Here is a 140,413-nt window from a genome sequence, read left to right on the forward strand (position 1 = left end):
TGCTCTCCTCTGGGAGGGCTCCAACCCTCACCCCAATGTCTACCCGGCGACCATTTCTTCCCCTTGCTGCTCAGAATCACTGCGAATCACTGCCCCACGTCTCCCCCTCCGCCCGTGGCTCTGTAGAGTGCCGGCCCGGCACGGAGCTCACATCCCCGCTTCACAGGGGCCTCCCACGGGGTCCTGGACGCCCGGCAGAGTCCAGCCGCTCCGGGAACAGGACGTGAGTGTGGCCTGCGGAGCTTGGGCATGTGCCCCTTGGGCTGGCGATGGGATCCCGCCCCTCAGCAGGAAATGGACCTCTTCCTATGGCAGCCCTGGGGGGAGTCTAGCAAGTTCCATGTCTGTGACGTTCAAGGATGACACTGTAGATGTTCTGAGGCCTGTCTGTGTACTGTGCACTTATTAAGCACTTCAGCTGTCCGTGTACTGTGCATTAAGCACTTCAGCTGTTCATGTACTGTGCACTTATTAAGTACTTCAGCTGTTTATGTATTGTGTATTTGTTAAGCACTTCAGTCATTTGTGTACTGTGCATTTATTAAGTACTTCTCATGTGAAATACACTCACAGCACGATCCGACTTGGAATAGCACAACAGAACACGAGACCCCTGGGGTAGACAGGGTGGGCCTGGGTGCTTCAGGAAATGGCCCCTCCCTTGCTGGCAGTGGGAGGACTCGGTGACAGAGCCCAGCCTGGGCAGGCGTCCGCCAAGCCAGCCCTCAGCGTGTCCCATGGGGTGTTGTTGATTTCTCAGTGTTGCTTTACAAGCTGCAATGCACACCCAAGCCCATGGGCTGTGAAGGCCCAGTGCCCACAGCTCATGCCAGCGCCTGGAGCAGCCAGTTCTCGGGGGGCGGTTCGGGAGCCAACTCACATCCAAATTCTTGAGCTGGAGCAGTTTTCCTGGAACTCCCTGTGCTGTGGCCTCACCTGCTGCTCCAACTCGCATCTGCCACCGTCTCTTCCATCGGATGCTGGCTCTCTCTCGAATGGCCGGAAGATTCATCCTTGGCTCCTGCCCTGGTGCCTTTGCACCTTCTGTCCTCTCCGTCTAGGGTGCTCGCCTCTCGTGGCGAGGAGGGGCATGCTTCCTTGCTTGGCTCAGCGGGGCTGTGCCTCCACACGAAGCCCTTCTCCAGGCTTGTCTGTGGATATGGTCTCTTTCCTGTGTGTGCAGTTGAGGAGTTCACCTTGCTGGCCAGAGTGGAGCGATGTGAAGGAACACGGGGTCGCCGGATGCCTTCCAACGCCACGTTTTGTAGGCAGACAGCTCGGTCTCTGGGCCTGAGCTGGCGGGCTGTGCGGCGAGCTCCGGCCCCACTGGGGAGGTCGGAGAGGATCTGAGTGCGTTTATTGACTGCTGACCTACATCTTAAAAGGATAAACGATCCCCTCTGAGGTACAGAGAAAATACAGAATGGTTCAGAAGGCCGGGGCACGCGCTAAGGCTGCTGGGTTTACATCTGCTCAGTGCTCTGGAGGAGGCCAGCTGGTTCCGTTTTATTGTGTCATAAACCAAGAGTCGGGAGAAGAGACCTGAAAGGCACGTACCTGGGGACAAGGTGGCTTTGTGGACAGAGGCAGAAGCTTGGACTCGGTGCCCAGCACAGCCGCTGCCATTGCTTCAATCAACAGACCAGTGGAGCCGTAAACATGTTTGTAAGTGCAGGAGAGCAGTCTGAGCCCCAAAGACGGAAACAGATGCAAATGCGTTCAGTTCATAAGTACCAGGAGTTAGGGCTTCGAACATGTCACATCAAAAGCGGGGAGAGGTGGAGCAGGGTGAGGGCTCAGGAAAGGTCTGAACTCACAGGCCAGAGACATCGACCAGCACCACGTGCGTGTTGGGGAAGCAGAAAGTCAGCCTCTGGCGTACAGCCTTGGAGAGGAGCTTGGAGAGCCAGGCAGGGCCAGAGGTCCCACAGGCGCTGGGAAGCCCTCCGGGATTTATTCTGAGTGCCTCGGGTAGCTGCAGAGCACTGAGCAGAGTGTGTGGTGGTTTGTTCTGGATTTGTGTGTGCGGTGTTTTTTTCCCTTCTTCTCTTTGGAGATAGCTAGGCAGCTGTTGATCATCAGGCTGCTGTAATCATGAGGAATGTTTGAAATCATCAGTGAAGGATTTTTTAGAAGGAAGTAAACCAAAGAAATCCTGCAGGAGTCTGCCCTCACATTTCCTGGGCGTCAAGTGAGCAGGTGCGTCGGGGAGATTATTTTCTCCTCTTCTGATTTATGGAGGTCTCAGAGTTCAGATCTTGAAACTGCTGAGAGAGGCAATCTGGGTTGTCCTAGGAATCCGAGCGCAAGTAAAGTTCCTTTGATTATTCGCTTAAGTTTCGGTGAGTTTTAAAATACAAACTTTAAATATCTAGGCAATCATGTGATATTTATTACTACCAAGGAGAAAAGATAGGTCAAAGACTCTGAAGAAGTGCAGAGCCTGGAAAATTAAAAATTCACATTCTTGAAGCCTTAGGAAAAGCCCTGGGCTCTCGGGCCAGGGTGTCATGCCATTTACAAGAGAAAGCAAAATGGGAAATAATCCAGAGCCTCTTGGAATTTGGAAACCTAGCATCTCCTTTGGGCTCCATTATAAATTAAACTTATGAAGCATAGAACTTGAGAAAAAGAGGTCTGGGAGAGCTTACTGGACCCTGAAAGAAGGGGACTTTTCTATCATTCTCCACCATGATGCTTTCTGGAGAATCGGGTTCCTGGGATACAGGCGATTGTCTACTTTGCTCATGGTGTACCTGCCGACCACAGGAGAGACCAGTTTATCGGCCGGCGGTCTTCCAGTAGCAAGTGACCACCCAGGAGAGGAAGGTGAGATCCACTTAGCCACTGCCATTGTCTTTCAAAAAGGGACTGAATGGAACAGAACAGAACAGAACTGCAGCAACCAGAGCACGCTGGGTTAGTGGAATGATACTTTGGGTGGGATCTGTGCACATGTCTGTCTGTGTACGCTTGTCTGTGTCATGATGCGAACATTCCAAGCTGTGAGACCTGTTCTCTGGTGTTGGAAGTCCATGGCCAAGGAGGCCAGTTCCTCCCTCCAGGGGCTGAAGGCTGACACAGGGAAGTTCACACACACGGGCTACTGCGTTGTGAGGAAGCTCACACCTGCGTGCCATGCGTGTTGCTGAACAGGCCCCGAAGGACTTGGAGGTGGACGTGCACCCCTGCATCTCAGGCTCAGCTCGCTCTGTGTGTACCATGTGGGGCAGGCAGCCAGGCTGCGAAGGTGAGACCTGAAACGCTGCCTGTGCCATGCCGCATCCTTGGCCAGTCTCTAGTGCTGACTGGGGTCCCCGTGGTGGACAGGAGCCGGGAGCCAGGAGTCTGAGTTTCAGGACGCATTTTAGGTCTGTCACTGCTCACCTCCCAAGATCATATGGAGGTGTGAAAAGCAAACAGACGTAAAAAAACAACAAAAAGCACCAAGCACCAGCATTCATTTACACCTCCGATACCCCACGAGGAGAGAAGTCTGACTTTGACAGAAGAACATGGTCTTGCAGACGGCCTCATCAAAAGCACGGATTGTCTCTGGGAAGTAGTCTTTCTGTGAGGGAGCTTTGCTGGTGGAGGGGGCTGTGGTGGGAGGGCCTCTCTCTGCTAGCTTGGCAGGTGACTTGGGACCAGTTGCCTATCTGCTGGGCATCCATTCCACTGGCCCACAGGACCAGAGAGATGCTGGGATGACTGGGATGTCCCCTGGGGTGAGGGACACTGAGATGACCAGGATGTCGGCTGGGGTGAGGGACGCGGAGATGCCCGCTGGCGCGAGGGACACTGAGATGACCCAGACATCTGCTGGGGTGACGTCTTGTTGGTCTGGGTTGTGTTGGTCACACACCATGGAGTTTGTTTCTAAAGGGGAAAGAGCAAAGATGAGCTTCCACCTGAGGTTTACACAAATCAGACGAGCATCTGCATCCAGGCTGCTGCTCCTGAATCTCACTGTGGGAAATCAGCCCATACAAATCACAGAGCCATGACCCATCTTCATCTGCTGAGATTTCTAGAATCTTCATTCTATTCCTGCAACTGACTGCTAAGGCACACGCTGCAAACCGTGTGGCTTCAAATAACAGCCCCTCCTTCTCCTCTGGTTCTAGAGCATAGGGAGCTATAGATCCCAAGGTCTGTAGAAGAGGATTCTCTGTCCTCTTCCAGCTCCACGTATTGGCTTCAGGCTGTCCGTAGTTGAGGGCTGAGCTGATCCGGGCTCTACGGCCATGATCACGTGACCTTCCCTCTACCCCGTGTCTTCTCTCATTCTGTGTTCTGATAGTACCAGTGGCTACCCTAAATCTAGAACCCTTGCTTTTATCCTACGTGCAAGGTCCTTATTTCCATCCGCAAAGACCCAGGCTCCTCCTGAAGGCTACCCGCCCCCACTGGCTCCCCGGAGGCCGCGGCAGAGGAAGCAGCCCTTCTGTATCAGGATGGTCACCCAAAGACCAGCTTTGAGGGATGTGATGGGTATCTGTCAGCTTGAAATAGCATCAGCAGCAAGACACCAACTTCAGTGGCTCATAGAGAGCCACTTCTTAGATGCTCCCTTCTTTGTGTCAGCAGGGAGAAGTGGAAGGGGGATTTCCCACCTCCTCCTCTTTGTCCAGGCAAAGACTCCTAGGAACACTCAGCGGTGGTGTGAGGTTATTTTCCTTACTCCTTTGTAAGTGTGTTTAGACATCCATTAATACTGTGGTGGTCAAGTGAATTCCCCGTTGCTAGGCAACCCACGACTACCCCACAGTACTTCAGCCTGGCCTCCCCAAGGAAAGCCGGGTGCGGAGCTGGTCCTGAGCCCTCTTCACACACGGGCGCGTGCCCGCCGAGAAAGCAGCGTAGTGTTTTCAGAGTTGACAAAGTTACTGAGGCCGTCACGGTGCCCGCCACAGCACCGTGCCTGCTGCAGCACTGCTTGCCTGGCGTGTGAACTCGGGTTGCTTCCAATGCAACCGTGTCCCCAAGTGTACCCCGGTGGGTGATGGCTGCGAATCCCCACAGGAGAGGCCTGTCCTCTGAGTGCCGGGGGTCGTTTGGGCTCATCATGGTTAATGAACTTCAGTCCACGTGTGGCTGGCAGCTACAGACTCAGGACGATGGCCAGTCACATCGCCACTCTCCTTTCTGGTCTTGAGTTCGATTCTGGTGACAGGATATCTTCCAACATCCAACCAGAGATAAACTTGGGCCTCCGAAGTGATCCATGCCGTGCCACTCCTGAGTCTAAACTCTTCCTTCTAATTGGCCTGTGGTCATATTTATCTAGGTTCAGTTGTATTTCTGCCTTTATCCTATGGAGGGATGGATGGATGGATGGATGGATGGACATTTAGATTACTCCTAACCTTCTACTAAAACAGAAGAGCAAAGCTCCTCATGTTCATTTTCCAGTGTGTGTTGTGTGTCTGTGTGTGGGTCTCCCTGTGTATGTGTGTGTACCTCTGATGAACATGCATGTGTATGTGTGCTGTCTATGAGGGGCCATATCTGCACGTGTGCATGTGCGTGTATATTCTGTGCAGGTCTGAGTGCGCATCTCTGTGTCTGTGTGCATGCATGTACAAGTGTGTGCAGGTGGGCAGGGAATGTGTCTACCTGTGTCTGTGGTTGTGTGCATGTGTGTGCATCTGAGTGTCTGTGTGCATGTACAGGAACACACATGTAGGCGCCTGTGGTGTCACTCTCTCTGTGTGCATACATGGGCACAAGTGTGTTTCTCCAGGAGGAAACTGGGAAGTGAGTCTCAGGCAGGTGGCATTTTCTAGTCTTTCCAGCTGCCAGCTGACTATTGGCCAATTCATCTCCACAGGCAATGAGATCCACCTAAGGCTGAAATAAGATCCGGCACTGAGGCGCTCACAGACACGCTCGAGGCGGCTGCCCTCGGTAGATGCGGGAACTATTTCCCATGGTCCTCAGGCCCTGGCACCTGACTGGGAACCCTGGGTGTTCCTGGATTTGGGGCCAGATAAAGGCGGGTCAGATTAATGCCACAAAGCCCGCCCATTCCCATTATTATCTTATCATCCCTTAGCTCAATCAGGATTTCTCTCTCCACCCCCAGGGGATTTCTGTCCCCCACCCCCACCCCCACCCCCGGCTCAGCTGGTCTCTGCAGGGCAGAGGCCCCTCCAGTGGGCCCACAGCTTGCTTGAAAGAGTTTTTCCAGGCGAATACTCTCCCATAAAGACTCAATTAATGCAAGGAGGAGTCAGAACCCAAGCAGGGGAGAGGGCTAAGCCATTTTGCTTTTCTAACAGTTCGCAAAATTCTGCCCTGCTTGAAGAAATCCTGGTATTGTAATACTCTTCCACCGAGAAATCCCTTTATCTAGGGATAGTTGTGCATTACCTAAGCAACTATGCTTCTTAAACTATGATGATGAGAGCTGGCCTCCAACTGGCCAGCCAGCGTGTTGTGTCCCAGTGTCTGGTCCCCAGAGTGATCTCAACCAAGCCACTCAATTTTAAAACAGCAGCAGCAGCAGCAAAGGCCCCACACCATGACCAGGACACTACAGAGCACTGGGAAGCAGAGGGCGGGGCAAGCCAGCCGTCAATCACGGTCTCTACCACGGAGGATTGGGCCCACCTCTTTCTTCTGGCATAGAAGTAGGAAGTGTGAGGATGATCAAGGCACTGTTTTTGACAGGTGCGGGCATGTGCCTGGATCACAAGATGGCAGGGGGTGGAGGGCACCTGTCCCTTCTGCAGGTATCCTACTGGGCATTGCTGGGGCCCAGCCCCAAGAGCCCTGGGCACACACCATGATGGGAGGCAGGTGGCACTGTTTGCCGTCCACCCAAGGGAGTGCAGGGCTCTGAAGAGCCCCCGGAGGATGTGGGCTGTTCCTCCTCTCTTCTGTCAGAGGCCAGGCCCCGCAGCTGCCAGACACCAGGCCGCGTTCCCGCAGGGACTGGAGTGTGGTGGCCGCCAACTCTCTCCCTCGCTCTCAGCAGTTCTTCCTGGGAGTCCCCAGAGTTCACTCAGCGAGAGCCTGCTTATAACTCTTCCTCTTCGGAGCCCATCCCTGGTGTCAATGCCTATTTCCAGGAAATAGTTTCTGACACCACGCGGCTGGGTCTCGTGAGGGGTGGACACTCTATAGTCCACCCTGGAGGAGGCCTGGTCTCAGGGCAGCGAGGGGCTTTGCCTTCCCATCACTCCTCCAAAACAGGGACACACATTCCAATTCTTCTGTGCGCTGTGTGGGCTGCGGGACACTCTGTCCCTACTGCCCCCCACCCCCCCGCAGTGGTAAGGGTCGCCGGCGTCCACTCTCCCTCGGTGGTCAGGATCACCAGCATCTACTCTCCCTCGGTGGTCAGGATTACTGGTGTCCATGCTCCCTCAGTGGTCATCCATCCATCCATCCAGTACCTACTTCCTGGGACCCCTGCGTTGCACATGCTGGCATGATGCACCTATCGCTCGCATCATGGTCCACGGTGGTTGCTTGTCCCCACGAGGAGACCCGGGGTGTGCACTGGCCCCGCCCTGCTTAGCCTTGCCAGCTCCGAAATCGCCATTTAATTACCTGTGAAGTTCCCTTGGAAGCAAGGCAGCAGAGGGCTCGTGAACCCTCTCAGTTCATATTCAATGAAGACCATTGCTCTACTATCCCAAGCCGATGATTTCCTCCCCAAGATGAGCAAGATTGATGTCTTACCCCTGCATTATTAAATAAGAACAGTTGTAAGCTCAGCGGGCTCACGTACCAAAAACAGCATTAATTACCTGTTTCTTCCAAATGCTGAGACGGCTCCTCCGACTGGTAGAAGCCATGAGGGAGCAAAACCTGGGGACCCCGCAGCTTCAGGCTTGGCCAGATTCAGGAGGGCGACCCAAGCGTTAGGTGGTAACTGCTCTCCCTTCTCCTCCTCTTGCTCTTCCTCCTCCTCCTCCTCCTGCCCGTTTTGAACTCAGAGCCTTGCTGGACTACTAGTTAAGCTTCGTCCCCTTTTTGCTTTATTTTTCAGGTCTATGTCTGGGCCTAACTGGCCTTGAATCCTTCTATTCACGCTTCCCTGTGGCTAGGATGGCCGGTGTGCACTGCCCTGGCTGGCTTTTGTTGGTTGAGATTGTCTCACACTCTCCCCCTGGGCTTGCTGGCCAGGGTCCTCCTGATTCCTGTCTCCCTGGGGGCTGGGATTACAGGCGCCTGCGGCCCAGCAGGATTGGCCTTCATAACCATCAGGCTCACTGTCCTGCTTGCCAACGTGACGAGGAGATGAGAGGGGGCTGAGAATACACGCCTGATCAGCACACACGCACGCGCACAGGTTCCGAGTTCGGGCCCTGACTGGCGTGCCGGTGGGCATTCTTGGGTAGATCTACCCAAGAATTTCTCTGGGTGCTGACTGCAGAGGGATAAATGCAGGTGACACATGGCTCACGCCAAAGGGATGTTCCCAGTGCAGGTCTCCGTACTCGTGAGGCAGGGTGGTAGGACCCACGGTGGGTGGGTGTGAGCACTGCAGTCCCCACCTCCCTCCCCACCACCCAGCTCTCACAGGGCTCAGCGTCGGCCCCAGCTGCAGGAAGAGAAAAGTCCTCCCTCGGACTTTTCAACTCGGGAAGTTGTTTAGGATTCCAGGAGAGAACGCCCTTTCATCTTCTAGTGTATTTTCTCCTCCCCTTTCTTGTTTACTCCTTCCTCATCAGGAAAGCATTTGCTACTTGGGACCCAAAGACTTCCCGTTAATACAATCATCCTAAATACTCGCATAACCAAACAAAACTGCAGATGCTAACGAGCAAGCAAATACAACTCACATGTTGGGTAGAAAGCCATGTAGATGGCTCAATGGCATACAGACTTAAAAAAATGATCTGTAATTACTGGGGGAAAATGTGGCCACTATATTAAAATAAGCTCTTTATTTGTGAGGAAAAAGACCGTCATATTAAGAAAAACAAACCAGGAATGCTGTTCTTTATATTTACATGAATTGAGATAATTTGGACTCTTGGGATTAATGTGAGGTTCCATTATGGATCGTACTCCATCTGTATCTTTCTGAATAGACACAGCTAAACCTTCTCCAGCCATATGCTGCCTGAATGCAGGCCGTTATCTAAATTCTCCTGGAAAAATGCTCCAATTTGTACATCTCCATCCCTCCTGATACATTTTTTTTCTTTTACCTCCATTTCCAAACTCCTTTGCGGCATTGCAGGCAGAAACCACATCCTCAACCCCGCACAGGGCTCCGACTGCAAAAGCCAGGGGAGTGGCCCTCAGCCATTCTCCGCAGGGCGCACAGCCCCCGGGGGCGTCCCCCTGGCAGGGCGCCAGGCGCGGCCACCTGGGGTCCCAACCCAGACCGCCACCTGCTTTTGTTCATCTGCACACCAAGAATGTGTTACTTAGAAAGCAATTCGTAATGGAGCCATGCTTATGACCTGTGAGACTCAGGCACGGTTTGACCATTGGTCTGTGTGAAGAGCCTTGGGGGCCAGACACGGACTGCATTCACCTCGCTCCTCCTCTCCCCATACTGCAGCATGTTGGAGAGCCACAGAGAGCCACTCTCCAGCCTGTGGAACTCGAAGACATATGCAGGTCCTGTACATGGACTGGAGGGGTTTCAGGCCCCTTCTTTAGAGCTCTCTCGAAGCCAGAGGATCTCAGTTCTGCTAGAGCCCCTATGTGTCACCCGAGAGGCCTTTGCCTGTGCTGAGTCCTACAGACCGTGGCACCACAACTGGAGAGCCGGGGCAAGATCCAAGCTGCCTTCACCCTGTGGGCACTCGTGGCCGTAGGATTCAGGCTGTCTCCCTCCCACAGCCTTCCTGTCACTGTCGATGCTGCAGGAAGAGGCCTGTGGACGCTCAGGTATCCACCCGGGGCTACCTGCAGGGCCACGCACAGGTCAGTACCAGGAAATACCACAAAGCCACCTGCATTCCATGGATTACTTTGCCCTGTGGGGCCCGGGACACGCTCCCTGGCTGAGATGGGAGACACTGGGCATTTTAGAGCAAAAGCTCTCTGCTTCTCCTCCGTGCCAGCACAGCAGGACCCGGGTGCCATGGTGCTCCCCCACAAGAGAGTGATACCCCCTCCGGGGCCCCCGCGGGGGGCTAAACACCTGCCCTTCTGAAGGGGCTGTACTGTTACGAGATTGCACACCGCGCTATGTAATTTCAGCAGAGGATATTTGGAGTTTGCTCAGAAGAGGCATTGAAATCAAATAATCCATTTATCAAGCTGCCTTTTGTTTCAGGAGAAAGGAAACAATGGCCATATTTAGCAGAAAGAGACGTCTGTGTCTGAGGAATGTTAATAAATCACGAGCAGGGAAGGGAAGGACTCGGGCTGGCTTGTGTTTCAAACGAGCTGCCGTGACGTGGAAGGTAAACCCAGCCCGGCGACCCTTGAGGCACAGAAAGGCCAGGGCGCGGCGCCTCTCAGGTGTCTGATGTCACCTGGTGAACGAGATGTCGGAGGACAAATGCACTGCGGCCATCGAGGCCGGCAGCCTCCTGACTGCAGATTCCCTTCTTGCCTGGATACCACGCCACTGTTGGTCTTCACGTGTGAACATCAACCATTTCTCAAGCCCCAAAAGCCTTTTCTCCCAACTTACCAAGCTGCTGCTGCTGCTGGCAAAAATGGTGATGATGATGATGGTGGTGGTGGTGATGATGATGATGGTAATGATGATAAAAGGAAAAACAGTTCCCCCATCCATTGTCAGGCTGGCCAAGAGCACTGCTTGTTGATCTAAAGGAGTTTTCAGCAATTCAGTCTAAACATATAGATTCTGAGGCTCAGATATTTAAAGTGTTTGAGGAAAGAAATCCCCATCGAGTAAGGTGTGTTTTGGGGATGCATTGACTTGTTGTGGATTCTGTCTGGCTCGAGATGTTTGTTGTGATTTCTTCTTATGCTGGAGAAGACTGGACTAACAGCTTTCCTGCATTCTCCCAGTTCATGTTGGATAGCACTTAGCACTCTCCAAGATCGGGTTGGATGAGCATCCGGCCCACACTGCCATGGTGTCTTCCTCCCTTTCTGCTGATCCAAAGTGTGTCCATGCTGGAATCACTGGCTTCGCTACTCTTGGTGAAAGCCCTTCTTTGGCCTGCTTTTGTTCCTAGGAGCCACTGCTGGAGGTTTGGTTTGATCTTACCTCCTTGGAGAGGGAAGCGGGACCTGGCGGTCCCTTATCTCTTCCTGACTTGGCATATCCTGAAAATCTCGTCCCTGTGCAATTCTTTCACTGGGTGACATTATGGGATGGGCTCACAAGAGCCTAGACAGTGTGTGTCCATCACTGGATGCAGGCCCTTGATGTACTCAGCATGCTTGGCCAACAGAAGACAGCTGAGGTGTCCCGCCGCTGGTGTGGGACCGCACGCTGCGCCACGGTCTCCATTCTCCTCTCCACCAGGGGAGAATGCACAGGAGCAAACACATAACTGACACGGTCGCTTGATATCATTGCCGCATATTCTGCACATGCGTGACTGGACAGGCTTTGTCCTCCTAGGGCGGGCACCGCAGCAGAGCAAGCTTGCTCATGCCAGCGTCTCCTCGGAGTGAGGGCCGGGTGTGGCACACTGACACCGCCGTGGCTGAGAGGCTCACAAGGCTCAGCAGCTCACAGCATCAGCAGCGTCTAGGTGGACAGTTGTTCACAGAGACATCACATGTGTGCGTGCGTGCGTGTGTGTGTGTGCATGACTGCCTTTCTTTTAGAGTCCATGATGGGTATCCAGCCTGGGGCAAAATCCAACCCTGCCCACCTTCCTCGAATGGCTTCCCCTCCTCCGTCCCCAGGTCCTGAGGGTTCTCCCCACCCTCCACCCTCATTGGAGTCCCACCCTGGGTCCTTCCCCATCCCTCCAGTTCCAGCCCAGAGTTAGCCGGAAGGCGTCACCTGGTCAGCGTGTCTGAAAGTGAGCCTCAGAGTGCAGCCCTGAGTGCCTCTGGTCAGCTGACAAGGTCGCACCCCTGTCATTCTGTCGGGGCAGCAGGTGACACTGCCATCTTCTAAGGCCTACTATCTCCCCATCTCAAAAACTCAATTTCCGGCCGTGGCTTTGCAGTGGAGTCCTCTGATGAGCAAGTGATGGAGGACGCAATATCCCCGCTTCTGACAGCAGACTCCGATAAGGAGAATGGATAAGCAGGGAGGTGACAGCACGTGGACGGGCTGTCTGCGTGGGGCAGGTGCAGACAGGCAGCTGTCATCTGCTCCCAGCGCCTCCCCGCGTGGCCTTCAGATGCCAGCACTGGTTTTCCCGGGGTATTGATTGGGGCCTGAGAAATCACTCGCCGGCCCTGTCTCTCTGGAGGACACTGGTGTGACTGGCGCAGGCAGACTGAGAGAAGGGTGTCTGGCAGACTTGCAGAGACACGGCAGCCGTGAGCTGGCTTCCTTGGACCCGGGAAATCATATTTTAGGAACAGGTATCCTACGAAAGCTGGCGGCCACCTCCAGTTCCTTAGCCTGCTCTGCCAAGCTTCCTCAGACCTGAGATGTGCCCAGGCGATGGAGCAGTGCTTCGGACTGTCAGGGTGCAGGCGGGGTCTCGCACACCTCCCGCCGCTGGGTATTGGATAGGCCCAGACCGGGCTTGAAATCAGAAATAAATATGTAGCAACAGCCAACCCCACTGGAGTCCTTAGGCAATTGGTAAACAGGGGCAAGGGTCATCTCGCCAACCCTGCCCATGCCCGGGTGGGAGGGTGGCTGGTAGAGAGAGGTGGGCCCGGCCGTTTTGTGGCAGCAGATGGCTGGGTGTGCATTTCAGCTTCCTTCCCCCTCAGGACTTCCTGGGGAGGCGGTCAGTTTCCCTGGCCCTCATTTTCCTCCTCTATATGAAGTGATCCTTACAATTCTTAACTGCACAGGTCATTAAGAACAGGCTGAGATTCTGCCTTGAAGTGATCTAAATCCCTACCCAGCTCTTAGGAGGGAGCTGGCGGTGGTGCTGGCTACTCTACCAGGGGCTGCCTCATCACAAAAGGCACAGAGGCCCGTTACTCCCCTGGAGGGGGGGGCGGAGGGAGGTGGGGGAGTAGGCTGCAGGCAGGCTCTAGGGGGCCCTCTCTCTTCCACAGGGAAGAGAGCTCATCCTCTAGTAAGGTGAGCTCAGTTTGTTCTTTATGGAGATGTCAGGAGCCAAAAGAGTACAAACAGCCTCCGTTCCCTGGGCTCCGCTGTGACACGCTGCCCCTCGGCCAGTGCCGTCACTCCGAGTGACTGGGAAGCCAGTGCTGATCTGATGGTTGAGACGGCAGTCGGCACCTCTCGAGGGGAGCAGTCACACAGAGGATGTGCGCACGAGTCCAGGGACCAGCTTCCACAGCCGCTGACACCTACAGTCCAGAGGTGTCTGCCTACATGTCTATCTGTCTGCACGTGGGAAACGAAGCTCACAGGAAGGAAGAATGCACCACTGTTATGTGGCTGATGAGTAGATCAAGCCTAGGTCTCTCTCCACGGCCACCTGTCCTGCCTTTGGCCTCTGCCCAAGGTCCCAGCCCTCCCCTCACAGTGTCCTTGGCTCAAGTTCAATCTCACACCCTAGAAGAATTCAGAAGTAGGCTCAGCAGAAAGGCTGGAGCTTGGAGCTAGCTGTCTACTCCCTGCTCAGGACAGAGTGAGCTGCTCAGAAAATGAAGTACCGCCGAGAGGAGGCAGGCAGGCAAACCCACCACACATGGCCTCGTCTTGTGAAGCCTCAGCTCAGTACCTGCTCGAGAGCAAATGTTCACCGTGAGATGTTCTTCAGATGCTGCGCTTGCAGATGGACATTGAGGAAACGGCTTGTGATCCTCGTGCAGGCAGGCCTGGGCCTCTATTTGATTTCCAAAGCCTTTGAGAGAGAGAGAGAGATGAATCTCTAAATCTGTGCACTTCAAGTTCTAAGAGCTGGGGGGGGGGGGTGGTAAGGATGAATATTTCAAAAGGAAAGCATTAGATGTCACCATTGCTTGGGGTTTTGTTTTTGTTTTTAGTAAAAATATGAGAAGTTTTGCTTAACTAGCTGATGGCTCCTTTGGGGACAGAGATCCAGAACTCTTTTTGGAATATTGTACCGAGGCAGGACCTCGTGAGTGTGTCTCAAGCTGGTGCTGGATGGGAGGGGTTAAGGGAAATGCTGAGCCATTCCCAGAGGGAAGAGGATGAAGGGCCCCGTTATGGTGTCCTTGGGAGGGGCCCTCAGGGCAAGGGGCAGGCAGGAGTCTCATTTCCTTGAACAAGTCATCTGGCCGCAGTGGCAAAGGTGGCTCTGATCTGGGGGCAGAGTCCCTGCCAGGGAAGGATTAAGGATGCCTGGCATTTAATCCTGGGGGCTGCTTGGCTTTGTTGGGGAAGAGGACTGGACTCTGGCCTGCAGGCTGGCATCCCACAGCAGGCTCGGCTGCTTTCCTGCAGGAAGGAGGAGGTCTCTGCTCAGAGGATTGAGAGCTCCCTGGAAGAAAGGGTCCCAAGGAAGAATACCTCTGAATGTCCCCACACACACACCCCCCTTTTACACTGTTTCACTGTTTGAGACAGAATTGCACATATAATGTTCCTTTCCCACGATATACCCAGAGGATTTTCTTAATAAGGAGATTCCTCTTACATAATTACAGTACACTTGTGAAAATGAGGAAATGAACACTGATACAATATTCACTCTTTTAGAGAGTGACTGCAAATGTTGTCACCTTTTTTCTCAGTAGTTGGTTCAGCTTAGCGTTTTTACTCATTGTTTTCATTACTGTATGTAAAATGTTAACATATTCCAAAATTTCTGACTAGAGAAGAAAAAAATCCATCCATTCTACCCTTCCACCTCCCCTTGCCGGCCTTTGCTCTCTGCTCTCCTGTCTGGGGCCCGGCTGGTAACAGGCAAGGGTGCTGGCTCATCCTTGATGTGTTGTGTGTGTCCACGAATGAGCAGACACCGAGTGCTGTGATCTCCCTTCTCTCGCACACAAAAGGCACCATATGATAGGCAGGCTTTGTACTCTGCTTTTGTACTTAGCAGTACGCCCTTGAAATCTCTCCGTATTGGCTGGTACAGACTTTCCACCCTCTTTTTCTGGACTGCATAGTCCGTTGCTATGTGATGTCCTCCATTTCCTGCATCTCTGTGTTGGTTTATGTATCAGAGTGAACCACGTAGTTGTAGGCACATCTTATGATTGACAACAATGTTTTGATGAGTGATCTTGTACATATTGAGCATATTGATCGCTGAATCACCTCAGCTGTGTCTCTATCATCAGATGGATTCAAGTAAAAGGAAAATGCATATGGCGTTTCATTAGATGGTGCCTGATTTCTTCCAGAGGATTGGACCAATGTACTAGACTCTCTCCCATCTATAATCTTGCTAACAATATGTTTACTGTGATGCTTTGTAATTTCTACTGGCATGATAGATAAGAAAGGCTACATGCTCATAGTTTTAACTTATGTTTCTCTAATTGTGGGTACAATGGAATAGCATTCATGCGTGTAATGGCAATTTTAACATATTTATTGAGAATGGTTTCTTCGTATCTTTGCCCATTTCACTCTCCAATTTTTTATTCTTTTTTCCCCTCATGACAAAGTCTCTCACCATCAGTGATATTGGTCTTCTCTCAGCAGGACATACAAGACAAATGTGTTCACACAGCTTGTCATTTTTCTTTTACCTTCATGGTGTTTTCTGTCATGCAAATTTAGAAATTATATAAGTAAACTTACCATGTTATAATGCATTTGGATTTCGAGCCATGATTAGAAAACTTTTCCTACCCTTATGCTATGATGGAGAAACCCTTCACATCATCTTTACTACCTGAAAGATTTAATTTTCTTATATGTAAATCACTGGTCCACTTGAAGTGTATTCTTAAGTAGGCTGTGAAGTAAGGATCTAATTTTATCTTCTTTCCAAATGGCTACCCTGTGTCCCAGCACTATTTACTAAAAATGTATGTTTCCCTAGGGATTTGAGATGCCACCTCGGTCTTAGGCTAAACTTTTTTGTGTTCTTGTTGGGTTTATTTATGGTTTTTCTATTTCACCGGTCTATTTTCCTATTCCATTAAATGCAATTTAAACTCATGCAAATTACTTCTCAGAGGTAAAGCGCCAGCTTTCTGTTTGCTGCACTTTGTAAACCTGTCACCATTCACCAAGTCTTACTTCACAGAACCCTGTTTTACATACTTCAGCCCAACCTAAGTATGTAATTTGTAATCCCGTAGAGTCGTTTAACTGGCTGAATCCAGAAGGAATACGAAGGTGTCTAAGCCAGGCTCTGGTGGTTTCTGTCTGTGACCCTAACTGCTCAGAATGCTGAGATCTGAGGATGTCTGCTTGCAGCCCATGCACACAGGGAGTTACCCAGCAAAATAATATCAACAATAATAATCATAAATAATAGACTAGAAGTGGAGCTGTGGCTCAGTGGCGGAGCACCGGCCTTGCATGGAAAAACCAGGCAAGGGCCGACTTCCAGCCCCAGTACCAGGAGGCGCGCGCATGCACACACGCACACGTGCACACTCGCGCACACCACAGACTTGCCACGTAGCCATCAGAACTCCTGCCCCCAGGCCCTCGGCCCGCCGCGCTGACCACTGTCCTCTCTCTCTCTGCCCGCAGTGATCGAGGCCCGCGGCCTGGCCGACGACGGCGTCCCCGGCCTGTCCTCCTCGCCACCCTACCTGCCGGTGAGCTTCCAGCTGCTCGGGGCCGAGGCCGCCTTCTTCCTGGCCGAGAGCGGCCCCGCCGCGCCCCGCAACGCCAGCCTGCGGTCCCGGGCGCAGGCCTTCTTCCTGCACCGCGCGCGGCAGCCGCCCGAGCTGCAGGCCAGCCTCGGGCCCTTCTCGGCCGCCAAGGCCGTGCCGCTGGACCGGGCCGGCGAGCTCCCCTGGGGCCGGCAGCTGCGGGCACGCGTGCTGCGGGACTCGGCGGCGCCGGGCCGGCCCCGCGTGCAGGTGCTCTTCCACGTGGCGGGCGGCGCCTGGGCGGACGGCCGCGCCGCGCGGGCGCCGCTGCCCTGCCTGCGCCTCTCCGCCTTCCGCGACGCGCGCGAGGTGCGCGGCGGCTGCCGGCCCGGCGGGCCGCTGGCGCTGTGCGTGGCCGAGCTGGAGCTGCCGCCCGGCTGGTTCGCCGCGGGCCCCCCGGGCGCGGGCGGGCGCGGTCGGCCGGCGGAGCCGCGGGACGGGGCCCGCGTGGAGCTCTACTACGCCGCGCAGCCCGGGGACGCGCGCGGGGCCTGCGCGGGGCCCGACGCCAGCCAGGCCAACGCCATCCGCCCTGGCAAGGACGCGCCCGGGCCCGGGGACGCCGCCGGCCGCCTGCGCAGGATCGGCGCCGTGCGCCTGCTCCGCGCGCCCGACGGCGCCGCGCCGCGCGAGCTCCGCCTGGACCGCGACGTGGCCGTGCGGCTGCCCGCCGGCCCGGCCCGGCCCGGGGACGTGGTCACCGCCTCGGTCGCCGTCGCCGCCAACTCCACCGTGGACCTCTTCGTCCTCAGGTAGGCGCCGGGCCCGGCCTGGGGCGGGGGGGGGGGGGGGGGAGGAGCGGGGCCCACGCGGGCCGCCCGGGACCTGCTGCCCGGGACCCACTGCCCGAGACCCGCTGCCCGGGACCCGCTGCCCGAGACCCGCTGCCCGGGACCCGCTGCCCGAGACCCGCTGCCCGGGACCCACGTGGGCCGCCCGGGACACGCTGCCCGAGACCCGCTGCCCGGGACCCACGCGGGCCGCCCGCCCTGCAGAACGGAGGGCGGAAACCACCCGACCCAGACAGGCGGCCTCACCCCGGCCCCCGACCTGCGGTGGGGTCCGAATCCGTCTCTGGCTTGGACACGCGGGTCTTCCAGTGGCTGTGGGGTGGGAACCGACGGGAATGGCGTGTGTGTGAGCGCGCGTGCAGAGCGCCCAGGCCTGCAGCGCGTGGCGGTGGTGTCGTTGTCGCTGTGGTCGTTGTTTCTTGCCTTTGGCGGGTTAAATGTTGTTCAATGCTGCCGGGGAGCGGTTGGGATGATGGGTTTGCGCTCCGACCAGACGCTGGGCCGCAGAGCGCATGCCCGACCAAACAAGGCCGCCGTGAGCTGGGCCGCAGAGCACACGCCGGACCAACTGCTGGGCCTTAGTGCGCATGCTCAACCATACTAGGCCACAGCATGCATGTGTAGGCCGCAGCGTGCACGCCCGACCAAACGCCGAGCCTTAGTGCGCATGCCCAACCAAACCAGCGTGCATGGCTAGGCCACAGAGCACGCACGTGCCTAGGCTTCAGAGCGCATGCTCAACCAGATGCTGGGCCACAGAGCGCATGCCCAATCAAACGCTGACCAGCAGAGCGCATGCCCAATCAAACGCTAGCCAGGAGAGCGCATGCCCAATCAAACTCTAGGCTGCAGAGCGCATGCCCAATCAAACGCTAGCCAGGAGAGCGCATGCCCAATCAAACTCTAGGCAGCAGAGTGCATGCCCAAAGCAGAGCACGTGCCCAATCAAACTAGGCCACAGCGCGCGCCCAGCCAGACGCAGCGAGCGCGGCGGCCCAGCCTGTGCGCACCCCCCGGCGGTCCCGCACCGCTGGCCCCGCACCGCTGGCCCCGCGGACCAGGCGCAGGCTGGCCAGAGTTGCTCCGTGCTCAGGGCTTGCTCCAGAACCCGGTTCCCGAGCGTGATCTGGGGAAGGCCAGGGAAGGCCGCGAGTCTTCACACGCAGACGGGAATCTCACACTGAGATGAATGTATTCGTTTGAGACTTTTTTCAAGGATCATTCTAGAAACAGAGATGCCCAAATGAGCTCCTGCTAGGTTGCTTTAGGACTTAGGCCCGACCACTCCTCCTACGGTTGTCTGGGATTTCTTAACGCAGGTTGTACGTGGACGGCTTGGGGACACTGATAAAGCACCGCGCATGCTCCGTGCCAGCTTAGCCTCTGGGCCCAGGCTTGCCACGTGGGTGCTGTAAAGTTCAGCACCAAAGTTCCCCAACACACCAGCCGAGCCGAGGGCACTTGTGTCTCAGGCGAGCCGGACTCCGTGACCCGCCGCACACACGTCGTCTGAAGACTGTCTCCAAGTATCCGCTCTCATGCCAAAGGTGGAGTCTCACTGTTTAAAAAGGTCAGGTCATAGACAGTAGACACATCTTCGGGTCTTGGCGTAATCCGTATTAAACAGGTGATCCACTCTGACAGTTTGTCAAACAGAATTTCAATCCCTCCTCTCCCACCCCTGTCCGCTCTTTTCTCCTTCTCTCTTCCCCTTCCCCATCCAGTCATCTCTTCCTTCCCCTTCTAGCCCCTCCCCTCTTAAGCAAATACTCCCCAAATGTCAGAGCGGGAACTTCTCTATCTCCTCTCTGCCGACAATTCTCAAGGATAACAGAATGGCAAGTTTCTGTGCTCTGTGCCCTCTGCTGGGTAGGTTCTGTGCCAGGACTGATAAATGTAGCCCTGGGGATATCAATCCTAACAGCAAAGATTTTCTTTCAAACATCAGATGTAGTGAAGCAAGGAAGTGCGAGAGAAGCAGTTCCACTCAGAGCCTGCTGTTTCCAGGAGCGCCACTTTGCAGGCAGGGCAGGGAGCAGATTTCAGTGCGGACCCTGAGCCGGCATTGGAGGGCTGTGTTCTGTTCCTCTCCAGCTCTTGGTTGTAGGTCCTGCTGGTTTATGGGTCCTTCCCTGGCATGGCTGGTGGGTGAAACAGTGTTATTAGCAACTAAAGTCCCCACCACCACCATGGAATCAGCACCACTGCTTCGCCTGTGCTTAAAAGCACGAAATGCTCCCAGCATGTGCCAATGGATAAATAAAAAGGATGGATGTAGGGGAGGAAGAAGCTTTTAGAAGTACTAAGTGGCTTTTCATGCAGGAATGTTGGGTAGGTAAGGTCCTTCCCAGAGGCTTCGCTGTATGACAGGGGAATTCAGGTGGCACTCACAGGGTGGAGCCCACCTCCTTTAAAGGGGATGTTTTTGGTAAGATGAATCTACTACAGACAAACTTCATCCCCAACCAGCTCAGAGCAGAGCCAGAGGCTCCCAGTGTGATTCAACCAAATTACAGGAAGTTATACAAGCATGTAGAGCAACACTGTTTACCATGCCCACAGCATGGGAGCTACTATACCCAGGTGTCCTACACTCCATGGGTGAGCGGCAAGCCTGATACGCCCAGTTAGTGGAAGATAAAAATCCTATAAAAGGATTTTTACAATGCAAATTAACCTTGATTAATTGATGCTGAATGAGAGAATCCAGACATAAAAGACCACATGGGTTTATGACTGTATTTATATGAAACTTCTAGAACAAGTGAACCCATAGAGACAGGAAATAGCAAAGTGGTTTCCAGGACCCAAGGAGATGACGAGGATGGGGGGGAGGAGGGGGGAGATTGTAATGACCATGAGATTTCTTCCTGAACTAGGTAGTTGTGAGGGTTGAGAGCCAGGTGTGTAGGTTGAATGGTTTAAAATAAGACTGTCCATGAGATTTTTGTTTTGTTTTGTTTTATCGTCGGTCATGGGGCTTGACCTCTGGGCTTGGGTGCTGCCCCTGTGCTCTTCAGCTCAAGGCAAGCACTCTACTGCTTGAGCCACAGCTCCAGAGCTGGGGTTGGAACCCAGGGCCTTGTACATGCTAGGCCAGCACTGTACTGCTGAGGTACAATCCCAGCTAGTTGCACAGCTCTAAACCCAGCTGGGCCTCCTCCCAGTGCCACGTTGTACTACCACAATGGAGCTCCACGGGCAGGGGCCACGGGGAACTGGAGCTTGCACGCTGCTTCTGTAGGGATAGTGATTTTCTGAGTCCATCAGCGGGCTGCATGCAGGGATTGAAGCACACTTCACTCAGGTCTAGTGATTTTAAAGAGAAGCCTCAAGTGTGAGATCTGTAAGTGCAGTCTCTGGCTTTGTGAGAGGGGTGGACATCAGGGCCTCTTCCAGCCATTGCTGTCTGTGGGCTGCCATATTGTATTAGGTTCCCACAACCTTGACAGTTGAAGCACAGATACTTCCTTCCGCTGCAGCTGTGGGGACGAGAGGCCTGAGATTGAGGTTGCAACAGCGCCGCACACCCCGACAGTCTTGTGACGCAATTAGTGGCCATATTGCAAGTCTGCAGTGACTTTCTCTCTGGCCCCCGTGTGTGCCTCAGAGTCACCTTTCCTGCTTCCAACAGTCATTGGGTTCTCATGGCAATCGAGAGGGATTCCAGTGGGAGACTCTTGACCGTTTCCCAGTTGTGCTCCACACAGGCATGAGTTAGGGTTGGGAAAGCGGTTCACCCCACTGCCAGGCAGCCCAGATGCATTGAGACTTTCCATTCAGCCTTTCCTTGGCCCTTCTGAGCTGCGGAAGCCTCTGGCACCCTCAAGGTGCTCCCTGTGCTTAGGGAGCAAAGTTACAAACGGAAATCTCTGCCCTCGCCATGTAGAAGAATAAATCCTTCCTTGCCAGAGACTAGGCCAACCCTCTCAAATCCATTCCTCTCACTGCTGATCATAGCCTGTGTGTCTGGTCTTGCAATTTAATTTCAAAGAGTTGTCTTTTTTTTCTGATCTCTTTTGTTTCTGAGGATTTGAAAAACCCTCGAAACCTGACTGGCTCTGGGCAGTTGCTGGACCCTCATTTCCTACCGTGCAGAAGTCTGGCTTCCAGGAAGGACTTGGTCACTCTCAGACTCATCGTTTGGAGGAGAAGACTGATCTGGGTTGGAATCAAAAAATTCTGGAAACCCATTTTCCCACACTCTGTCTAAAGTTCATTTCCCCTGTCGGATGCCTCCAAAGGCAGGGCTTGTTTTCATTTTCCTCAGCTTGTCATCTTAAATGTATTCTCCTGGAACAGAGAAAAGGAACAATTTTCTTTCCGCTTGGGAAGAAGTGAAGAAATAATGTTTCCTGCCCTGCCCCATCCCCTCCCCGCTCCCCACACACATCTGGGTTGCCAGGCAGCCTGGCGGCGGCGCCGCTTTTGAGGCTGCGATTTTGCTGTGTGGGAAACACTGGAACATAAAATTGACTCCAGCTTTGTGAACAGAGAAAGGAACCAGAGCCCTTCCGACCCTCGTCCCACCTCGCATCTCCACATTCTGTAACCCACTTAAAAGCCATCTTCATCCTCAAGTTTCCCAAACCACAGCTTTGCCTGTGGCACACAGGGTGATGGATGCGGGCATAAGCAGAACCTGTGGTCTACCTCATCTTTCTAGGAGGACAGATGGGCGCGGGGAGGAGGGAGGCTCTGGACGGGCTGGCTACGGCTCTAGTGTTTCCTCTGCCCTTGTTCCAGAGCTCTGGGCATTGTTACGTGTCAGCACCCCGCCGATTGGTTACCCTAGTATCACCTCTCCAGTGGCTCTCAATATCAGGTCTCTGAACCACGTGTGTCTTGAAACCTCAGGAGCTATTCACTGAGTTGAAGTGTTGGTTTGGAAGGAAAGACTGTCCATGTTTCCAGAACATTCTGCTTACCAGGCACCTTGTGGAAGGTCTTCCCTGAAACCTGTTGTCCCTCCTCCCATGTTCCTAGGGATGGTGAGCATGTTTCTTGGGTTTAGGAGGCCTTGGATCTCCTTGAGGTGCCGGCGAGCTCCTTCCAGAAGCATGGTGAACGTTTTCTAGAATGGCAGAGGCTCCTGGGAATGCACACAGGAGGAGAATGTGGGACAGGGGTGAGACCGTGAGGAAAGCCATCTGCCCGTCTCAGCCACAAGGGCCAGTCTGCCCATCTGGCCACTCACTTGCTCCATAGCTGGATCCCCCTCTTCCCTTCGTCTCCAGGGGGATGCCACGTTCTTAAGGCTGACTCTGCCGGCTTGGTTTACCTTATGTCACCTAAGTCCCTGTTCTTCTGCCACCCAGAGAGCGGTGGGCTAGAAAGTGTCAGGACTGTCCCACCAGGAGTTCCTGATACTCAGATAGAAATGCTGCTGAAGACAGAGACCGTGTCTCACCTCTCCCTGCAGGGCTGACATCTTTGTCGCAGCATCTGTCCTGAAAGATGTGTCTCTTCCGTGTTCCAGAGGAGATCTTTAAGAGCAAAGGTTCCCACACCGAGACACAGGAGCCCCCAGCCTTTTCTGCTGCTCGGATGTGGCTGCTGTCAGGCTGGGGCTGGTGGTGGAGGCTCCTCCCGGGCAGCTGTCTCCACGACCCCGTGGAGTGTCCAGACCCCTGGATTCTCATGTCGAGTGCGTCATTCATTCTAATGCACTCTCCGGTGCTCTCAGTGAGGAGAGAATGACCTCCGGTAGTGGGTGGCACTTGGTTTGGTTGCAACCCAAACCAACATAAACAGAAAAACACAGTGTCCTCATCACTAGAAGTGCCCAGGGGTTCAGGTGAAAAGCCTCTGGGTTTAAATGACACGCTGGGCTCTGCTCTGTCCCTCCAGTGCCTGGCTCTCTCTTGGGCATCATTACCTCACTGGCTGTCTGCATGGTGACCGCCAGTGATTTCCAGCTGGGACCACGCTTGGACGTCTCTTCCCTAATAAGTCCAATAAGTGTCCTGTAATTGAGTTGCCTTGACTCTGTTTGGGCCGCATCCCATCCCTAATCCATTTACTGAGACCAGCAAATGTTATGTTTGTTTAGCGTGCTTATTCCAGGTTCCCCTGTGAGCTAGAAGAAGCAAATTCATCTCACCAGAATATAAACTCCAAGTGTATACATGGCCTTTGTGCAAAGAGAAAAACTGAGAGGCAGGTATGAGAAGAAGTAGGGTATGTGAACTGGGGTTTGGAACTAACGCCAGCACTAGCATAGCCGAGGAGGAACAACTCTAGAGAGACGAGCAAATACAAAGCCACAACCTAGGTTCCCAGCTGTGCCGCCCTGATGGGTCCCTGAGTCCCTCTGTGCCTCCGTCCCTGTGCTCAGGTCATAATTGTAATGCCTGCTCCAGGCCGGCTCCTGGTGGGAGACTGTGAGGGTGGCCGGGGGCACCCTGGGGGGTGAGCCCACCGCTGCAGCACCACACACTCCTGGGGGGAAGGGGGACTCCGGAGCTTCTCTAACGCCAACCAGTGTTTCCAACCACGAGCCACCTTTACCACCACCTCTCCAGGGCAGACTTGACAATGTCTGAAAACCCTTCGGGTTGTAGACTCGGAAGAGGGAGTTGCAAGGGGAAGAGGCCAAGACGCATTCTCAGAGCTGTCGCTCCATGGGGAACAGGTCCCCCTCCCCCTACCGTAGATGAGCACTGGCCGGTAATGCGGAGACAGAGGACTTCCACACACCGGTCATCAGGTGGAGTGGATCACCAAACCTGCAGGCTAAAACCAATGGCGCTTCAGTCTTAAGAACCAGTGTGAAGCCAGGCCTCGGAGTGCATGCCTGCAACTCCAGATCACAGGCTGAAGCACCCCCCCACCCCCCCCCCGTCAGAGTGAGCAAGCCCCTAGCTCAAAGTCAGACACAAAACCAGTGGTGCAGGGTGTGTCTCAAGCACTGGAATGCTTGCCCATGTGTGAGGCCCTGGGGTCAACCTCTGGCACCACACAGAGGCATGCGTGCACGCACACAGACACACACACACACACACACACACACACACACACACACACACACACATGAGGTGAGCTCCAGCGACTCCCCGGTGCTCCCAGGCATGTGAAAGCTGTCTGCCACAGGCACAACAGCTCTGCTCAGCCGCGCTCTTCAAATGTTCTTCCCTGATGCTGGCTGAAGACAGCGTGCCGTGGACCATTGACATCCATTGTCCTGTTTATCAAGGGCAAGGAGCTCACATAATAAATTAGTACATCTTCACATGCCTGCTTTTAGAGTAACACAAAAACGACTGGGAAACCGGGGCATCCGGAGCACTGCCCACGCCCGAGGGCCACCTCGCAGCCACCACCTTCTCGCTGGGTGTCAATGAGCACTTCCCCGAGCAGCTCTGCGATTGGCAGCCGATGGCCCGTGTGATGTTTCTCAGATAGAAGAGCTTTAGATCCAGTCTGACCCCCCATACACCCATGCTCCGCGGTGGGGGAGGAGGCTGGCACTCAGCAGTGCGTCCATCCGTCCATCCGCGAGGGTGTGGAAAGATGCCAGTGGCTGGGCGGGGCTGTCAGCTGCAGGGTCCTGGGAGCAGCCTCTTGAGCTGCTAAGATTCTGGAGGTTTCAAAAGGCTCCTCTCCCCGCTCCGCTCTCTACAGAGCCTACCGCGGGCACTTAGCTGTCGGTCACCTTAGGTCAGGGGATAGTGATGTGATGTAATATAATGGTGTCTTTGTGGTCTTGTATTCTTCTCACACCACTGTTCCCAAGATTTAAGGCAGAAAGTGTGCTGTGCTGGGGCGCACAGGGCAGACCGGACCGCAGAGCCCTTGCTGACGTAACTGAACATGGAGAGGGGCCTGAAGGCCCTCCGCGCATCAGAGCCAGTGAGGACCTGCAAACAGAGCAGAGCTGGACCGAGACACTTCTCACAGAGGCCCCGATTAAAGATAAAAATTAGCCCAGCCACCCGAAGCCACCCACAGACGTACCATGGTGTGAGGAGAGACCTTCCAACCACACAGACCAAACCTGGAAACTAAACGTAGCCAGTTACTTCCCGGTCTTCCTGGTGGAAGCCGGCCCTGTGAGCTCGCCCAGCAGGGTCTCCCAGGACTCCCAGTGTGGACATGGAATTTTCCTAAACGTATGCGTCAGATCAACTTGGAGGAAATTAAGCATCAGCACAACCCTGCAAGGGTGCTTGAGCCTTAGGAGATGAGACAGGAGGGAAATGGGTGATCTGGCCTGTCTCCAGACAAAACACCAAGAGCAAGGGGGTCTCAGAGAACAGTGGCGGGGATGGGTGGTGATAGCGGGGCTCAGCACCCCACGGTGACCAGCACAGGAAGCGGACACAGAGAAGGGTGGCTGTCGGGGGAGGGAGGGTGCAGGCCTCTCTCGTAAGCTGACACATGCCCTGTGGTGTGGTGAGGCGGTTGCAGTCTGCTGGCAGTTTCTAGAAGCCCCTCCAGACTGAGGCCGATGGCGCTGCATTATGTAAGTGCGTGAGGATACCTTGCTCTCTTGCATGGCTGCCAGCACATGCTGTGTGTTTTCTTGGCGATGGCCTTCTGAGGTGGGATAGGATTTCAGTGTAGCTCAGAGTTGTATTTTCTTCCTGGCAAAGGGCATTGAACATTGCCAAACGTATCTGTTAGTCATGTGTTAGTCTTCTTCTGTGAACTGTCTTTTCAATTCATTTTCCCAGCTACTGATTGGGCCGTGAGCTCTTCTCATGGTCTGGTTATGAATCCTTTATAGGTAGGGATGATTCTGCATGCTGGCTCTGGATTCTAGTTTTTAAGTTTGGTACAGTCCTGTCCATTCTTGCTCTTACATGTTAAGCAATTGGAATAACCTGCCTGCAAGTTGGTTGTTGCTCATCTTCTGAGGTTCGGTGCACACCTCCCAGAAGACCCTGGACAGCTGTGGGTCAGAAGGAGCCACAGGGTGGGGGTGGGGGGGGCGCACCGGTGGGTGGGGGACAAAGGGGGCTTGCCAGACTCTCAGATGAAGTTATACCATCTTTTGAAATAATGGCTCCAAAGAGAAATGAACTCAATGAAAGGGGCCAGGAGGCTTTGTGTGTGTGGAATGAGATCTATAACAATGAGATTTGCTATCCAAAAAGCAGCAGAACTGGCTGAGCCTCCTAGTGTGTTTGACAGAGGACCTGTCTCTGCCCATCATTTCATTCATTCTTTCCATCCTAGAAACCTCCAGAAAATGAGTGCAGAAAGACCTTCTGTTCTCAGCGGGAGTAATCAAGGGTTCGTTACCAACACTTCTCCCTCAAAGTCAGAGCTGGGTGAGGGGACTCAGAGACCTTCCCTCCTGAGCAGTCTTCCTGAAGCCCACAAGACTAGAGGAAAACTGGGTACAGTCAGTTTGCAGCAAATATGGGAGACATTCCTTCATGTACTTCCCTTAAGATTAAGGGAACAAAAGTCATTTTAGGAGAAATGAAGCAGGGCAGCTTCTGGAGACTAAGGCCCAGTGAAGGTAACTCGGAAGTGTAGTATTGAGAAACTTAGAAATGCTGTCGTTGCTTCAAAGAGAAACAGGATGCATTCCTTCCTGAGGGATGCGTTTATGTACACCTTCCTGAGGGGGAAGAAAAAAAAAACTTCCCAAACTTAAGCCACTGGCCCTGGGCTGTGGTGAGGCACCTCCCTAGCTCAAAGATAAGGATCTAAGGGGGGGTGGATTCTTGCCTGGAAACTCAGAAAACAATGCCAAGTATGGTTAGAGCAAAGACAAAGAACCCAGCTTTGCATAAGCCCCAGGAGCAGCTGTCTCTATCTCCCACCCTCTGTTAGGGTGCCGGCCTCCTGTGTGTGTTTACCTACGTTTTGTCTGCTTGTTTACTTAATAAAGCACTGCCCTTGTGACTTGTGAGATCAAAGTCAAGGCCCCTAAGTGAAGAGTGTCTGCATTTTAAAGGGAAGCAGCCCTATCCTCACCTCTGCCTGGTGTCATGAGCATCTCTGCTCTGAGTCACCGAAGGGAGGCAAGTCCAAGATTGAATCCGACAGCATAGCCTGAGGTGAGGGGTGGGTGGGCCTCCTGCTGGGGAAGAGGGGCGGGGCCGTGTGCAGGGGTCGTGTGCAGGGGTGGGGCGGGCCGTGTGCAGGGGTCGAGGCGGGCAGCGTGCAGGGGGCGAGGGGCGGGTGCTGCAGAATGAGGGGTGCTCTGGGCCTCTGGCCAGGCTGGAGCACTCCTGAGCCGGCAGCAGGACTGTTCACCCCTGGAGGGCTGCTGGCCACTGCATGGTGGGCGTCATACCTCATATGGCTGAACGCTGGAGCTCTTGGGTTTGCTTTCCTCCTGTTGGGAGGGACTTGGCTTTTGCTTTTGTTTCTGAAGGGAGGATTGTCTCCTGACACCACTTCTGTGATCTTAAGATTTCTCAGAAATCATTGTCACCACCCCGAGCACCTCCCATCTCCTGCCCTTCCTCTAACTCAGACTTGGGAGCCATAGCTACCTGCCTTCCGGCTACTCAGATCCCTAGCTGGGTTTTTATTTGCTCCCTCATTGTCATGGGCTGGCAGCATCTCCCATCTCCTGCCCTTCCTCTAACTCAGAGTCATAGCTAGCTGCCTTCCAGCAGCTCAGTTCCCTAACTGGGTTTTTATTTGCTCTCTGAGTGCTTATCACCTCAAACCAAATGCTGGCTCCTGCCAGTCTGGTGATGTTTCGTTTGCCCTCGAGGTATGTGGTGCGGGGCCAGGTGCAGACTACACCTGATCCTGGGGCTGAAGTTAGCCGCCTGCTGGTCTGGAGGCATCTACCGATAAAGCCCAGTGTCTCCAGGGAAGGGACCTTGCGTCTGCTGTCTGCCCCCAGGGAAAGGAAAGGCCATCTTGCTGTCCCGTTGGAATTGTCACGGTTCTTCCTCACATTTGCAAAGCAGTCCTGCCACAGGCTCTGTGTGGGACACTGTTAGGAAGTGGCCAAAGCAGTCTTCAGGGCATTCCATCAGGGTGTCTGAGAATATACAGCGCCTTCAGGACCAGGAAGTTACCTGGAAGAGGCCACCTGGAGGAGGCCACCTGGAGGAGGCCACCTGGAGGAAGTCACCTGGAGGAAGTTACCTGGAGGAGGCCACCTGGAGGAAGTCACCTGGAGGAAGTTACCTGGAGGAAGTTACCTGGAGGAAGTTACCTGGAGGAAGTCACCTGGAGGAGGCCACCTGGAGGAGGCCACCTGGAGGAGGCCACCTGGAGAAGGTCACCTGGAGGAAGTCACCTGGAGGAAGTTACCTGGAGGAGGCCACCTGGAGGAAGTCACCTGGAGGAAGTTACCTGGAGGAAGTTACCTGGAGGAAGTCACCTGGAGGAAGTCACCTGGAGGAGGCCACCTGGAGGAGGCCACCTGGAGGAGGCCACCTGGAGGAGGCCACCTGGAGGAGGTCACCTGGAGGAGGCCACCTGGAGGAAGCCCGCACCATTCTGAGGTTCAGTCACGGAGCATGGCTGCACAGACCTTCATTTGTGAGCCGTCTCTGGAAACGCAAGCAACAGGCCTGTTGCTATGGAAATTGCTGACTTTTTTTTTTGCATAAGCGAAGTTAGAGACAATATTACATAAAAAAAATGCCGAAACTTTCTTCCTCCCTCCCTCCAGATTGCTATCATTTTGTCACCTAATTTAAGCAGCCTGATGGAGTGCACCTTTGAACAGAATTGAACAAACAGATTAAAAGAGAAGGGTGCAATTTATAAGATTCAAGTGACCTCTTTTCCCTCTCGTTTCTTCTCCTAAGGTCGAGTGCTCCAAGCTCTTTGCTGGTTCTCTCTCCCATTTTGGAAAATGCCAGGCGGTCCTCCTCCCAATGCTGGGTGCCGAGGGGTTTGCTATTTGAGGCACAGTCCTAGTACCAGGGTGCCCCCGAGTTCACACCAAGACCCAGGAGACCGGCTCTCTGCTCATGGCCACCAGTCCCCCTCCCGCATCTCACACCGTCCTCGGGTGTCCCGTGGGTGTGGCGGGTGGAGCCCTCACCCCGGTGCCCGTGTTTGCAAACCCTCCAGAAACGGCTGCTCACAGTGTCCCGCGCGCCAAAGTGTCTGCGGAATAGGAGTGAACACTTGAACACCGAGTGGTGGTGACCGGAGCGACCTCCCACCCCGGCCTCTCTGCCGTGGCATTTGCACGGATTCCTAGGAGGCTCTCCCGGCAGGCGTGCAGCAGAGCTCTGTTTATGGCACAGGAATGGCAGGCCTCCAAACGCCTAGAACCGCCGCAGGGGAAACGTGAGCGTGAGGCGATCTGTCTCTGCGTCTTCCCAGGTGCTGACGGCTTCGTGATGATAGCGTCTACCGCCACCGCCTGCCCCTTCCACTGCACAGACAACCAGAGGGTGATGTGAGACTTGGCTGGTGTATATAATGAGATTGATTGGTTGATTTGATCAAAAAATGTTGGCCATAGTCCAGGGAATCAAGGTTCAAGGCCATTCTGGGCAAAAAGTTTGCAGGGCCCCACCTCATCCAGTAAAAACAAGCTGCCAGCCCACCTGTGTGGGAAGCATAAATAGGAGGCTCTCGGTTCAGGCCAGCTCAGGCATGAGAGCATAAGATCCCATCTGAAAAAGAGCTAAGGGAAAAGGACAGGAGGATGTGTCTCAAGCGGCAGAGCATCTGCTTAGCAAGTAGAAGGCCAAAAGTGTTGCATTCACTTTCTCCGATATGTTAAAATTCCGCTTCCTCCGTGGACAGGGAGGAATCATTAGCAAACCTGAAGCAGTCAGACTCAAGTCTCAGCTCAGAAGCCATGGACATGACGGGCGTAGGGAGAGCTGCTGGCCTTCGGGCGGGGGGGGGGGGGGGCACATGGCAGACAGGTAATGGGTCCCCACTGGGATATGGGAAGAGCTGAGCCAAGCATTTCATCATCAAGGACAAAGGGCTTTACCTGACCCCCGGGGCCACGCGGCCGGGGGGTCTTGAGGCGTCCGGCCCGCCATCCGGCAGACATCGGTGGTAAACACAGAAGAACGCTGTGTGCGTCGTCAGCTCTGCCAGCAGATCAGCCCTGCAGACTCTGGTTCAGACGTCGAGACGGTGCTCGCGCTGTGGGGAGCCGGGCTGGCTCCCACACTGGCAGCCGCATCCAGACCTCTGTCTAGGAGTGATGTCATCCACAGTCCCGAGGCTGACAGTGCCTTTGTGCTCTCCCCTTGGATCTGACCGCAGGACACTTTTCTGACGGGCAGTTCTATGGCTGCACAAACAAGTGCCCCTCCACAGCCCTGTGAGGGCCGTGTCCCGGGACTCTCAGGGACTTGGGAGAGCCGCCTCCGGACCCGCTGCGTGCAGACCTTGTTGCTTGTTGACCCCAGGCAGCTGCAACAATGTGCTGACCTTCACGTCCCAGTACAGGGCCCAGAGGCTCCTGGCCTAATGGCATTTTGTTGGGCTGTATGGTACCCTAACAATTAAAGCATTTTATTTAAGGAACTGCTTTCTTTTAAAACCCTGAAGATCTGAAAGTTGAACCCATTTTTCTGGTCAAAGAGTGTGTAGCCAGGGTGTGGCTGCATGGCGCTGTCTGTTCCTGCTCCATCCCAGTTCCCCCGTCCCCAACACACACACACACACACGCACACGCGCGCACACACAGGCGCACACACGCACGCACACACACACACACACACACACCACACACACACGCACGCACACACATACACACCACACGCACGCACACACACACATGCACGCACGCACACGCACACACACGCACACACACCACACACGCACACACACACCACACACGTGCACACACGCACGCACACATACACACCACACACACACCACACACGCATGCACACACATACACACACGCACGCGCACACACATGCACGCACGCACGCACACACACATGCACACACACACGCACTCACACACACACCACACACGCACGCACGCACACACACATGCATGCATGCACACACACGCGCGCACGCGCACATACACACACACACACACACACACACAGCCTGCCTGCCTGCGCCCAAACACCTCGCCCAGGCCCTGCAGGCAGTGTGTTCGCGGCCCCTGCTCGAGCGCTCTGGAACTTGAGGTCTTAGGCTTCATGAAGTTAATTGTGTAAACCGGCTCCACCTTCTGGGATCCAGCAGACGGGACGTGTCTCCTGATTTGTCCGTTCTTACTGTGAGCCATAGGACTTCTTCATTTGGAGCAAAGCCAACGGGAAACCATGCTCTTGTTCGATGCGATCATGAATCCACTGTGGAGGAAGCAATAATGGTTTTCCAGCCTGGCTGTCTATACATGGCGGCAGAGTTGCCTGCCAGGGTACAAGATGCCACTGTCTCGGGAGAACAGGGCCCCTGTGACAGGTCAGGTGGCTTCTTTGCAATGCAAACATTGAAGCAAATGGAGCCACATCTTGGTGAACTACTAGAACTTTCCCCCGTGGAAAAGCCTTGCTGGGAAGGGTGAGGATGAAGGACCATGTGTATTTGATGGTTAGAAGCTGAAGCAGAAAGGAGGGAACTTTCCGGGAAATGGATTCCAGTGTAATACTCCTTGGATGCCAGGATTTCCCAGTGAAATATCCACAGTGACTTCCAAGATGGAGGGTCTGCGAAGGCCGGCCAACCGTGGCCAGGCTCCGCTGAGCGGAGAATGGAGGCCCAGGCGGTGCCCTGAACATGCCCTGCACATCCTGTGCACCTCCGCCGTCCCTCGCTGCAAAGAAACACGAGACCATTTGTGTCCAAAGAGGGAAGGGTGATGTGGCTGGCAGTTCCAGAGGCCCCGGCGCGTGGCGATGTGGACCAGCTGCTCTAGCGGCCGGGAGACCCCACGGTGGAGCACCAGGAGCAAAGGCGCTCACTGGAGGCCTGGGAAGAGAGCCAGGGAGGAGCTGGGCTCCCAGGAGCCCTCTGGACCGCACATCCCAGCCATCCGGGACCACACTTTCCTCCCCAGGGCTCATCTTCTAAAGACTCCCCACCTCCCCAGGGGGCCACAGCTGGAAGCTTCCAAGGACACACTGGATCCGGAGAATGCAACAAAGGAATATCCAATTAAGGGAGGTTTTTAAGCCATGTGGGGAAAATGGAGCTGGGGCTCGTGCTAGAGCACATGCTTAGCAACTGTAAGACCCTGACTTCAACGTTAGTACTGCCAAGCCAGAGGAAGAGAGAGAGGAGGAGGAGGAGGAGGGGGAGGAGGGGGAGGAGGAGGAGGAGGGGGAAGAGGAGAAGAATAACAAATATAGTAATAAAGGAAGGCAGTTATTGGGTGGGAGGGGAGTTTGTCAGTACTGGGGCTTGAACTCAGAGCCTCATGCATTTGCTTGTCTTTTTTTGCTCAAGATGGGAGCTCTACCACTTGGGTCACATCTCCAATTTTGGCCTTTTGCTAATTAATTAAAGATAAGAGTCTCATGAACCTTCCTGCCCAGGATGGCTTTGAACCTTGATCCTCAGATCTCAGCCTCCTGAGTAGCTAGGATGACAGGCGTGAGCCACCAGCGCCCAGCTTAAGAATTCTTGCCAACAATGATAACTATGTTATTGGCCACACAAACTCTAGAGCTTCTCAGCCATATTCTTTCATTTACCAATTAGGATTTGTGTTTTTAAAAATGTAGAAAAAATTGTAAGTAGCTTAGCAGAGAATTGCCGGCATACATAAGAACTTAAGTGAGTTAGATTTATAGAAAAAGTAGTGTATAACTATTAGGATATTGGTTCCCTGGTATGGCAAGAGAATTAGAAAGTGATTGACGTTAGGGGCCACTGCTGTGGGCATGGACACTTTTTGTGTCTTGGCTATTAGGAGAAGTTTTCCTTCTTCCTTTATTTGTGAACAAACGCACACACTTTGGACATAAAACCCTGCCCTTCGAGCCTTTGTGCAGATGAGTAAACTAGTTTTTCTCTCTTACTCGTTCCTTTCGGCTTCTCTTGTGTTTATGTGGAAGTAAGCCGAACGTGTGAATGCTTATGACACTATTAAACAAATTTCTAACAGAAAGCAAACCAAAACATGGATTCGGTGATTTACCTTGGCTTATCCCCAAGCAGAGTAAATGCTCCATTCAAAGATCACTATCGGAGATTTGTCTCGTCATTTATTTTTGCTACAATCGTAGTTGTTTGACCACCGAGATGTTAGGAGAAATGTGGAAGTGAATTATGCTTGTATCTCACTGCTTTCTTTTCCTGCTCATCAGAAAGAGACAAGATAAAATGGCCAAGAAGGAAAAAGAGAAATACTGTTTCCATTTTCCCCCGATGTGCCATGAATAACAGAAAAGAAATAGATAATGAAAGCTAAAAACATACCTGAGATTACTTGGGTTCCCCTGGGCTCCTAGGACATTGATCCTCCTCATCTTTTTTAATCTGTGTTAGTCTCCTCCTGCCACCCTGCCTAGGAAAGAGGCCTGCTTGTTTGGTGAGGTTGATTAATCAGTGCATTATTCTTCCTCACACATTCTGGCTGCTCAAGACTGCCCATTTTTCATGAGGCCCATTGTTGCTTGGCAGAAAATAAATACACTATCAAAAATGTATTGCAACATGGACTAAAATAGGGAGGGAGTAAGCATTTCACTTTGAGTCCGTACAAACTATATTGATTTAGGAAAGAGAAATTCTCTGGAGAGTCTTTATAATCAAATAAGTTCACTTTTCACTTGTTGGGTGAGGGAGAGAGTTTCAACAAGTCTTTAACGTATTCATTGATTACTAAAAGTTACTAAGCATCTACTAAGCACAATATGTATCAAGAATTTAAGAGCAGATGGAGCAGCTGGTGCAGGGGCTCATACCTGTCATCCCAGCTCCTCGGGAAGCAGAGATCAGGGGGTGTGGTTGGAGGGTCTGCACAGGCAGAGAAAGGTTCACAAGCCTCCATGTGTGTGGTGGCATATCTCTGCTGTCTGGGCTCCGGGGGAAGCACAGCGGGTTGGTGCAGTGGCGCACGCCTCTTGTCCCGGCAATGTGGGTAGGGACACCTTCAGGCAGTTATCAAAGAATGAAACATGGCCACTGAAACATGGGGGCGGGGGGCAAGGAACACAAACTAAATTTTGACTGTTATTCAGAAATGAGTGTGAAAGAAAGGGAAATCAAAGAACAGAGATCAAGCAGTTTCCACCCGTGCACTTCGGGTAGCATTGCCAGAGCAGGATGCCAGGGCTAGACGGCTTCCTGTGCTCACAGCATGCATCTACCGCTGGCCTTGCCGCCCGTTCTCATCAAGCAACAGGCGCTCTCCAGCCATGGTGGCACCAGAAAGCTCTGTCTTCCAGTAACGGTATATATAGGTAAACACCGGCCAAGCCATCCGCTACACTAAGGAAGGAGTGCGGCGGGGCTCTCAGGCTGGGCTGGAAAGACAAGTTGTAGAGTGGCGGCTAGTGCTTCTGGTCATGACATTTCAGGGCCCCAGAAGAGTCAATGTAGAATCAGCAGAGACAAAGCCAGACGTGGAGCAGCCTCCGCTTAAGGAAAGGGGGCGTTTCACTTAACGTAAGGGACGAAGCTACATTTGGTAACCATTTACAGCCCTCCACCCTTTGGTGCAGGAGCACTCCAGAGCCAGCTGAGGTAGAAAGTGAATGGGGAAATGGGGGTGGTGGGGGTCGGGGGTGGGGCTGGGCTAGCTTTAGATGCTGAATATGGAAAAAAGAATGAGCACCTTTTGGCCATGTATAAAAAGCCACATGAGAGTCAAGGCCCTAGACTTCACTTTGATTTTTAAAAAATCCCAATGTACGGAAGTCTGCTGTGGCTGAGGTGGGGGTGTGGGAAGGTCTGGAGGAGGAGGAGGAGGAGAGGGAGAAGCGTGGCAGTGAAACAGACCGCGCCGTGGGAGCTCTTTTCCACAGGGGAAGATGCATCCGTCTTTGCCTCTGCCTATTCCTTCCCCTCTACATCAACAAGGAAGGAGTCAAGATAACCAGATTTCGCTGCGAACTCCTTGGCAAGGTACTGACAAAACGGGAGTACCCTCACACGAGGAATAGTAATAGAACTAACTGTCATTCATCAAGTCTTCACTATACACCAGGCATTATGGTAATGCTGTGCGCACATTAATTCACAGGCGGTTCAAGTGCTGAGTTCTTAAACACAGAGGAAACACTGTGGGCTGCCTGCCGAGCGCGTTTCCACAGATCCTGGGGTCTGGGCCCATGTGACCTGTCCGTGTGATTCCAGGGGTATCAGTCCCTGGTCTGCCTCAGGAGTTTATCAAATTGACACCCAGATTACATTGGCTGGGTACAAATTACCCCGAAACCTAGCAGGTTAGCGTGCCTATTTACTTTGCCTTTTTGTTGCTTATGATTTTGTACACGAGGCATGGCTGGGAACGCTCTCCCCGGAGGGTCTCTGGTGAGAGTGCAGAGCTGTTAAGTCTCGAGAGAGCCTTTGTGGGCAGGGTGCTGAAGATGGCGTGAACACGGGCATTTGAGACAAGCACGGATCCCCCTGGTTACTGGCTGTAGGTGTCGTCTGTGGCAGCCGTGCGTTCACTGGTACGCAGAAGACTTCCCCTGGGGTGTGGCCAGAGGAAGGGCCCAGGCCTTGACCACTGATTAAACCTTTGGAGCATCCGGCTCTGAGGCCACTGAGCTCCCCATCTTAAAAAGAAAAATGCTTATTTTTATTTAGGGCTTCACCTCCAGAAGTCGGCTCCTGAGTACAATGCGTCCTGACCAACGTCAGCCTTCCACCCTCCCCGCCAGCTTTCTCCAGCCCATCCCTGCTCTCGGGTTACGCGGTTCAGTTTTTAGGCTGTCTTATGTCAAATGTAGTGGCTGCATTTACTCATCCTTCCTCCTCTCTTCCTGTGCCCATCCCGGGCCACAGTTTTTCCCCTACAAGAATGTGTTTTCATTTTCTTGCTACCCATCTTTTGATATAATAAACTCCCTTATACCTGAAACAGTGGAGTTGAACATAGTCCACGTACCTGGGTGGATATACTTTGCATTTAATGCCGGTGACATTGGTGAAGGGGATAAACAGCCAACCAAGTCAGCCCGGGTGTGAGTCCTTCCTGGGGCCTGGGGGCTCCGTTCCCAGCCTTTGCACCGCTGGACTTGGCACTCAGTCCATCGGCTCGTGGGAGGCAGGGATGTGCTTTGAAAGTCCTGGGCCTGGGCTCCACTTTCTTCTCCTCAATAACAGGCATCTTTGAATTCTTTCTTCCTCCTGCTCTTCCTTACATAACTCTGTTTCTGTTCATCTTTCCCTGTCTCTTCTTTTTATGCTTTGCTTTGATGTTCTAAAGCGCCCGCCGGTCCTGTGCGTGCTTACAGCCCTCTTTGCAGGAAGCTTGGAACTCGGGATATAAACCATTATAGATTTGTGCGATGATAATTTTCCAAGCATTTCTTTCCAGAGTTGAATGATATTTCTGGGAAATCATACGTTTTCTTGCTGGGTAGCAAATTAGGTCAAGGTGATTAAAAGAACCGTTTCCTGTTTTAAATGTGAAATCAAAAGAATACAAAGCACGCTACCACAGAGCCCTCTTGACCTCCTGATATTTGTCACTGCCACTTTAAAAAGTAAGATGGCTTTTCCTGATCTAAAATTAAATCTGAATTTAAATAAATATATAACAAATAAATGCAAGTTTTTAAACCCTGCACATTAATCAGCCGGGCAGCAAGTGTAACTCTGCCCGACAGACCTGATCTGATACAATTACTCCTCACAGAGCCTCGGTATTTAATGACTTGCCCAATGTAGAAGACAGGTGCTTCATAATAGTGTCCTATATCGGCGGATGCTTCCTACAGTTCGCAGGATGCCGAGGCCGGGCCTGACCCGGTGCAGGCAAGCACCACCCCAGCGCGGGCAGAGAGGGGGACTAATCGTCATCAGCACTTGGGGGTCTGTGGAGGGGAAGGGGGCAAGGCCCGGGAGGAAGGAAAAGGTGGTGCCACACTGTGCAGGCTGCTCCGGGGCCAGTGCCCAGGGGCACGTTCGTAACTCCATAGAGACTCAGTGGACATTGTTTCCTGTGCCACTGGCCCGGGAAGGCTGAAATCATTACCGTCAGGCCCTGTGCAACCCTCCCCCCATCTCCGCCCTGACTCACGAGAGCACGCGTGTTCAGAGCTCACGTGGCTCTGGGAAGGGCCACCGTCTGAGCAGCAAGTGGATGAGCACCCCACAGGGCCTTCCCCACCCTAGAGCCGACGTGTCAACACGCCGAGACTGCGAGGCCCTCCCTGGGCCTGTCTTTCTCCCCGGGCAGGGTTGCCCGCTTCAGCACTTGGACAGCAGCTGCAGGCTCGAGGTCTCCCCTCTGTCCGTCTGAACAGCATGTGCAGTTTGAGAGCTCTGTGCTGCCTTTGATAGATGACAGCCCAAGTGATCTTTTTTATAGTGTATCTCACAATGTTCCCATCCTCCATGCACCCCTCCACCCTGAGCAGGAAAATAAAACCAGTGGCCAGAAGACAGATCCAGAAAGAATATCTCACTCCAACAACCGGGAGGCGTCCTGGTGCATGGTGTGGTCTGACATCTCCCGTGGCGTGACCCTCAGACAGGGTGAGGTGAGAAGTCGGGACCTCCGGCTTCTCTGAGGAAGGCACCTGACCCTGCTTGTGCTAGTCAGCTGACAACAACATCTGCGGCTTTACTGCAAAGCAACAAGTACCGAGCAATTGGCTCATTAGGGCAGCAGCCTTCTTTTTTGGGGGGAGGAGGGGTTCCGGTCATGGGGCCTGAACTCTGGGCCTGGGCGCTGTCCCTCAGCTCTTCAGCTCAAGGCTAGCGCTCTACCACTTGAGCCACAGCGCCACTTTTGGCTTTTTCTGCTTATGTGGTACTGAGGAATCGAACCCAGGGCCTCACGCATGCGAGGCAAGCACTCTACCACTGAGCCACCTTCCCAGCCCCAGCAGCAGCCTTCTTTAAGCTCACCATCTGAGTGGCTTCAAAGTGTGGTGCGACAGCGTCACAGAGAGGCCTGTGGGATGGAGCCAGTGGAGGAATCCCCCTCAGTGCACAACCCCAGTGACATCACTCCCCCCAGCCCCTCCCCCACGACCTCACTTCCTCATGCCATGGCTTCCTCCCAGGAGGCCCCACCCCCTGCCAGCGCCAACTGAGTCCCTGACCATGGGGGCCCCGAGGGTCTCCACGTCCTAACTGCAGCACTGCCGCTCTTTAAATTAGCTCTGAGGCAGACAGTGGGTGGGACTGACGTGCCTCCATCCAGAATACTGTGACTTCTTCTTACCTCACACCCCAAAACCATCCACACCAACTGTGGACGATAAAAATTTGAGATCAGATAATTGACCAAAGGGAGGAAAAACTGTAAGTCCTTTGTGGTTTCTTCCTTTCCCTCCCTCTTTTACTGAGACCATGGAGTGTCGGGAATGTTTGGGGCTCCAAGCAAGCTTGAGATAAGATGAGTCTTAGATGTGATTACGGCTTGAAGCAGAAGAGCTCCTGGTAAATAAATCATGGCTGTCAAATCCAATTAAGTGTGTCTGCTGTGGCAGTGCCGCCACCTGAATTCAGTTCCACGCCAGACGCAGGCTCCCAGGACTGGCGGAGGTGGCTAATTGAGGAGGCTGGCGGGGTGGGCGGGGACGGGGCGGGGGCGTGCCTGCCGGGCATCGCCCCGGCCTGGGGTCGGGATGGGGTGCCACACCGATCCAGGGGAGGGGGGGCACTGTGGTCCTGTGAGCAAACAGGGGGACCCAGAGGTAGGAAGGCCAGTGGCCGGCTCGCTCTTCCTGACAGGATGAACTTCTGTCTCTCTGAGGTGTGTTAGACCACTATGAACACATTCTGGAGGCAGTGTCTTAATTGCATTGCGGGTGACACTGGCTTTCTACATCAAGTCATTTTAATCAGCCAGGAAGCAACAGAAGCTCCCGAACGGCGGGTAATGAGGGAGCTCAGCCTCCGCGTAGTGTGCGTGAGGAGGGCGGCCTGTGCACACCTGACCTGGCGCCAGAGCCGCAGGGGCGAGGCCAGAACAGGTGGGGCGAGGGGCCACAGAAGGTGGACGTGGTGTTGGAGAAGGTGAGGGGCACAGGCTCGCCTCCCGACCCAGGCCCCGGCCCCGCGTCCCTCCTGACCCAGGCCCCGGCCCCCCGCGTCCCTCCCGACCCAGGCCCCGGCCCCCCGCGTCCCTCCCGACCCAGGCTCCGGCCCCCCGCGTCCCTCCCGACCCAGGCCCCGGCCCCCCGCGTCCCTCCCGACCCAGGCCCCGGCCCCCCGCGTCCCTCCCGACCCAGGCCCCGGCCCCCCGCATCCCTCCCGACCCAGGCTCCGGCCCCGCGTCCCTCCCGACCCAGGCTCCGGCCCCCGCGTCCCTCCCGACCCAGGCTCCGGCCCCCCGCGTCCCTCCCGACCCAGGCTCCGGCCCCCCGCGTCCCTCCCGACCCAGGCTCCGGCCCCCCGCGTCCCTCCCGACCCAGGCCCCGGCCCCCCGAGTCCCTCCGGACCCAGGCCCCGGCCCCCCGTGTCCCTCCCGACCCAGGCCCCGGCCCCCCGTGTCCCTCCCGACCCAGGCCCCGGCCCCGCGTCCCTCCCGACCCAGGCTCCGGCCCCCGCGTCCCTCCCGACCCAGGCCCCGGCCCCCCGCGTCCCTCCCGACCCAGGCCCGGCCCCCCGCGTCCCTCCCGACCCAGGCTCTGCCCTGTGTCCCTGGGGTGGCATCTGTGGCCATTCAATATGGCAGATGCCTGTGTTGGATCTTGTGCTGGACATTGGTGGAACAAAGCATCACCTGGCCCTCGGCAGCTCGCACTTCTACCCTGGGGCAAACAGCCAGGGTGATCACTGCGACCTGCGTGGAAGCCTCAGCAGAGGGCAAACCAGAAGTCGGTGGTCCATGTCTGGCATGGTGCAGAAGGAGAATGGTGGCCCGTACACCGTGTGTCCCCTACATAGGCCTGCGCTCCTCGAGTTTGAGAATCCCAGCAGCCAACGGCCAAAGAGCAGACACGGTGCCATTTCCAGATGTGTTCGTTGGATTTGCATGGACTTGTTTTCCTTCCTTCTTCCCCAACTATGTTTACCCAATCAACTGATATGGTCATACAGTCTCTACATTCCATGATTTTTCTCGTTAAAACACACAGGTCTGATGACTTTCAGTGTTCCCAGCCATGCCCCTCCTGGCCCTGTGTCTCCAGCCGTGCCCCTCCTGGCCCTGCTGAGACACCGGCGGTTCCTTCAGCCATGTCCCTCCCTCCTGGCGCTGCTGAGCTGCCAGCGGCTCTTCCCCACGCCTTCTCCTGAAGCCCTTCTGCTCCCTGCAGAGCCGCCGCTGCTCTGAGTTCTGTCACCAGAGGCAGGTCCTGTCCTTTCCCTATCTCCATGGAATGGGCTCATGTGTGACCTTCTATTTAGCTCGTCCACAGGACAGGTCCCAGATCCTCAGGGTCTTTTATAACGTGAACACACCACAGTTCACTAACCCATCCATTTGGTGGTTTGTGGTTTACCTTATTGTACAGATGCTGCTGTGAACATCTACATACAAGTTTCTATGTGGAGCTGAGTGTTCATTGATTTGGGGTTAAGGTTCCTGGACATAGGCTAAGTCTGCCTGCCTGCCTGCCTGCTTTCCTTCCTTCCCTCCCTCCTTCCTTCCTTCCCTCCCTCTCTCCTTCTCTTCCTCCCTCTCTTCCTTCCTTTCTTCCTTCCTTCCCTCTCTCCTTCCTTCCTTCTTCTATCTCTCCTTCCCTCCCTGCCTCCTTCCCTTCCTTCCTTCCTTCCTTCCTTCCTTCCATCCTTCCTTCTTTCCTTCCTTCCTAAGAACTGCCAATAGAACCTTCCAAAGTGAATTCACCATTTTATACAACTTCTGACAATAGTTGAAGTCTTCACTGCTCCACATACATGTAAAATTCAGCCTTTTGGTCCTTTTAAAGTCTTTGTCATGATGGATCATTTGAGTAGTTAAGAACTTTGAGGGGCACCGAGTGAGATTCCGTGGTGAGAGACGCTTGGGGTAAACAGGTAGGGCCATTTCCATAAGTGACCGGAACTCAAATCAAGCTGTCTTGAGGAATACTAAAAGGGAAATACCCAAAGAGCAGCGAAGTCCACACCACACGGGCTCTAAGTGTGGCTGGGTCAGGGCTCCGCGTGTGGCTGGGTCGGGGCTCCGCGTGTGGCTGGGTCAGGTCCACGGCTCGTGGCCGTCTGTCACCCGATTGCTTTTTTGCTGCTTTCCTCACACAGGACCCAGCCAGCCACCAGCAAACCCAGATCAGAGCCATCTAGTGTAGTAATGGAGGCCGAGTCCTGGCTCAGCTCTGAGCGGCTCAGGCGGTCCTGTGTTCTCAGCCGTTTGCCATGGCACATCTTACCTGGTAGGACATTCTGCCTCCTCCAGGGCACAAGAGATGGTCAGTCTCAGCTGAACCGCATGGGGCTTTCTCTCCCCAGCTACCCACAGGGATGGCCTTGGAGACGAGGCTGGGACGCAGGCCAGCAGCAGGCCAGGGCAGCCCCGACTGCCATTCGGGGTCCTGCGGTGCTGGCTTCATTTGAAAATGAGTAGCCTGGAAGAGGAAGTATAGTCATCAAAAGTCTGAGATCTCTTTGTACTGTTTTGTTCAAAGAAAGTTAATGAAGGCATGTTTTTGGGGGTAAAAATAACAATATCGTAGTTCCATCGCTGACCTTGTCGGTGACCCAAATTAAAACGCCATTTATCTTCTCTGTATGTGTTTCACCTCAGAAAGTTTGCTCCTGGCAGCTGTTAATTAGAAGGATAAAAAAGAGGCAATTGGCATTCTAAAATATCTTTTCTACATGTTCTCATTTCCTTCAGTGGGGGCCCCAAGAGGGTGGACGGAGAACATGGGATTGTGCACTGGAAGGGGGAAGGGAATTAATAAAGACCGAGGTAGGATCTGTGAGCAATTGCTAAGAGAAGGCATGTCCCACATGAAGACATTCTAAAATACCTCGAGTTATTTGAAATCTCTATGTAGGTCATTTTACACACAAAGAAGGAAAGCAGGAGGGAGGGAAGGAAGGAGGGACAGAGAGGGAGGGAAAGAAGGATAAAGAAGAAGAAAAAAGAGAAGGAAATGGTCCAGGAAAAGCATCCAGCCTGCAGCCAGTCAGCGTGAGGTGCAGAGCGGTGGGGTCCCGCCCCCCACGGCCGCGCGTGCAGCTCCGCTCAACTCTGACCATTTCAAGGGCCGAAATGGAGCCGGGACCCCTTTCTGCTCCAAGTAAGCTTGCTTGCACTTTACTCATAAGTGCTTTACAGGCTAGCGGCCTGTCTCCCCATCAGGGGTCCGTGTCTGCTCTCCAGCCTTTCTGAGCTCCGCCTTGAGGTTGGTGCCGTGTCTGGCACTGATGGTTCTGGGGCCTGGCTGAGCCCCGTGAGGAGACCCCCATCATACACCCTCCGGGCCTCGGCTCTGTCCCGTGGCTAGTGCATTGGCCTGAGGTGGTCCAGCTTGTGTTTAGGTCTGCTTTCCCAGGAATCATTTGCAATGCAAAGCATGGAAGCTAAACATGTATACCAACACGAACTGTTAACACAAGAGGGTTTTGCCATGTCCGGGAGCAATTGCTGCTGCGGGGAGCCACACCGGGGCCTCTTTCATCTCTCTCCATTTCACCGTCTCTTTGATTTCACCGAGGAATGAACGCAAGTCTCTGAGTCGGTGGTGGTGAGCGCGTTGCCCGCAGCTTGTGCTGGAGCGGGGAGGGCATCCTCTGCTGCCCGTGCGGGGCTTGGGCCAGGGAGAAGGTGACAGGTGCAGTGGCCTCGGCTGGCTCTGACAGTCAGAGCGCTCCACATGCCAGCGACCCCACACCAGGCAAGAGCAGCCCGTGCCAACGTTGCCGGGCAGACGCCAGACCCACGTAGCTCTTGCCGCCCGCAGACGCCTTTGGTTTAGCTTATGTCGTTTGCATTTTATCTGCTTAAGTGCTAACATTTAAAAGATTGATGTATTCATTTAGCCAGTCTTGGGGCTTGAACTCAGGGCCTGGGCACTGAGCTTCTCTTGCTCAAGGCGAGCACTCTACCACTTGAGCCACAGCACCACTTCTGGCCTTTTCTGTGTCTGTGGTGCTGAGGAATGGACCCCAGGGCTTCAGCACGCTGGGCAAGCACTCTTGAAAACTGCGCTTTGTGGGTTTCTGAATATTAGTAATTCAAGGCCGCAGAGGAAAGGGAGCCTCGCCCCCCTCCCCCCCCCCCAGCCCCTGATTGGCTCACACCCAGCACGCTGGGCTCTAGGAGCCCTGACCTACAGCTTTACGGGGCTGAGGTAAAGCGGGAAATGTCCGGGGTGGTGATGGAGAACTCGATCCTCCCAGGAAACCAGAAGAAGATCTGGTGGGTCTTTTGAGCAAGGACTGGAAGAGAAGTCGATTTCCAGGGTGAAGCTGAGGTGAAAGGTGAGTGGGGCAGGCACCAGAGGCCCCTGAACCCCCAGGAAGGGAGCCGCTGTGCACCCAGCCCGCCGGCGGGCCGGGCCTGCAGGCACGCCGCCGGCCGCAGACACCCCTTCACTGGGCAAGGAAGGCCACCCTGCACCCGTTATCTGCATGGCCATCTTGCACGGCTGGTGGGTCTCAGTGGCTTCTCTTCACGCCCAGCATGTCGGCTTCCCTTCTTCTTACTGTGTTTGGAGACAGGAAAGCCACGACTGCCATATCGTGACAATAGGAAGACAGCGTCTGCCACAGATCTCCTGCTCTGCACCAGTGAGAAGCTCATTTCTTTAATAAGAAAACAAAACAAAACACCAAATTGTCACATCTTGTAGGAACGAGCTTACGAGGCTTTAATGATAAGGGCTGTGCCGGCTCAGGCTGTGGCTTAAAGGATTGAGTTCAATTAGTTTATCTTTTAATGAGGTGGCAGATGATTGTGGGCTAATGGAGCCAAGTTTTGTTTTGTTTTGATTTGTTTCTGTGTGATGCTGTTCTGTGAACTGCCGCGAATCCGAGGATCCGCTCCAGCTTGGCCGGAGTCTCTCTGTTCTGAGCACCAGCTTCTGCCTATGGGGCTGATGACACTCTCATTAAGGAAGCAGGGCCGGCATTGGCGCCGGGCTGTGGATGTGGATGTGTTCCGGGTTGTTTAGCCAAACAGCCTGTGGTGTCTGCAGAGCCTGGGAGGTGCAGCACAAGGAAGGCAAAATGATGTTTGACCCCTCACCTGAAGAGCTACAGGAGAGAAAGCCTTCACCACCCCCTGCCCCCCTCTCCATCTATAGAACACGTACATCTTTTTCCCATCACCTGTCCAAACACCCCTCCCTCCGTCCATCCATTTCTTTATTCATTCAACAAGCGCCTGGTGAGCGCCCATTCTCTGTTAGCCCCTCGTCCTGGGGTGATGCCACCCTCCGAGGCCGACAGCCCGCCCGCGGGGGAGGCCCACGTGGGTCTCGTGGTCACGCAGCACGTGGATAAAACCCTCCATGAAGGGCGGGTGGGGCTCCCACCGGGGCCACCCGGGCCGGGAGGAGGCTGGCTTTGCCAGGGAAGGGGAGCGGAGCCCTGGTGCTGCAGGAGGAGCAGACGCCACACGGCGCGGGGGTTCACGCGGTACCCGGGGGAGGCAGGGACCACCGCCGGAGCCCCGGGGGAAGATCTGGGGGGGACAGCGAGTGATAGGCCGGAGACAGCGCTTTAGCATTATGCGTGACCGACCGGGTGTGAGGCCCCGAGTTCTGGGTTGCACCGAGCCACAGGAAGACCGTGAGTTCCGATGTGTCTGTGTGAACTGTGTGTGTGCACCCATGCATAGACGCGCGTGCGTGGTGCATCTGGCATGATGACGATGCACTTGTCAGCTTCCAGCAGCTGCGCGAGGGGCCTGCTGGGGCGCGTGCGATGAGCTGGCGTGGGACGCCCATCTCCCACCCCGCCCACAGTTCACGGAGGGCAGCGTGGGCCGCCTGACGCCCACCGAGCGGGGCTCCAAACACCAGCGGCCTGGCAGCTCCGTTGGGAAAGCATGGATTTGGAAAGTTTTCCATGCCAAGTGGATCAGCTTCTAAGAAGCCGGGGTGGAGTACGAGCGGGCGAGGCGCCAGGCTGGCTCCCGGCCATTTGTCTCGTTTCGTTTTTGTCAGGCGGTGAGAACAGGAAGGCTGGGCTGCCCGGCAGAGCCAGGAGCTTGCTGACTCGACACCGCGCCATGCTGGACAGCTTCTCACCCGGGACCCCTGACCGAGACTCAGCGCGGCCCCTTCCTGCTGCCTTCCTGCCGGTCCTGGGCCAGAGTCCGCCCAGCCTGATTGACTTCCCTTTGTTGCTCTAGCTCAGGCTTGAGCGTCTGATGGCTAATCACCTGCCTCTCTTTTATTCCTGGTCTTGGCAAGAGGCGGGTTTCCAACAATTGCTAATTTGGAAGGAAAAAAGCAGAATACAGAGGAACAACTTATAGGGAAAATTATCCCAAATGCAGTCACTTAAAGCAAAAACATAAACAAAGGTATTCTCTTGAAGCTGTAGCGGCCAGAAGCCCAAAGTCAAGGGGTTGATGGCATTGTGCCCTCGGGAGGCCCTAGCAGGAGACCCCTTCCTCTCCAGCCTCCGCTGCTCCGTGCATTCCTTGGCTTGTGGTAACATCCTTCCGGTCCCTGACAGCACCTTCATTAGTCCTGCCCAGCCTCCCACGGCGCCTCTCATGGACTCGTGACCCACTGGGTGATCCAGCATCTGCAAAGACTTTCCCCAAATGGAGCCACACCACCTTTCCCGAATGTAGATGGGCCGCTGGGGGTCAGCGCTCAGCCGGCAGCAGACCCTGCTGTAGGAGCTGGGACGATGCTGTCGACACTCATCGGTGTGATTGACGCTCCGGCTCCTGGTCCCTGCATTCCTGGGCTGGACGGCCACTCCTCCTCTGTGGACCTCAGTGTCCACACGTTTCCAAACTACAAAGACCATCCAGGTCTCCCTCCCAAAGGCCTTCAGCCACTGTGACCCATTCACCAGTACCTGGGCTGCACTAGGGGTCTGATTTATCAGGTGGGATCTAGGAACTTGCATTTGAAGGGAACCCCCGGTGGTGTGTGTGCTACCAGTCCAGCATCTGGCTTGCTGGCTCCCATGCCAAAGGGCGCCCACAGGGGCCTTGGACCCCCCCTGGAGGATGGACCATGTGCCTGGACAGACACCAGCTCCCTAAATGGCTGCCCGTGGCCCTTGTCCTTGATCATGCCCTGGGGGCATGGTTGGGGCCCGGGGCCCGTCCTCCACTCCCGCTGGAGCGGCTTCAGTGAAGACAATTTCCTCTCCCGGCCAGGCAGCCGCGTGGCACGTCCTCACTTCAAGCATGCTTTCTTAAGCAAGATTACAGCAACGACCCGGTGGTATTTTGACACGGGTCCTAGTCATGAGAGTTGCCTGACAGTCCTTATTCAGGTGGAGAACACGCTGACGTCCTGGGAGGAGAAATTACCATCTGGACCATTTGTGCCGCCCCGTGAGTCCCCAGAGTTGTGTTGTGAGCTCCACAAACGAGCAGCGGTCTGTTGAAATCATCTCAGTGGGCATAAAGCAGCAAGTCTCTCAAGTCCCCGGCGCCTTGCTCAGAAGCAGCAGCTTGGCAGAGAGGAAGCCATCTGTGGCTTAGTTGTGGGTGTGCGCGCATGTGTGCGTGTGCGTGCAGTTGTCAGATAGACTAAATAAACCCCCTTTTAGAATACTGCTCTGTACAGAACAGAGACCCTCAAGGCGCAGGGCTCTCTGTCCCTCTCTCTCTCTCTCTCTCTGTCGCTGCCTGTCTGTCTGTCTCTCTCTTTTCTTTACAGTGAGCATTTATGAACACACACAGCAATGGAGAGAATGCAGCCTGCACACAGCACATGCTGCGCGGCCCCCGCGGAGGGGTGCTGGGGTGCTATGACAGGGTTGCAGCCCTGGGGCGGGTCCCCTCGCGCTCTCTGGGCTCGTGGGGTGTTCCCCATCCACATGGTGCAGGCGGCTCCGGTGTCCTCGTCTTTCTGTAATTTGAGGGGTGCTGGGGTGCTATGACAGGGTTGCAGCCCTGGGGCGGGTCCCCTCGCGCTCTCTGGGCTCGTGGGGTGTTCCCCATCCACCTGGTGCAGGCGGCTCCGGTGTCCTCGTCTTTCTGTAATTTAAGGACCAGTGGCGCACTGGCCCAGCTGGACAGCTGGGTTACTTCCTTGGCCAACAGCAGAAACAGAGGCCAGAAGTGAAGCCTGCACTCCAGCCAAGGGGCGTGTGGAGAGCTGGGGCCAGGACTTCAGCCCGCACACCTTCCCAGGCTGCCGGGCCAGCCTTCCCAGTGGAATCCACCAAGAAGGAGCAGTCCTGCCTCTCCTCCTTCCTCAGCCCCCTGGCCTCCCTCCACATCATACCCCCCCCCCCCACTCCTGAAGTCAAGAGGAGGAAGTGAGTCCATGCCAGTTTGCCACAATGATTTATTTCCCTTAAGAACCATAAGTGCTTAGAGATTGGGGGGGGCGGGTAAAAAGAAAGTGTTTTTCAATGAACCGCTGATGGTTAATCGTGATGGAAATGCAGCGGTAATCACAGGGAACGAGCCTCCGTGCAGCCTCCGTGTATGTGTGTGTGCGTGCGTGCGCCAGTGTGCCCGGTGGCTGCGGGAAGCCGGCGGTGACCCACTTTCTCCTGGCAGACATGCTGGCCCTGTGTGGTAGAGCCCAGGCTGCGGGGACTTGGGCAAATGCCTGCTCGTAGACTCGGGACTTTCCGGTAGGAAGGAGGAGGACCAGGAAGGCCCGGTTGGAAAGGTGTGTCTGTCCTCCTGTTCTTGTCTGGTGACGGGCTGAGCGTCCCCTCAGCCTCCACCACGGAAGGGCCCGGGCGGCCCTGTCCCCCGGGGCCTCTCGGCCCACACCTTCTTCATTTCCCCTGTTCATATCCCCTCCTGCGGCCCAGCGTGGCTGTGCCCTGCCCGGCTCTCAGGCCCCACCCTAGGCTGAATGTTAATGAAGAAGAGCAAGGTGAAGGTGGCCGTGCGCCACTTCTAATTTAGAACGTGTTGGCGCGTCCTTCCACCGGGTGCTCTTCACTGGCCCAGGGCAAGGCCTGCGCATTTCCAGTTCAGGTTAAATCAACCTAAATCAACCAGGAGAGGAGCAGCCAGATTCCAGAATGCCCCACACGGCCCTGCCCGGCCGACCTTCTTCCCCATCAAGTGCTGCTGGGTTGGGGGATGGTTCGCGCCAGCAGACCCTACCCAGAGGCTAACTTTGCTTGAGATAAATAATGGCGATGCAGTGTGACGCTCACACCAGTCTGGGTGGGCAAGCAGGACCGTCCTGCAGAGGGAAGGGGAGTGCGCGTTCCTTCCTTAGGGAATAGTCCTTGTGACCGGGTGCCGCCGCGTTCAGGGTTCCTTCCGTGGAGAGCTTCTCTCATGGGCAAAGGCCCTTCTGAGCCACTCTGCCAGGTGCTTACGAAGGTTCGGACCCCATGATGGCTTGGTGATCGATACAGCCCTCTGGACTGTCATTTTTTTGTCACTCAGACATTCCAGACCTGCGGCAGGACCAGCGAAGATAGTCCGGGTTAAGGGGCCACCTCGTGTGAAGGGCATCTGGTGGTCCAAGGGCTGCCTGGCCTCGCGTGAACGGCAGCTGGTGGTCTAAGGGCTGCCTGGCCTCGCGTGAACGGCAGCTGGTGGTCCAAGGGCTGCCTAGCCTCGGGAACCGCAGCGGAGTTTACACGCTATGCCAGGGTGCGCATCCACGCCCCGCAGAGGGCCGGATAGCGAGCAGATCCCGAGCTGCGGGCCATCTGGCCCCTCACGACACTCGACCCAGAGACTGCGCTGCCGAGACAGACAGAGCTAACACAGCCGATGAGCAGGCGGCGTGCCAGCGCCCACCGAAACTAGAGTTTTGTATCATTTGCACTTGTCACAAAATATTTTCCCTTTTCTGTTTTTGTTTTTTTATTTTTCTTCGTCTTTTTCTACCCGTTAAAACTGTTCTTATCTTGCAGGCTGTACCAAAGCAGGTGGCCGGCCAGGTTTGGCTCAGGGGCTGCCGTTTCTCAGCTCCTGCTCTTGGCTACCGCGCTAGGCCCCTATATTTAGACACGGAGGATGGGGTTTGTTTGTACGGTGTTGTTGTAGAGCAGATTTGACTCCGTCTCTCTCTCTCTCTTCTTAGCTTTACAGTGAACATTTTTAAACCCACACAGAAGTCGTGCGAATGGGCCCTGTGTGCCCACGGGAAGGCCCCACGGGGAGGCCTCACGGGAAGGCCCCCACGGGGAGGCTTCACGGGAAGGCCCCGCACGGAGGGCATGCCGGCTTCATGGGGGTTTGGGGTGCTGGCTGCCACCGGGCCCTCGGGTGGAGGAGGACACCTTTGGTGTCTGGAGTTCATTCAGCGCCTTGTAGATCCTTCAGAGTGGAAGGACCGTGGGGGGAACGGGCGGTCTCGCCGTTTTCCCTTGAACTCCTCGGCACAGGGACTTGGAGGGAGCTGCAGGGGCCTCCCCTGGGCTCTGGAGAGACCTGCAGTGGGCGTGGGGGTGGGGACAGGGTCGGTGGGCATTGGAGGTGAGGACAGAGGCGTGCCAGGCTTCCAGACCTGTCACAACCCTGCCATCTGGCCACACCTCCTTTCCAGGTGTCTTCCTGGATCTTTGCACTCACTGCAGTATCTCTACCTGCGGGAGAGGTAACGGCCATTCTGCACCTTGAAAGGGTTATTAAGCAGGAAGGAAAACTGCCACGGGAGAAGTTTCTAGGAGGAGTTTGATTCCATGAAAGACTTTCTGTAGCAGCTAGAGGCGAGCAGAGTCGCGGAGAAAGAGCTTCCTCCTCAAACGAGGAATTTCTGCCAAGTTCAGGCAGAGCCCCCGGGCCACGCACAAGGACACTGCAGAGGCCTCGGGTTTGGGAGAGAGCTTGGACAACCACCACTACTTCTGTCGGAGGGGCTCTGGGCGCTGAGCACAAATCTCCAGGAATTCAGCAATCTCCGCAGACACTTGTGGTTGGCCCTGCTGTGAAGAGGGCTTCAAGAGTCTAGACGGATGTGGTTGAATGCTGGGGAAAGCAGAGGACACACACACACACGTGCATACGCGTGTGCGGACACACACACACACACACACCACCAGAGCCAGCCTCCATCCATCCCAAAGAATCCGTGGGGAAACTCCGCCCAGGATAGGACAAACCCTCTCCTCTCGGCCTTAAGAAGAAGATAGCGAAGAGCTCTGCCTTCCAGACCTTGCTGCTCTCCCTGCCGGCCGGCCGGAGCCTCCGGGACCGGCAAGGCCGCACCCACCCCCTCCATGCAGTGCATTCCGCCGCTCCCCCTTTACACCAGCTGTATATCATGTTTATAGCCAGCGGCGCATCAAGGTTACACCCGCACTGTCAGGTCCAGATAAACAGCCTTACCCCAATGCTTTGAGATTGTTGGTTCACATTTAGGACAGGTGTGGACTCAGGGTGCGCCGGGTTCATTTTTTAAAAATGGGCAATGCATAACTCACGGAGACAGCGTGAAGGGTGGTGGCGAACGCCGCTCCACCCCCAGCTCTGGAGAGCTGCCGGGCCGGCCGGGCAGGAAGGCGTTTGGTGCTCACCCTGATGTTCTGTGGTTTTATCAAAGCCTGGCCAGAAAATCCACGTCCCCTGGCAGCCTCGTGTGACCTGAGAAGAGTGTGGCAGCAGAACACATACACTCCTGTTCCTGAATTCCAAAGACTCAGCGGGGAGTGAGGCGAGATCTGGGCAAAGCTGACATTTCTCAGGTAGAGGGAAGCAATGAAGAGCACACCCGGAACTGGACACTAACGGCGAGAATAAATGGGAAGGAACTGGCCCCACAGGTGCCTACAGGCGAACAAGGACAGGGCCAGCTCTCCACAAATCCCTCCCTTCCCGTCCCTCACTGTCCAGCCCGGCGGCGCCCAGGTTGGCAGGACTGGCTACTTCTGGGAAAAAAAAAAAAAAACTTGTCTCCTTGGCAACGTGCCTTCCCTCTCCATTTCCCACTTGCCTTTGTATCTCCTCGCCGTCTTCTGAAGAAATGATGACAACTAAATTACCCTGTTGAGAGCCACGGCCCCTGGGCTCCCGGGCAGCGCAGGGGAGGCCCTGGCCTCCGTCCTCTCTCCCTGACAAGGAGAGGTGAGCCCAGCCTCTGCCGGGAACTCACCACACCCGCCACAAGTACTGCAGACCCCACGAGTGGACCTTCCATCTCATGGCCGGTGTACAGCCACACGCCAGGAAGGTCAGCTTTTCCCTGAGTGAAATCTAAGACCCCGTGTCAAGGAACTCTGCTTGGCTCTCTGAGATTGTAATTTTCTCTTCTAGTGTAGACACCAGCTAGTTAACCCGGGGGACACCGGAGGAAGGGGTAGATGTAGAATGCCGTTACCGGGCCAGGTCACCAGCAGGGCTGGGAGACGGTGGCATTGTCTGGTCCCTGCCAGGGCTGGTGTCCAGCTGTGGGCAGTATCTGCGCTCACGGTGCCCAGCAAGGCTCGTTGCCTTCTCTTCTCACCCTCTGCCCTTTCCGTCCATTCCCGCAGGTGACATCTGTCCATTTCTTCAACAGCACTGCTCATTCTCAAACACAGACTGCAACCAGAATCTGACGATTCTGAGTGATTTTACACAAGCCATCCAAGAACGCTCATCTGGCTGCGATTTTCATAACTTTATGAGAAAGATAGATCCTTTGTGGGAAAGGATAGGTCTGACTTCCATTCCATTGCCAAAGGGCCTGTGTTTGGCTGGTCTAGAATGTCCTACTCCTAGATCATACAGCCCCCTTTGTTTTGGATGTCTTTCCCTCGACACTGTGTTGAGGTTTGCCTGTAATGTCGCGAACACTAGGGATAATGCCTTTTACCTCCTGAGTGATATTCCTACCATTCACTTCCTTGTTCTGATCTCTCCATATCAGACGACTCCTCTCTGATTGCCTTACGAGTCTATTGGCCTCGTTCTCTAGATCTGCACAACAACCAGGTGTGCCGCCATCTACTACTATTGGATGTATTCGTTGTATTAAAATCAAGCTTTAAGCACAGTTCCTCACCCAGGCCAGCCACACTCCAAGTGCCCGGTGTGGTAGCTGATAGGTGTGCAGCAGCCGGCTTTCCCGGGAAAGGCAGAGACCTGGGAGGGCAGGCACCCTGACCTGGCGGCGATCCTGATTTCAAAGATGCCCGTGCCTCCTGACCAGCTCCCACAGTGCTCCTCACGCTAGCCCATGCCGCAGCCCGCCGCTGCCCGACACAGGCCAGCGGTGACCATACCGGGCGGGGCAGATGCTGGAACATTTCTGTCCTGAGAGCCTATTCTGTATGTGTACTCGGCCTGAATAATTGGCCTTTACCATTTAGCATAACCTTTCAAAGAAATGCCGTGCATAACAATACTATTCACATAAACGTTGGTCTAATTCCAATGCAGCACGGAAATAAACATGTAACTAAAGCAGGATCACGCGTGGAGGAAACTTTGCAGCCTCCAGTACACAGAGGTCTCGTAATGAATATGCATCGGATGAAAAACATCCTGATGTTTCTTAACAACACAGATCTGTAGCCAAACAGCTTCTGCAAATAGGGTTCTCTCCGCTTGGTTCTTCTCCTGTTTCTCTTCATCAACCAGCTCAGGGAAGCTGTGCTCCTTCACACTAGACCCAGTGTTTCCTCTGCAAACAGACAGAGTGAGGCCCTTCAGATTCTCCTTCGTGGTTGCCTCAGGGAGCCCCAACACTCACAAGTCCTTGAAAGAGATGAGGAGCCAGCAGAGCAGGGCCCTCCGAGGGCAGCGGGAAGGGGACGCCGGCTTCCCTCCTCACCTGCCCTCTTCCTCCTTCCCTTTGACTTGTGCCCAGTCCCTCCCTCCCAGGCCCCCGTGCGCACTTGCACACTCACACACATGCACAAGCTCTGGTACACACTGCTGCTGGAGGCCGAGGAGAGGATGTGTGCACGCCGATGTCCACCGCTCAGGAGACGCCTCTGCTCTCCACGCCTCCCCACACCCTCACAGTAACCTAGAGGAGCAGAGAAGGGGAAGAGAGTAGACACTGGCAGGGACACAGTTCTTTCTGTGGACGCGTGGACGTCGCTTGGTTCAGGAGATCCTGGCTCTTCACTGTCATTGCTGGGACACTCTGGCAGGATGGGCTTGCTGATGGGCAGCCAAGATGTCTGAAGGAGGCAGAGGACTGAGGTGAGATTTAAAGTTGCTCCTCTGCAAAGTTGTGTCTAAGAGCAAGCGAAGTCTGTTCCAGGAGCATCTCTGTGCCACTCATGAGCTAGGATGAGCTTTTCTGGCAAGCAAGCAAACGCTGGAAGAGAATGGAAGTGTCCAGTTACCCACGTATGTCACCAGATCTGTGCTGTTTCTGAGTGTGTCAGGAACCCCCAAGAGACTGAGCCAGGAGCTGGCAGGCTAGCCTGCCTGTTTGTATTCCTAGCTATTTCTTCGAAATGCAATTCCAAATGAATTCCAATTAAGAGGACCAGGTTTGCAGCAGCAAGGATCAATGGAGGTTAATGGGGGAGGTAATTTGGAAACGAGACCCTTTCTTACCCTATATCTGAGAAGTCTCACTTCCCTGAACCGAATGTCTGTGAAACAGGCTGGATTTTGAGCCAAGGGTTTAGTGTTGACTCAGAGATAAGCTTCAGTCACGGATGTGACTCCGTATTGTGGGCTGTGTCACTTAATTTAGGAGCCGGCTCAGCTCTCCAGACATCAGAAATATCAGCAGGTATTTTAGAGTCTGCTGTCTGTCCCGCTGTGTCCAGACAACTCCCCGACTCCCGGCCTCCCTTCCATAGTCCTGTCCCGCTCCCCCCCCCCCCCCCCCGGCACCGGTGGCACGGAGGCTGCGTGGGGGGGGGCCTGACACCTGTGGACCTGGCAGTGCAGGCCAGGGATGTGCGTTAGCGACGGGAGTCGGTGGAGCCGTGGGCTGTCACCGGGGAAGACAGGCGGTCCCCACAGACCCCACGTCACGCGCCTTTGTCGCTCTGCAGTTGCTTGCATACCTGTGTGTCCATTCTAATTACGAAGCCTGTCACAGCATCAAAAGCCCGGGTAACGAGGGAGACTATTGCTGATAAACCAGAAGAATGGGATTTAAAAACTGGCTTTGGGCCCTATGCGGCAGTGTTATTCTACAGATGTCCCTCGATTCTGATTTCTGAATCTGATAGTAGTATTTGTCTTTTGTAGCTCGTGAGATCATTTATTCACAGTCATGGTTATCTTTTGGGGGGTGGCTTTTCTATTACTAGGTATTTTATAACATGTAACTCAGGCACTGGAGTTCCAATGGGGGGCGGAGGGGGGGGGGGGTAGTTCAAGAAAAGCTTAATTCCAAGTGACTTGTCCAAAGGAGCAGGTGAAGCCCCTGCCCAGCCTTGTCTGATGCCAGTGCTCAGCGCATCTGCCTTGTGCTGCCTTGTGTGGTGCTGGGGTGGGGGATGTGGGAGCAGAGCAGGCTGGGTCATGGAGCTGCGCACCCTCATCCCCTTCAGCCCAAGCCAGTGGGGGTCACATGACTGAGAACTACAAAGTAGTATTGCACGATATAGGGCAGTGCGGGGGGTGGGGGGGAGCATCCTGAATATGGAAAGTCATCCGGTTCGGGATCACCAGACTTAATTTGGCTAAGATGGGGCCCGCTATCTTAGCGGATTTACAGACTCCGAGTAATTCCTTTCCAAATCCCACTTCTTCCTTGGTAGAAATTATGAATTTGATTCAGAAATTCATGTGAAGGGGCTGAGTGTGTGGCTTGTAGTGGAGTGTTTACCTGACACACAGAAGGCCCTAGTTCAATCTCCAGCACCACATCACATACAGAAAGCCAAAGCAATGTTGACTTGAAAGAAGGAACAAATACGAAGGATGTATACTTGTTGACTCCAAAGATTTCTCCAAAGCTGTAGTAACTTCTCTGAAGAGGAAAGAAAGATGGCCAATAGGCACATGAAGAAATGCTCAACCTCTCTAGCCATAAAAGAAATGCAATCAAAACAACATTGAGATACCACCTCACTCCAGTTAGAATGGCTATAATCAAGAACTCTAATAACAACAGAAGCTGGAGGGGATGTGGCCAGAAGGGAACCTTACTGCATTGCTGGTGGGAGTGTAAACTTGTTCAGCCACTTTGGAAAGCAGTATGGAGGTTCCTCCAAAGACTCCACATAGAACTCCCCTATGACCCAGCAGTCCCACTTTTGGGCATTTACCCAAATGTTTACAAACAAGACCACACTAAAGCTACCAGCACAACTATGTTTATTGCAGCATTATTTACCATAGCTAAGATATGGAACCAACCCAGATGCCCCTCAGTAGATGAATGGATCAAGAAAATGTGGTATATATACACAATGGAATTCTATGCCTCCATCAGAAAGAATGACTTTGCCCCATTTGTTAGGAAATGGAAAGACTTGGAAAAAATTATATTAAGTGAAGTAAGCCAGGCCCAAAGAAACATAGGTCCCATGGTTTCCCTTATTTGCAATAACTAGTATATGTCTGAGACAAGCAGAAAAGGTCAGATAGGTTGATGTTAGGTGAAATGAACCCCAAGATAAGGATTCAAATTTTTTTTTCTTTCATACGATGTTTCTAACATATTTATAAGATGATTTCTTTGTTGCTTTGTATGTCCCTCCCCCACGGTATAACCCCTGTTTTCACTGTATTTGATGTTGGTATAATTTGTGGTAGGGAAGGGAAAAAAACAAATCGTTTAAATAGGGATTACAGATGGACCCATTGCAACAATGAGATGTACAAGTTGTTATGTCGAAAAACGAACTTTACAACTTTGGGGGGACGGGGAGAGGGGAGATGGGAAGGGATGGGAAAGGGAAACAAAGGAGGAGGCAACAATGCTTGTTAGAAATGTAATCATTATCTTGCCCATGTATTTGTAACCCCTCTATACGGTATTTTCACAATAAAAAAATAAGTATTTGTTAAATGTTAAAAAATAAATAAATAAAAGTAAATACAGATACAGATATAGTTACATATATAGAGAAAACTATATATATATATATGTCTAGATATAGATAGATAGATAGATAGATAGATATCTAGAGATCAATGGAATGGAATTGGAATTTCAGAAGTAAACTGCTCAATTCATGGTCAATTGATTTTCAGTGAAGGTAGGTGCAAAAAAAAAAATTCAAAGCAGGCACAATAGTCTTTTCAACCAATAATTTGGGGCTGGTTCCTCTCAGACAAAATAACAACGTGGATCCTGATACTTCATGCTGTTGATAGACATTAACATGCTGTGAAGGTGGAGGAGATAAATCAAAAGCGCTTGGAAGCAAACGTGCTTTGACCCTGGATCGGGCAATAGCCTCTCAGTTAAAGCCTTCGGATTGCAAGCAACACAAGGAAAGCAGATCCATCAGTCTTGGTCTAATTAAAAGCATTGGTGTTTCCAAGAGCCCCATAAACAAAGTAAGATTCAATCTACAGGCTGGGGGAAATATCTACAAGGCATTATCTAGTGAGCATCTCAGGTCAAGAATATCTTAGTGATTACTTTAACGAAATGATAAAAGATGAAGAGCTCCATTTTAAAAGCAAACAAGATATTAGCAGACTTTTCTCCTAAGAAGATACACAAGTGGCTGGTAAGCGTGTGGAAATGTTTTCAACATAACTAGTCCCTGAGGAAAGGGGAATCAAAGGCACAGTGAGAGACCACTTCATAGTCATTAAGATGATTACAATCCAAAGACCAAAAAAAAAAAAAAGATGTCAGCCAGGATGCCCGCGGATGGAACACTTCCCCCTTGACAAAGAGAAGGAAGGTGCACGGCACTCCGGGAAACGATTGGGGCATGGCCTCAAGAAGTAAAGCGTACAGTCATCCTCTTGCCCAGTTATTATTATTACGATGTCGTTATTATTGTCTGTTACTCTATTTCACATTTGAGAGAACTGAAAAATCTATATCCACCAACCAAAACTGCACATGAATGTCTTGACGGTCACATTATCCATAATACCTGAAAAATGGAAACAACCCACATGTCTGTGGACAGACAAATGGACAAACAGCATGAGGTACAGCCACACAGTGGGGCACTGGCCATGAAATGAATGGAGGACCAGCCTGTAACTCTGATCAGCACCAGTAGCGTGCTCCGAGAAGGAAGTCAGTCTGTGTGACACGGATCTTCCTCCCCCTTTCCTTCTCGTTCTCCACTGCCTAAATTCTCCCCTATAGTTTTGTGATTCCGTAATGAAAACCTGTTCCCTCCAGCACAGATAGCTCTGCTGCCATTTGGGACGTTGCACAGACACTAATGTGACACCATCTTTGACATCTCCTAGCACTGAAGTGCTCAGTCGGGGACCCCCATGAACAGTCTGGTTAACAATTCAGGTGCTTAAAAGTAGACTTGTCTTTGGAATGCATTTATCACACCTCCATTACCTTTCTTTCTTTTCCTCCCTCTACCTGGTCTCCTTGTGACTCAAAATGGCAGCCAATAATTCCAATCCATCATCTCCCCTAGTTAAGTGTCACGTGTACTGTTACCCCTAAATTCTGTGCATGGAAGAAGCCATGTATCCTGGATCAAGGCACTCAGATGCCTGCTCTCCTCTTTGTTTTTCTTTTTTTTTAATCTGCTTTCCTCTTGGACACCAAGAGGAGAGCGTTCTTGTAGCAGAGATCTCTGAAAGGCAGAGATCCACTTAAGCCTTTGCTTCAGTGTGGAGCTTATTGCTAAATCTTGGGGAGAAAAATCAGATGACCCAAACACCCATCTGCGTAGACTTTTACAAGGCCCCAAGCTGCTACGTATGGGCGCAACAGGCTGTGTTAAACTTTATAGCAGGTGATAAAAGCAAAAGGAGATGTTCCCAAGGGACCTGGAGTGCAGCCGATGAGGTCTGGGGTTGGTGAGGTCTGGGGTTGGTGAGGTCTGGAGTTGGTGAGGTCTGGGGTTGGTGAGGTCAGCCGATGAGGTCTGGGGTTGGTGAGGTCTGGGGTTGGTGAGGTCAGCCGATGAGGTCTGGGGTTGGTGAGGTCTGGGGTTGGTGAGGTCTGGGGTTGGTGAGGTCTGGGGTTGGTGAGGTCAGCCGATGAGTTCTGGGGTTGGTGAGGTCTGGGGTTGGTGAGGTCTGGAGTTGGTGAGGTCTGGGGTTGGTGAGGTCAGCCGATGAGGTCTGGGGTTGGTGAGGTCTGGGGTTGGTGAGGTCAGCCGATGAGGTCTGGGGTTGGTGAGGTCTGGGGTTGGTGAGGTCTGGGGTTGGTGAGGTCTGGGGTTGGTGAGGTCTGGGGTTGGTGAGGTCTGGGGTTGGTGAGGTCAGCCGATGAGGTCTGGAGTTGGTGAGGTCTGGGGTTGGTGAGGTCTGGGGTTGGTGAGGTCTGGGGTTGGTGAGGTCAGCCGATGAGGTCTGGAGTTGGTGAGGTCTGGGGTTGGTGAGGTCTGGAGTTGGTGAGGTCTGGGGTTGGTGAGGTCTGGGGTTGGTGAGGTCAGCCGATGAGGTCTGGAGTTGGTGAGGTCTGGGGTTGGTGAGGTCTGGGGTTGGTGAGGTCTGGGGTTGGTGAGGTCTGGGGTTGGTGAGGTCTGGGGTTGGTGAGGTCAGCCGATGAGGTCTGGAGTTGGTGAGGTCTGGGGTTGGTGAGGTCTGGAGTTGGTGAGGTCTGGGGTTGGTGAGGTCTGGGGTTGGTGAGGTCAGCCGATGAGGTCTGGGGTTGGTGAGGTCAGCCGATGAGGTCTGGGGTTGGTGAGGTCTGGGGTTGGTGAGGTCTGGAGTTGGTGAGGTCTGGGGTTGGTGAGGTCTGGGGTTGGTGAGGTCAGCCGATGAGGTCTGGGGTTGGTGAGGTCTGGGGTTGGTGAGGTCTGGGGTTGGTGAGGTCTGGGGTTGGTGAGGTCTGGGGTTGGTGAGGTCTGGGCTTGGTGAGGTCTGGGCTTGGTGAGGTCTGGGCTTGGTGAGGTCTGGAGTTGGTGAGGTCTGGGGTTGGTGAGGTCTGGGCTTGGTGAGGTCAGCCGATGAGGTCTGGGGTTGGTGAGGTCTGGGCTTGGTGAGGTCAGCCAATGAGGTCTGGGGTTGGTGAGGTCTGGGGTTGGTGAGGTCTGGAGTTGGTGAGGTCTGGGGTTGGTGAGGTCTGGGCTTGGTGAGGTCAGCCGATGAGGTCTGGGCTTGGTGAGGTCTGGGGTTAGTGAGGTCAGCTGATGAGGTCTGGGGTTGGTGAGGTCTGGGGTTGGTGAGGTCTGGAGTTGGTGAGGTCTGGGGTTGGTGAGGTCTGGGGTTGGTGAGGTCTGGATGGGGATGTGAAGGCAGCAGCCATGTGCCCTGCACTGCGGTAAGGATGCAGGAAGGCAGGCGGCAAAGGCTCCCAAGGGCCCGATATCCACAGGGAGATGCGTGTGTTGGTCTGCTCGGTAGATGTTCTCCGGGTGGTGTGATCAGGTGCACGGGCTAAGCAAGGATGAGCAGAGACAACTCTGCGTGGAAAGAGGAAGCAGCTGTGGAGGGAAGAGTGTGAATCCGGGCCTTCAGTAGGGTCCCTGGGTGGTAGTAGTTCTTTCTTAACTTGGCCAAACGGTGCTTTCCAGGCAGGCAGGAAACTGGCCAGTCAGCCTGGCGATGGTGCACACTGCGGCGTCCTGAGAGCCACGCCATGCCTCAGGGCGGGAACGATTCCCAAAGGAAGAATGTCAGTGGCTGGTGGGCTTGTGGTTTGGACTTGACCTAGCCAAGGTGACAAGAATAACTGTGAATGACTCTTCCCTCTTCAGAATGTATCTTCTTCAGAGCCTGCAGTGGCCCTAATGGGCGACACCCATCCCCACACCCCACAACGATGGGGGGGAGGAGAAGCGTGGCTGCCCCGGGTCTGGCCGGGACGCGCTCACCCTGAATAGAAAACACACATCCGTAGAACTTTCCACCTGCCCTGCTCTCCCAGCTGCTTTGTGTTCTGTCCCACTTAACCAGTCACCGGGCCTTTTAGAAGGCTGTGTCAATCAGAGGCTGGGATAATAGCTCTTCCATTACCCTGAGCATTGTTGAGATAGGAAGGGCAAAGTGTGTCTCATTATTCAGGTTTTCAGAAGTGATGGCGCCTAGCCAAAATGGTAGCATTAGCTCCGGAGCCCTCACCCGGAGGCTCTCCACCTTCAACTAATCACGACTGAAAGGCGGTGAGGACGAGCTGAAGGCCATCGGGGCCTTGACGCGGCCGCTCGCCCACACCAAGAGACGCATCACCTACGCAGGAGGCCATCTTTGGAGGGCTTGACGTACGCTCCTTTAGAGTCAGAAAATCCTCCCACCTTTGGTTCAGAAGAATGAGGAGTTCCGGGGAGAGCAAGGAGCAGAGGCAGAAGGTCCTGATGAGGACCCAGTGCGCTTTGCCGTCGGGGCCGGGGGCTTGCTTGCAGTGGTCCTCCGTGGGTCTGTAGGGTGGGGCTGGCCAGCCTTTCCTCTCAGCTCGGTGCACAGTCGACAGAACTCGCAGCCACGGCCGGCGGCGTGTGTCCTTCCCTGGAATTGCCTCCTCCGAGTCATGAGCCAGGCCGCCACCCCCTCCGTCTCAGAGGCCCGGTGGCTTCCACCGCTCCCCCGAACCCCCGCAGCTGTGCGAGCCAGCCCTGGTTTCCCACCTGCCTCACTGCAACCCCGACTGTGACCCATTGTTACCCCCCATGCGCCTCGGGCGTGGCTGGCTGGCTTGCGCTCACCCCTCCCATGTGATCCCAACCCTCGGGAGCAGCGGGGACAGATTGAGAAGACCCCTCCATGGCTGCTGGCTGGCCCCCTGCCTTGCCGGCGCTCTCCCTGCCCGTGTCTCCTGGCTCGCCTCATCTTTTCCCGGCACCTCAGGTCTTCTGGGGGGGGGAGGCTCCCTGTGGCGTAGAGGACCCCGGTGCAGCCAGCCCGTCTGAGTGGCAGATCAAGACACAGAGAGAAGAGGAGCAGAGACCGAGAGACTCAGGACCCCCTTCAATCCTGTCACGTCCCTGGGGCCTGAAGTTCAAATACAGCCACAGTGGGGTTTAGGGTTAGATATAAAAAATATTGGAGAAAACAATTTAGTCCATAAAGAGAAGGGGGAAGAAAGAGAGTGAGACAGAGAGAGAGAGGGAGGGAGGGGAAGGGAGGGAAAGGAAGAAAGGAAGTAAGAAAAAAGAAGAAGGAAGGAAGGCAGGAAAAGGGGAGGAGACCAGGTGAGAATGCGAGGCAGGCCTCCAGGCGCGTAGGCGGCGTCCCCACTGGCATCTGCAGGCGGCCCACCGCGGTGCCCGGAGCCTGGCGTCTCAGACGTGGGCTCTCAGTGCTCTTCGGCCGCAGCACAGGAAGCAGCGCTGAGCGGCTAGCACTGACCCGGGCTCGCTTGGACAGCTGACTTACCAGGAGCTATCTGGGGAAGATGTGTGTTTTAGGCTGTGGGGTAGGGCCTGGCCATGCCCCATGACCCCACCCTGAGCATGTGACCCAGATGTGACCACCCCACGCTGGCCGTGGTCAGTGCCGATTGCCACGTGCCCACGTGAGGGTAGTACCGAGATAGTCTGAGACCTTGCCGGCAAAGGCTGGCCCTCCGCCTTTCCCCCAGCATTAGGAACTGGGAAACACAGCCTGGCAGAGAAGCGGAGCAGGTGCAGAAGCAGGGCCTTCGTGAAGGCCGCCCGCCCTGGTGACCCCCACTCCTGATTTGCTTCCAATTCCATTACACAGAGTTCACCTGGAGACCTAATTGGACTCGAGACATGTTGGTCCGCAGATGAGAGGAATGTGATAATGAGATTTCAGGATGGAAAGGGACAAGAAACCGAGACCACGAAACGCTTGCCTGGGAATGTGTTCACGGGCGGCTTCTTTTTATAAGACCAAAACCTCCCTGCGGCTTCGTCTTTCAGATGAGATTCCAGAGGACGGGATTTCTCCGGAGGCACTCGCTTTCCGTGGCTTGTCTCGTAGAAAAAGCTCCAGCAGTGTCAGCGAGAAATCTCGGAGGGGAAAGGAAAGAAAAATCGTGTTGTACGACGCCGTAGCTGGGCGAGTCTCTGGGTTTCTGTCTGGGGCTGCCAACTCGAGCAGCAGCCCCAAGTCCGCAGCTCTTGTCAGTGTGTTACGTGTCGGGGAAAGGTGCAGGGGCTGTCTCCCACTCACGTGGTCTTGGAACATGAGCAGCGCTCCCACGGCCATGATCGGAAGGAGAAAGGGCCTCACAACCAAATTTCCAGGTGCTGGTGGTTCACACCTGTAATCCTAGAGCTGTTCAGGAGGCTGAGATTTAGAGGAACTCAGTTCTGCAAGACTCCAAAAGTAGGACTCTAGGTGTGGTTCAAGTGGTAGAACACTAGCTGAGCAAGGAAGCTCAGGGAGCTCAAGGCTCTGAGTTCAAACCTCGGTGCTGGTGAATAAAGGAGGAAGAGGAGAAAGGGGAGGAGGAGGAGGAGGAGGAAGGGGAAAGCTGGATGTCTTGCTTAGTCTTGAGCAGCCCATTGAATGCTAACCTGGAGTGGCTTCTCTGGTTTTCCCGCTGCTGGCGTATGATCACTAGGACTGGGTCTTCACTCACTGGAGAGCGTGGAAAGGCGGGTGTAGGAGTGGCCACGCTTATGCTACAGAAAGATAAGCAATAGTCATCCTTCCTGGTGCTAAGCAACAGCCCACAGCCTGCCGCCTCCTGGAACCCAGGACCTAGAAAGGAGTCCTCCGAGCTCGGGGGGGTGAGGGGGGAAGAGCGCTGGGCGCCGGGGTCGCGAGTGTCCTCCGGGGGTCCCTCTGGTAAAGGACAGCTATCTCCTCATGGCAGTGTTTACTCTCCCCTTGGGACTGGAGAGTCCTTGCTGATGGGTGCTGAAGGCAGCACTCGCTAGAACCTTCCGGGTGAGCAGGCGCGTGGCAGGAAGGGAGCTTCGCACCCTGGTCCTCTTCGCAGATCTGGCCCCGGGCAGGCTGCTCACTGGCTTTGCCAAGACCGTGAGAATTTTCCGTTGGATCTCGGTGACGGGCGTTGCTCGTCTTTTGACCCTGCGTCTTTTTCCTGGGTTAATACCTTCCAAACCCACTCCTAGCGGGCCTCCGGCCTCCATCACACTCCCTTCACACTCCCTGGGTTTCGAGAACTCCAGTAGCCTGTCATCTAGAAGGTTCCGTGTGCGTGTTCTGCAGCCACCGGGACGGCTGGCTTCTGGCGCCTCTGTCCACATCAGAATGGCACAAGGGAGATTGGCCATCTGCAGCGCACTGGCCCCACAGGGTCACCCTGGGCGGGGCCAGGATGCTGAGAAGGAGAGCGGATCCCGGGAGGCGAACGGTGCCGGGCGCGGCCCGACGCCACGGCGCCCAGCATCCTGCGCCTAGCCCTTGGCACGGGCGCGTGTCAGCCCCGTGAGCTCGCTGCGAATCCCCTGCCCCGCCAGGGAGGGCCCCGGACCCGCGGCTCTGCCCTGATGACCCATGTGCATCCCCTCTGCTGCCCCGCAGCCTCACGCTGTGCTCAGCTGGCGAGGGCAGTGCCTTTCGGGCCCTGCTGGGGAGCACGGCCCTCACAGGCGGGCGGCCGGGCCGGGGCCACGTGCGTGCGTGCGTGCGTGCGTTCGTGCGTGCGTGCGCCGGGCTCGCAGGCCGGGATGGGCCTCTGGCACGGGCAACGCAGCCTGCTCCCAGGGCCAGCCCGAGTGGCACCGCCCTGCACTCCGCCAACCCAGGGGTCCCCGCACCACCTCGGGGCAGCTCAGATGCAGCTTGGGATTTTCCTGCCTTCGTTCTTTAAATGCGCTTTTCTTTGCTCTTGGTCTGAGTCCATGGAGCAAGACGAACTTGGATATAGCAGGACGTAGGGCCAGGGCACAGCCAGGTCCCCATCGTGGGGTCTGGCCTTCTAGTGGGACACACGTGCCGTGGGGCTGACGTGCGGTATGGTGGTAAGAGGCCACGAGCAGACACAGACACAGCTCCTGCCTCTCCTTCCCGGAGAGGGAGGGGGAGAGAGGGGAGGGAGAGAGAGGAGAGAGGGAATGAGAGAGGAAGGGAGGGAGAGAGAAGAGAGGGAGGGGGAGAAGGAGAAGGAGAGAGGGAGGGAGAAAGAGGGGGAGGGAGAGAACGGGGGAGGGGAGAGAGGAGGAGCAGACACTCCCTGCAGGGGCTCGGGTCCGCCACAGCGGCAGGCGGGATTTGCCGTGGGCTGCCTCGGCCAGGGCTCTGCTTCCTCACGCGGTCAGAGGGAAGAGGGAGAGCAGCCTCGCCCTGTCTGAGCTGCCCTGACATCGCCAATTACTCCGGGAGATTTTGTTCCCGGACAAGAAGGCAGAGCTAAGTAAGAGAGATGACAGGTGTAAAATGAGATGCAGCCCTGGAGAGATTTCTTTCACCAGAGCGCGGTCTGGGGACGGCGAGGACATTCCCTTTAAATGAACAAACAACTTCCTGGCGCGCCTCCCTCCACGGGGAGCAGCCTGGACACCGCCAGCCCCTTCCCGCTCCCGGCCGGCCGGCCATGCACCAGACGCGGGGCAGGGCAGCCCACCCCCAGCCCACGCAGCCTCCCGCAGGGAGGGGACGTGGTACCGGGGACCCACGCGAACTTCGCCACTCATGCTTTGAGACTCTCGGCCTTTCCAGGCTGGACAAGGACGGGGTGGGGCGGAGTCAGAGACACAGCAGCCTGCCCGGTACACACGGGAGCAAGCCTCCTTCCTGTACACAGTAAGAAAGTGCAGGTTCCCTAACGGGGAAGAAGGCGGCTGAATGCTGCCGTAGGCAACCCTGAAGCCCGGGCTCGGAGAGGTTCATAATAGATTCCAGGGCTGCATGGTTCAAAGCAAATCAAGGCCGCCGCCACAGGGTCACTTAACATTGATGCTCATGAGCACTCCTGATTGCGCTAAGTACCTTCCAAGAGCATCTCGTTTCCTCGACGGAATTCCGTCCCTGTCTGAGCGTGGGCTGAGCCTGTCTCTTCTGACTAATTTAGACTTGAAGCCTGCTGGCTCCCTCCCAGGCCACCCTTCACACACAAGACTTTTCTCCCATCTCTCACTCCAAGCAAATACCTGTGTTTGTCAAACAGATGTGTTTCTTGTAGACAACAGATGGTCAGATTTTGCCTTTTGATCCCACTCGGGGGGTCCTACGAGTTCTGTTGCTTTTGAGTCCATTTCCAGTGAGTAATAAAAGTGAAGGCCTGGTAGCTGTGCCTGACACCTTGTTTCCTGCCTGGTGTCAGATCCTTTCGTGTGTCCTGTGTGTCTCCACTCATCTGTTTGGGTAGATTTTCTCCACTTCTTTTATGTGCTGATCTTCCTCTTCTGCATCCTTTCTGTGTCTTCCCTGGTGCTATTTTTAGTGGTGGTGAACTGCTTTAGTTTTGTTTGCATTGGAATATTTTTATTTGCCTTTTCTGTTACGAATGGTTGCCTCCTGCTTAGCATGTTTTCTGGGTTGGTGGTTAACTTCTTGGTGTTTGAAGTACATCATCCTAAGCCTTCCTGGCTTCTCAGGTGTCCCTTTAAAATCTGCTGTTATTCTGATGGGTTCTCCATTAAAAGTAACAAGTTCTCCGTACTTACTGCTTTCATTATGATATGCCGTGAAGTTTTTTTCTAATCTGGTTCTTCAGGTATTCTGAAAGCCTTTCTTCTTCAAGAATGTGTTTTCCACACCCTTAGATATCACCTTCTGCCCTCATCTGCGCCCATCATTTGTGAGTTGTCTTTTAATGGGATCCTGGCCTTCTGGCAAATTCTTCCATAATTCTTTTCCTTTTTCGTATTTTCTTCTGCTCGTCCTACTTTGTCATCTACATATTTAAGTTCTGAAACTCTGTGTTCCATTCCGTCCACTTGGCTGGAGAGGTTTACCACTTTATTTTCCATCTCTACTCCTTCGGTTTCTGTTGTTGCCGGGATTCTCTGAGGCTTTCTGTCTCTTTGCCGAGATCTCCCATCATACCTTGACTTCTTTATTCATTTACTGTTCATATGTGTCTTCATTGATCTCATTTAACTCTTTAGCTGGATTCTCTTTGAGCTGGTGCAGCTGTTTGTCTTTTCTTGGTATTCATTTAGCTTTTCATCTTGCAATTCTTGTTGAGTTTCTGTAGTTGTTTGCTTGCCTTTGGGTTCATCTAGTTGTTTATAGAGATACGTATAAACACACATACACATTTATATATATAAATTTCTATTTAAATGCATTTGTTCATGTAACTGTATATGTAAACAAAGTTTCCCACGGGTGCACCTGGGCCCCGGAACGTGGAGTGGGAGCTTCGCCAGGGGCAGCTTCGCCTGCCCTGGAAAGGCCTGCACTTGTCTGTACAGCACCTCGGCCCCCTGGGAGATCTCCAGGTCTGGACGGCCCCCTGGGAGATCTCGCGGTCCGGTTGGCCCCCTGGGAGATCTCGCGGTCCGGTTGGCCCCCTGGGAGATCTCGAGGTCCGGACGGCCCCCTGAGAGATCTCGAGGTCCAGACGGCCCCCTGAGAGATCTCGCGGTCCGGTTGGCAGGCTTTGGCTCCACCTTCCAGAAGTCCACCCGGGGTGTGTTCTCTGCAGCAAGGTCTTGGCTCTCACCTCTGAGCCTCAGGGACTGCGTCTAAAGTCAGTCAATGGAGAACCACCCACGCGTCAATGCTGACTGAGATCAGCCCATCGATATTTCCTGAGCCTCTGCGGTGTGCCAGGCCCGAGCTAGGCCTTGGAGATGCTACAGCGAGCCGCTAGAGCGTGGACAGGCACTGCGATGATAGAGTACGTGAAAGTGTGGCGCTGAGGGGCAGACTTACCCTCCCTGCCCCGCAAGGGGGAGGCAGGGCTGCGTCTGAGGCTGCGTGGTGAGGCGTCTCCCGCTGATAGACGGCGCGTCTCCCTCAGTCCTCCCGAGGCGGAAGTGGCTCTCTGGGGCCTGAGCTACACGGGCGCCGGCTCCACGCGTGGGGCTCCATCCTCCTGACTTGCATCCTCCTGACATCCACCGCCTTGCAGCGGTGCCAGCTTTCACGCACCACTTCCTGTGGGAGAGGTTTCACATCAGAATCGAAGGGGGAGGCCAGCACTGAGCTGATCGCTTTCCTCTGATGCCATCTCTGTTCCCGTGGGGGGGGGGAGGGGGCAGATCAGCAGCTTCTCATCAGCTCTGCGACAGGAATTGTGACACTGCGGATAAACGTCAAGTGGGATTCTGAGACGGAGAAGTCAAGGAAGCCCGCACTGTGTGGCCCTCGATAAGGAAGATCCACACAGAGAGGGCGATGAGGCATCAGATGGACTGATGTCGGGAGATGGAAGCGGTCAGGGAAGAGGGTTCCGGCGAGAGGAAGAGGCAGAGCAGAAGTCAGACGCAGGACCCTGCCTCCGAGCCGGGGGGGAGCAACGCTGTGGGAAAGCAGGCCAGCAGAGCCTTGAGTGGACAGGCAGGGTAGAAAGGACCTGGAAGCTGGCCGCGCTAGGACTTGAACCCAGGTGGGCGGTCCCCAAAGCACATCCTCACAAGGCCTCGCCTGGCTTCCCACCACGCTGGGAGAACGGAGTACCAGGAGGGGTGGGAGAGACTCAGAAACCAACTGTGCACCCCAAAATGCTGAGCGTGACAAGGAGAAGGATTTCTGGGGCACAAACATGGCTGGATGGAGCCCTAGCCTGCCCAGAAGTGCACGCTTCCTTCTCCCTCCTAAGTAAAGGTTATTAAGAAGGACTTTCCCAGCCTTGCTGAGGAGAGCAGCGCTGGCAGAGACGCAGGGCTCCTCCAGGGGCAGGTTAGCAGCCGGACACATCAAATATTCATGGGCCAGCTGCACGGCAGCCATCCTCTCCCTGCCCCGTGCCTCCGCGCCCGGCCACGCACCCCACGAAGGCAGCGGGCGCCTGCTCCGAGTTACTTACGGAGCCATTAGGAGCTTGATGGATGGGCTCTTTTGCCCTTTCTGGTGTTTATTATTAATGCATTCTTTTGCACCAAGGGCTCTCGACCAAAGAGGAGTCTGGTTACCTATCAAGTTAGCAAACGTGTGTGTGTGTGTGTGTGTGTGTGTGTGTGTGTGTGTGTGTGTTAAGCAACTGCTTTCACAAGATACAGCCTTGTATATTTGCAAAACTGAATGCCTTTGTGAAAAGGCAGCAGTAGTATAGAGATCACGTCAGGTCTGCTGGGGTGAGGGGGACATAAACGAGCGCCCTGCGCTCCTGGAGCCCTGTGCTTCCTCGCTCAGGCTCCGCGGGGCGTGCGGCCTGATGGAACTCACACCAGAGGAAGCAGGCCATGTGAAGGCCCAACTCTGAATACATCTCATACCCAACTTACAGTGTCGCACCAGTATATTTTCTGACTTTCACCCTGAGAGTATTATTATCATTATCCTTGGTGGAAGTGCTGGGTTCCCTCAAGGAGCGCTGCAGGCTAGTTTTTCTGGATTTTTTGTTGGTGGTGAGTTGAGGCATTGGGATGGCTGGAATCCCAAGCAATGCTGCTCACCCTTCCCTGGGCCCCCATTGGTATGGGGGTGGGGGTAGCGAGGCCCTTCCCTCACCCTTGAACTGGAAAGTTCCGTGATGCCACGTTCTACAACTAGACAGAATGTTCCATGATCCGTGGGCCTGCATCGTCTTCCACCAGCCCCCAGCAGGGTACCCCGTGTACCAGAATGCTCCAGGCAGCGCCCCCGGCCCCTCAGCCGAGGCAGAGTCTAACGCAGGGTTCTCTCTTGCTTGTCTCCACATGCAGAGCCAAGGTAAAGAAGGGGATCAACATCCTGGGCGTGCGGCCCCGCGAGCCGCGGCAGTGGGCTGTGCAGCAGGAGATGGGCAACGGCGGGAAGCACGCCACCACCTCGGTGGCCTGCCAGCGCCTCGGCCCTGGGGCCGGCAACAGGTGAGCACCGGCCGGCGAGAGTCCACTCCCCACCCGCCCCGCCGCGCCAGGTAAGCACTGGCTGGTGTGAGTCCACTCCCCACCGGGCCCGCCGTGCCAGGTAAGCACCAGCCGGCGAGAGTCCACTCCCCACCTGCCCCGCCACGCCAGGTAAGCACCAGCCGGCGAGAGTCCACTCCCCACCCACCGCGCCGTGCCCCGCCGCGGGGGCTCGGCTCAGCCCTGCCTGGCCTGGGTCGGCAGGCCGAGCCGTGAAAGGGAGGCTGGAAATCCAGACATCCATCCACTGGGCCCCATCCTGCAGGATAAGGCAGGACAAGGCAGGGCACCGGTTCCCGTGAGTGTGTGCTCTGTTTAGTCAGCCCTCATTGGTCACGGGAATGCCCTTCCCTGGGGGTTTGCTGCTTTGTCTGAAGATGCTATCTCGGATGCCCAGTTCTGCCCAAGGGGTGAGAACTGTCTCCGAGGGGAGGGACGTAGTATTGGGTGGCGTGCTGAGGGGGAGTGGCTAGCCGAGGGTCTAGACGTCATGGCTTGGGCCTCCACAGACACCAGGGGTTTTCACTTAAAATAGTTGTTTTCTGGTTATAGTGGCAGCACCTATGCATGTTATGGTATTTGTAAAACACAGTTATATGAAGAGAAGGAAAACCGTTTACCATTACTCCAACTCAAGGGTATTCCATGTGAATGTATTCATGCCTTTCTTTCCAGGGTTGCGTCATTCATAGAACTAGACAGACAGACAGATCGGTGCATGAGTGGTATTTCAATACACGGATCCAGTTCACGTATTGGCTTCCTCATATCAAAACTGTGATATTTTTTTAGGGCCTGGTTTTTTCAGTGTGTTTTCTTGAGCAAGCAGTTAGTATTTATGGAAGAAATGTTTAATTCTTGGCCACGTCTTCTAAAATGAAGTGGCAAAGCTGGCTTGTAAGTCAGGGAGTATGTGCACACGCACACACGTAAACACACACACAGAACTCCCGTTTGTCACTATTTCTAAACACCTCTTCAGCCTTGGCAGCCCCTCTCCTCCACACAGATCCTTCGAGGTACAATCAGGGGACACATCTGGCTTGCGAGCAGCTCATGGCTCACAACAGCACCCGCCACCAGCATGAGCCCACAAAGGCCTTTGAGCACATCTGGGGGTGCAGTGGAGTTGGGGTCTGAGCGTTGGAGTCTTCGATGTTGTGAAAACATGGCAGGAAGGAAACATGTGCATGTGCCAGTGTCCCTTGGTGGAAGACAGATCAGAGGCCAAATTAAATCTCCTGAATCAAATTCACATGAAGTCTAATTAACCCACGAGATTAGTGCTGATTACACAAATGAATGTGGACCTGTTAATTAACAGACAGTGAATTTATGTATGTCAATAGTTCTTGGAGTCAGAAACAGAAAGCCGGCCCAGGAGAGGACCATGAGATGAGCTGCAAGTTCTGAACAGTTCCGCAGCTGTGTGTCCTGGGGTGTCCGGGAGCTGCCCTCCGAGCCCGGGGTGTTTGCGCAGGGGGTAGACGTTGCGTGCCGTTTCCCTGCGGCGGTCTGGGAAGATCTTGGCCGTGCTGTGGCTGACTCTAGTGCTGGCTCCCGTGCAGACTGGTTTCTGCTGTAGGTTTGACACAAGCGCGTGTGGGTGGGGTGTGGGGAGGCCTGGGCACACCTTGCCTGGTCTCGGCTTCTGTAACGAATGTCTTAGAAGGGGGACTGCCTTGTCAGAAGAAAAATGTTGGGGCGCAGAACTGACGTCATCCATGGCAGCCAGATCATTCGGGAGCCAGGCCTCCCAGCGGCCGGCCGGCCACACGGAGGTATTCCCGCCGCAGCTCAGGGCTGTGATGGTCAGAGAACTTCAGAAAGCACTGAGGTGCTCCGTGTGTGTGTCTGCCAGACGCTCCTCTCCAGTCTGAGGTGTAATCCGAAGGCGCAGCTGGGAAAGCCCGGCCTGTGCTGGTGAAGCTTTTGATCAGCTGGCAGAGCGCAGCCCTGGCTGGTGCGGTAAAGGCCGAAGCAGCCTGCTGCGTCTCCCTCCAACAGGAGACAGACAGAGGGCAGGTCTAGAAGTCACAGGCTACTGTGCCGCCATATTGCGTGTGACATTACAACTCCTCTACCCATGGCGCCACACACTCTGCCCCCAGCCCGGGCCTCTTCGGTGCCAGAACAGCTGCAGAGTGCCTGCAGGAAGTAATGGCTCAGGACAAAGGACCACATAAAAACAGTGGAGGTGTCTGGGAAGCCTGGCCTTTACCTGCTCTTGGTTCACTCTCGGACCTGACGGAGAACATGTTTCTCCGAGAACGGCAGCTGTCAAGTTCCTCGTGAAGAAGGACTCCAGTCCTGTGATATTAGGGGCTCCCTCACCTTGTTACCCCCAGTTGCTTCCATAAAGCTCCGTCTCTGAGTAGAGTTACCCTGAGCTCCCCACAGGACAGGGAACACAGTTCATCCAGGGCCTGTAACGGAAGGGAGGGAGGAAGGAAGAACAAATGAGGGAGGGAGGGAGGAAAGGAAGGAAAGAGGTAAGGAGGGAGGGAAGGAAAGAAGGAAGGGAGAGAAAGGAAAGGAGGGAGGAAGAAAGGGAGAGAAGGAAGGGAGGGAGGGAGGAGGAAGGAAGGGAGGAGAAAGGGAGAGAGGGAAGGAAAGCAAGAAGAAAGGGAGGGAAGGAGGGAGGGAGGGGGAGAGAACGGGGAGGGAGGGAGGGGAAACCTGTGAAGCTAGCAGGGCCTCTTGCGAGGAAAGGCAAACCCGGAGGCTGCGGGGATACAGGTCGAACCTGGGCCATTCCAGACAGCATCTTTTCTTCTGTGGAGCCAAACTTCCCCCTTAGGCCTTATTATGAAAATAGCACTATGAAAGCTCTTTCGGAAGCTAGCATGGGCTCTTGGAAGCAGAGGCTTCCATGGCCGTAATACTCTGCTTATTTCCTGGGGCGTCCCAGTGTCTGGAGCAGACCTCTGTTTCAGTCCAGCATCGCAGCATGCTTTGTGTTCGTGATCTCGGGGAGTCTGTCTGGCCACCTGAGCTGAGGAGTCAGCAGATGCAGCAGGTAAAGAAAATGATAGAACCCCTCCGAGGAGCGAGCCCCCAGCCCAACATCTCCTCACATGACTGAGAAGCTTGTCTTTTAAAACAGCTTTCAGGTCTATCAATAAATGAGGGGGGAATGCTTACCAGATGCCCCAGCTAAAATGCAGCTGAGTGTCAGTGTCTACCGATTCCTGCAGTCTGAACACGGAGGTGCTAATGTTCATCCAGCTCCCTAGCATTTGCAGACCATGCCCTGTGCTCGTCCTGGTGTTTGGAGAAGCAGATTAGCAGGTGTCGGAGGCACTAACACTCACTTCACACAGAAACGTCCTTTGGCTGCTTTACCGGGTTACCAGGCTTGTTTTCTTCAGTGTCAGCGTCTACCTGCACAGTCATTCTGAGTGGTGAGACTCTGGGAAGTCCCGAGGACCCTGGTTCCACCTCCACTGCCCTTCTACTTTCCTTCTGCCCCACACACGCACACGCGCCCAGCATAGAAGTGGAGGACAGGCCACACTGACGGCCAGGTCTGTAAAGGGCCTCAGTATGGGCAGGGGGGTACCAGGATAGCCTGGACAGCAGGAGGCGTTCCTTTATAATACTCCCAAAGCTCTGGGAGGACCTGAGAGGGATACGCGTTTCATCTTTGTGGTTCAGCAGGGGTGAGACGCTTCCTCTGCCGGGGCATTTGGACATGTATGACGTCATTTGTGGGCTACACAGGCATCAGCTGTGCACAGCAACACAGCAAGCATCCTAGGAGGAGTAACATGTCTGTATGGTCATGTACCACGTGATTTCCCAGGCTGTGCAGGACCCGTGGGCCAGAGGCTCCCCACACCTGTCAGGAAAGCTAGAAACTCTCCCGGGACACCCTACCGAGGCCCTCATGGACTTCAGGACTGGAGTCAGCCTAGGGGGGTGAGGGCCGAGGGCTCGGTGCAGCAGAACCCAAGCAGGGAAGTGTAGGAGAGCTTCGGAACTGAGCGGCAGGTCCCAGGCCCAGCAGCCCGCGGGGGCCAGGTGGAAGACACCTGCTCTCATGCTTTTACAATGCAGAGAGGCCCAGGCTACACTTGCCTGCAGGAGGACAATTTTCCCAGCTTCCAGAGCTTTCTATGCTGCCAGATCTCTGGATGATTGTTTTCTGAGAGGGTTTGAAAATCCACATTGCCACGTGAAATTTCCCAATAAATAGTTGTTTAGATTTTTTTTTTTAAATCGCCGTGCAGATCAAACAAAAGGATTATTGTCCAGGAGAATTGCCCAGCAAAAAGCCAATCTTAAGCAAAAGCAGCCAATTTCTGCCAAAATAAAGCCCGCTCGCCTTCAGAGGCCAATTGCCGGACACTGCCAGGTTTAGCGCCTCTGCAGCGAAAATGTGGTCCTGGACGGATGCTGGCCGCTGCTTCCCCAGCTACAGGCTTACGCACAAGGCCGGCCCCGGAGGGCCTCATGGCTCTAGTTTCCAGCACAGGACCACTCCCAATCAGAACAGCTGCACCGAGGCACATTCTCTTCTAGAAGATACTGCAGTTGCTCTCTAAAGGCTGGTGCCGGGGCACCACCGGCCACAACCTTGACAGAGCGCCAGGCCTCACCGCCCTGTCCTCAAGGCCCGGGGCGTGGCAGGCCTGCCTCAGGGCCCACCCTCCCCATGGCAGGGGGTTGAGCAAGAGCAGGGTAACGCCCCACCCATCCTCCTCCCCCAGTCCCCTAACTCAAAGCCAGCAAGCTGGCGGGAGGCTGTGCAGCACCAGGGAGATGTAAATCAGGCAGGTAATAAAAGGAGAAGGGCTTTCAGAAAGCAAAAATCATCGCGAAGGATGAGTAAGATGCCCCTTAGTATTCATTTAAGCAGTCTCGGTTGCATTCCTCGTAACTGTGCTCAGCTATTTGTTTTGGAAGAATTCTGGAATATGATGGGTGCTTACGCCACTGGGTGCAAACCGCTTCAGGTACGCCTAAGAGGGTGATAGATCCGCTTTGCCCCCAGAGAAATCACCCAGACCACTTCCTCCAGGCCAGGATCTGTGGTCTAGATACCCGGGGCCTTCACCTTGCCTAGGGGCTGGCGCAGTTCAGGGCGTGTCATCAGTGGAGCCTCCAGGAGCTCAGGGACTCTCCATCTGACCTCTTTTTAAGTGACTGTCTATGTGCCAGCGCCAGAGCCCATGCTTGCTGCATTTTTCCATTGACTAGGAAACGTTTTCTCCCCGTGACTGCCTTGTTTTGTCTTGTTTGGGGCCGTACTGGGTTTTAACTCGGGTCTCACACTCACTCGGCCTACTTGCTCACAGCTGATGCTCTACCAGCTGAGCCACACCTCCAGCTTAGAGTCTCTCAGACTTTTCTGTCAGGACCAGCTTCAGACTACAGGACTACAGCTCTCCGGATCTCAGGCTTCTGAGTAGCAGGGATTAGGAGTGAGCCACCAGTTCCCAGCCCAATTGACTTTTATCATTATCTAACTTACTTGGAGGCTTGTAGATAATGAATGCATAGGGTTCCCAGTACAAACAGTCTACAAAGACATACAAATATTTATTCCTGCGCCTCAGCCACTCCTGCTCCTCCCCAGAGATCACTGGTGTTTGCAGTGTATCATTTCCAGTTACTTTAGGCGTATATCAGTGTGTGTGTGTGTGTATCTGGGTGTGCTCACACAGACACGCACACACGCACTTCTCCCATACCAAGTAACATTGATTACTTTTTTGCTCACTCACCAGTATGTCCTGCAGTTTCTCCTGTCTGTCCATGAGGTTATTTTCTTAATTTTTAGACATCTGCAGCACAATATGTCTAACATAAGCTCCCCCATTAACTGGGTTTTAGGTCATTCCCAGTCCTCTGCCAAAAAAGTACTGATGTGAGTAACCTTGTCTGAATAATGCATCACACTTGCGTGATTTCTGTCTTTGAAGTCCATTCTAGAAGAGGGCCGGCAGGGGAATTGGTAAGATTTATTTCTGACACTAGCGTGTCACCTCGCACATGGTGACTGCTGCAATTCCTGACCATGGATCACGTGTCAGTGAATGCGAGATCCTGTGATGCGAAAGCAAGAAGAAGGGCCGAGCGCGAGCACACATTCCCACCGCTCCCTTCCGCCGTCCGGGAGCCCCCCACATAGCAGAATGCTTAGTGGTTTTTTCCAGAAATAAAGCATAACAACATCCAGAAGAAAAATAAAAGGGGCCGGGTGCCAGTGGCTCACACCTGTCATCCTAGCTACTCAGGAGGCTGAGATCTGAGGGTTGTGGTTCAAAGGCAGCCTGGGCAGGGAAAGTCAGTGAGACTCCGGGTCGTGGGGCCTGAACTCTGGGCCTGGACGCTGTCCCTCAGCTCTTCAGCTCAAGGCTAGTGCTCTACCACTTGAACCATAGCGCCACTTCCGGCTTTTTTTCTTTTTGCTTATGTGGTGCTGAGGAATCGAACCCAGGGCAAGTGCTGTACCACTGAGCCACCTCCCCAGCTCCTCAATGAGACTCTTATCTCCAATGAACCACTAGAAAACTGGAAGTGGCGCTGTGGCTCAAATGGTAGAGTGCTCACCGTGAGCTGAAGAGCTCAGGGACAGCGCCCAGGCCCAGAGTTCAAGTGCCTCCCCCAGCCCCAACCAACAAAAAAGAAAAGGGTTGTGTAAAGAGATAGTCGCTCAACATGGAAGGTTCTTCCAGTCACCTTGAACGGGTCCTCCAGACCTCACACACTCTTCCCAGAGACAGAATGGCAGGTTGTTCTCCAGACTGTTCTAAATGCCTTTCCCGGGCCCCTGTGTCGGCTCTTCCTTTCTGTTTTTGGCGTGGCGTTAATTCTCCATAAGTGGCCCTTGTTATTCAGCACTTGTTCCCTCTCAAGCACAGTGTTTTCTCCCTGGCGGTGTGTAACCAGGCCAGCTGAATGGCAGAGCACCTCATCCATCACGCCGTTAATGGCCCACCTTGGGAGGACGCGCCGAGGCTCACGTTAAGGATAAAAACAAGCCACCTTAATCCTTCAGCGGCTGGCCCTTCCCTGGGGGGTCCCTCTCTCCACTCGGGCAGGCTGCTCATACATGGTCATCTGCCGGGATGGACGGGCCGGCCCCTGGGACAGATCCATTCTGGGACAGCCGCTCGGTCTGCGGGACCGAGGTCACCTTCCCTCCGGCTGATTCTGTAGCTGCAGTGCATCTCTGCCGCGCCCGGGCAGCACCCTGTCCTCAGACTCTTCCAGCTCCACAGCCCTGCAATCCCAAACTGCCACAACACAATCCAACATGGCATACCACCACCAAGACCTCCAACCCGTGGGGTGGGGGGTGGGGACGTGGGCACAATCCAACATGGCGCACCGCCACCAAAACCTCCAGCCCGTGGGGATGTGGGGTCCTTCTGCCTCCGTTTGAAGGCACAGCCGGAAGTTGCACGGGTCACTTCTCGTGGACAGAGTGTGTACATGGCCCTAGCAACACGTCTCTGCAAGGGAGATTGTGGGAGTAGGCCATGTGGAGCGGATCATCACGTACCAGGAGAGAAGGGTCCAGCAGAGCCAGGGAACAGCTAGGCATCTCTGCTGCAAGAGCTGAAGGAAAACCAAAACTGGTTTCTGCATGGTAGAAGGTGTCCGAGTCCCAGCAAGAGTCCGGATGATCTGTGAAAGCCAGGCCAGCAGGGGCTCATTCAGACAGTAGCAGGAATGGACTTCCAAAGCAAGGGCCAGGAGGAGACAGGGAGCTGTCCAGCTCTGCGGGACGTGTGTGTCTAAGGGCATCGTTGCCATGAGCCGGGAACCTGTCGGTGCTCCCTGTGAGGGAGACGGGAACAGAGACGACCCTCGGATATCTCCTCACGCACACCCCACGGGCGCCAGTGCCTGATCCACCAATCAGAACCCTAATGTCTCCTCAGGCACACCCCACGGGCGCCGGTGCCTGATCCACCAATCAGAACCCTAGTGTCTCCTCAGGCACACCCCACGGGCGCCCGTGCCTGGAGCCTCTCCTGGGCCCAGGACCCAGTTCCTTAGTCTTTCACCCACATGTGTTCTTGACTCTGCCTCTGAATTGTTGGAGCCCTAAGGAGCTCTTGTGAGACAAGGTCTTTGGCCGTCCCCAGGGGTGGCCGTGAGGAGCAGAACGAGGAGGCAGGAGGGGAGAAGAGGAAAGCACAAGTTACCGTCTCCATTTTTACCACCGGCTTTTTCTTATTAGCCAGGCCGAGCGGGTGCTAGGCACTGTTTGTGGTGGGAGTTGTAAAACTTGACAGGCAATTTGGTAAATCAAGACAGCCAGCAAACGTCTGCAGAGGGTGGTAGTGTTCACCGGGTCCCGTTGTTCCTGTGAGAACTTTCTTGCAAGCGGGCGCGGTGATTCTCCATTGTCCCCGGCTAAAGGGAGACTGCTTGCACAGCTGTCCCACTCGGACCCCAACTGCATCCCACCCTTTGCCAAAAATCATAGAAGACAGGGCTGGGAGGAAAGACGTGAAAATGAAATCACAAAGCCGCCCCACATGCCTTGACGTGGGCCCTCCTGGCCCAGTGCTGCTGCTGCTGCTGTTCAGCAGAGACTCTTCTTTGATCAATTATGGGTCTTTTTCATTCCAGAAGACTCGCACAAGAAGTGAAGGGAAGGAGGGAAAGCCTATGGGGACAAAAGTATTTTAAAAGCTTGCCACAGGCCAGAATGGAGCGGGCCGGAGTGGGATGTTCTCATCAGAAAGCTCCTTGGCACCCGAGAAACAGAAAAGCAAGAAGAGCGCAAAGCCGCCGCGGCCCTGCCGCACGCTGCGCGCGGGAGGGGCGGCGGCCGCTCTGCTGTGGAGCTGGAACACAGCCACGCGGGACACACGGCGCGTTGTCAATTTCCTCTCCAAATAATTAACAACACTTGAGTGCCTTCACACATCTTGTTGTGACACGCACATCAGGGAGACGCAGCTCTGGCGGACAGGGCTCGGGTAAGAAGATGCCTTCCACAATGTTCTTTGGATTTTTTTTCTTCTTCCTTTTTTAAAAAACAAATGTTCATTACCCTAATAGATGTTCTTGCTGATGCCCTGAGCAGAAACCAGGTGGCAGCAGCCTAGGAATATCGCTGGTGAGGTCCTCCACCCCCTCTCTGACACAACATGCAGATCAGGGTCCGGGGTCAGGGCTGGGTTGGTTTGGTGGCAGCGCGAACCCACCGGGAGCCAACGCTCCTGCCCCACGCTCCTTGCTCCTTCCTGCCCTGCTGCCTTCGGTGGGCGGCACCCGCTCTCCGGCTCGGGAGACGATGGCCGCACCTGCCACGCTCTGTTCGGGCTCTGACGGGCGGCCAGGGGCGGCATGGGGCTCACAGGGCAGCACTGTCTCTGGTCGGGCCCTCTGTCACTGAAGGGCAGTAGCACCGGCACGTGTGACACACCAGACGGGACCCTGGAAGCTTTCCCACCTGCAAGGCTTCACACAAGTGCGTGGCCAACGGCTCCACGCAGCACAGCCATGCGTGAGGAGGAAGAGGAGATGGACGCAGGCCAGCTCCCTGTCCCAGGAGCCCCTAGTCCCCTGGGGCGTGGGATGGGCAGTTAGCCAGGCCTCTGCCCCGGCCACGGCTTCCCACAAGCCTTCCTACATCCGGCCCAGAGGGCAGCTACGGTAGCTCCCAGGACCCAGCGCAGGGCCTCGCGACGCCGGCAATGTGTCTGCCAGTCACTCCCCATCACGCTCACCATTCGACCTCAGCCAGGGCTGTGCGCCAGCATCCACGTGCAAGAGGAAGCATCACCTCACCTCCGAACAGCCTGCAAGCCGGCGTCCTTTACCACAGACAAAAGGCAGCCATGAAGAGGAAATGCAATGGAACTCTTGGCCCGGGGCCCGCTTCCCTCTCCTTCTCTCTGAATGCCCCCAAGAGCGCCTCTGCCTGCATCCTCACACTTATGAACAGAAGGCTGCATCTGAGACCACAGTCCAGGTCCCAGGATGAGGGGAGCAGGCCACACACCCCTCTCCCCAGGATGAGGGGAGCAGGCCGCACCCCCCTCTCCCCAGGATGAGGGGAGCAGGCCACACCCCCCTCCCCAGGATGAGGGGAGCAGGCCGCACCCCTCCCCTCCCCAGGATGAGGGAGCAGGCCGCGCTCACCGGAGGACACGGCACTTCTTGCGGCCTGGCTGGCCACTGCACTGTGCACACGGCCTGCTGCGGAGCGTGGGCCTCCATGGCCTCCTGCCCTGGGCCTCCGTGGCCTCCTACCCTGGGCTCAAGGCCTGCATGCAGAGGCTGCGGTGTTGTGGCGGGTCTTCTCACTGCTCATGACCTCTGTGGGTTGCAGCTCCCTGAATTCTGCTCCAAGGTTTGCTTTTTCTGCTCACGCCACCACCAGAAAAGCTCTTTTCCATCTTCCCAGACGCACCTGTGCCCACCACGCCCGCCTCTTCCCTTATTAGACATTAGGAAGGCTTTCAGGGGTACTGGCCTTTCCTTCTGCAGCGTTACCCAGGATTGGAAAATTTAAGTTGTTTCCCTGAAGGGAAAAAGGAAAAAGTAATTGAAAATTATAGGGGAAAATCATGGAAACGTGGCTCCAGACAGAAGTGACTTCTGGTTTTTGGGAATTACCTATGTCCTGCTTGTGTGGCCACAAATAAACCCAAATCCCAAAGGCCCAAAGGCAGTGGAACACTCGGGCTCAAAGCCACCGTACTGCCTACGGCAGGAAGCAGGGGCTGGGCGGACCTGCACCGGCCTCGGCGGACCTGCACGGGCCTCAGGGCCTCGGACCGGCAGCCCCCGACGCATCTCTCAGGCCAAGGCGCTGGCCTCTGTGCCACTGGCCCAGTGGGTCTAAGCTGAAGTGGAGAGGAAGAGGAGGCCAGAACAAGACAGGGGGTGCACAGGTTCCCAAGCAGAGAGAAGCCGCCACCCCTCATCCCCCACGCCTGGACCAGAAGTTGGAATCTCCCCACGCCTCGGTGAATTCCGGTCATACCGCGGTGGTTGCTGCTACACGGGTGGAAAACGCACTGTGGAAACCACGCGTGTGAGCAGTGCGGGCGTGGCGGGTCCCCTCGTCTAGCGTGGCGCGAGGCACGCCCGATTCTCCGGCCGCCAGAGAACACGGCGCTGCGGCAGGGGCTCCGAAATCAGCACTGCCCTGCTCAGACGCTGCGTCTCCGGATTCTCTTACAAAGGGTAGAGGCGTCTTCACGGGACGCGGTGGCTGGCGTGGAGATGGGGGCGGCTGAGCTTTCCTCCAGAGACAGAGTTCTCTTCCCCTGTGGGTGACCTGTTGCCCGGCTCGCCACCCTGGCTGGCGTCTGTGTTTGCAGCTTTGTCTTGATAGTGGTTGGCACACGGGGGTCATCACTCCTGCGGTGGGATTGCCCGGGGTGTGGGGCGTGGAGCTGCCCGGGGCATGGGGCGTGGGGCTGCCTGGGGCGTGGGGCTGCCCGGGGCATGGGGGGCTGCCTGGGGCGTGGGGCTGCCCAGGGTGTGGGGCTACCCAGGGCCTGGGGCATTGGGTGTGGGGCTGCCCGGGGCGGGGGGGCTGTCCGGGGCGGGGGGCTGCCCGGGGCGGGGGGCATGGGGTGTGGGGCTGCCCGGGGTGTGGGGTGTGGGGCTGCCCGGGGTGTGGGGCTGCCCAGGACATGGGGCTGCCCGGGGTGTGGGGCATGGGGCTGCCCGGGGCATGGGGCTGCCCGGGGCGTGGGGCTGCCCGGGGCGTGGGGCTGTCCGGGGTGTGGGGCGTGGGGTGTGGGGCTGCCCGGGACATGGGGCTGCCCGGGGCATGGGGCTGTCCAGGGCGTGGGGCATGGGGTGTGGGGCTGCCCGGGCCGTGGGGCATGGGGCTGCCCGGGGCGTGGGGCTGTCCGGGGCGTGGGGCGTGGGGTGTGGGGCTGCCCGGGGCGTGGGGCTGCCCGGGACGTGGGGCTGCCCGGGGCATGGGGCTCTCCGGGTGTGGGACTGCCTGGGGTGTGGGGCGTGGGGCTGCCCGGGGCATGGGGCTGTCTGGGCGTGGGGCTGCCTGGGGTGTGGGGTGTGGGGCTGCCCAGGGTGTGGGGCTGCCTGGGGCGTGGGGCGTGGGGCATGGGGTGTGGGGCTGCCCGGGGCGTGGGGCGTGGGGTGTGGGGCTGCCTGGGGCGTGGGGCGTGGGGCGTGGGGTGTGGGGCTGCCCGGGGCGTGGGGCGTGGGGTGTGGGGCTGCCTGGGGCGTGGGGCTGCCCAGGATGTGGAGCGTGGGGCTGCCCGGGATGTGGAGCGTGGGGCTGTCCGGGGCGTGGGGCTGCCCGGGGCGTGGGGTGTGGGGCTGCCCGGGGCGTGGGGTGTGGGGCTGCCCGGGGCGTGGGGCGTGGGGCTGCCCGGGGCGTGGGGCATGGGGCTGCCCGGGGCGTGGGGCATGGGGCTGTCCGGGGCGTGGGGCTGCCTGGGGTGTGGGGCTGTCCGGGGCGTGGGGCATGGGGCTGCCCGGGGCGTGGGGCATGGGGCTGCCCGGGGCGTGGGGCGTGGGGCTGCCCGGGGCGTGGGGCGTGGGGCTGCCCGGGGCGTGGGGTGTGGGGCTGCCCGGGGCGTGGGGCATGGGGCTGCCCGGGGCGTGGGGCATGGGGCTGTCCGGGGCGTGGGGCTGCCTGGGGTGTGGGGCTGCCCGGGGCGTGGGGCATGGGGCTGCCCGGGGTGTGGGGTGTGGGGCTGCCCGGGGTGTGGGGTGTGGGGCTGCCCGGGGCGTGGGGCGTGGGGCTGCCCGGGGCGTGGGGCTCCGCAGCGCCCACAGCCCTGCCCTGCACCCTCCCCAACCCCCACTCTGGCAGCCAGGAATGTGGCCTGGGGGCAGGACTGCCCTCCCTCCCTCCACCCCCCCGCCAGACGCCAAGGGCTCTCCACCCTCCTTCACCTGCTTGCTTGCTTCCTTCTTTCCTTCCTTCCTCACTCTCTTCCTTTTCTCCTTCCCTCCTCCCTTCCTCTCTCTCCTTCCTTCCTTCCTCCTTCCCTCCCTCTCGTCCTTCCTCCTTCCTTTCTTCTCTCCTTCCTTCCTTCCCTCCCCTTCCCTTTCTTTCCTCTCAAGTACAGCAGAAGACAGGTTGCGTTTGAGGTCCAAGAGCTCCCAGGCTCAGCCAGTCCCAGCAGATGAACACCCTGGGTCCTGGGGGGCCCGCTCTCCACCAGCGTAAGGAGAAGCGTTTCCCTCTGCTTGGCAAAAAGACTTAGCAATATTTCAGAGCTCACTTTGACTTTCCTTTGAAGAAGATCGATTCCCATCAGGACGGTGACAGCGCCCAGGCTCCTTAACTTGGAACCTCTTCCCCAGTCTTTAGAATGCAACGTTTTCTGCGATGGCAGCCGTCCAGGCTGTGAGAGGCACGTGAGCCCAGCTGGGCTGTATTTCGGAGCCGGGCAGCTGACGTCGATTTTCCTGACTTCCCATCTTCTCTCTTACCGCATTAGCTCAAGGGGCTGGCGCGAGGCATCCTGGTGCCAAGCCTTCACGGAGCAAAGTTGGGAGGAATGGAGGAAGCAGATGTTTGATTCTCGTTCTCTGAAGAGATGAATCGGGTGTGATGTCCAGCTGATGGTTCTGAGCCATTTAGAAAAGCCTGGGAGGGGATTGCGTACGGAGGGCGGAGGAAACCACTGCCCACCCCTTGCGCTGTCCCGACTGTGGCTGGCAGGAAGTGACCAGAGAGGGGCAGGAGTCACAGCGCGGCCCAGGCCTCAATGACCACGCGCCTGTGAGGGAGGAAAACACGCCAGAGGAGACTGGCAAAATTCACAACCCGTTCAACAGATGCTGAGTCTTGAGAATAAGACAAAGACAAACGGCCCGATGGAAATTTGGTGAGCGATACACAGGCCTTTCCCTACAAATGGAAATAAAAGTTGCTCACAAACTAGCAAAAATGGCACTCCTGTTTAACAGGAACTGAGGAGACGCACACACAAAAAGTGTTGTTAATGGATTTCAAGCTGGGTGCCAGTGGCTCACTCCCAGCTGCTCTGGAGGCTGAGCTCTGAGGCCCTCAGCTCCTATCTCCCATTAACTTCCAAAAAAGCCAGACGCAGAGCTGTGGCTCAAGGGGTAGAGCGCTAGCCTAGAGCAAAACAGCTCAGGGACAGCGCGCAGACCCTGAGTTCAAGCCCTAGGGCTGGTGCACATGTGTGTGGGGCGTGCACGCGCGCGCACACACACTAGCAGGATTCCACGTCTGCAGGTACAGTGCTAGCTCAAGCATCTAATAGTCTCACGTACCGAGACGTGTGGGGTTGTAAATTGGAACCAACATTTTGCAGAGCAATTTGGGATCTTCTCTTCAATTTACAATTGCCCTCTGCATTGGATACCAGAATGCCACGACTTGGTGGCCGCTCCAGAGGGCTCGGTCATCGTCCCCTGGACTTCGCTGGTTCCATAATTAAGGGAAAGATGTGAGAAAAGAGCCGGAAGTTCACCTGCTGGTTAAATCCCCGTGGATGGCCCGACATCTTGGCTCCTCGTCTCCTAATTATGTCGTTTTTGAGCATAAAATTCAATCCATAGATGTCCTTCGGGTTGTTGTGCGTGCCGGCAGATACGGAAAAACATCTCAGAAAATGCAGTGACAGGCAGAACAACTGGGGAGCAGAACCCGGGCGGGGGGGCTGGGGAGGGGGCCGCCGCAGTGAGCAGGCAAGCAAGGCTCCACGCAAAAGGAGCGCGCTGCTCCCCGGATGCCAGGTGGGGCGGCTCTTCCGCAGCCGGGCTGGGAAGCTGCTCTCTGCATGGCTGCTCCTGCGGTCATCTCCTCCCTGCGGTCCGGGCCGGGGGAAGGGCTCCCAAGGGAGGCCGGAGCGGCCAGGCCGCACACGGCAGCTCCGAGATACGGGGACAGGCTGCTTCACAGCAGGAGGAGCCGTATTAACACATCACCCGTCCAGCCCCTGTGCGGGGCTTGCTGGTGTGCCCGGGCCCCCGGGGCCTCTGCTAACGGCACTGCAGGAGTCGGGCCTCTAGGAGCGATAACTAGACAACACAGCTGCTTCCACCCAGGGAGAACAAGAAGCCGCAGGCGCGTGGCTGGCGGGACCCCGTGCTTTAGTGTAATGAACAGCGGCCTGCGTGACAGTTCTTACTCCCAAACCCTGAGAAGTCGCTCTGCCCAGCCCAGCCCGGCCCTGCCCGGGGAAGATTGCAGAGGCCACTCCTGAGCACGAGCCGCAGGGAGGGGGGCTCGGGGCTGACACGCCGTGGGTGAGGCAGGGCTGTGGCAGCACCGTTCCAGGCTGTGGCAGCACCGTTCCAGGCTAGTGATGCACAGGGCTCCCCACGACGCCCCTTGGCGTCCCCCGTGTCACGCAGGGCTCCCCATGATGCTCCTCAGTGTTCCCTCCCCCGTGTCACGCAGGGCCCCCCACGACGCCCCTCGGCGTCCCCCGTGTCACGCAGGGCCCCCCACGACGCCCCTCGGCGTCCCCCGTGTCACGCAGGGCCCCCCACGACGCCCCTTGGCGTCCGCCGTGTCACGCAGGGCCCCCCACGACGCCCCTCAGTGTCCCCTCCCCCCGTGTCACGCAGGGCTCCCCACGACGCCCCTCGGCGTCCCCCGTGTCACGCAGGGCTCCCCACGACGCCCCTCGGCGTCCGCCGTGTCACGCAGGGCTCCCCACGACGCCCCTCGGCGTCCCCCGTGTCACGCAGGGCTCCCCACGACGCCCCTCGGCGTCCGCCGTGTCATGCAGGGCTCCCCACGACGCCCCTCGGCGTCCGCCGTGTCACGCAGGGCCCCCCACGACGCCCCTCAGTGTCCCCTCCCCCCGTGTCACGCAGGGCTCCCCACGACGCCCCTCGGCGTCCCCCGTGTCACGCAGGGCCCCCCACGACGCCCCTCAGTGTCCCCTCCCCCCGTGTCACGCAGGGCTCCCCACGACGCCCCTCGGCGTCCGCCGTGTCACGCAGGGCCCCCCACGACACCCCTCGGCGTCCGCCGTGTCACGCAGGGCCCCCCACGACGCCCCTCGGCGTCCCCCGTGTCACGCAGGGCTCCCCACGACGCCCCTCGGCGTCCGCCGTGTCACGCAGGGCTCCCCACGACGCCCCTCGGCGTCCGCCGTGTCACGCAGGGCCCCCCACGACGCCCCTCGGTGTCCCCCGTGTCACGCAGGGCTCCCCACGATGCCCCTCGGTGTCCCCCGTGTCACGCAGGGCTCCCCACGATGCCCCTCGGCGTCCCCCGTGTCACGCAGGGCCCCCCACGACGCCCCTCGGCGTCCCCCGTGTCACGCATGGCTCCCCACGACGCCCCTCGGCGTCCCCCGTGTCACGCAGGGCCCCCCACGACGCCCCTCAGTGTCCCCTCCCCCCGTGTCACGCAGGGCTCCCCACGACGCCCCTCGGCGTCCGCCGTGTCACGCAGGGCTCCCCACGATGCCCCTCGGTGTCCCCCGTGTCACGCAGGGCTCCCCACGATGCCCCTCGGCGTCCCCCCGTGTCACGCAGGGCCCCCCACGACGCCCCTCGGCGTCCCCCGTGTCACGCAGGGCTCCCCACGACGCCCCTCGGCGTCCCCCGTGTCACGCAGGGCTCCCCACGACGCCCCTCGGCGTCCGCCGTGTCACGCAGGGCCCCCCACGACGCCCCTCAGTGTCCCCTCCCCCCGTGTCACGCAGGGCCCCGCACGACGCCCCTCGGCGTCCCCCGTGTCACGCAGGGCCCCCCACGACGCCCCTCGGCGTCCCCCGTGTCACGCAGGGCCCCCCACGACGCCCCTCGGCGTCCCCCGTGTCACGCAGGGCTCCCCACGACGCCCCTCGGCGTCCCCTCCCCCGTGTCACGCAGGGCCCCCCACGACGCCCCTCGGCGTCCCCCGTGTCACGCAGGGCCCCCCACGACGCCCCTCGGCGTCCGCCGTGTCACGCAGGGCCCCCCACGACGCCCCTCGGCGTCCCCCGTGTCACGCAGGGCCCCCCACGACGCCCCTCGGCGTCCCCCCAGGCAAGGGGCCGACTCCTCTCCCTCCTTGCGCTCACACTGGTCTTTCATTCCGCGTTCTTGCACGTGGCCGTGTTTTCAGCCCTCTCTCCCTCTGGCCTGTCCACGGACACTGAAGAGGCCTGGGCTTGCTTCTGCCTCTGGAGCCCTCTGAGACAGCGGCGCTGATCACCTCCCCTGACGGCTTCTGTGGCTTCTCTCCTGCTCGCCGCGCATCCGTCTGTGGGGTCAGCGTGGCGGGTGGAAGCTCCATGGGGCACTGGCCCGGGCAGCTCAGGGAGCCGCCAGGCCCCACAGGCCTCGTGCACGCCACTTCCTGGCCGGTCTCCCAGAGCCACAGCACCACTTCCAGTTTTCTGGTGGTTACTGGAAGACGAGTCTCACAGACTATCTGCCCAGGCTGGCTTTGAACCACGATCCTCAGATCTCAGCCTCCTGAGTAACTAGGATGACAGGCGTGAGCCACTGGTGGCCAGCTAGACAGTTGTCTAAGTATTGCAAAGGGAGGGAATGGAAGCGCAGAGCACTGAGCAGGGCGGGCTGCTCGGAGGGTGGTAAAGGCGGAGGTGCCGTGGGTGCACGAACCCCAGCCGCCTCTGCCTGGTGAAGAAAACCAGTCAGGAAGGACAAGTACCCGACTCCCACGTAGAGAAGGTCGCAGCGTGGGGAGTGGCAGGGCGGAGCCCCGGGTGGAGGGCCGGGAACAGGGACAGACGCCAGCCGTGCCCAGCACCGAGCGCGGAAGTCACCTCCAAGTGGCTGAGTAGGCTGTTTTATACCATTTGTGTTTTGCCATCATTGAGAATAAATAATGGCACAATATGTGTGTGAACGTGGAGCCAGTCAGAGCAGCTGCGTAGCAGGAGGGGTCTGGGGAGCTAAATACTGGGGATGGGAATTGGATGTTGGCGAACTCGGAGGTACGCCATTACTTTGCTGCTTGAATATGGTTTGTGTCACCTTTTTAAATGTCTTTAAAAAGGGCTAAATGTTACCAAATAGGCTTGCTTTGGCAATATATAACAAATATATACTATCTGCTCACATGTAGATGGTAGTATGTATTTATATTGCTGTATTACTTTACAAATGTACAGTATGTCTTATGGAGATATACTTAGCAGTGTATATTTAGCAATCTGTGACCTACTTTGCAAGTCTAAAATTCTGTTCTGTTATGGTTAACAGGATTATTGGCTGTGGGGCAGAATGCAACTTGGGCTTGTACTTTTCCACTGTTACATAAGCAACTAGAGCCACGCAAGTGCCATATGTTTCAGTATTCCCCAACGGTGTGAGACCAGCCCTTTGCACCCTCCGCGTTCCCCCTCCCTCTGTCTTTTAAAACAGTTGTGGGGGGAAACCGTGGCACCTTAAGCAGGAAGCTACACTGATGGGTGGAGAGGCAGGCAGGTGCCTGTGCTAGTAAAGCCGTGTGCTGCACACTGTCCTGCGTGGGGAAGAAGCCCCCGCAGCCAGGGCCCCGCAGCCAGGGCCCTATGTCCGTCGTAACCTGACCCACCTTCACCCCAAGCTGATTAACAACGGCACCTTCTGCAGATCCGGGTGTACAGTGAATAACAGACTTCAGGTTTTTACATGGATGTGTGTATGCGTGTGCATGCTTGTGAGTGAGAGAAAACAGAGACAGAGCAAGAGATGAGAGAGGCCTGCACGGAAGTCAGAGTTGGGCAGATCTGGGCTTGGGCCCCGCTCTGCAGTGCCGGCCCTGGGTCTCGGAGGCCTGCGTGGTGTGTGCGGCCAGGCCCCCTCCCTCGCAGGTTGTGTGGGGTCTGTGCAGGCCAGCGCCACAGACGGGTCTGCACTGCCCTTCCCACTAACCCAGCTACCTCCCACCCACTGAGGCGTTCTGAGGGGGGGAGGCGTGCACGGCAGTGAAGGTAGCTGGGCTCCTCGGTGCTGCCCGGTGCGTGTGAATTTCCAGTTATCTCCGGTGTTTATTTTTCTCAGGCTGGGCCACAGGGCCACGGGACCGGGAAGAATGCTGGCAGCGCAGTCGGCGCCCTGTGCCATGTGCTGCCTCTACTGAGTTAGGAAGGAACCCGCCACAGAAGCCCTGGCGTGGGAAGCCATGGGGTAACGATGCAGCCTGGCGAAGCGGGACCCAGAGCCCCGGCGCCCCGAGCCCCGCACAGCCCTGGTCCCAGCCTGGCGAAGCCAGACCCAGAGCCCAGGCGCCCCGTGCCCCGCACAGCCCTGGTCCCAGCCTGGCGAAGCGGGACCCAGAGCCCCTGTGCCCCGCACAGCCCTGGTCCCAGCCTGGCGAAGCCGGACCCAGAGCCCAGGCGCCCCGTGCCCCGCACAGCCCTGGTCCCAGCCTGGCTAGGGGACCCAGAGCCCCGGTGCCCCGTGCCCCGCACAGCCCTGGTCCCAGCCTGGCGAAGCGGGACCCAGAGCCCCGGTGCTCCGCTGGCCTCGGGCGGGAGGCTCTGCCCCGCACAGCCCTGGTCCCACCCTGCCCGTGCCCCCGAGGGGAAGGCCAGGCCGAGGATGGAGCCTGCACCCTGCCAGATCTCCTGAGCTCTGTCAGGAGCCAGGGCCCACGCCAAGAGCCTTGCACGACCTCAGAGCGTCTGGCCCCATCGAGTCTCTCCGGCCTCTCCTGTCCCCTCCTTGAGCTCAGAATCGAAACTCTCTGAGAAACCACTCCTCCTTGCTATGCTTGCAAACCTCCTTGCATGTGATAGACTTGCAGCCGATCTTTTCTGAAAGGAAGAGTGTGTTGCAGGGCTGATGAAGGTAGCTGGAGGCCCGCCCGGCCCTCCCCTGGGACCCAGCACGGCCACCCCACCGCCAGACAAGGCAGGGAGGGGGAGGGGGCAGAGGACCCGCGGTCACCCTGGCCGGCTAACACTTCCGTGCGAGGAGGGCTGTGGGATTGAAACCATTTTTCAGCAAGATGATGTTTTCCATTTCCAGTGTGAACACAGCATTATTCAATTCCCCTCAGCCTGTGGGTCCAGGGAGCGCCCTAAACAGAGTTTACTCTGAGACGAAATTGCAGCCTTTACACTGATTTCTCAAAGGATGCGGTTCATTTCAGCCTCTTTACTCTCTATTCGGGCTGTTTCCAAGACACCTAAGAATGGCTTTTTCTAAATTGGAGGTCCCCTCGGATGGCCTGGCTAAACAACTCTGGCTTTGAAGGGCTCAGCTCCCGGCCCTCCGTCTCCTCCGTCGGAGAGGGAGCGGGAAGGGCTGTGGGCAGCCAGGATTCCAGATCTAAGGAACTGGGAGGAAGACAAGACTCCCTGGAGAACAGAGGGGGAAGATCGTTCGTTCCGATCCTACATTTATTTATTTTTTCATCTCCCCCTCCCCCGCCTGCTGTCTGATTCTCCTGCTGTGTCTGGTGACAACTGGAGAAGAGATGCATCTTGTGCCGTCCGCCTGCCTTTGGACCGGCCACAGTTAGAACACAAGGGCCCAGGCAGAAGAGAGCAGGTTTCACATGGCTCTAGCTGACCCACCGCGGCAGGGACCTCTTTGGAGGCTTGATTTGCTCCAGGCTCTGGGTCCCCAGTATGTTCGTGATGAGCAAGAAGATTCTGTCGTCCAGAGAGGTAGATTACGTATCCTCCTCTTACAGAAAAGGAATCGGAGGTCAGAGGAGGCACAAGAGTCACACCCGAACAGGTGCACTGGGCAGGGTTGTTGGATTGCAAAGCAACAGAAACCCACTCTGGCAGAGGTCAGCAAAGGAATGCAGCCAGTGGGTGCAGAGGCCACAGGGTGGTTAGAGGCAGCAGGAAAGGCTGGGGGTGAGCAGAGGCTGGGGCACAGCCCCCAGCCCAGGGGGATCATGCACGCCACGACCACACTCGGTCTTGCTTTCTGGCTTCCTTCCTGGCCCCGAGAAGGTCCCCCTCCCCCGGCTCCCCTCGCCAGCCACGCAGAGCCTGGTGGGTTCCATTGCGCTAGCATTGGAGCCAGTTACCACCAGAACTGGACCTCCTTCCCAGCCCCGAGTAACAGGAGAACCGCAGTCCCGCAGACACGGGCGTCAGGCAGCCACGCTCGGGATGGGCGGACGTGGATGACAAACGCTCCGTGCGTCCATGCTTCAAGTTTTCCCAGTCCTGGTCGTGGCTGTGCTGGTCACAGTGGCTGCTTTTGATGAGGACCTGAGGCACACAGGGCAGGAGGGAAGGATCGCCCCCGCCCGGAGCAGGCCAGCCCATCAGACGGGTGCATCGCCCCGCGACTCCACCGAAGCCAGGCGCCAGCACCCATTACTCCAGGTGGCGTCATCTGAACGGTCACAGATGGAGGTGGTAGTCTGCTCCACACGGCGGTTCTTTTCAGACATCTTGTTTTCTCTGGGGGTTTTCAAGGCACCGGAAAGTGGCTTTTCCTCTCCTGGAGGTGCTGACTGCTAGGACCTGGGTTGAGCCCACGGGACAGGTCTGGCCAGGATTCTCCACCCCCTTCTGGGGGGCCCCTGGAGATCAGCGCTCGAGTCCGCAGGTGCAAGTTGGATGTGGCAGAGCTTGACTTTCTGTGGGTTCTGGAAGGGTCAGCACAGCTGTGCGCGCCGGCCCGCAAGCACAGGTGAGGCTGATTTGTGGCTCCTCCCTCCGCGGCCCTCAGCGGCGCCCCTGCCAGCCGCGGCCGCTGGGAGTCGCTGGGAAGGAAGCGGGTGCGCTTGCAGGAGGACCGCGCCGGGGCGTGTGCTGCAGCGGGGATGGCCAGGCTGGGGGGCCCCGGGTAAAGCAGGTGCATTCCTTTAACCCGTGCAGAACGTGACCACCGCCTCCTAGCCCTCCAGACACTGTGCCCAGGGGATGTGAAGGTAGCCGAGACCAAATTTCACATCTCAAGATGCTGATGCCGTGGGAGGGAAGGGAGGGAATGAGCCTGTCGGTTGTCGGTTGACAGGATTTGCCGCAGGTGCGGCTATCTGGCGGGATGGTGGTGTGGGGGCCACGGTGGGCAGGAGGGGGGGCGGGGGGGCGGCCCGAGCACCTGGAGGTGAAGACTCCTGTGCTGAGAAGAATTGAGCAGAGCCAGTTGTGTGAAGAGCCAGGGACACCAGGGACACGCTGGGCTGCGTGGGAGCGGACGAGAGCCGCTGCGCCAGGGCCTCCAGCCGGGCCTCGGCTCCACCTCCAGCAGGGCCTCGGCTCCACCTCCAGCAGGCCTCAGCTCCACCTCCAGCCGGGCCTCGGCTCCACCTCCAGCAGGGCCTCGGCTCCACCTCCAGCAGGGCCTCGGCTCCACCTCCAGCAGGGCCTCAGCTCCACCTCCAGCCGGGCCTCGGCTCCACCTCCAGCAGGGCCTCGGCTCCACCTCCAGCAGGGCCTCGGCTCCACCTCCAGCAGGGCCTCAGCTCCATCTCTACCCGGGGCCTCGGCTCCCACCTCCAGCAGGGCCTCGGCTCCACCTCCAGCAGGGCCTCGGCTCCATCTCCACCCAGGGCCTTGGCTCCATCTCCACCAGGGCCTCGGCTCCATCTCCACCCAGGGCCTCGGCTCCATCTCCACCCAGGGCCTCGGCTGCCCCTGGGCTGCCCGGAGGGGTTCCATCTCTCACAGGTGACCAGGCTCCCGGGGCCATCGTCCCTTTCCTTGGAGGTGGTAGCCTCTCCTTCTTGCTGGTCACCCTGTCTGCCTTCCTGTTTCCGTCAGTGCCTTGGTCACTGGAGAGAACCTTCTGCAAACATCCTGCACGGGGCCGAGGGGAGGCCGCGTGGCGGCGTGCCGCCCTGCCGTGGTGCCGCGGCCGTGGACGGCGGCGTGCCGCCCTGCCGTGCTGCTGCGGCCGTGGGGAGGCACGCGGCTGTGGTGCTGCGGCCGTGGACAGCGGCGTGCCGCCCTGCCGTGCTGCTGCGGCCAGTGGACGGCGGCGTGCCACCTGGCTGTGGTGCTGTGGCCAGGAAGCCCAGGCCCAGCAATTTGCCAGGACACTGCGGCCTGCCTCCAGGGCTTCGTGTAGATGAGACTCCCCACCTTGCACCCACTGGATTTGACATTCCCCCACCTAAAGGAAGAAGAGCAGGCCAGTGCCAGGCTCACGCCTGTCATCCTAGCTACTCAGGAGGCTGAGAGCTGAGGATCACGGTTCAAAGTCAGCCCGGGCAGGAAAGGCTGTGAGACTCTTATCTCCAATAAACCACCAGAAAAACCGGAAGTGGCGCTGTGGCTCAAGTGGTAGAGTGCTCACCTTGAGCTGAAGAGCTGAGGGACAGCGCGCAGGCCCAGAGTTCAAGCCCCATGACCGACAAAAAAGAAAGAAAGAAAGAAGAGCAGACAGAAAATGACAATAGTACACTAACCCCAGCTGCCCATGGGGTGCCCTAAGCACCTTCTCTAAAAAGAAAAAATGACACAAGAGACCACCACAAGCCAGTTAGTTGGGTCTGGAGAGGGGAGAAGATGGTCTCTGAGTAGCATTGGGTGCCGAGCTTTGGTGACGGCCTCCCGGAAGGCAGGCTGTGAGCAGGAATCCGCCGGGGTGAGCGCTGCCTGCACCCCCCCTGCCCCCCGTGCCGGTTCCCCAGAGACAGAGGCTGTGGTGTGCCAAGAATTGGACGGACTCCCCAGCTCTAGCCGAGCCCTGCCCAGGCGGAACATGACATCGCACTGGACGCCAGAGATGAGAGCCAGGGAGAGATGGAGTCCAAAGCCTGCCGGCCGGCCCTGAACAGGAGGGTGTCCCGATTCACCCTGTCCTTCACACAGAAAACAGGAAGTGAGCGGGAGGTGTCTGGGAACTCCATCGGGTGCCCCCCCCCCCCCACACGGGCACCAGAGATCATTTCTGTGTCCCTCGCACACACGCATGCCTGGCACGCATTCGTGTCTGGCAGATAGGTGCTCCATGGGTGGATGGGTGATGGAGGAGAGGACCGAGTAGAGCAGACCTTCTGTTCTAAAATGTGAAAACTTTCCCCAGGTCCCTTTTGGGGACTTTTTGTCTCCGCAGTTGGTCCCGCCACCGAGACCCGCAGCCCATCAATTACAAACATTAACGGTAAATTACACTTCTGCATAGTGAGTTCAGCCTCCTCGTTATGTATTTAGTAGAGCCTTAGCAGGCATAAAAATTCAGTAGCAAGCGTTGGAGCCACTCCAGTGTCTGTCCTCTGTGATATTTGGGAAATGCAAAGTTTTCGGCGTGAACTCTCAAGCATGAGTTTCTTCTTCCTTGGACTTTCTCCAGCGGGCCCTGCGTCTCCCTTGCTGCTGGAATCGGTTCAGCCCTTCTGGAAAAGCTGATAGCTTCAAAGGATGCCTTCTGTCTTCTCCAGCGAGGCAGAGATTCCCACTCTGCTCCTGAGGAGAAATTAATATTCACCTGACCAGCGGCAGGAAAGAGCGGTGTGACTGTCAGGGTGCCGGGCTCCCGGAGCCCGCATCCATGATTCATTTGGCAAGTATTTGTCACGCTCCTCCCGTGGGCAGTGCGGTGCTGTGCCCCGTGGTGGGTGGAAGGGCACAGCTCACTCCAGAGACAGAGGAGCCGCCAGGGCGGGTCCGTGCCCCCGTGCCCTGTGGGCTGAGTCCCAGGAAGTGGTCTGGTGCACGCTGAGTCCTGGCGACAGGACTCGGTGTCATGATCGAGCGAGCTCTGGAATGGGTTGGCTGCTGTGGGTGAGCCACGGCGGCCATCGAGGGCAGACCCCGGAGAGCAGACATGAATGGGGCTGCGGCGCCCAAGGCCGGGGCAGGTGGATGACCTGGGGCTGTGATAAGGAAGGAGGTTGGTAGCCAGACATGGGTGGCTCATGCCTGTCACCCTCGCTACTCAGGAGGCTGAGATCTGAGGATGGCGGTTCAAAGCCAGCCCGGGCAGGAAAGGCTGTGAGACTCTTATCTCCAGTGAACCACTAGAAAACCAGAAGTGGTGCTGTGACTCAAGTGGTAGAGTGCTTTGCCTTGAGCTGAAGAGCTGAGGGACAGCGCCCAGGCCCAGAGTTCAAGACCTGCAACCGACCAAAAAAAAAAAAAAAATAGGAGAAGGAGAAGGTCTATAACACTCAATGTTAGCCCCATGCCTAACTCTCCCAGCACTTAAAAATCCTGAGATCTGAGTGTCCACCTGCTGATTCGGATTTTGCGTGTGGGGCCCAGACCCAGACACAGCGTTCCCCCCGCCCCTCCTGCGCGGCGGTGATGTGCCACCGGGGGGTCGGCCCTGCGTGGTGGGGGGCGCTGCTCGGCTACTCACGAGGGCTGCAGTTGTGTAGTAGGAGGTCGCTGGCCTCACCGTGCCGTTCGGTAAAGGGTTCTCCTCCCTTGCTTATCCACCCGCGTCTCTAGGCACTGGAGACACAGGGACAGGGGGCCGGCTTCGGTCCCTTGACTCATCCCTTGCCTTTCATGCCCCAGCTGCTGTGCGCTGTGCGCGGTGTGTGCTGTGTGCTGTGTGCTGTGCGCTGTGTGTGCTTGTGCGCTGTGTGTGCTGTGTGCTGTGTGCTGTGTGCTGTGCGCTGTGTGTGCTGTGTGCTGTGTGTGCTGTGTGCTGTGTGTGCTGTGTGCGCTGTGTGCGCTGTGTGTGCTGTGTGCTGTGTGTGCTGTGCGCTGTGCGCTGTGTGCTGTGTGCGCTGTGTGCGCTGTGTGCGCTGTGTGTGCTGTTGTGTGCTGTGTGCGCTGTGTGCTGTGTGTGCTGTGTGTGCTGTGTGCGCTGTGTGCTGTGTGCGCTGTGTGCGCTGTGTGCGCTGTGTGGTGTGTGCGCTGTGTGCGCTGTGTGCTGTGTGTGCTGTGTGCTGTGTGTGCTGTGCGCTGTGTGCACTGTGTGTGCTGTGCGCTGTGTGTGGTGTGTGTGCGCTGTGTGTGCTGTGCGCTGTGTGTGGTGTGTGTGGTGCTGTGTGTGCTGTGCGCTGTGTGTGCTGTGTGCTGTGTGTGCTGTGCGCTGTGTGTGCTGTGTGTGCTTGCGCTGTGTGTGCTGTGCACTGTGTGTGCTGTGCGCTGTGTTGGTGGGTGTGTGTGCGCTTGTGGTGTGCTGTGCGCTGTGTGTGCTGTGCGCTGTGTGCGGTGTGCACCGTGCACCATGCACCGGGAAGGGGGCTCCAGGAAAGGCCCTGCCCCCCTCACTGCCCGACACACGGCACCACAGGCTGCAGCCTCAGCTAAGCCTAAATCTCTCCCCTGCACGTGTGGGCAGGCAGGGTGCGCGTGGGCAAAGCAGGGTGCGCTTGGGCAAGCATGGTGCGCGTGGGCACGCAGGGTGTGCGTGGGCAGGCCAGGGTTGGGCGTGGGCAGGCAGGGTGGCGCGTGGGCAGGCAGGGTACGCGTGGGCAGGCAGGGTGGGCGTGGGCAGGCAGGGTGCGCGTGGGCACGCAGGGTGAGCGTGGGGCAGGCAGGGTGCGCGTGGGCAGGCAGGGCGGGGCGTGGGGCAGGCAGGGTGCGCGTGGGCACGCAGGGTGGGCGTGGGCACGCAGGGTGGGCGTGGGCAGGCAGGGTGCGCGTGGGCAGGCAGGGTGGGCGTGAGCACGCAGGGCGCGCGTGGGCAGGCAGGGCGCGCGTGGGCAGGCAGGGTGCGCGTGGGCAGGCAGGGTGGGCGTGGGGCACGCAGGGGTGCGTGTGGGCAGGCAGGGTGCGCGTGGGCACGCAGGGTGCGCGTGGGCAGGCAGGGCGGGCGTGGGGCAGGCAGGGCGCGCGTGGGCAGGCAGGGCGCGCGTGGGCAGGCAGGGCGCGCGTGGGCACGCAGGGCACGCGTGGGCAGGCAGGGTGCGCGTGGGCAGGCAGGTTGGGCGTGGGCACACAGGGTGGCGCATGGGCACCGCAGGGTGCGCATGGGCACGCAGGGTGCGCGTTTGGCATGCAGGTTGGGCGTGGGCACACAGGGTGCGCATGGGCAGGCAGGGTGCGCGTGGGCAGGCAGGGCGGGCGTAGGCACGCAGGGTGCGCATGGGCACGCAGGGTGCGCGTTGGCATGCAGGTTGGGCGTGGGCACACAGGGGTGCGCATGGGCAGGCAGGGTGCGCGTGGGCAGGCAGGGTGCGGGCGTGGGCACGCAGGGCGGGCGTGGGCACGCAGGGTACGCGTGGGCAGGCAGGGTGCGTGTGGGCACGCAGGGTGCGTGTGGGCACCGCAGGGTGGGCGTGGGCACGCAGGGTACGCGTGGGCACGCAGGGGTGCGCGTGGGCAGGCAGGGTGGGCGTGGGCAGGCAGGGTGCGCGTGGGCACGCAGGGTGGGCAGGCAGGGTGCGCGTGGGCAGGCAGGGTGCGCGTGGGCACGCAGGGCGGGCGTGGGCAAGCAGGGTGCGCGTGGGCACGCAGGGCGGGTGTGGGCAGGCAGGGTGGGCGTGGGCAGGCAGGGTGGGCACGCAGGGTGGGCGTGGGCAGGCAGGGTGCGCGTGGGCAGGCAGGGTGCGCGTGGGCAGGCAGGGTGCGCGTGGGCACGCAGGGTGGGTGTGGGCAGGCAGGGCGGGGCGTGGGCAGGCAGGGTGCGCGTGGGCACGCAGGGTGCGCGTGGGCACGCAGGGCGGGCGTGGGCAGGCAGGGGGCGCGTGGGCAGGCAGGGTGGGCGTGGGCACGCAGGGGTGGGCACGCAGGTTGGGCGTGGGCAGGCAGGGTGTGCGTGGGCAGGCAGGGCGGGGCGTGGGCAGGCAGGGCGGGCGTGGGCAGGCAGGGTGCGCGTGGGCAGGCAGGGCGGGCCTGGGCAGGCAGGGTGCGCGTGGGCATGCAGGGGTGCGCGTGTGCAGGCAGGGTGCGCGTGGGCAGGCAGGGTGCGCGTGGGCACGCAGGGTGGGCGTGGGCAGGCAGGGTGGGTGTGGGCACGCAGGGTGGGCGTGGGCAGGCAGGGTGCGCGTGGGCACGCAGGGTGGGTTGTGGGCACGCAGGGTGGGTGTGGGCAGGCAGGGGGGCGCGTCGGCACGCAGGGTGCGCGTGGGCAGGCAGGGCGGGCGTGGGCAGGCAGGGCGGGCCTGGGCAGGCAGGGTGCGCGTGGGCATGCAGGGTGCGCGTGTGCAGGCAGGGTGCGCGTGGGCAGGCAGGGTGCGCGTGGGCACGCAGGGTGGGCGTGGGCAGGCAGGGTGCGCGTGGGCAGGCAGGGTGGGGCGTGGGCACGCAGGGTGGGCGTGGGCAGGCAGGGTGCGCGTGGGCAGGCAGGGTGGGTGTGGGCACGCAGGGTGGGCGTGGGCAGGCAGGGTGCGCGTGGGCACGCAGGGTGGGTGTGGGCACGCAGGGTGGGTGTGGGCAGGCAGGGGGCGCGTCGGCACGCAGGGTGCGCGTGGGCAGGCAGGGCGGGCGTGGGCAGGCAGGGGGCGCGTCGGCACGCAGGGTGCGCGTGGGCACGCAGGGCGGGCGTGGGCAGGCAGGGTGCGCGTGGGCAGGCAGGGGGCGCGTGGGCACGCAGGGCGGGCGTGGGCAGGCAGGGGGCGCGTCGGCACGCAGGGTGCGCGTGGGCACGCAGGGTGTGGGGACCTCGGACAGCGTCACGTGGGTTGGGCGTGGGGGCTCTGGCTCTGGACCTGCTCCTGCCAGGGGCTCTGGCTCTGTCCTCCCTCTTTGTGCTCGCCGCCTCTTCCCCGTCGTGTCTGGTCATGTGGAGTCATACGTCCAACCTTCTTTGCTCTGCCCGTCAGTCCGGCATGCGCAGCCCCGGGCCGCGGAGGGGTCCGGGGAGCACAGGCTCCCCTGTGCGGTGGGGAGGGGGTGTGAGTCTGCACACACACACACACACACACACACACACACACACACACACACGTGGAAAGGCACGTGACGCAGAGTGCATCAGCCACAGCATGGGGCTGAGGGCTCTGCTGGGAGCGGCTTTCCTTCCAGAAAGCTCCTTCCTTCATTTTCTGAGCCCAACAGTGGCTGATAACTCGAAAGGCAAACCCCCTCCAGCCCCCAGCCCCCACGGTGGGATGTAACATCCTTTGTGGGGTTTTGTTTTGTTTTTAACACATTCCCAGACTCCATTTTCTCACCAGTTAGAGTCCAGTAGTCAGGAGCTTTGGTAAATTGGATCTCCAGTGATCCAAAGTTTATTGTGACGATTGGGGGAATGTAGTTGCTTTCAAGTAAGAAGGGTTTTTAAGCCAATTTTGAAATGTTTCTTTCAAGAGTTACTGCAGTAAATTCACAGTATTGATCCTAGCGAGTTGTGACTCTGGGTCACCTAAGTGTGTCAAGTCTTCTCTCTATTACTCCAGCAGCACCACAGTCCCCGCTGAGCCGGCCCTGGATCACGGCCTGCTCCGCTGTGGGCAGCACAGGGCCGGCCAGGCCTGCAGTGGATGCCCCGTCTCCCTGCAGGGGTCTAGGTGCATCGGGGATCCAGTCTGGCAGGCAGGACTCTGAGTAAAGGCACAGCTCACAGATTTGAAAGACTCGGGCTCCCTGTGAGTGGTGGGGGTCGCTCCCGGGGGACCCCGGCCAGCCTTAGAGAGCATGTCCCCTCCCAGGCTCTGCCGGTCCACTCTACAGACCCTGGATGCAACCTTGGGATCCAGTCCTGCTGAGGACAAGACCAGCTGATGTTTGGGGAGCCTCTGGTCTCCCGACAGAGCCTCCGTCCCCACACAGCCTCAGATCTCAGATCGGGCCTCCGCCCCCATACAGCCTCCAATCCCCACACAGAGAGGCTGGTGTGCTGTCTGCCGGGTCGTGCCTGAAATTGTAAGGTCCTCCTATTTTAAAATCCAGTGGTTCTAGGGAAGGACCAGTTCCAGCCGGTCCAGGGCAGTCTACACACACACACACACACACACACACACACACACACACACACACACACACACACACACACACACACGCCCTGCACTCTCCAGGCAGCTGTCAGAGAAATGAAGTGGCAGCTCCTCTGGAGGCCGTGCTGGGGCCGCAGACGCCTCCCACCCACCTCGCACCACGCAGCCTGCCTCCCCTGGAGGCCCCAGGCCTGTTCCCTGGAGGAGGAGGAGGGGCAGGTGACACCACAGCTTCCGGTCCTGGGCCGGCAGGCGTGGCCGTGAGCTCCCAGGGGACGCCCCTGCCCATGGCTCTTCCTCCTCTGACCTTTTTCAGCTGCGTCCCAGTGTCTCTGGGCAGCAAACAGCTTCTTCCTCTCTCCGGTCCTGGGCAGGCCCGCACCGGGCTCCCGGGCGGCTCTTCATGCCCAGAGCCCTGCCCAGATCTCAGGAAGCCCACGTGGTCGCAGGCTCACCCACACGCATGCTGATTCGTGGCCGTGGGTTAATGCACATGAGGGTTTTTTTTTTTTTTGCCCGGTTCATAACTCGGGGAGGCTGCAGCACCCCGCTCGGAAGTGATGCCACGTCCCAGGAGCCCACGCAGCCTCGAGGCGTGGCTGCTTCATCTTCCTGTTCCAAGCGTAACTGTTGGGGGGCAGGGGCTCTGGACAGAGGCCCTGACGGTCAACCCCCCTCCCCCCCCTCTTGCAGGAGCAGCGGTGTCTTCAGTGAGGTCATGCAGATGGATTTTGAAATCGCGGGTGCCGGCGGCCTGGCAGGCGCGCAGCCCATCACGTGGCAGGTGGAGTACCCGCGGAGGGGGACCACGGACATCGCGGCCTCCGAGATCTTCGTCAGCCAGAGGGACCTGGTGGGCATCGTCCCGCTAGCTATGGTAAGGTGCAGTCCCGGCCGCACTCTCTGCCCTGCCCCCCCACTCCCCCCACAGCGCCCTCCCCCACCCCGCCCCCACGGCGCCCTCCCCCACCCCCGCCCCCCACGGCGCCCTCCCCCACCCCGCCCCCCACGGCGCCCTCCCCCCACCCCGCCCCCCACGGCGCCCTCCCCCACCCCGCCCCCACGGCGCCCTCCCCCACCCCGCCCCCCACGGCGCCCTCCCCCACCCCGCCCCCACGGCGCCCTCCCCCACCCCGCCCCCCACGGCGCCCTCCCCCCACCCCGCCCCCACGGCGCCCTCCCCCCACCCCCGCCCCCACGGCGCCCTCCCCCACCCCGCCCCCACGGCGCCCTCCCCCACCCCGCCCCCACGGCGCCCTCCCCCCACCCCGCCCCCACGGCGCCCTCCCCCACCCCGCCCCCACGGCGCCCTCCCCCACCCCGCCCCCACGGCGCCCTCCCCCACCCCGCCCCCCATGGCACCCTACCCCCGCCCCCCACGGCACCCTCCCCCACCCCGCCCCCACGGCGCCCTCCCACCCCGCCCCCACGGCGCCCTCCCACCCCGCCCCCACGGCGCCCTCCCCCCACCCTGCCCCCACGGCGCCCTCCCCCCACCCCGCCCCCACGGCGCCCTCCCCCCCACCCTGCCCCCCACAGCACCCTCCCCCCCGCCCCCACGGCGCCCTCCCCCCACCCCGTCCCCCATGGCGCCCTCCCCCCCCCACGGCACCCTCCCCCTGCCCCCCACAGCGCCCTCCCCCCACCCCGTCCCCCATGGCGCCCTCCCCCCCACGGCACCCTCCCCCTGCCCCCCACAGCGCCCTCCCCCCCACCCCGTCCCCCATGGCGCCCTCCCCCCCCACAGCACCCTCCCCCTGCCCCCCACGGCGCCCTCCCCCCATGCCCAGCCCCTGCCTCCCGGACACTGCCGTACAGTGCCCGCGCTAGCTCACCCCACAAGGTCGCACCATGCAGCCAGATGTGCGCTTGCGTACCTTCTCCTGAGGCCCCTCCCGCCCTTCCTTCGCTTTTGCTTCTGGCTTGGCTTTCTGCCCCTTCATGACAGAAAGTTGTGTGTTCAGCCGGGCGCTGGTGGCTCACGCCTGTAATCCTAGCTACTCAGGAGGCTGAGATCTGAGGATCGCGGTTCAAAGCCAGCCCAGGCAGGAGAGACTGTGAGACTCCTATCTCCAATAAACCACCAGAAAACCGCAAGTGGCGCTGTAGCTCAAGTGGTAGAGTGCTTGCCTTGAGCTGAAGAGCTGAGGGACAGCGCCCAGGCCCAGAGTTCAAGCCCCACGACCGACAAAAAAAAAAAAAAAAAAGGTTGTGTGTTCACGCGTGCGTGCCTCACCTGAGCTACCCCACGCCGTGCCAGCCCCAGCCAGGCAGCGGCCACGCTGTCAGCGCCTGGAAGGAAGCCCGGTGCCCCGTGGGTACTGAGAACGAATGAGTGAATGAATGAATGATGCTCCATGTCCGCCGTCCCCAACCACACGGGAGCAGGGGCGGGGACGGGGACGACCCCCCCCCCTGCACCATGCGAGCCCCCCCAAGTAGAAACGAGTCCATCAATACTCGTTGCCTGAATTAACGCGGCCTAACGGAGACAAATGGTCCTTATTGTTGGTTCTTTGATTGCGGTGCCAAGGCGAGCATTAAAAACTGTCAGCCTCTATTCCCAGTCCCGTAATTACACCATCATTTGAAGCAGGTTAGACCATTGATCTACGAATAAATTAACAACTCATTTGCGCTGTTGCACCGTGGGGGCGGGGAGGGGTGTTGTGGGAGGACGCGGGGAAGCGGGGTCCGTGGACACGGGGGGACACGGCACACGTGTGTGGGGCCAGCTTTACAGACTTGCACGTTCGTTTTCCAGTTGAAGAAGAGGTCAGGAGCTCCCCAGGACTCAGACAGCGGCCCGCATTGCAGGCCTAGGAGGAAGTGGGGAATCTCTTCTTCTGTTCAGAAACAGGGTTCTGTCTAGCCTCGGTCATCCTTGGCCTAACACTCAGGCTTTAGCGTGAAGCCAAGGGCTTGCTTGCTGCTGCGCATGTCCGGCTTCCTTAGCAAGTGGCCTGGGGCTCATCTCCTTCCCTCGGAAGGAGCTTGGGGAAGGCAGCGTTTGCTAGCAAATCTTCTTCTTCCCCCACCATTATGGTAGTGCCGACTGGATATGCGTGTCACTCACAAAAATGACAGATCGTGTACGCAGAATGAGTATTTCAGAGCGCTTGCTGCCGCCGATGTGAGCCTCACATCGCCCCAGACCCTCCTCGGCTGGTGTGAGGATGAACCGCAGGCCCGGGTCACCGAAGGCCACGGAGGAGAGCGCGGACTTCCCGTGGAGCCCCGAGCAGGGAGCAGGGCAGGCAGCCAGCGCCTCACATACCAAGGATTCTGGAAAGAAGCATGGACGGGAACTGCCTGCCAAGATTCCTTTCTGAGAGCCTTCGTTGGGCGCATCTGACTGAGAACTGATCTTGGTATTTTGCTTTGGAAATTAATATAAGGCCAGCTAAAAGAAACGGGATTTTCCCTGCATCTGGGATTTACAAAGATCGGAACCCGCACCTTCGCGAATTTCACTGAACGGTGCTCCCTTTCCTGCACGTGTGCACACACATCAGTCTGTCAGCATCACACGTGAGCCCTGCGCTCCCCAGGCTGCAGGGGTGGTGTGAAAGCCCTCGGTGATGTGGACAGACTCCTTCCTTCCTTCCTTTCTCTGTGGTCGTCTGAGGGACAGAGCACGGTCCGCTTCTCTCCCAGGCTTCCTATTGCCTAGTTCTCTGGCAACTCTGTGTAGGACAAGGGATGAACAGTGCGATCCGTGTTTGTGCTTAAGATTGAATCTGCACATGGCGGGGGCCCGGGGCTGGAGGATGTCTACGCCAGGTCAAGAGGCAGATTCCACCCTTCCCGTACTGCTGTCCCCCCACTGCACCCTGCTGGAGTGGCGTCACGTTCCAGAAGATTCTCAGAAATGACCAGGAGACAGGCTTGCTGAAAGCGAAGTGGAAAGTAAGGAGGGAAGAAATGAGGCGAGGAGAGTGCTCTCGGGAGTCAGAGACGCCGTGCTGGGAAGAGCCGCCCCTCGCACCCAGCACCCAGCGCCTCCCCGGTGCCCCCAAGAGCCGTCTCACACAGACCCGGCTGCGGAAGCGGCTGAGCGGTGGAAAAGCTAGGGAGAAGAAGACCCGATTTTCCTAAGAGGGAAATATTGCACACTTGTAATCGCATGTATTTGCTCACAGAAAGGCCTGTCGCTATTATTTTTGCAACATCGGAGTCTCCCTACCTAAGACCCTTCTCTTTTTTCTTACTTTTTCGGGTGATGGTGATGGGCAGGGAGCCTCCGGCCATCCTGAGGTCTGACTCCTTTCCCGTTTCTCTTAATCTCGGTGTTAGAAGGGACAGTTCAAGGAATACGAGCCCCACAAGTACTACGTGAAAATGACATCAAAGAAGTGACTACGAGCCGCGCCTTCCACCGGCGATCAATTCAAATGTGAAATGTGATGGAAACGGAGGAGCTGGTGTTGCTCGTCCCCAGGGAATCGCAAAGAAAGCCCCCGTGAAGCCACCTCTGCTGAAGGAGCCGGGTGGAAAAAGCAGTCCACCCAGGGCTGGTGGCACACCATGGGTCCGGGCGCCTGGCTGGCTGCGGATGAAGGCATCAGAGAAGGTCTCAGCACAGGAACATCGCTGTCTAAACCCTGCCCACGTGAATGGCTCACGGCCCACGGTCCAGAACCACGCGATTCCCACATGATCCGTGCAGAGTCTTGAACCCTGCGGCTCGCAGGTCTCTGGGACACTGGGACTGGCCCACATGGCCCTCAGCAGGTGAGAAATTAGACCAACGGATGGGCAGGAAGGAAAACCACTGCTGTCCCCTCAAACAGCCTCAACCAAAGAAGCCGGACGTAAAGGAATCGCCTATTGCAGGATTCCATGTTGTTAGGAAATGAACTTTCCAGAAAGGGCAAAATCATGGAGACGGGAAGCAGATCTGCAATTGCCTGGCCAGATTTAGGAGCAGAGATTAATTGAAAATGGCCCGTGAGAACTTTTTAGTGCTTCGTTTGTCTGTTGTTTGGGGACAGTTGTCCCCGGCAAGCCCGGGCTGGCCTCAGATGTGGGATCCTCCTGCCCCTACCTCCTGAGCGCTGGGATTACAGGCGTACACCACCATGCCTGGCTCCTGTCATTCTCCTTCTGTGTGCTGGAGAGGGTGTGGAACCAGTGTTGCAGAGATACATAGACACACATAGATACAAGTTGCTACTGTTCACATCCCCTGACACTTAGTGTGATTACATTTCATTTCATTGTAAGGGTGTTTTGTTTGTCCTGAGAGGCTCTGATTCCGTCCACAGCTGCAGGACAGTGAGCTGCGACTCGGATCCAATGAAACACTGCACTTTGCTTCTTCCAGGTAAAGCCTGGAAACAAGGGCCGTTTCTTTGTTGGGACACACCGCGTTGCTCACCACCTCTGCCGCATTGCTCATCTCTGCCACTAGGGGGAGGTCAGCCATTATTTATGTGATGGGGCTGGGCTCCCTGGCTAGTGTCGGCCCAGGACGATGGGTGGGGTGTGCGGATGGATTTGGCAGCCTTGGAAGGGAAAAGGAGTCGTCTCTGCTGATGAGAGCCATGAACTTTCTTCCCTTCACCGTCAGACACTGTAGGAAGCCAGACGCTCCCGAGCGGCTGTGGATTCTGGCCCTGTCTTGGGCCTTGGGAAAGCGCAGTGTCTTGTCGGATGGAGTGTCTGGTGGACCGTGGAGGCGGGGTTCCCGGGGCCCAGCACAGCCTTGCAGACAGCCCCTCACCCTGTCCTGGGTCGTACCTGCTCAGCCAGGGCACGAGCCTGACCATCAGTCCTGCCGTTCCCTTTTGCTTATTTCTGTGTTCAGAACCCTAAGCTCCGGCTGATGAAGGCACCAGAAACGCTGCTTCTAAACTCCTTCCCTGTGGAGCCCCAGGCAATGGCCAGACCACCTTTCTCTGCCAGGCATCGCCCGCTCACTGCCAGGGCCGCTGGTGGGGCCCAGGTGCGTTTGGTTCATCGCACGGCCCGATGGTGGCTGCGCTGACCAGCCTGGCTGCCCCGCTGCCGGCCAGCTCGGGCACGGCTCTGTGATCTCACCTGTACCCACCTGGTGTGTCTGCATCAGATGGCCCAGCGGTTCAACTCACACAGTTCTAAGGACCCTGATTATCCAGGAAAACAGAAACAGAGACAGACAGAATGAGGGGGGGGGGGTAAGGGAGGGAGGGAGCGAGCGAGCGAGCGGGAGGGGTAGAGCTGGCGCCCTGGCCCTGCATGGCCCCTAAGGACCGTGTCACTTGCACTTGCACTTCCCTGGCGGTCCGAGCTCCGGTCTGTGACCATCATGCCTCAGGTGGAGAGGAATCCAGGTGTGGAGGTGCAGTGCACGTCTTTCCCTCTGGTGTGTGCTTGGGTGAGACGGGTCCTTGGGAGCAGCAGGACCCGGTAGCACACCATTCCACACCCTCCTAGCCCTGCCGGAGCGGCCGTGCTTCAGCTCCGACTCCAGACCTCCTCGGCCGCAGTAGTAATGACCTGTACCTAGTGACAGGAGAATACGAAAAGCAGCAGGGACGCCAGGTCCGGGGCAGAGAAGAGCATGTTTCCCAGCTTGCCCCCTTTCTTGATGGGGTTGCAAGACACTTTGCGTTTCTCCAGGATGTGGGTACCGCTCATTCCCCACACCGCCCCGAAGGACAATTCGGGTAATGATTTGGTTACGGCACTAGACCTTCTGAGAACAGCATCTGCCCAAATTGAATTGCTTTCTTGTTTTAAATGCATACTGTGGAATAGCTTCTCCATCTTGTGTTAGCAGCAAATTGACAGCTAGGTAAAGTTTGTGTCCTGCACCCGGCTTCGCACCGTGAGGGAATTGGAAGTAAATGAGGATGGAGGTGGGTTTTCCCGGAGTGGCAGCACACAGAGTGCTCTGCGCCCGGACTCTGCAGAGCTGTCAGCGCGTGGCCTCGGGGAGGGAGGAGGGTCTGCTCAGCTACCTCAGAGAGGAGCTCGACGCCCTGGCTGAGTGGCCGGCTGTCTCGCGTCAGCTTGCCTCTCTGGACAGAGGGGGGAAGGAAGAGGGAGGGGGCTTTTAACTCCCCCTTCTCGGGTACCGTGTTTCTAGCAGGATGGCTGCTCTGCCCTCTGGTGCCCAAGGAGGGCCACAGAGACCCTGCGAAAGAATCTGGAAGTTCATCGGTAGAACCACTGTCTAGCAAGTGACAGGCCCTGAGCTCACACTCAAGTGACACCAAAAGAGAGTCATGCTTTGAAGCTCGTCACTGACGACCTTGATCGGAAGTGACAAGGACACGCAGAAGGACCCCCTCTCTCCCCCCAGTTCCAGAAAGAATCCTGCCTGACACTGGAAGCTCAGCCACCAGGGGCGCGCACCGGGGGCACTCAGAGCTACCAGGTAGCATCGGACAGGCTATGGCCAATCAAAACACAGCAGAAGTAACTCTGGCCAATCAGAAAGGAAGGAGCGACCCAGCTGACCAATCAGAAAGGAAGGGGCGACCCAGCTGACCAAAATGATGCTCACGGGTGACACGGAGCCCACACGTGTCCACGGTGATGTCCTCGGTGGGAAGCCAGTTCCTCCATGTGCCAGAAGCAGCCCTCATAGAGGCTGCTGCGTGCAGGGAAGAGAGCCAGCTCCAGAGAGGGTGGGGGCTGGCACAGCTGCGCTCAGCACCGGCCTCTTCCATCTCGGCCCTGGACAGAGACCTCGGGCCCGATGGCGCTGTGGAACGTCTCTGGGAATGACATGAGGGGCAGAGCTCTGGGGCCACCGTAAAGGGAGACGCATAGATCCACAGCATCGTCCTAACTGGTGAGGAGGAGCTCAGCAGCAGCCTGCACCCTGGGAGTCTGCTCCCGCCGGAGGGAACGCCGTGAAGCCGGTGCCTGCGTGCAGCTGTGCGCCAGCCACGGATGCACCCAGGGCTTCACTCAGCTCCAGCTCGGGGCTGTTTTGCACAGTGGAGTGGCCTGAACACCGGGAGACTGCAGGACGGGCCTGACGTTCCCCACAGTGGCAAGCAAACCCTTTCCCCTGAACCACACCGCGTGCCCTCCACCGGGACAGAGCCGCGCTCGCTCCCTAGTTCTGTTTTCACATGGGCACGTGGAGGCTGCGATGGGCGTTGGGCTGAATCCGTAGGTTGCCCTTGGTGGAGACATTCAGACAGTGTGACCTGTGTCCCCTCCTGACGGCGGTGCCGGCCGGCTGCCACCATGAATGGACCTTCGAGGGGACGGTCTCGTGGGAGTTGGTGCCCAGTGAGGCCACGGGTGGGGCCCCAGCCATGCTGACTGGCCTGGGGGAGGGGCGCGGGGGAGGGGAGCAGGTGCCGATGTGGGGGAGGGGCGCAGGAGTCAGAGGCCCCGGGAAGGCACTGTGAATGGCTGACCCCTTGTTCCTGTCCAGGACTGAGCTGCGCTCCACCATTTCTGTCTTTGCACCCAGTTTTCTCCCCTGCAGGGAGCCCCCAGCACCTCTCCCTTCCCTCCCTGTGCCGGACAAGCACCCCAGGCTGCCTCCCATCCCCTCCCGGACATTTCGGTCACGTCCGCACTCCTGAGTCTTTGCCCCGTTCCGGAAGTAATGCTACACTCCCTTTGTATCTAAAAACTTAAATACAAATTGTGAAACAGCTAAAGCAATATACATTTATGGGAGGGGGAATCAAAGGACAAACGTGCTCTCTCGCAGGCTGAAAGGGTGGTGATTTAAAGTTCCCTGTACTGTAATTCTCTGATGCATGATGGGAGGGGTGGGGGAGAAGGAGCAGGGGAGGAGAGGGAGAGGCGCTTGCAGGAGATTGCGGGGCTCTGTGCATTCTGCAGAGTCCTGAGGTGATGCTGATGAGATCTGCTGACCCCCGCTGGCCAGCGCTGCCCTGCGGGCTCCAGACAGAGGCACCTCCAAACACGCCGCAGGAGGCTGCCCGGAGGCCTGCCATGGCAGGCCGCCCGCAGCCTGGGGACACACGGAGGGGGGGGCGTGGCACAGAGCTGGCTCTGCTCCCTGCGCCCCAGTCCAACACACAGCCCTCCCTGTCCAGCTGTGGTCCAGGAAGTTTCCAGAAAACACGTGATCGAATGCACTGAGAGCTGTGTGCGCCACACACTCCCTCTGTACATCAGTCTACAAACTGTGTACATGCACACACAGACACGCATGCACACACATGTACTTGTAGTTTTTTTTAATTCATCAGGCCTTGAATATTGAGTTTAGCTCTCAGGCCTCCAAGACTGTAAGAAACAACTCTGCTGTATATAATGCGCACAGTGCATGGACTGATAGGACAGGTATCTCAATTAGACAGGTATAGCTCTGGAACACGTAGATCAGCTCCCTGTTTGCAAACCAGGGGAAGGATGCGGAGACACGAGACTGAGGTCATATGAAAGTGAACAGCAGATCCAGAAAAGGCCGGGGTCACAGGCATGCAATGAAGTGATCGAGCACAGAACCCGCAAGTCTGCCCTGCATGTGCTGGAAGCCAAGATGTCCTTCTGCCATTTGACGCTTGGGCGGTCTGCTTGAAGCTGCTGTGTCCAGTGAAATATCTCTGAGGTCCAAGCAGCTTGGTCCTGTGCTGTGCAGGTTATCCTGGGGGTTAGGGTAGGATGGATCTGTGTGTGTGTGTGTGTGTGTCACACATGTGAAGCTATAACAACCATCAGGAAGCTAATCACAATTAACCCTCGAGGGGATGCCCTGCTGTAATGAAGCCATTAGCCAAGAAGCAGTCTGAGGGAGGAAATGAAGCCCGAGCTGTGAGCGCATTGCTCTGATGAGTCTGGGATGGACCTGGGGGGTTCTGGGTCAGGTGATGGCCGGAGCTGCCCGTCCAGACACTCCCGGGACCCAGGCCGCACGCCCACGGCCAGGGGAGGGAAGATGTCAGCCCGTCCACACCAAGCCTTCTCCCTCCAGCCTCAGTTCATCTGCACTCAGCCCTCCGTGTGCCTCACTTCTGCCTGACACCCCTGCGATGCGGAAGACGAAGGGTGTCTGTACTGCAGACGTCCTTCAGACTCTGTTCCCTTTGGGTGAAGGTCCTAACACAAAGGCTATGGAACGTTGCTTCTAAAGCAGCTCCAGTGCCCGCTGGCGCGCGATCCCCTCCGCCGCACGCCCGGCCCCAGCGGGCTGGGGTCCTGCGGTCACTCGAGTCTGCTTCTCCGGCAGGACACAGAACTCCTGAACACGGCCATCCTCACGGGGAAGACGGTGGCCGTGCCGGTCCGGGTGGTGTCTGTGGAGGAGAACAGCACTGTGAGGGACGTCTCGGAGCAGGTGGAGTGCAAGTCCGCCGACGAAGACGTCATCAAGGTGAGTGGCTGCCGGGCGCCGGGCCCGCCGCGAGCCTCGCGCGGCCAAAGTCCCCTCCCAGAGTTGCAACCATCACACGCGTCGCTTTTAACTGTACACCCTGCATGAGGGTCTCGTGAGTTGATCTCTCAGAAGCAGAGTCAGAGGCTGGCCGAGGGGAAGGCGGGGCGCCAGGATGGTAGGCTCGGCCGGGTGGGCGTCTCCTGGGAGAATTCTCCAGGATAGACCCTTCTTCTAGAGGAGAGACATCTTGGAGCCTATGGTGGCCAGGAGAGAAAACTTGGAAGCGAATTTCATCAAGTTCTATGCAGAACCAGACCTTAGCTCCTTACGAATGATTTTGATATGCAGCCCATTACTAATATTTCCAGGAATAGACTCGGTATCCTTGGGGAAATAAATGCATTCAGATTGGAAATTGCCTCCCGGACTGAGCGGGGAGGGGCTGTGCGGGGCTCCTAGCAGGGCCGCGTGGGATCCGAGTCATAGGAAGAAGCCAGGAGGCTGTGCAGCGGGCCGGCCAAGCCTGGGCCGCGCTGCCCCGGGCCTGAGCCCGGCACTTCCGGTCTGGCTGCTCGAGGGCCACTTGCAGAAGTGGTTGGGTGCAAGTCAGGTTTAACTGGTGTTCCCTGCTGTGGGCCCGGGAGTGTAAGATGTAGTGGGGGGTCATCAAGGATCCAAAGGCTCTGAAGGCTCTGAGATCTTACCCCAGTGCAGCCTGGGAAATCCCGTCACACTCTCACGGCTGCGGGCCGAAGACAGGGGGCAGAGGCAGGGGGCAGGGTAAGACCAGCATTTTCCTGCACTCCATTCCCACAGGATGAGCAGGGCTGAGCTGTGCGCGTGTGCGTGTGTGCACGTGTGTGCACGTGTGTGCGTGTGTGCATGTGTGTGTGTCAGCAGCCATGTTACAGGAGCAGCGTGGGCCCGGGGCACACCTGTGTCTTGGGGGGAGGGGTGGGAGTGGGCTGTTTGGAGCACCCCGCACCTGAGAATCCCTGTGCTCCAGAGCTCCAAGGGAACGACCACAGGCCCTGGGCACCTGCCGAGGTCATGAGGGTGGGGGACAGAAAGGAGTCCGGGGACACCACAAAAGAGGCCCCGGCCGGAGCCTGGTCCTGCTCCACTCCCTGCCCTGCTCTCCAGGGTCACGTGAGTCCGCCGGGGTGGCGCCAGCCCCTCTGCCGGGGTATTTGGCGGCAGCGGCTTGCGCTGGCTGAGCGGGGCCCAGCCCTCTCCCTGGGGGAAGCCTCTCCTCTCCTGGCCCAGCATGCAGTTCTGTCTCCGGCTGTGTGCCTGCCATTGTGGAAGGATGCTCTCCCTACACACGCTCTTCAAATCCGGACCAGAGCGCAGAGCCAGGCAGAGATGCACAAGGAAGGCTGTTCCCAGAGTTTGTGCCTCTGCCGTTTGTCTCCCGACACTGCCTCCATTCCCTGCCACCCTTCAGTGTGTGTGTGTGTGTGCGCATGCACGCATGCACGTGTGCACACACACATGTGATGGAAAGGACACTCCCAGCCGGAGCCATCGGCCCTCCTGGTGAGCTGAGCATGCGGGCTGGATGGTGTCCGGTTGAACCCTGGACACGTGGCCATCCGTGGGTCTGACCCGGCCTCCTGAAGAAACCTTTGGAGACTCCCAAAGGCTCCTTTGTCCTCCCTCTTCTTGTCTGTCGCTGGGAGCTCCAGAGAGGACTGGAGTGTGACGAGGCTGGGAGGCAGGACGGAGCACACCTGAAGGAAGGAAGCCCAGGCGGGACACGATTCCCTCCTGCACGAGAGCCTGCGCCTTCTGTGAGGCCCGCCTCCTGCCTCTGGCCACTTAGGACGAGGCGGATGGCTCCACAGCAGCAGGTCCGCCGGAGCCTCCGGACCAGGTCCCGCCGCGTGGGGCAGCCCCACGCCCACGCTCCTCCTCGTTATTTATACATTCCAGAGAGGCCTGCTCCCTCCCACGCACACGCCGAAAGGTAATAAATGAGCAGAGTCAATGGTCTGTAAATTACAACATTGATTAAAGCGGTGATTACTGATATAACTCTTGCTCGGCTGTTATGCTAATGTCTTCCCGGCTCCGAGACGCTGTGTCCACCCTAATGGCAGCTCTGGGACAGTGGCTGAAATTGGCCTCCATTCTCGATCCGTGTAGACATGCGCTCTAACCTACTCTGGCCGGGAGAGTGAGAAGGCCGAGGCCGAGTTCCCTCCCCACGGCTCCACGCCGTCGTCCCTGACAGATGGCGGCCGTCCTCCGGCCCAGCCCTCCCAGCTGCCCGAGCTGACAGAAGCGTGAGAGGCAGAAGACAGTGGATCCCAGAGCAGCCGTGGAGGGGCCCGGGGCTGGGAATGGGGGGCAGGTCACGGAGGCTCACCGCTCAGCCCTGGGCCGCACCCACAGGTCCCCCGCCCCCGGGAGCTCCGTCCCTTCTCGGGGACACAGGCTAGAACAGAGACAAGGAAACCAGCAGCTCTGTACAGCCTCGCATGCGGAGCCCTGATGACATCATCACAGAAGCGCTGTGTGCCTGCAGCTCTCCAGGGAGAATTCGCTTTTCCTGTATTCTCACAGGAGTTCATGACCCTACCACGTCAGGAAGCACTACCTGAGAACTTTCTAGAAGCTTTCACATAGATTTATGTGTCCACTGTTGGGCTCCCTCTCGGTCTCTCACAGTCTCCCCCTTGGGCCCCAAATCCATGATGATCGCTCTGAAGCAGACATGCTCATGGAGGAACGGCACCTGCACCTTCCCGTCTGTCCGTCCGTCTGTCTGTCATCGCCCATCTGCATCCATGTGCCAGCCATTCGTCTGCCCATTTATCCATCTGTCTGTGCATCCCAACTTCTCCTCTGCCACCTTGTCCACCACTCCCACCCCTTGGCAGAACCAACCGCGCCAAATCCGGCTTCATCAAACCAGCTGCATTGAATCCGGCTTCATCAAACCAGCTGCACCAGATCCCGCTTCATCAACCAACTACACTGAATCCCGCTTCATCAACCAACTACACCGAATCCCGCTTCCTCAGCCAACTACACCGAATCCCGCTTCATCAATCAACTACACTGAATCCGGCTTCATCAACCAACTACACCGAATCCCGCTTCATCAAACCAGCCACACCGAATCCCGCTTCATCAACCAGCTGCCCCAAATCCTGCTTCATCAAACCAGCCGCACCCAAAGCTCATCTGAAGCTCTGCATTGGGAGAACCTACGCTGAGCCCGTGTGCCGGGCACGGAGGTGGGGCGCGCGCGTGCAGGGCCGGCCGCGCACCGCCAACCACCCCCCTGTCTCTGCAGGTGTCCGACCACTGTAACTATGTCTTTGTCAATGGCAAAGAGATGAAAGGCAAGGTGGACGCCGTGGTGAACTTCACCTACCAGCACCTGAGCGCGCCCCTGCACGTCACGGTGTGGGTGCCCCGGCTGCCGCTGCAGATCGAAGTCTCCGACACCGAGCTCAGCCAGATCAAGGGCTGGCGGGTCCCCATCGTCACCAGCAAGAGGTGAGCCTGGCGGGACGTGGGGGGGGAGGGGCGTGCAGAGCCATGACAGGGCTGGCTGACTCACCATCTCTGGCTTGGAAGGGCCAATGCAAAGGCACTGGAATCCCCTGACCCCAGCAGCAGTCCGCCGGGACCAAGGCCCTGGGGCCACCCAGCTCAGTTCTCAGGCTGCTAAGTAGCAGGTCATGTCAAACCCAGGTTCTTCTCGCTTGGATTGTCAAAGGCAGGAGGTCGGGATCTGGCTTTCCCAGCCTCTCACAGGGTATCCTGAGGATGGGTGCAGATTGCAGGCGTGAGCACCGACCGGCGCTTGGTCAGAAAATGTTTTAATCTCATAGCACTACAAGGGAATCTACCTATGTAGATGGCTGCCAGTGATTCTGCCCCGTAACCATCAGGGCCATGCCCATGGTCCCAGGCAGGGCCTGCTTGCTGAAGAGCCTCAAGAAAAGCAGCAGGCACACGGAGAGGCAGAACACGGCCGCGAGAACATGGACCGTGGCCTGGTGTGTGGCCAGAGAATGGGTTTGTTCCACATTCCCAAAGGAGACAACCCAACTGGGCTTCCATTCACTCCGGCCACTCACCAGCTCTGTGAGCCTGCCTCAGTTTCCCCATCTGGATGTAGGTAGTGCTGTGAGATTAAAACATTTTCTGGCTGGGCACTGGTGGCTCACACCTGTTATCCTAGCTACTCAGGAGGCTGAGATCTGAGGATCTCGGTTCAAAGCCAACCCAGGCAGGAAAGTCTGTGAGACTCTTATCTCTAGTAAACTACATAGAAAAAGCCAGAAGTGGTGCTGTGGCTCAAGAGGTAGAGTGCTCACCTTGAGCTGAAGTGCTGAGGGACAGTGCCCAGGCCAGAGTTCAAGCCCCACAGCTGACCAAAAATAAAACATTTTCTGCACAAAGTTCAGTCTTTAAATTATTTAATTTGTGTGCATTTTAATTAAAATTTAGCCACATAAGGCTAGTGGCTACTTTTGGGACAGTGTGTGAACACAGGAAATATTCTTACTCCTGTGTGTGTGTTTGTGTGTGCGCGCACATGTGCGTGCACGTGTATGTGGTGTGTGTGTGCATGTGTGCGCGTGTGCGTGCGCGTGTGTGTGTGTGTGTGCGTCTGCTGGTGCTAAGGCTTGGCTCAGGGCCTTGCACTTTTTGCTCAGGGCTGGCACTCTACTTGTTGTGGCACACTCTGCTGAGGGCTTTTTGATGGTTAATTGGAGATAGACATTCCTGCCTGAGCTTACAGTGAGCCAAAACCCTCAGGCCTCAGCCTCCTGAGCAGCGAGGATGACAGGCATGAGCCACCGGCTCCTGGCAATAACTGTATTGCAGGACAGTGGCAGAGCCAGGGCTCCTCCAGCGGCCTGGGCTCCAGGTCAGCGCCATCTCCCGGAGGCGGAGACGAGCGCGTACCCAGCTCTCGAGCGCCCTCCCTTCCTGTCCTGCTGTGAGAGCCAGCCCCTTGTCCTCCCCCAGGCCCACTCGGGACAGCGAGGAGGAGGAGGAGGCAGAGGAGGAGGAGCAGCGGGGTCGAGGCTGCACTCTGCAGTTCCAGCACGCCACCGTGAGGGTCCTCACCCAGTTTGTGTCGGAGGGCGCCGGGCCCTGGGGCCCGCTGAGCTACCTGCTCAGCCCCGACTGGCAGCTGGACATCACACACCTGGTGGCCGACTCCCTGAAGCTAGAGGCTCCGCACGTGGCCACGCTGCGGGACGGCCGGGTGCTGGTGGGGCGGGAGGTCGGCATGACAACCATCCAGGTAGGTCGCCGTCTGTCCACGCCACGGTCTGCATCCTACATCCTGTTCATAAACAAAAACAAGCCACCCATGGTCAGCTTCGGGGGACAGAGGCGGGGCACAGGGCAGTGCTCCGGCAGGCATGCGCTGTGCTGGTGGGCAGCACGGAAACCCGGTTCTCCCCATCAAGAAGTTGACTCAGAATGCAGTCCTTGGGGACCTGGGGCCCTGGTGGCCGTGTGGTCCACCCTGCCGGACCTTGCACAGGGAAGGAGTCCTTATCTGTGCGGCAGGGACCTTTCCTTTTTAAACACAATGGCTTTGGCTCTTTTAGTCTGTCTGTTCTCTGGCCCGAGGGACAGGAGCTGGGAGGGGCGGTGGCCGATCTCCCAGGCAGTGTCCCCAGTGGCTCCACGTGTCGCCGGGGCATGCAACGCCTTTGCCCCGTGCTGTGCGCCGGGACCTTGGGAGCGAGACACAGAGGCCCGAGCCCCACGTCCCCTGTGTCCCTCGGCCTGCAGGTCCTGTCCCCGCTGTCCGACTCCATCTTGGCGGAGAAGACGGTAACCGTACTGGACGACAAGGTGTCGGTGACGGAGCTGGCTGTGCAGCTGGTGGCCGGGCTGTCCGTCACCCTGCGCCCCAGCGCAGACCGGAGCCAGGCGGTCACCGCCGTGGCCACGGCCGAGGAGCTGCTGCGCTCCCCGAAGCAGGTGGGTGGCAGGCCGCCTGGCACACACCTGGCTCACAGGTGCCAAGGGGCGGGGCGGGGGCGGGGCGGGGCGGGGCCACCCGGACCGGGGGCGGGGCGGGGCGAGGGCGGGGCCAGCCAGACAGGGGGCGGGGCCGAGGTGGGGCGGGGCGGGGGGCGGGGCCGGGGTGGGGCGGGGCCGGGGCGGGGCCAGCCAGACAGGGCCGGGATGGGGCCGGCTGCGGCACGGGGCGGGGCCGGGGCGGGGCCAGCTGGACGGGGCCGGGGCGGGGCAGGGTGGGGGTTGGGGGCGGGGCCGGGGCGGGGCCAGGGGCCGGGTCAGGGCCGGGCCCCGGCGTGGGGGTGGCATGCCCATGCCCTCTCACACCACCCTCCCCACCCCTCCGCCCCGAGCTGAGCCTGAGACGAGGATTCGGTGCGTGGCTTTATCGGGTGTCCAGTGCGGGCACTCCACTCCCGGGAACAGCTAGACACAGGCGCCCGAACACGGGGCGCGGAGACCTGCACTCCGCGCCGGGCTCCGCGGCGGGCTCCGGGCCAGGCTCCGCGCCGGGCTCCGCACTGGGCGCGCTGGGCTCCGCGCCGGGCTCCGCGCCGGGCTCCGCACTGGCTCCGCACTGGCTCCGCGCCGGGCTCCACGCCGGGCTCCGCACTGGGCGCGCTGGGCTCCGCACTGGGCGCGCTGGGCTCCGCACTGGGCGCGCCGGGCTCCGCGCCGGGCTCCGCACTGGGCGCGCTGGGCTCCGCACTGGGCGCGCCGGGCTCCGCACTGGGCGCGCTGGGCTCCGCGCCGCGCGAGGATGGCGGGGCAGTCGGCAGTGAGTTCTCTGACCTTGACAAGGTCGCCGGCCTCCAGGTGTGGACTTGGGCCCCTGCCCCCCGAAGGCCGCGCCCTCTGACCGCCCTCTCCCCGCAGGAGGCCGTGGTCAGCACGTGGCTGCGGTTCAGTGACGGCTCTGTGACCCCCCTGGACATCTATGACGCCAGGGACTTCTCGCTGGCCGCCACCTCCCTGGACGAGGCCGTGGTGTCGGCCGCGCGGCCCCGCGCCCCGGGCCGGCCCTCGGTGCTGGCCGAGGGGGAGGGCCAGGGCCCCCTGCTGCGCCTGGACCTAAGCATCGCCGAGGCCTGCCAGAAGTCCAAGCGCAGGAGCGCGCTGGCCGCGGGCGTCGGCCACGTCGCCGTCAAGTTCGGACAGCACGACGCCGACGCGGGGCCGCGCGGCCAGCCCGAGGACGGGGCCCTGGAGAACCACGCCAGTGACCGCCGGCCCAAGGGGCCGGACCCTGAGCGCCCGGGCCCGGACGGACGCCCGCAGGACGGCGTCCCCGCGGAGCGGGACGAGGGGGCGCCGCGGGGGGCCCGCGCCACGGCCAGGCCGGCGCCCGACAGCAAGGTGGGCAGGAGCGGACGGACGGACGGGGGGCGGCCGTCGGGGGAGGCCCAGCTCCACCACATCCCCATCGACTTCACCAACTTCCCGGCCCTGGTGGGCCTGCCCAAGGCGGGCGGCGGGCTGCAGCAGAGCAACCCCGGGCCCGGCGCCCGGGGCCCCAGCGACCTGGAGATCGGCATGTACGCGCTGCTGGGCGTCTTCTGCCTGGCCATCCTGGTGTTCCTCATCAACTGCGCCACCTTCGCGCTCAAGTACAGGCACAAGCAGGCGCCCCTGGAGGGCCGGGCGTCCGTGACACACGCGCACGACTGGGTGTGGCTGGGCACGGAGGCCGAGCTCCTGGAGAGCGTGGGCGCTGGGCCGCCCCGCCCGGACGAGTGCACCACCGCCGTGGACCGAGGGCTGGGCGGCTGGGAGGAGAGGGACCGCCTGCTTCTCAACGGGGGCACCCAGGTGTCCGCACAGGCCCAGCGGCCCAGCGGCCCCGGGGGGACGCCGGCCAAGGAGGCCAGGCCCGAGCCGCTGCACTCGCCCACCGCCAAGCGGAAGAAGGTGAAGTTCGCCACCTTCTCCACCACCCCACCCGAGGACGGCTGCTCCCCAGCGAACCCCATCCTCGGGGGCAGCGAGGACATCAAGTGGGTGTGCCCAGACCTGGCCGCGGCTGCGCCCAAGGAGCTCAGAAACTACCTGGGGAAATAACGCCCAGGACCACCTGGTCCTCCCAGGGAGGACGAGGCTGTGAGCCGGGCAGAGGGAGCGGCCCTGGGGCTGGGCAGGGCAGGGCGGAGCCGCAGCCCCAGCAGCAGCAGCAGCAGCAGCAGCGCTGGAAGGGTGGAGGCCGGGCAGGGACACTTTTGCACCGAGGGCCGTCCTTTTTTAGCAGTAGATGAAGGTGGAGTTTTGGAATTCAGGTTCCCTGGTGCCAGGCAGAGGAGCTGGGTGCTCGGAACCGAAGCACACAGATACAGGAAGCTTATTTTATCGGTCGGAATACAACACGGACAAACTACCAAAAATTATTTGTTAAAAAAAGCAAAAAGACAAATAAAAACAGACAAACGATATCCTGTTCATATTTCTAATTTTTAAAAAGCAAAACATAGAAATAGGGCCTGCTAAGAGACCTTGTCCATTTGAACTCTGTCCTGTCTTCTGGAGTCAGCCTGGGAACTTCAGCCTAGGGAGGGAGACTGTTTCCAGGCAGGGCCTCACCGTGTAGCTCAGGCTAGCCTTGAACTTTTAGTCCTCTGTGTGTTGGCATTACAGGCATGAGCTACCACAGCCAGCCGGAAGAGTCTATGCTGAATATTGGTTATGTCCTGAGATAGAAACAAGGATTTTTACATTTTTAATTGAACAAGCACATCTCTTTTCCATTCTTCTTTGTACATTTGATTAACAGTTAATGCTTATTGCTTAGAATCAAGTGGCATATTTTTCTTAAATGAAATATATATTCCTGTTCTTTAGATGATGTTTTGTTTTAGAAATGATGCCAGCCAACCCATTATTTAAACTATGACTTTATAGCTTATCTCCTTATATCCCACCATGGATGGTATTTGCTGGTGGTTGTTATTATTACAGTTTCAGGAAGTGATCGTTGCCCTCTGAGATAGGTGGGGGCTGTGAGGACCCCTCCCCCACACCACAGGGCCAGGGTCAGAACCCAGCCATTGGTCAAGGCTGTCTAAAGCTGACGTGCAGGGCTCCATTCCTGTGGGGCCGGGGGAAACTCCTGCATGAGAACCCGGTCAAACCCAAGAGACAGTGGCCACGAGTGATCAGAACAGCCTGGCCTGGTGACTGAACCACAAGGCAGAACTAGCGCGCCGCTCTGCCTGCTTTTCAACTCGCTGAGCTGGGCAGAGGATCCCAGTGGAAAGTTGGAGGATAAAAATCTGTGTTAGGCAGGGCGCCAGTGGCTCACGCCTGTCATCCTAGCTACTCAAGAGACTGACATCTGAGGATCACGGTTCAAAGCCAGCCTGGGCAGGAAAGTCCACAAGACTCTTATCTCCAATTAACTACCAGAAAACTGGAAGTGGCGCTGTGGCTCAAGTAGTAGAGCGCTAGCCTTGAGCTGAAGAGCTGAGGGACAGCGCCCAGGCCGAGAGTTCAAGCCCCATGACTAACCCAAAAAAAAAAAAAAAAATCCATGTTAGCTTGTTCATAGACCGTGGTTTTGAACAGCAGGACTGTGTGGAAACACAACAAAACTCACTCGGCTCAAGTTGCACGCTCATGCATGTGTGCATGCATGTGTGTGTGCCTGGGAACGGTGGCCAGGCAGCCCCGTGTGGGGCAGGGGCAGGGGCTCCGTGCTATCCCGGGGCCATGTGCGGCTGCACCGCACACCTCACGTGCTTGGGGCAGGGGAGGTGCTCACAAACACGCAGGATGGTTGTGTGTGCGTGTGTGTTCATTACTCAAATCAGTAGATCAAGCACCCTTGGAGCCTCAGTTTGGAGCTATAAAAATTGTATTTGTAGCTCATGTTACAGATAGAAGATACTGACACCCACAATGCTAAGTGTCACTAAAATGCTTCCCGCGGCTTCACAAGCCCGTGTGTTGGTGTTTCTTAGTGCACTGATCCCTGAGGTCCTGCTGGAGGGAGGACTGTCCTCCTGGATGGCCACGTGGCGCCCATCGGCATCCGTCAGACCACCGCCTGCCCCCACATGAGCACTGTGACCACGCCTGAGCATGCCTGAGCAGGTCTGGGCACGCCCGAGCGAGCGCAGCTGCTGGCTGAGCAGCCAACACGTTCCCCCCCCCCCCCCCCGCCCGGACCCCGCTGCGGCCCCTCCCCCGCCCAGGCCCGGACCCTGCTGCGGCCCCTCCCCCGCCCAGGCCTGGGAGCCCCCACCGCAGCTCAGGCCTCCAGCCGTGCAGACGCAGGCTGGCTTTTTCTTGGAGCGTGCTTGCTCAGGCTAGGAGAGCGTCGTGGCTAGGAGCTGGTTGGAGGCTGAAAGCGGGTTTTTTAGACCTCACCGCCTGCGTCAGCGTCCCGTGTGAGGGGCTCCGGTCCGGCGCTGCTTCCCAGCCCGCTCCCCCAGGTGCGCCACAGAAGGTCTGTGTCCAGACGCTGGGCCCGGCCCATGCAGCCAGACGCTGGCATCACCAGCTCCGCTGGGGCGTTCTCTGACTCTGAGGCACCTCTGTCGCTCCTTTTCCACCGGGAGCCACTCTGATCTGCAGTCCCCAAGTCTCTGTGAGACGAGACCAAAGCCATCCTTGGCCCTGGGGAGCCTCTCCGGACAGACTGTAAGTGGGGGCGCTGAGGGGAGCCGAGGCTGCACCCCTAAACCGGGTCAATCATCTCTAGCCAGGACCATGATGACCTCTCTGAGTCACCTCAAAAAACCAGAGCAGAGCTAACGATCAGGCTGACCAGCCCTCCCCCATCCTCCCCCCCCCCCCCGTCCTCCCCCGCCCTCCCCCCATCAGCGCTGCATGCCTCCCAGCTGTGCAAACCCACAGCCCTGGGCTTCGTTCCCCTTTTCTAATACCTCAAACTTCCCCTCCGCCCCTCACAAATAGATCTGCGTCTCCGGGCCTCTACTCTCGGTTCCTCCCGCTGTTCCCTCTTCTCTTTGATGGGCACGGGGCGCTTGTGGCTGAGCCGAGACTCTCAGAACTCCCAGAGTGGGGGCTTTTTGCCCTAACACTCTGGTGTTGGGATCAGTCAGGCCTGCCCAGTCACGGCCACCCCAACGGGCTGGCCGGGTCGGTGTCTACCCAGAGTTCCAGCAGGCCTGCATTCCGCAAGGCCAGCGAGCGTGTCTGTTCTGGTGCCTCTTGAATCTCCTGTCGTCTAGACAGACCAGCTTGTGAACCCGGTGCCGGCCACAGGAGTGGACCACAGCCCCTGCTACAGCCCGCAGGTCGCCAGTGCCCAGGGGACACGTAACACAGAGCGCATCCATCTTCTCACATTTTCCAGAAACCAGATAAAAAGGAACAAGCATGTGAAAGCCATTTTAATAGCATTTTGTTAAGTCTGAGTTACCTAACCCTGCCCCCTGGAGGCATGCAGTCAATACCCAGAATCGAGTAACGGGAGATCTGTCTGCAGTTTTGCACGAAGGACCCGAAATGCCCAGGGTGCATCTCAACTCACTCTGCCTCAGTCCAGTGGCCTCAGTGGTAGATCTCCAGTGTGGGGCGCCATGTTCTACCACACACACCCTGGGAGGACAGACATGCACTCCAAAGAGCGAGACCGATGCAGACAGACACCGCCCTGTGCTGAGGGCCAACCAAGAGACAGCATCGGACACGCGGGCACCTTCTCTCAGGTAAAGGTGGACTCTGAGGATGAAGTATAGCTTTCCCAAGGCTTGCGCATGTGCAGAGGAAGGCAGGAAGGACAGGGTTGGGGGTCTGCTTCATGAGGAACCCATTTGGCATCCTGGGCCTGTCTGCTGGCCCATCTGCCTGTTGCGGGAGCAGGGCTGGAAGGAGACCTGGCCGGGACAACCCTTCTCCTTGCCCGGCCCACCTGGAGGAGGAGAGCAGGGCCTGCTTCTCATCATGCCTGCCTCTTTTTCCTGAACCTTAGCTCTCAGCACTGGCACCAGTGGAAAACCAGGCAGCAAGACTGAAGAGGAGGCAGAGGGAGCTGCAGAGTTGGCGGGAGAGGTGCCGCTCTCCGGAAATAGCCCATGGGTGGCCCTTCCACTTCCTCTACCCCACGGCAGGCTCCTGCCAGTGGGGCCTGCGCAGCCTGGCTGGCTGATTCTGTCTTCAGGTCCCTCACGGGGGTTGAGCAAAATGGGAGCCAACGCTGGGGACACTCAGGGCCCCTTTGTCACGTGCTGGGGGAGCAGGCCCCCGGGCCCTCTCTGCACGCTGGCCCTGCCCTGGGGTTTACGCAGCAGAGAACAAAGCTGTAATTTCTGGCAGATGTCCAGGTTTATAGCGTCTGCCTCCCAAAATATTCATGTCTACACCGCCCCTCAGAACGTGGCCTGATCTGGATACGCGTCTACAAGACAGAATCAGCGCCGCTGCGGTCACTCTGGAGGCAGGAGGGACAAACGCAATCAGGGTGTGCTCACCAGACAGCCAGAGTGACAGCCCCCAAAAACGGCCCGTGAGGACAAGGCTAGCCACTGCCAGTGAGGGCGGAGCTGAAGGCTAGCCCCTCCTAGTGAGGGTGGGGCTGAAGGCTAGCCACTGCCAGTGAGGGCGGAGCTGAAGGCTAGCCCCTCCCAGTGAGGATGGGGCTGAAGGCTAGCCCCTCCCAGTGAGGGTGGGGCTGAAGGCTAGCCCCTCCCAGTGAGGGCAGAGCTGAAGGCTAGCCCCTCCCAGTGAGGGCAGAGCTGAAGGCTAGCCCCTCCACAGAGTGGTCCTTGCAGGGCCTGTGGAGGGAGCTAGGCCGGCTCAGGCCTGGCGCTTACCTTCCACGACCAGAAGAAACTGCCACCTCGAAAAGCCACAGAAAACTTCTGAGAGGGAAAAAAAATCTCTAAATGGAAAGTCCCTTTCTCTCTCTACCCCACTGATTTTAGTGTCCCCAAGCAGCACAGAGCCTGGAATTTTCCAAGCATGCCAAAAGATCAAAGGCTTTCTGTGTGAGACAGGACGGGAGCGCTCCCCTCGGGCTGGGGACGCAAACCTGTCTGCAGGTTGGACGTGGTCTTGGCTGTGTTTGTTCTGGAAAGGCCAACTGAGCCGTCACATAACTCCAGGAGGGGGTGAGAGACCAGGGTGTGAGCCAGGCACCTTTGATTAATCAAGAAGTGGTTGTCCAGCAGGAAAAAAAAAAAAAAAGACACATTTCTGCATTTCCTTTTGTGAATAAACGCTTTTTTGGAAGCTGCTGGAAATCTGCTTCTTTTTTCTCCCCACCCAAATCAGATTTTTTTTCATTAGTTCTGAACATGATTGATCTAGCGGCAGATTCGGTGATTTTTCTACAAGGCATTCACACTCGATTGTCCTGAATCCAATTAACACTGGCAGAACGCCACTGCCACGCCAGGGGGCCTGCAAAGAGAGCTTTGTGGTTCGCACAGAGCAGAGCTGGCTGTGGATTAGTAGGACAGGCGGACGGAAGACGCCAGACATCCAGCAGGATCTGAGGGAGCCATCGAAGGCATCCAAGACCGGACTCCTAGCTGCAATGGTGAAAACGGAAACGTGTGCGGGTGTCTTTCAGCCTGGTCAGGCGGGGCCGGCCTGGGCCCACAATGCGGAGGGCCGTGCTATTCTCTTCTGCTGGTGTAGAAAACTGTGGTGGCCAAATTGTGTCTGCCGGAACCCCAGCCCAAGGACCCTACTAGAAGGCAGGTCTTTAAAGAACGGATTGCATTCACGGGACTTCCTGATGAGAACAAGCGTGGACAGCCATAGAGGAAAGACCAGCTGAGGGCTCAGAAAGGGGCGATGGGGATCCACGGAGAGGCCCCGGGAAGGAAGCACACTGGCCTGGGCCTTCATCTTGGACTCGTGGCCTGCAGGATGGGGTGAGTCAATGTCTGCCACCCAAGCCTGCCCACGCCTGGTACGTTGCTATGGCAACCCTGTGGACGGAGGCCAAAGGGAGACCTAAGAATGTTGGCTTGCCTTCTGCACCTCCCTGCCACGCGCCTGGACCCAGGATTTTCTACAAAGAATGGTGGGACCTATCCAGGAGCCTCTGCTTTGAGGCTCACCTCCTCAGAGAGCCAGAGACGCCAGGGGGACTGTGAGCAGGGTGTCGACATCTGCCACGTGCCGATGACACGCTCCAGTGCCGGGGAGGTCGGGAAGGCAGGGAGCCAGGGCCCGGACACAGGCCTTGTTCTACGTAGGAGCCCAAGCCGCTTCTGGGTTGTTCTGCGGTGAGGTGTTGAGGTGAGGGTATGAGTTTTCTGTGTACTGGTGGCCTGAGCAGTAACGTAGATGCTTTCACACGAAAGGCAGGCCCACAATGGGGTGGAAGCCACTGGCACCCAACACAGACGTCATGAACGGTACAGCCCATGGGGGCCTCGTGTGCCTGCCCCAGATCAAGGTGCGTGACCTCCATGAACTCGAATGAACAGCCGTGGTCGGCATCCACTGGGAGAGCCTAGCCAATGGCTGCATTTGAGGGCTTGCGTCCAGCCAATGAAAACAACCCTTCAGGTCAAACCCCCCGTGGAAAGCAAACTCTCCGTGCTGCCTCCCTTGCTGATGCCAACGCTCCTGAATCCCAATTCTTAATTTCCCAAACACAAGCAGTTTCTTCCGACCTCCTGGTCCGCCTTACTTTGGCTTAATGACCGGTGAGAGAGGAACCCCCAACGGGGCTTTGGTGAGGCTCGGGGCCAAACCCTCGAACTGCACCCCGGCCTTGTGCAGACTCTCCGAGGGGCCCGTGCCCACCACCAAAGGACCCAGTGCTTCTTCACCAGCTGGTGAGTGACCTGAACCATGACCCCCAAGAGGAGAGCAGCCAGATCTATCCCCTCTCCTCCCTGAGAGCCACGCCCTTCATCCTAAGAAAGGAAAAGTACCACTCACTTTAAAGGAGTATGGGCCACTGAGTTTGTTTCAAAGGATAGTAGCGCACACACCGTGTGAGGGATGGAAGAGAGTAGCGTGAGGTCCGCTCACAGGAAGGTCTCGTTTTTATGACTGTGAAGCAGTCTGGTTTGAGGTGCGGAGGTGATGTCCTCCGTCAAGGACAGCGGAAGCCTTGCTGGATTCCCAGAGGTCGCTCCGCTCTTCAGACAGAGTCGGGTAAGACATCGCCCCGCCGCGACCATACACACACACTCAGAGACACACGACACATGCACAGCCATTAGGCACACAGAACAAGCATATGAACACAGAGACACGTGCACAGACATGGAAGGCATGCAGTTTTAGGCACCGTGTGCGTGTACACACACACACACACACACACACACACACACACACACACAGCTCTCCCCACTCCCTCCAATTCCCAAGGCCTCACACAACAGAGGAGCCCCTGGCCAGGAAAGGCTGCGTGGACACACTATCATGTATGTAAACGCTTCCTGCACTGAACCTCTGGGTTGTATCCAGGACCTGCTGCAGTCTTCATGGGCTCCGGTCCTTCTAAGAGCCTCAGCCTCGTGGTCTGTGGACAAGGGGTGGGGCAGGCCCTTCCCTGCAGGTACAGGCTCAGAGCCGGAGCTAGAACCAGGAAGGCTCTGCCCGGCCTCGGGGACGGAAGTGGAGTTACCCGTGTGCATCAGCAGGGAAATGCGCCTTCCATCTCTGCATCCGAGCCCCTCCTCGCAATCCTGCTGGGACCTGGTCACACCCCACACAACACAGAGGCACAGCTGGCGCTGCGTGGCTTCAACGCTTAGGTCTTAAGAGTACGGCTCCAGCCCGAGTGTCTAGACAAGTCCTGTTCTGTGGAAAGACAACTGCTCCAAGGCGTGAGAAAGCCCAACATGGGAAGATCACACGGAGACTCCAAGAGACGACACAGAGATACCTGAGTGACCACACAGGGTGACCACCGGAGTGACCACGCAGGGTGACCATCAGAGTGACCACGCGGGGTGACCATCAGAGTGACCACACAGGGTGACCACCGGAGTGACCACGCGGGGTGACCATCAGAGTGACCACGCGGGGTGACCATCAGAGTGACCACGCGGGGTGACCATCAGAGTGACCACGCGGGGAGACCATCAGAGTGACCACGCAGGGTGAACATCAGAGTGACCACGCAGGGTGACCATCAGAGTGACCACGCGGGGAGACCACCAGAGTGACCACGCAGGGTGACATCAGTGACCACGCAGGGTGACCACCAGAGTGACCACGCGGGGAGACCACGGGAGTGACCACACGGGGAGACCACGGGAGTGACCACGCGGGGTGACCATGAGTGACCACGCAGGGTGACCACCAGAGTGACCACGCGGGGAGACCACGGGAGTGACCACGCGGGGTGACCATGAGTGACCACGCAGGGTGACCATCGGAGTGACCACGCGGGGTGACCATCGGAGTGACCACGCAGGGTGACCATCAGTGACCACGCAGGGTGAACATCAGAGTGACCACGCGGGGAGACCACGGGAGTGACCACGCGGGGTGACCATGAGTGACCACGCGGGGTACCGTGAGAGTAAGTCACATGGACAGACCACACAGACCCACTGGTGATGTTCCCTTATGACCCAATCACCTCTGAGGAATGAGACCGGCTGGGGACCGAGCCCTTTAACACTGGAGACCATTCTGGAACAAAACAGTAATACCCAGTAGTGACAAGGTCCCTCTTGAGAGCTGTCTCAGGACAGCGCCTGGCAGGTCCCCAGGACTCGGGTGGGGGTGGAGCGCTGGGGAAGGCGTGTCCACCCAGATGGGCTTAGCCCCGAGCGCCATGGCGGGGGAATGAGCTTGCCGAGACACTTTAGGGCCAAAGCTTCCTGAACATTCCTTCCCAGCGTGTGGGTTCCCGCCACCTCTCCGGAACATCTCAAGATGTCCGGCTGTGGTCAGCAGTGTGCCATGTGTAAGGGGTGGCCGCACGCCTCACGCTGCATCTTATCTGTCAGAAGTCCCGAGTGAGGCGGGGCTGGGGGTCAGACTGCACTTGCCATCAGCCTGCAGGTTCACTTTAGCAGCGGTCAGCTCCCAGGGAAGAAACTGACCGAGGGGTAATAAAGGCCCACGGAGCATTGGGGAAATAATTATGGAGGATCCCAGACAGAAGCTCTCAAGCCACGGAAGCCAGGTGACCCATGCACCACAGGGGCCCCAGACTCCTCTGTGGGAGGAGAAAGGCCGTGTGAACAGATACGGAGACCCACAGAGCAGAGAATAGGGTTGTCCACCGCTTTCTGCCCTCTCTCCTCCCAATCCTGGAAAGTTTAAGTTGGGGGGAGCTCCGTGCAGTGAGAACTCTCCCAGAAGGGAGCGGGAGGTTCCAACTCAGGAAATGAGGAGACTGCAGGAACTTGGTGCTCCAATACCCTATCAGAAAAATGCGTGGAATAGAAGGATCCACCCACAGGGCACAATGGAAGATTCCACAATTCAACCCCCAGTGAAGAACTTAGCTGGGTGCCCGGCGCCCGGTGAGGTCCACCCAGTGAGCGCCGCAACCCAGTCCAAGCTGAGATGCAGGCCAGCTTGAGTGACGGTTTCAATCACTTCTCCCTCCAGCTGAACCCATTTCCCAGCACCCTAGCCAATGAACATGACGTGGAGAGACACGCTGCCCGTGTATCCCAGGCTCGGCACCCCGTTTGAGTTTGGGCTGTGCTGTGCCCACTCGGCTGGCCTGTGATAAGAACTGAGCAACCAATGGAAAGAACGAAGCGATGCAAGTGTATCTGCATGCAAAGGTGCTCTGCTGCTCGGGGAGAGGACTCCCGCCCACCGGTTCTGCACCAGTGCGGTGGGCTTGAGAGAGCAGTGGGCGCCATCACGCCTCGTCTACTCTTGTTCGTGCATTCGCCCCGCCAGCCTCCCCCAGCCCTTCCTTGCTTGTTGTTACTGTCACTGTGAGAAGCCTTTGCCCTCCACAGCCTTGGTCATGACTGCATCTACCTTCTCCCTTCTCAAAGCCATCCCAACAGCCGGTGCCCTGGCCACTTCACTCAGGCCTCTCCCTGCCCCAGCTCTCTGGGAAGAGCCTTGTCAAGGGAGTGTTTCATGAGCTGTTTGTCTTCTGCATATCCACTCTCCTCCTAGGGGTTTCCTCAGGACGGAAGTGACTGGGGGCTCGCGGAGCCTCTGCTGCTTGCAGACAACACAGACGCAAGCCAAGCCAGCCCGCCAGGCGCCCAAGGCTGCTCCTGCCTTCACGGGACCCTCAGGCTGTCCTGCACGTGGAGGCCTGGACTAATACCAAATGCATTTTTGTTGTTGGTCGTGGGGCCTGAACTCTGGGCCTGGGTGCCATCCCTCAGCAATTCAGCTCAAGGCTAGGGCTCTACCACTTGAGCCACAGCGCCACTTCCGGCCTTTTCTGCTTATGTGGTGCTGAGGAATCAAACACACATGCTCTCCTCGCAGTCACAGTCATCAGGACTTAGAACAAGGGGCAAGACGCCCTCGAAACGGAAGCCCGTGGTGGGCTAGAGAACGGTGTTTTGCTCTCCACTAGTTTCCTCCCCGTTCCCGGACACAGGCTCTGTCTCCACATGCACCTCACCCCACCTGGGCTCCACGCCAGTCAGCAGGGGCTCCTGGCTGCAGGACTGGGGTCACATACCCCTGACAGCAGATCTCAGGAGTAAACAGGCCCCTGCACTGCCAAGTCTGGCCTGTGTGTCCAAGCACCACAGGAGAGGCACGTGGCGCACCCACCCACCTCCCCGAGGACCACCACCTCTGCACAGCAGGAGAGCACCTGGTCAAAGGTGGGACCTCATGGCTCCAGTTAACGGGACGGCGTAAACTGTACAATACTAAGGACTCCATGCGGGTGCTAGCTGTGACTTACGACCTTTACCCAAGCATTCTGGAGTGAGTGAAGGCTGTTGGGCTTCCCAAAGTCAGCACCTGCATCTGCTTACGCTGCTCTCTGCTGGAGTGGTGGCGTGCCCTCTGAGCACCAGCGGCCTCTTCGGCATGCTGAGACTGAGACGTGGCCGCATCAGGGTCCTGACTGCCAAGGCCCCTCCCATTCCATCTCCTCACAGAGACACCAGCTTCAGACCATGTCTACTGGTTTTGTCCTTGCTTCAACCCAGTCTAAAACAACCAGTGCATAACCAGACACTCAGGATACTTGTGGGGTGGGTGGATGAAGGAAGGAAGGAAGGAAGGATGGGAGATGCGTGGTAACGGCCAGGATCAGACTCCCTCTGCCCTTGACCCTGACGGCCTTTCCCAGGCGCACCGTGACCCACTACAAATGAGGATCTGAAGTGAGCGTGACGCCCCAGGCATTAGGAGAGTGCAAGGCCTCGGCCTGTGCCACGTGTTGTTCCTCGGAAGAGTGTCCGTGTTCACTACCCAGTCAGCAGTTCTCTGGCGGTGCGCACTGCGCGGCCCGCTGCCCTCCGAGGCCAGCTCCACCCCTGCCAGGTGCCAGGAGCTGATGAGCGAGAGCGGCCACACACACACACACACACACACACACACACACACACACACACACACACGACAGCGCGTGCTCACGTCTGGGAAGCTTTAATAACAAAGTTACACCAAAGCACAGCCACAGACAGAAGAGCTCAGAGGCCTAAGCACACGCACAGCTCAGTCCTCCTGTCCAGAGTGAGTTCCGTTAGCAAGGGCTTCCTCACCACCATCGGGCTCCGGTTTCATCAGTACGCTAATAAAGTATGGACACGGGCAAGGCTCATGACACACTGGAGGGCTCCGTAGCTAAAAAGGACACAGATTTAATTCTGCCGCATGCCTCTTCCAATCACGTCTGTAGTTTAAGGAAGAAGCCTCCTGAGACAGGAGACATTCACACTTCCAACCCACTCCCAAAACACCTGGCAAGGGGCAAGACCTGCAGCCATGAACATGGCGATCACAGAGATAAACCCACCGGCACCAGACACACCTTCTTCTCCGAGGACCCCACCTGCCTCAGGATACTCCAAGTTGGCTGATTTATAAAAGGAGACCACATGGTTTGTGGCAAGTGACAGTATGTGTGTCAACCTACACACCTATACTTCCCCCCCAAGACTTCAAGCCCTGGAGACCTGCACTTCTCCTCCAGGAGGGCCGGGCTGCCAGGAGACCACAGTAAGGCACTAGGTCTGGGCGAGGAAAGAGAGAACTGTTCATGTGCCACACAGGGCTGGGAGGCCGGGTGATGGCAGCCCTCCCCGGTGCCCTGGCAGCGGCCCAGACACCTGTCTCGTGCACTAGCACGTGAGAGCCCTGGGACTCCTGTGTGGTGCCCAGGAGGGCCCGGGCTCCTCAGTGTGGCACACACAAGGGCCGCGGTCAGGCTCGTCCACTGGCAGGGCTGGCGTCCACTCTTCTGCTGGCTGGCCCTCCATCCACTCTTGATCGCTGGAGGTCATACTTCACAGAAACAATGAGGAAAAGCAGGAGCGTGACTCCTTGAATGGCGGCCAGAAGGAAGAAGTAGTAGTTCAGGTGGCAGCCGTTGATGTTACCTGAGGGCAAGAGAAGGTGTGAGCCCACCCCCTGGGCTGGCCTCAGCACCCTACTGAGCGCTCTCCAGCCACCACTGCTCAGAAAAAGGCCAACAGTCACTGTCCAGCACGCAGCCAGCATCGCTGGCTTCTGAAGGTCTTAGGAGTGAGTTCATGTCCTGGTGGTCTGGACACAGCGAGGAGGGAGGGGCCACACCAGAGGGATTCCAGGCAAGCAACAGGAAGCACAGGCCTCCAGTGAGGAGAGGGGCGAGGAGCGGAGGGAAAGGGAGGGGAGGGAAAAGGGAGGGGAGGGAAAAGGGAGGGGAGGGGAGATGGGGAGAGGCGGGGAGGGGAGATGGGGAGGGGAGGCCCGAAAGTGCTGCTCATACAACACTGCCAAGGCGAAGGGTGGTGGGGCCTTGGGACAGGGTCCTCTCTGGGCCCCACGCAGCCCCACAGGCCTGTCCCCCAGCCTGGCCACCGCACAGGAGCTGGTCCCCTCTGGGCCCCACGCAGCCCGGCAGGCCTGTCCCCCAGCCTGGCCACCGCACAGGAGCTGGCTCTTACCAAAGTCTGTGTGGCTGCTCATCCAGCCGATGGCTTTGACAGACACCAGAGCCAACAGCCCCGAGCCCACGAAGGAGCCGACCCCAGAGAAGAAGAAGAAGAGGCCCATGATGGCGCTCTGCATGGACTTGGGGGCAGCCGAGTAGGCGAACTCCAGCCCTAGAGAGGGAGGGAGGTGTTTCGTGAGCAGGCCTCGCCTGAGAGCGAGCACAGGCTCCGCACGGAGACAGCGCTGGACCCAGCTCGGCGCGCGCCCACCCACCCTCAAGGAAGCAGCAGTGTCGGAACCTAAGGCAGCAGCTGAGCTGGGCTCAACACCCGCTCATTTGTGCTCCTGAAGACTGTACAAGAAACTAAACTCCTGCTCGAAAATAAAGTATGTGTACTGACATGAAGAATCTACTTAGGGATTCTATTTTGAAAGCAATAGATTCAAAACCATCTCAGCGGGTCCGTCTATAAATTCATACCCTACAGCAGCAGGGCGAGAGACGTGCCGTGTGTGCTAATGAAAGCCCACTTCCTCCGCAAGCATGAACCACCACCCTGGCTGTCCCGCATCTCCCTGCCCCGCCCAGCAGGCACATGGGCCTGCCAGCAGACACGGGTCCACATGCCTACGCGCCCGGTGGACGTGCCTACAGGCACCCGTCCACACTGCAAAGTCTGCAAGGATGTAGTCTTAACATTAGATTTGCTTTTTACATCAGATCCATAAGCCATGGCTGAGCCAGGAACAGCCAGGCGCTCTTTTTCTGTCTGGTGACTTATTGTAGGCAATGAATTGTCATGAAAATGCTTCTGAGTAGTTTTTGACCCTATAACAACAGCCCAGCAACCATCTGACTATTCACCTCCCAATCACAATCTCTCTGCCACAAAATACAAAAACACGTGGGTACTGTGTACCAACGCAGTCTAACACCCAGGACACCACAGGTACTGCGTACCAACGCAGTCCAACACCCAGGACACCACGGGTACTGTGTACCAACGCAGTCTAACACCCAGGACACCACGGGTACTGTGTACCAACGCAGTCTAACACCTAGGACACCACGGGTACTGTGTATCAACGCAGTCCAACACCCAGAACACCACGGGTACTGTGTACCAACGCAGTCTAACACCCAGAACACCACGGGTACTGTGTACCAATGCAGTCCAACACCCAGAACACCACGGGTACTGTGTACCAACGCAGTCCAACACCCAGGACACCACGCCATCCCCTCAGCCAGACACCTGGCACTAACGCTCACCTGCGATACTTGCAAAGATCTCGCTGATGCCGATCAGCACGTACTGCGGAAGCTGCCACCAGATGGGCAGGTCTGCCGCGTGGTAGACCACGTTGCCGATCGTTTGATTGATGGTTTTCTCTTTAACAAGGTCCAGCCTTTTGCTCTCCAAGATTCCTGTAATTTGTGAATCAGTCAGTCACGCGTGTGATGATGAACATTTACCACCAAGCTAAACAACCAGGTGTTTGCCACAGTGATCTCTGACAATTCTGATCCAGGCGTTGGAAGCTTCCAGATCCCTGTGCCGTAGCCCGCAGGCGCAGCGGGTCCTGTCGCCTGGTCTCTGTCACAGGTGCCTTTTCAGGACCAAAGGTGCCCATTGGGTTTGCCTCGTCAGCTCCTAGACTGCTTGCTCACCCATTCCCAGGCTACACACAGGCAGGGGCTGAGCTCCTGGTGCTGTCCCCACATGCTGAGAAGTGGCAGGGTGAGTCCCACAAACCCCTCAAGACCAAGATTAACCAGCCCCGTCCACAGCCTCACACATGTACACCAACACTGTCAACAGCCTCACACATCTACAAACGCACCATCGACAGCCTCACACACTATCAACGGCCTCACACACCATCAACAGCCTCACACACCATCAACGGCCTCACACATGCACACACACACCATCAACAGCCTCACACATGCACACACACACCATCAACAGCCTCACACATCCACCCCACACCATCAATGGCCTCACACATCTACACACTCACCATCGACAGCCTCACACACCATCAACGGCCTCACACATCATCAACGGCCTCACACACCATCAACGGCCTCACACACCCACACACACACCATCAACAGCCTCACACATGCACACACACACCATCAACAGCCTCACACATCCACCCCACACCATCAATGGCCTCACACATCCACACACGCACCATCAACAGCCCCACATGCACACACACACCATCAACAGCCTCACACATTCACACACGCACCATCAACAGCCTCACACACCATCAACGGCCTCACACATGCACACACACACCATCAACAGCCTCACACACCATCAACGGCCTCACACACCATCAACGGCCTCACACATCATCAACAGCCCCACACATCCACACACGCACCATCAACGGCCTCACACATGCACACACACACCATCAACGGCCTCACACATCCACACACACACCATCAACGGCCTCACACACCATCAACAGCCTCACACACCATCAACGGCCTCACACATGCACACACACACCATCAACAGCCTCACACATGCACACACACACCATCAACAGCCTCACACACCCACACACACACCATCAACAGCCTCACACACCATCAACAGCCCCACACATCCACACACACACCATCAACAGCCTCACACACCATCAACAGCCCCACACATCCACACACACACCATCAACAGCCTCACACACCATCAACAGCCCCACACATCCACACACACACCATCAACAGCCTCACACATCCATACCCACACCATCAACAGCCCCACACACCCACACCATCAACAGCCCCACACACCCACACCATCAACAGCCCCACACACCCACACCATCAACAGCCTCACACATGCACACCAACACCATCAACAGCCTCACACATGCACACCAACACCATCAACAGCCTCACACATGTACACCAACACCATCAACAGCCTCACACATGCACACCAACACCATCAACAGCCTCACACACCCACACCATCAACAGCCTCACACATGCACACCAACACCATCAACAGCCTCACACACCCACACCAACAACATCCTCACACATCCATGTATGGTGTGGATGGCTCCTAGGAAGGTGACAAGCCGCCACACAGGGGATCTGGAACTGGGAAGGAAGTGACCACAGCCACCACAAGTACCACACAGAAGCAAAGGCAGATGACTGCAGTTACCACAGTGAGCCAAAACCCAAGTGCCCTACAAAGAACCACACAGAACACACACACATACATACACACACATGGCCTGACTCTCCATGCATGTCTACGTAACACTGCACGTCCCAGCACAGAGAAGTCTGAGTGCTTGAATCTGTGTGTCACAGCTCACCTGCACCCTCTCCCCATAGAATTAACACACATCACTCTTTTACTTACTTCCTAAGCAGGTTAAAATCAGCTTATCAACAGGATTTCGCTTTCACAGAAATGGGCAAGGCTGGTTCAGCACAGACACTTAAGTAAGTACTACGGGTCAGCCCTGCTGAAGAAGGGTCAGCACTGAGCATGCTCCTGACCAGGGCCCAAAGCTTCCTCTTCTTAGGAAGCATCTATGATGTCAGTAACCCAAAGCAAGGCAGAGTCGTGGAGCACGGCTCAGTGGCAGGGCAGGGCCTCATACGCACCAACCAAACACACAACCATGTAACGCAATCCCAGTGCAGGAGGCTGAAGCCGAGGGCGGTGTGTTCCAGTATGCCTGGGGACATACTGGAATGATGTTTCACCAAACTCCCAATACACATACAAATTTTTTTGCAGGGGGGAGTAGTGGTCCTGGTGCTTAAACTTAGGGCCTGAGCTTCTCTTTGCAAGGCTAGCACTATCACTGAGCCACAGCTCCACTCCCGGCTTTTCTGGGGTGGTTAACTGGAGAGTCTCACAGACTTTCCTGCCTGGGCTGGCTTCAAACTGTGATTCTCAGATCTCAGCCTCCTGAGCAGTTAGGATGCCACCGGAGCCTGGACCGCACACCAAATTGTAAGGAGACAAGCATCACCTAACCGGTCAACACGCCCTCCTGTTGCCCTACGCAGCCCTAAGAAAGCCATGGTGTTGCCTGGGTGGCATCTGAGAGCTTTCAGAGACGCAGCCCTTGCCGGCAAGGGCTCAATGCAGACACATGGTGCAGCCCTGGCCAGCCCCAGGCCCATTTCCTTCCCATCTGCACGCGGCCAGAGCTGGCACCGTCTCAGGTCTCGGCCCGAGCCCACTGACACTGCTAGGTAGCGTTTACCACATCTGCAGGCGGAAGAGGCAGGCGGAAGAGGCCGGCGGGCGCGGGTGGCTGGCGTTCCTCTGGTGAGCCGTGCTCAGGGCAATGCCGATGTCAGCACACTGCCCAGCCCATTCAGGAGGGCAGGCACACACCACCTTTGGCCCTGAGTCCTGCCCCGCTTCCAGTTCCTCAGTCCCTCACCTTGGCCTCCCCAGGCACCCAAGGGTCACCACCAAAGCCACCGCACTCCACATGAAAGGGCAGGTCCACCGCAGCCTGACCGGGCACTCTCAGCTCACTCAGGGGGCACTTGTTCCTGCACAGACAAGCCCGGAAACCACAAGAGCACCCCATGAGCCCCGAGGGGTGATTCAGCCCTTCATGAAACGGAGGGAAATAACAAAGGAGCCAGAAGATGCGCCTCACAGAAGAGGAAACAGCACAGAGGCCGACCCGGGAAGAAGCCGAGGCGACCCAGCAGCACCGGCCTAAAGGACACCCGACATGAGGGACACTCCCCGAGTGCCCACTGCCAGCTGGTTCGCGCTAGCTCAGGTCCCAGAATGCAGGGCTCTGAGAGGAAATGAACATAAAGAAAAGCCCCAGTATTTGACCAGCAAGAGCTCAACATCTAAATATCACAGCTGCTGGAATACAGATTTCTTATGCCTAGGGACTCATTTTTTAGCCTGCTAAAGACTACACTATGCTCTCTGGCAGCAGATGAAGGACCCATTGTCTGAGAATTAGATGCTCTCCCAGAGCTTGCTGCAGAGCTCCTCAGCCTGCCGTAGGCGATTCAGGAATATCAACTTTTTTATCACACAGCTAGTTTACAGGTCAGTAATTCTCAAGTATTAATATTTATAAGTTAACATTATAAATATTAATGAAGGAAAAGTCCAAGCTAAAGATACCATCAACTCCTCAGCTTTATCGGCAAAGATAAGCTATTTCAAAATGTAAGAAATAAGAAAGCTGGACAGCACTTTGAAAGGGTAATTCCCCTTGGTGGAAGAATGCTCAGGAACCAGTTTTTGACTGTGTTTTGAGGTGAGGGATAGAGTTGAGGGGGTAAGCTGATAATAATCTGATACAATTGACTCCCAAGGAAAATCCATACAAAGTCAAACTTGCAAAGATTCTGGAGCCTCAAGCAGAGCTGGGGTTAGGAGTCCTCAGGCAGAGTGCTCATGCTGGAGATCAGAGCACCAAGTTCACCACCCACCCACCAGCAGCCCACACTCCACAGCAAAGGCACAGGTGCGCTTCAGAACACTTCTATCATTTCAGTCTAAAAGAAAAACCATGTGTCCCCAGGAAGGACAGTAACTGTACAAGGGAGAGGTAGGAATGGAGGCCCACTAAGCGTTGTGAGCCGCAGACCCGGACTCCAGATGCCCGGCTACACCGACGCCTGCCGTGCTGGGCAGAGCGGTGGAGCGTGGCCACTCACCTGCAGCAAAGGCGGAGGACATCACGAAGAACATGCCCACCGCAATCCTCTTGAGGGAGGACGGCAGCAGGCCGTGTCTTCGCAGCACAGGATCCACCAGCTTGTCTTTGAGCGGGATGAGCAGCAGGATTAGCAGAGCATCGAACATGGTGAGCCAGGCTGCTGGGAACTGGGCAGAGCACACCACAGGACGGTTTAGTCCCTGGCAGGCAAGGCAGACAGCAACATACCGCAGGGAAATGCCCAGAAGGACAGCCACCCTCCACCTGTCACCTCCCAGGGAAGTGCCTTCAGCTCTGAGACACCAGAACTGGGGGGAGACACACTTCTGAGTAACTGTTTGTTTCTCGGCTGAGGGAGGAGGGAAGGGAAGCAGGGGTACATTAACGGTCACTGCTCAGGCTGACAGAGGGTCTGCTCTGAGTCACCAAGGCCCTTACCGTGTGAGGGGTGGTGGTGATGCTTGAGATTTCTGGAATCCTCAGATGAAGACTCTGCAAGACATACGTGGTCTGCATCTGGGCACAGAAAGCGGGACACACGTGAGGGGCGGCACATTCTGCACACCTGGGCGCCCGCCATCGCCACCCGTGACACGGTAGCCCTGAGCACTGCCACCGTACCAGGAAGCAGAAGCATACAACGGTTCAAGCTTCGAAACGACGCATCGACCAGCTGCCCCCCCACCGTCCCTGGGGATCACGTTTGGCAAAGATGGCAGTTATCCAAACGAGACGCTGAGACGAGGGCGGGAGAGCTGGAAGCACAACCACTCCTCGCTTCTCCTCAGCAGAGCAGCCAAGGGAGCCCCTAACGAAGCCCCGACCGCCAGGACCCCGGAGGCCTGGGCAAGCGAGGCCTGGGCGCGGGAGGCTGGAGGCCTGCCTGCGGCACTCACTTGGAAGTACACCGTCCAGTATGGAATCAAAGCCAAGAACACAGGCACGATCTTGACCAGGGCTTTCACGTCTTCCACTTTGTCCTCCGTGAACGGCCCTCCGCGCGACATCTTACATGAATCAAACAGACTTTGTTTAGAAGATTGCTGAAAGACTCCACTGCCTTCACTTTGGGAAACAGAACGGAGGAATTAGTTTTCTTCTACCCCACACAATCAATTACTTGGCAACAAATTAAGTCTGGGGGTAGGAAACCAACTGACTATACTGAGCCTCTTCTAACTCATCCCGTTACCAACTATACACTCCAAATAAGCTGAGCAGTCCTTCTTAAGGACAGTAAGATGCCATGCACGGTGACCCAAGGGCCCGGCCACTGCGATGTGTGGAGGCCAGGAGGGAGATGGACAGCAGCCTGCTCACAAAGCCAGGGACCAGCCTGTGTGGCCGGCGGCACGTTGGGTAGCAGTGCTGGGGCATGGGGAATCAACACCGAGCAGGCAGCTGCATGTGCCAGCGCACGGGCACAAGGGCTCCCGCGTTAGTGCAGGCTGCAGGCTGAGGTGCTTTTAAAGGGCTCTACTGGCCCAATGCAAGGAGGAAGTCAGGGCACAGGGCGGTCACAACGCTACAGCTGGGGCTGCGATTCTAACTCGGGCAGTCTTGGCTTGGGAGTCAGCCCAGACACTGCTGGTCACAGCTGCTCCTCCACCGCACCCTCGCCCCTTTGAGTCCAAACACAAATGTGTGTCCGTCCCACCAGGCAGCCCCACTCCACGCCTCTGCATCAACACCATCATCTAGAAGCCAGGCACAGTGCAGCAGACAGCTGCAGCCCAGAGAGCATGTGGACACCCTGTCCTGTACCAGCTGAGCTCACAGCCCTGTCCTGTACCAGCTGAGCTCACAGGCCTGAGGCCCCCGGGCAGGCGCTCCCCGGCTGTGCGGAAGACCATGCAGTGGGGGTGGCACAAAGCTGGGGGAGGGAGGGCTGCATATTACTCGCCAAAGCCAGAAATGCCAGGCAACAATTACTACCCAGCTTGCTCCCAATTCTGGACTCAGCCATGACCACCGCTTCCTGTGCATAAACTCAGCAGCCTGCTTCACCAAGCTGCCGCTCTTCTGCCTTATTCTTTTACAAAGCACACACTCTGTCCCACTATAAGGGATGTGCTGTTCTTGTTGGGCGCTGGGGAGGACACTGTATACATATCCTTAGAAGCTTGGTCTAGGAGAAAATAATCACACAAAAAGAGGAGCTCTAACTTCCAAGGTATTACTCCTTCCTTCATCTGAAAGTATTTCTAAGTTCTAACATCCTGATGTATCTAAGACGGGTGTTATCAATTATTTGTATCATGCCAAAGGAGTTTCTATGAAAGCATGGAAGAGTCAAGATAAAAAAAAAAAAAAATGCCCTGTGCGAAAGGAGTGCTCACAGGCTCCTGACCAGCTTCGTCACTAGAAGCGGCTCCAGAGGCCACGCTGGGGCACCATGTTGCAGCACCCGTGCTGCTGCAGGTACAGGGACAGGAGCGGGGCAGACGCTCCTTCCCACGGCCCGCGCTGGCCTCCCGGCCATGTTAGGCAAGGCCCCGGGCTGTGCAGAGCGCTGCAGTCTCCAGGAGCCCGGGAGTTCTCAGGATGTGGAGAGAGAAGCTTCAGGGCACCTCCAGTCCAGCATGAGAAGTGAACAATCCTCCTTCTCAGTTAAACCCAGAATCCCATCATCATCTGTGGGGACTGCGACTGAGACCAGATGAGGCAGACCACACCTGCAGGAACCAGGGAGCTGTGGTTCCTAGGCCTCTCAGCCACTAGGAGCCTCCTCCGACAGGTGGCTGGGAGAGCTCCAAAGGCCCTACTAGCCAGCCCATCGCCACTGCACAGGGAAGGAAGGTGGCAGGGCCAGGCCAGCATCTGGCCTAGCATCTACCTGACCATCGTCTGATTGCCCGCTACCTTGTGCTGGCCTGGGACGGGCTCCCGGACACACACCTTCAGCACTAAGACTGTTCCTGAACCACTCCAAAGGGCAGTTTAGCTCCCATGAAAGTGTCTCAAAACTGCTTCTGTCCTCCTATCTTAGTGCTGTGCCGCCAACTGCTCCGATTTCCACCAAGGCTTTAATGCCTTCAAAATAAAACACCATGCAGAGTACGTGCTCTATCTGTCCAGTCCTCTAAGCAACTTCCGAGAAACCAGCCGTGCCTGTCCACACTGGCAGGGAGGAAGCTGGGCACCGAGGACATGTGAGCACTTCCATCTCAGGAAGTGCACCCCGATCTCCAGAGGACTCCAGACACCACATAACCCAGGGCCCTGCGCACAGCAAGCATGCACATACCACAGGCGAGCTGTACCCCACGCACAGCCGCAGAGGTCAAGGAAGCACTTACCCACTGCCTGAGCGCCCCCCACGCCGCCGCTGGGAGCAGCAGGAGTAGGTGAGGATTTTGAACATATCCGTGAAGGCACTGCCGTCTGGGGGCTTGGTGATGAAGACGCTCTGGCCACAGAGGAAGACCACGAACGCCACAGCCACGCAGACCGTAGGGATCAGATAGCCAGAGAAAAAGCTCACGTTCTGCTGGACATAGGCAATGCCTCCTAATGAAAGGATCGCTCCCAAGTTAATGCTCCAATAAAACCAATTAAAAAATCTCCTGGTGGCTTCTGGACCTCGATCTTTGACCTAAAATTAACAGAGAGGAAAAACACTCGCGAGCCTGTGAGGACATCTTGTCTCTTAATTCGTCCTTTCCCACTCCCTCCCCGTCCACAATGGCATCACAAGTACCTTACCAATTCCTAGACAAATCTCACCCTCCAGAGGAAAAGATAATGTTCAATGGTATCACAGAATCCTAACCCTAAAATCTGTCATCCTCATTTCCTGCAAACTTGGAGGTGAAGTTGTCTCAACTTCTAAGGGTTTGTAACCAAAATGTCTTTATACCCAAGGCCTCCCAGAGCCCAAGCCCACACAGCCATCATTTCCACACAGAAGGGAGCCGCCTCTGTGGCAGGGACATCAGGTGCTTCTAGCCCCTGGCTGAGAGCCACTGCTCCACTGGGCACCAGTCACAGTACGTCATCTAGGGCACAGCTGCGTCCAGCCCTGCCAGGATAAACAGGCTTTTCACAGGACCGGCTCTAAGATACTCAGAGTCAAGCCAGGAGGCAAAGCCGAAGGTCTGGATGGAATAACATGAGCAGAACCGTTAGATGGCTGACTTGTAATTGTTCCCCCTAGAAAAAGGGCATTATTTGTCCCTCCTCTTTCTGGTCCCTCTTGCAGGAGGACTGTGACCTCTGCAAAAGGGTTGTCACTGGGGAGACCGGGAGCTGGCAGAAGCATACTGGAGGCTTCACCCTTGGACCTCAGCTGAAAGCCATTCACCCACCCCCTAAAGCAGCCGGCTGGCCCCTCACCTCTCCGCAGAATGCCTCTAGGGCTCATGCAGAGATGGAGACTGTAGAGAGTACCTTAAACACATCACCTCCACAGGAGGGCAGGTGGACAGACAGACTAACCCCTGCAGAC

General features: G+C 57.4%; 2 protein-coding genes across 2 annotated transcripts in view; one reads left to right on the top strand and one right to left on the bottom strand.

Moving 5' to 3' along the window:
- Positions 1-10,466: 10,466 nt before the first annotated feature.
- Tmem132c (transmembrane protein 132C) lies at positions 10,467-117,717 on the top strand. The gene is made up of 9 exons (XM_042669330.1): positions 10,467-10,551; positions 16,634-17,510; positions 69,212-69,358; positions 99,681-99,864; positions 109,141-109,284; positions 112,592-112,797; positions 114,283-114,565; positions 115,066-115,257; positions 116,173-117,717. The coding sequence occupies exons 1-9, from the start codon at positions 10,467-10,469 to the stop codon at positions 117,352-117,354; spliced, it is 3,300 nt and encodes a 1,099-aa protein (XP_042525264.1). The 3' UTR covers positions 117,355-117,717.
- An 11,036-nt stretch (positions 117,718-128,753) lies between these two features.
- The window catches only part of Slc15a4 (solute carrier family 15 member 4), a 13,092-nt gene continuing 1,432 nt past the window's right edge, over positions 128,754-140,413 (bottom strand). Inside the window, exons 2-8 of the mRNA XM_042669339.1 lie at positions 139,266-139,561; positions 136,863-137,031; positions 136,405-136,482; positions 135,965-136,133; positions 131,534-131,689; positions 130,272-130,430; positions 128,754-129,722 (exon numbers count right to left, since the gene is read on the bottom strand). Of these exons, the coding sequence (XP_042525273.1) occupies positions 129,547-129,722; positions 130,272-130,430; positions 131,534-131,689; positions 135,965-136,133; positions 136,405-136,482; positions 136,863-137,031; positions 139,266-139,561 (1,203 nt within the window). The 3' untranslated portion in view covers positions 128,754-129,546. The remainder of the gene's footprint in view (positions 129,723-130,271; positions 130,431-131,533; positions 131,690-135,964; positions 136,134-136,404; positions 136,483-136,862; positions 137,032-139,265; positions 139,562-140,413) is intronic.

This window comes from Dipodomys spectabilis, unplaced genomic scaffold, assembly GCF_019054845.1.
Source record: "Dipodomys spectabilis isolate Male_0828 unplaced genomic scaffold, ASM1905484v1 ptg000494l, whole genome shotgun sequence".
Classification (NCBI taxonomy): Eukaryota; Metazoa; Chordata; class Mammalia; order Rodentia; family Heteromyidae; genus Dipodomys; species Dipodomys spectabilis.

Excerpts from the sequence above, each read along its gene's own strand:
- Tmem132c (XM_042669330.1), top strand. The coding sequence starts at position 10,467 with ATGTCGGAGGACAAATGCACTGCGGCCATCGAGGCCGGCAGCCTCCTG. Across the intron at positions 99,865-109,140 it reads GCATCGTCCCGCTAGCTATG|GACACAGAACTCCTGAACAC; the intron begins GTAAGGTGCAGT and ends CTTCTCCGGCAG. Across the intron at positions 109,285-112,591 it reads CCGACGAAGACGTCATCAAG|GTGTCCGACCACTGTAACTA; the intron begins GTGAGTGGCTGC and ends CTGTCTCTGCAG.